This window comes from Podarcis filfolensis (genome assembly GCF_964270895.1).
Source record: "Podarcis filfolensis genome assembly, chromosome: 4".
Lineage (NCBI taxonomy): Eukaryota > Metazoa > Chordata > Lepidosauria > Squamata > Lacertidae > Podarcis > Podarcis filfolensis.
The window spans coordinates 42,273,999-42,417,276 of NC_139607.1; the positions used below are offsets into that span (position 1 = coordinate 42,273,999).

Here is a 143,278-nt window from a genome sequence, read left to right on the forward strand (position 1 = left end):
CTCCCATCTACCTTTTTCTTGAGCGTTAACAAACTGGTCTGGAGCCAACTGTAGCATCAGCTAGTAATAGTTTTAAGCACCATTAGGCCACCGTCATGGCAATTTAAATTGTCACTTTCTATTAAAAGGTCTAAACTCCAACGGGTTTCGGCGGAAAATGTGCTGTTCTGCCAGCGCTATTAAACAAAGACACCCTCTTCGTGCAATGTCAGTGGAACACATTTTAAATAAGGGTTCAGCTGCACCACACTAATTTAAACTACAGTATTGCTTTCTGCCAAAGAATAGAACCCTGATTTGGGCAAACACCCCCCCTTAAGCTCTGTGACAGTTTCCATGATTACTCTTAACACATTTAAACCCGTGTGTGTGTGTGTGTGTGTGTTTGAATGTGCTACAGCATCTCTAGGACTTTCGCCATAAAAGAGAATTGCATTTTAAAAGAAACATTTCTTTAAATAATCTTGTGATTATGGTCTGTATTTAATGGTCTTTTATTAACTGTAGAGTGTATGTGTGTGTATACAAACGCATGCACACACACACAATACGTTTGACAAATTAAGGGGAGGACAAGGACAAAAAGCTACAAAAGGGAGAGGCACTGAGAGTTTGGGTGTGGCAGGACTAACTGAAACAGGCGACTAAACCAAAGGCTTTGTTTGCACTACAAATTGAAAAGCAGGACAACTTTTTGGGCTTTTCCATAGGGACCAGGGAGAATCAGTCCTGTGAAGATGGTGAGGGGCTCACCAACAGAGCATCCTTGGGATCCTGTGAATTTAAAACCATTAACCTGAGCTGGAGGTTCGAGATGCAAGCACGATAAGATGACTGAGAGCTGAATTAATGGCTTCGATATGAAGGTGGCTTACCTTGCCAAGCGGAGTCAGCTTACGTTGCCAGAGAAGGCACCATAGCTCAGTGGTAGAGCACCTACATTTTGCACGCAGAAGCCCCCAGGTTCGATCCATGACATCTCCAGGTAGAAGGACCAAAAAGGAAGTGATGGGAAGGCTTTTTGCCCAAGACTCTGGGGAGAGCCACTACGGGTAGCCAAACAATACTGGAGTAGAAGGGCAAATCACTTCATCTCAGTTAAGGCTGCTTCCTGTGTCCATTGCTGCTGGTTGGTCGTGTCCAGAGTGATGGCCCGTGGATGGCGCACCTGGGAGTATTGCACCTATTTCCAAGTACATACTGTAGTGAGAAGGAGAGAGACCCCCAATTTTAGGTTAATTAAGCTGTGTACCCTCTTCTGTTTACTCTTCATCCAGTGCACTCCCACAACTGGTTTGGGAAGCGTAGTACATATGATATTAGTCCCAATCCATATCTATCGATGCTGCATTTTTTATGTGTTTCCCCCCAAAAGCAGCTTTGATCCAAACTGAGAAAAAGACAACCTATGCCGGCAATGTGTACACAGCATTAATTGTCCACCGCTTCCCCGTTCACAAAGACATTCTGCATTGCGTCCTGAACGCCTTCCTCTGAATTCCCTCTGTCATAGTCAGAGGAAGCCATTACAGGTATTTTTATGCATTTAAAGTGTGAACATTTTAACATCTTAAATGACATTGCAATAGTAATGTTGCACATGACAATAAAAATTAACATGTTTTATGAGCCTGGTTTATCTACCTCACTCCTCCTGGACAAAAGAGTGTGCAAAACATAGACATTTCTCTGAGCGACAAGGAATCAGAGAGAATAACGCAATTACAATCTTTGGTATTGGTGGCCTAATTTAGACACTGAAGAATATTTGAGCAGTAGTAATGGCTGGTATTTTATTTCAATGGCCTTTGAAGCTTGTTCCAGTATATCAGAGAGTCCCTTATGTCATGTGCAATACGTTTTCACTGAAGTGTATTAGACTTGTTAGAAGTAAATGAGTCATAACATTTCAGCTCCCTCTGTTATGTTCTCGGCTGTTGCAGTTATTGCTCTGAAGGACACTGAGACAGTCATCTTGAGATAAATATCTCTGTGATGGCTATAGATACAATTTTTATGTCTCCACAATTACATTTCTAACTTCAAAGCACTCCACATTTTACCACTTTACAGCCATGAAAAAAACCCACGTCAGAAATTGATTCACATCTGACCCTCACGAGAATAATATGCAAGGGAGGGGGATCGAAAGTCATTTTCTTGACAGAATTAGGAACACTTTCTGCTTCCAATTTTTTTTACAAGGGAGAAAAGAAGATACCTGCACTTATCAGATAGCATGTGAATTCAGTGGTAATCGGGGAACAAGTAAGCAGGAGAAGGACAACATTATGACTGAGAGGGTACAGATAAAGCAAAGAGGTTATTATAGGTGCCACTGGAAAGAAAAGGCAATGGAAGACAGACAGAACAGGGCTTTCATCCCAGACACATTATGGGAGAGGGAACAAGGCACATATATACAAGCAGAAACCAAGGGTCATTGGGAATCTGCAAGGTGTTTAAATCAATGGGATATTTGCATTCACAACAGTGTTTTATGACCATGATAACAGCATGGAGCAAGTCACCCTAAGGGGCAAAATGATCAGGCAACAAAGCCATTTATTTATCTGCTCGTTCAGTTGCTAAACTGCCCTTTAGTATAGAGATCCCGTTGACATTTTTGGGATTTCAAACGTTTTGGCACTCTGGCAGAGTAAAAGGCACTCATTTCTGCCACAGAGTCAACCTCCACTGGCATCTCTGTTGTTTTCTGGCTTGCCTGAGGAGTCTACTGTAGCAAGCCACTCCAGAAGTAAGGCCAAGACAGAATGGCAATGGCAAGCGGACTCCCTTTTACATGGCCAGATGTCTAAATTAAGCCAACTAAATGGTCCAAAGCAATCACACAGTACCAAAGGTGGGGGGTGGGCTTTAATTTCTGTGGTTTGCAGCGAAACGTCTCTAGAATCTGTCCCAGAGAATAAAGTTGGAAGATTCAGGACAGACAAAAGGAACTACTCCTTCATGCAAAACGTAAAAGTAAAGGACCCCTGGATGTTTAAGTCCAGTTGAATTTGACTATGGGGTGCAGATTTCATCTCCATTTTCAGGACAAGGGAGCCAGCATTTGTCCGCAGACAGCTTTTCTGGGTCATGTGGCCAGCATGGCTAAACCGCTTCTGGTGCAACAGGACACCGTGACAAGTGCCAGAGAGCACAGAAAGGTCATTTACCTTCCCGCTGCAGCAGTACCTATTTATATACTCATGCTGGCATGCTTTCAGACTGCTGGAGCTGGGACAAAGCAATGAGGGCTCACTGCCAACTTTATGATCAGAAAGCCCAAGAGGATTGGTGGTTTAGACCACAGCGCCACCTGCTTCATGCAGCCCATAGTTAAACTATGGAACTTGTTCCCACACCAGCAGTGATGACCACTAACCTGGATGGCTCACTCAGGGAGGATAAACTATCAACAGCTACTAGCCATTATGGCTATGTTTTGACTCCACGATTGGAGCCAGTAAATGCTTATGAATACCAGTTGCTGGAAACCACAGGGCAGGGTAGAATGCTCTTGTGTTCAGGTTCTGTTTGCAGGTTTCTTACAGGCATTTGTTTGGCTCTTATGAGAACAGCATGCTAGACTAGATGGGCCATTGGCCTGATCCAGCAGGCTCTTCTTACCGGTATGTTCATTTTTGTTGACATATGGTCCAGTTGGACACTTCCTAAAATATACTATTTGTTATACGAAGAATTGTGATTCTGATATTCTGCATTTGCCTTCTTTGTTTATTCTCCTATTGATGAAATATATCTGTTTCTTTATGAGTTGTTTGGAATGCTTGTCAGTTCAGAAGATGGCTATAAACATTTTATAAGATGTCCTAAATTGATAGCTTTTAAAATCATTCCCATGCGACAATGTCTTGTTTGATAAGTTTTGGGGACCTTTGATTACCAATTGCAGGTGTAGGGAACCTGTGGGTGGTGCTGAACTGCATCTCCCATGAGCCCTGGTGAGCCTGGCCAATGTCCAGGGATGATGGGAGCTGTAGTTCAACATCTGGAAGTCCAAAGGCTCTGCGCACCTAACCTATTGGTTTCATACTTCTTTCCCTTCCATTATTGCTGAAGAACAATTGCTTGCAACTCTGTGCATGACGGTTTTTCAGTCTTCCCATTCCAATTGCATGGTGTGATCTTCCAAAACAGCACATGACAATTTCCAGCAGATAATAAAATTTGAAAATTCCCTTCACATGTATAGAAATGCTATGCATGTGCTCACATGCCTTTGTGCATCTTGCAGCAGGCACTGGCCTCATGCTAAAAGTCTGTTTTGCCTCCAGTTTGAGGAGCCAAGTTCCATGCTTAATGCATTTCTACACAATATTTTTGACAATGAGCATTTCAAGAAGATGAAATATTTTGAATGGCAACAAACAGAATAGCTGCATGTAGAAGAAAACAGCTGCTTTGAGATACAATGGAATCGCAAAGGCTGATATGAAGGTCAATGCTTTTTCCAATTCAAATGATTTTCCATTACTTACTTTGTGGATTTCCACCCAGTTTACTTAATGCATCACTTTGGAGGGACCTTGTACATTAACACTGCTGGCAGCATAATGGCAGTGTTCTAAGATTTACATTAGGATAAGGTAGAACTTATGCATTTGAAACCACTGCTATTAAGAGTCCTATTACAGGGTTGTGTGCATAACCAGACACATAAGAAATGCACAACTACAGATGTTGTATTTTGTGCAGTAAAAAAAAATACATGTGAAGTTGCTTATCGGGTATTAATTTTTTTATTTCTTGGTCCTGGAACTCCTATATTAATTCTCATTATTTCATGCTAAAATACAGACGTCTCCTGTGGAATCCAGATTCCTAGGGTTTGATATGTTGATTAAAAACATTCCATTTGACATTAATGCATACCCTTTAAAATGAGTTAAGGGACTGAATATCAGATAGGCATTTGTGGCAATTTCCAGATAGAAGGGGAAAATACATTATCCAGTAGGTAAAAATTAGGAACCAAAGGGTGGTATTCACCTAAGTTTTACTCAGAATAAACCCACTGAAATAATGAACATGACTAAGTCGGCCCATAAATTTCACTAAGTCTGCTGTGAGTAATACTTGGTTGACTACCATCCAAATAATGTCAAAACAGAGTTTCAATCAGCTGAGGAATCAGTCTCTTTGCTACTGTGTAAACAATACTTCCCTCATTTTGCCTAATTCAGTTTGAATAAAAGCATTTGGAAAATTCAGTCCTGCAGTTGCCTACCTGATGATGCCACCATAATTATCCATCACTACTTCTTGGAGTGATGGAACTCTGATTCGCCTCTTCAAAGGCCCTTTAAGCAGCCAAAATATTCTCTCCATGGCATATATTTCCCAGCCTGGAGTGTGTGCCTTCTCCAAGGCTGTCTCTGCTCTGATTAGAGCTGACCCAAAATTTGTCACAAGTCATTCCCTAAAGAACATTTTGGATATTTACTTTTTCTTACTTCTCCCAGCCCCAAGAAGGGCACCAATATTCTGACTGGCATTTTCTCCTCCACAATGCCCCAGAATAATGCTAGGCCCATGGCATTGTGGGGAATACAAAATGGTGGCCAGGCTGCCAATAGAGCTGCTACTACCACTTGTAGAAGCATTGAAAGAACAATAACAAAATAAAATCTTAGGAAGAGCAAAAGAAACTGTGCTATTGTCACTGCTAATGGTGAATGCCACCCCTGAGGAACTATTGGAAAATTTCTCCTTCCCCCTGAAGAAACAGGGTGAAATGGGACCCACAATTTCTCTGCCTGCAAATGTAAAGAGGCCATTTCCATACGGGTCTACCTCAATAACTTCCTTTCTCTATATTAACCTACTGGAGATCATCTTCTGAGGTCCTTCTTTGTGTGCCTCTTCCACAAGAGGTCTGGAGGGTGGCATCACAAGAATGGGCCTTCTCTGCAGTGGCTTCTCACTTGTAGAATGCTCTGCCCAGGGAGGTTTGGCTGGCGCCTTCATTATATACCTTTAGGAACCAGGCGGTGTGTTGGGGAGGGGGGAGATTACTGGGTTTTTTCTTGTTTTTATTTTTATTATGTATTTTGTGTTATTATATTGTGTTTTTACGTTTTGAACCACCCTGAGACCTGCAGATAGAGGGTGGTATACAAATTTAATAATAATGAGGAGGAGGATGATAATAATAATAATAATACTAACCTTCAAGTCTCTCTCCTTCTGCATTCCATGTCTGTTCCCCCCTCTCACTCTTAGCTGATTTGTCTTTAGGGTGGTCAAGAAAGAGGACAAAGGAGGACAAATTTTAAAATGATTACTATAGATATGTAGAAATAATTACCATAATTTAAATCAGGGGCAGGGAACTTTTTTTTTTAGCATGAGGACCATATCTCCTTCCAGGGGCCACATACCAGCAGTGGGAAAAGCCATTGGCAAAACTTTGCGCAGCAATGGATGTGCATCTTTGTACAAAAAGCTTCATTCCAGCCAGGCGAAAATCTCCATCCCCTCCTCACCCAGGCAAATGAGATACACTAGAACAATTCAAACTTACATCCCTCCAGAAGCACTCAAGGAAGGCACAGAGCAAAACCAAACCCAATCTGACATCTTCCCGATTACCGTAATTTATTTGAGGATTCCCTTAAATCTAACAATAACTCTGATCTAATCTGGGTGCAAAACAGACAGCCTAAAAAGATACATGTTACAGACTCAGCTTCTCCAGTTCCACAAGGACCTAGAGGCACCCGGAAATCTTCGATGCAGAAAGAAAAATATTGAACTTATCTAAAGTCTGAGATGTTATCAAGGTTTACTATCTAGAGAATGTACTTTGCTACATCAGATATGAGGACCATATAAATACGTAATGCTGCTAAGCACCTAAACCCAATCAGGAAAGGCTGCATAGTTGAAAAGGTCAATCGCCACACACCAGAATAGCTTATCTGCTAACAGGTGTGGGTGGGTGGGTGGGTGTCTGTCTGTATATTGACTAAAGAACATATCTCAAGTCAGAAGAAGTCTCTTTGATACTAGAGGGAATTTTTTTAACGCATGCTTAATTATTTCATAAATCTAAATGAATTCTAATGTGGAAATCTTGTACTCACCTGGTTGGAAGTCCCATTGAACACAATGGAGCATGCTTCAGAATATTTAACAGGGCAATTCTATGCTGGCTCCTCAAAGTAAGTCGCACTGAGTCCAAAGGGACATACTCCGAGCCAGGTTTGTGTGTATACCATTGCAGCTTTATTTAGGCTTATTTGCCTCCTGTATTTACATGTATTTATTTATTTTGTTCTTTATCTCATAAAAAATGAACTCCACTTGATTGTAGAAAACCTCAAAGCGTTTAACAAAAGATAAAACAGTAAGAACAAGAAAAATTCACAACCCTACTTTAAACATACAAAACTTAAAATACTAAAAGAGATTCAAATTACCTCAACTTTCTAAGTAATATTCTAAGCATAGTTGAAATTTGATGCTGGGTGCTAGCTGAAATGAATCATTTTATTCAGGCCTATGTGATCATGCATTGAAGTGGATCGTTTCTCTGTTATTGCTCTTCTATACAGAAATTTCACCATTAAAGCCTTCTTTTTTATCTTTAGGTTTTACATGATAAGGCCATGATTCTCATGGAACATCTTATGCTCAGGTATGCCTGTCATGGATGAAGCGTGCGTACACACACAAACACTTATAAATCAAGGCTTTCCCCTTCATAATACAGGCAGCAACTGTTTTAGGCATGTCCAATATGTGTGTGATTGCAGACGTGCACATTGCGCTGAACCCAGAAGTGACCTAAAAACGTCACAAAAGAGGCGGAATGGGGGCAGGGCAGGGTTGGAATGGGGTGTTTGCAGGTTTTTTCAATGGTGTTTCAAATATATGCGATTTCACTTAAACATGTGGTGCCTTGGAACATAACCCCCTCCCTCGTGTAAATTGGAAGTTGCCTGTGCTAACATGCAGTGGCTGCAAAGAGGTAGGGTGGCTTGTATGCAAACATTTTGATTTAGCAAGTGGCCCTATTATGAATAGCTTGCTGTAGCAGGAAGGCTTCTCCACAAATAAACAGGCTCCCTTGCACATCAGGTGTACAACAGCCAAATCAGTTTATCCATTTCCTTTAGCAAAAATTTGAACATTAAATCTATAGTGGCTAAAACAATGCTTTTCAAACTGTGTTCCGGGGAAACCACTGTGGTTCCTTATTGTCAGTTTCTCAGTGGAAAGAGCTATAATGGTGAGCAACTTTCCCGAAAAGGCAACTTGTCTGACATTAGCCATTTCTCCCCTGGCACTGCATAGCTGTAGAAATGTTTAGGTGCATTCTAGTAGGAATGGAATATGGAACATATTCTAAGATTAGGGTCCTCTGCAATGCATTGGGATCATATTGTAGATGCGCAGGGATGGCAGACGTGCAGACGGGTTGATGTGAAAAAGTGGGTTTCCTGGGCCAAGATTATCTGAAAACCACGTAGTACACCTTTGATTTATTGCTCAGTCTTTCCCACTTACAACAACAAATACTGAAATAGTATCACTTGCAAAAAAACCCCCAGCAACACCCTTTTGCATGGTACAGTATATTGTTCACTTGTTAAGGCTCAGCAAAAGGAAACGTTAGTAAAACAACAAAGCACAATGTCATCTTTTATACAGAACCATTTCACATGTTACTGTGTACCATGAGAACAGGTTGCGGTTTACAACATTGCACCCTGCTGAGGGCAATGAAGCTGGTAACAGTTGGTGGAAAAGGTGTGGCATACCAAACATCCTGGCCAGAAGAGACAGCCCTTTCAGTCTCACATCGCCCTGTCTCTGTCTCTATTTGACCTCTTAGGACCTGGCTGCTAGTGCCAGATCTCTGTGTTTCACCTGACTATTGTTTTGCCGCTTCTTATCTTGTGGAACTGTAGAAGGAAAGTAGCAGAGCATTTGGGCAGTCAATGTTTCACTGATTTCAGACGTGCCTGTCACCTCAGCCAGCAGAGCTTGACTGGAAGAACAAAAGGGAACTAGCAGAAAGCTGGTCCCAGTCTTCCTTGCAGCTGCAGCACTCAGAGAAAGAAAAGAATCTGAAGAGGGAGGGCTACAGAGAAAAGAAGGGAAAGCGTCCCTGAAGAAAGTTCCTAAAATGGAAGAAGCGGGAAATAATGGGACATTGGATCCTGTCTGTTCTGCAAATGAACGTCCATACTCCCAAGTAATATTAGAAAGTAAGTTTATTCACTGTTGAGAACAACGTAAGTCTGTGTGAATAAATCCTTTTTTGGTTGTTGTTTTTACCAGATTAATCAAACTGGTGTGTGTGTGTGTGTGTGTGTGTGTGTGTGTGTTAATGAGAAGCTTTTCTTTTCACTGTTGTTCTGGACTGACCTACTTTTTAAATGGCATTTGGAATGAGGAGGACACATTAATGTTCATCAGAAAGGCTTAAAGGCAAACTTATGCATAATGACTTTGAATGGCAAATACCATTCACCTGTAACTTTAAAATTAAAAAGATTTTCAACCTAAAAACAGAAAGATGCTCCTTTCTAGCAGGGCTCGTGCAGGAAGAATTCCAAACAGATATATGATTGTATGATTGTTGATGATTATGATAATATTATTTTATTTATTTCATAAAATGTATATACCGCTTGATTGTAAAAAAAACACACCACTCACAGCAATTTACAAAATGATAAAATAAAATAAAAATTACAACCATACTTTAAAACATAAAACAAAAGTTAAAATACTAAAACAGATTAAAATCACCTCAACTTTCTAAGCATCTGAGTAAGCTAGTTTAAGAAGAGTTTGGATTTGCTATCCCGTTTTATCACCACCCGAAGGAGTCTCAAAGCGGCTCACAATCTCCTTTCCCTTCCTCTCCCACAACGAACACTCTGTGAGGTGAGTGGGGCTGAGAGACTTCAAAGAAGTGTGACTGGCCCAAGGTCACCCAGCAGCTGCATGTAGAGGAGCAGAGACGTGAATCCGGTTCACCAGATTACAAGACTACCGCTCTTAACCACTATACCACACTGGCTCTCTAAACAGGAATATTTTTAGCAGGCACAAAAAAGAGTGCAGTGGAGGTGCCTGATTGATTTCAATAGGCAGGGAGTTCCGGAGTGCAGGTGCTGCCGTACGAAACAAATGCGGAATGGGCAATATGTGTGATAATGCTGTTTATTAGTCACTGTTCTCATGGGAATGAGCAACTGACACAATACCCGCTGATCAGAAATGGGGAACTTTAGGTGTGTGGATCAAAACAGACACTTCCCACAGTGCCTCTGCCTTTGCATTGTATGAGCAGTTCCACCTGCTAGAAATTAAGTGTCAAAGCTTTCCTGCTGTTCTCAAGTATGGGGTCATGTGGACACAGAGAATGGCAAGGGAAAGGGAAAGTTTAAAACTTCTTGAACTATGATATGACAGTAGTACAGAAATAACGTGTAGTTGTGTATAGACACTAAAGGCACAACTAGCCTCAGTGCGGGACACCTGCACTTAGACTCCCCCACATATTTATTTATTTTTTAATGAGCTGAACTTATTAGGTTCTGCAATGCTGTGAGCAACACTGGGGTGGTGTCTGGGAGGGCTGCATTTTTCCTGGAATCAGTCCCCGTAGTTACAGCACTGGGTCTGTTTATCTGGAATCACAGTCACAGTTTACTGCCAATTAATCAGTGTCAAAGCATTCTTTTTTTTTTTTTTTAAAAAAAAAGGTCATTCACAAAGCATCGTGTTAAAAAGATGTGGGATTGCCCTTTGGTTCTATAGCAATCTTGATGGGTGTCACTGACTAGGAAGAGATATCAGATTAGGAGAGAGCCAATAGCTCATATTTTAGTGGTGGCAAAGTTCCAAACTGCCGCGAAATGGAAAAATATAAAGCCCCTAGCAATGAAGGAAGAAGGTATGATTCAATTGATGCAAAAGCTTACCATGGATAAGAATTTGCATCAATGAATTTACAGATATCATACAGCAAATCCCAGATATAATTATGACTGTGTAGAACAATTGTTCCTGATTCTAGATGTAATTGACACAGCTAACTAGCAATAGAAGAGAACTATGATTCTCAGTGATAGCAGTTTATTGCTTAAGGTGTGGGGAGGAGAGTGTACATCTGTCTGTCTGTCTGTCTGTCTATCTACTGAATTATTTTGCATTTATAGCCATTACTAAACTGTGTTTGTGATTTTAAGCACTTAAAAAACAAAAACAAATAGGTGTGGTGCTTCATTAATGTGAACATTTTTGGCCAGAAAAGCTCAAGTAAAAGAAAGGGGGAGTGGATTCAGGCAGCCAATGTACCATGTGATAAATGTGGGGGAACTGCGCTTGCTTATTAAATGTGGGCCTAAGATGGCCGTGGCTGGCTTTTGTAATGTTCTGTGGTTGCTGTGTGGTCCTACCCCTAGTTATGTACTTATTCTGTAGCTATAGAGTGAAGACCTAAGTTTACCTACTCCACAATGCATTGCTGCCCTGCTGCAGTGTTTTGCCACTACCAATACTTCCTTGTTCTTCCTTTATGAAACTTGATTGTTTAGCCTCTTCCCACATTCTTGTATTAATACATACTGATAATGGAGTATGTAATATGGGTTTCCAAATCCTTTCCACCCTGTAACAGCAATGCCTCAACTGTTTTTTCCCCTAGAGGTGGGGCTCTGAAACTGGAAATGAGCCCTCCCAGGAGAAAAAAATACGTAATACAGTCGTACCTTGGAAGTCCAATGGAATCCGTTCCAGAAGGCCATTCAACTTCCAAAACGTTCGGAAACCAAAGTACGGCTTCTGATTGGCTGCAGGAGGGTCCTGCAGCCAATCAGAAGGCCCGGAAGCCCCGCTGGACATTCGGTTTCCAAAGAATGTTTGCAAACCAGAACGCTCACTTCCAGGTTTGCGGCGTTCAGGAGTCAAAACGTTCGAGTACCAAGGCATTCGGGATCCAAGATATGACTGTTCAGAAGTTTGGATGCCAAACAAGCCTTTATCCCCAGTTTCAGCTAAGACCAGCTAGAAACATTCATATCTCTCTCTCTCTCTCTCTCTCTCTCTCTCTCTCACACACACACACACACACACACACACACACTGCCACGGTCTCTCAATTTCAAAATCCCAAACTATTTTTTTCTGCTCAAGCTTAAGTTCCAGTGATGAACCTGACTGATCCAAGTAATTAACTAGCAATCGGTCTACTAAGGGAATAGTTAACTTGTAGCCATACCAATATGGATTCTAAGGCCCTGGATTGTGAATTAAGGATATGTTTATCTTATATTAAGCATACTTGCTTGCTTTTACTAGGCTGAAGTATTCCATTTCTTTATGTGCTGCAGCTTGTTGTTTAAATTTGCCACAACTCTTTATCCTTTCAGGCCTTGATTTGACAGGAATATTGCTCTTTGCTATCCTGACTTTAATGACACTGACTGCTGACCTGGTGTTTGTGGAGGAAGTCTTCTATATCTACCGCAAAATCCCACCCTCCAAAAGATCCATTTTTATTTGGATAAACGCAGCTGCTCCGGTAAGTTGAATAAATAAATTAGTTGGGTTGGGGCAACTGGCTAAAATGTTTTTAAAAATTTTAGAGTTCTAATTTTGGTTCCTCTGTTTTGTTTTTGTCAGGTTGGTGTGGGTTATATGTTTAGTTGGGGTTGGCGGTTATTTTAATTTGAGTATAACAGCAAACTGGTTGTTGTTGTTGTGTTGTTTTCTATTGATTTCTTGGTTTGTTTGTTGCTTGTATAGGATATTTTCTTTTTTAATATTTAATGTTCTGTTGTGTTTTTATATATGTTGTAAGCCACCCAGAGTGGCTAGGGAAACCCGGTCAGATGGGCGGGTTATAAATTATTATTACTATTATTATATTACACTAAGCATGGAAAACCCTCTTAGTACTCACGTAAGGGCATCCAGAGATGACCCTATTACTGGGTCTCTGGCAATGCCTTCCTCTTAGGGACAGGCAGTAGCGTACATTATTTGCATGCAGAAATTCTCAGGTCCAATCCCTGGCATCTTCAGCTAAAACTGGAGTGGGGAACCATCAGACCCAGGGGCCAAATGTGGCCCTCCAGCCCTCTCTACCCAGCCGTTAAGACTCTGCCCAAGCAACACACACCCAGGCAATATCTCTCACTGGCGTTGCTCTCAGCTCTCTTTCAGTGATTTCATGTGCCTGAAAAGTGCTCTTGAAGTGTGTTAATATCTCTTGCTTGCTTGCCTGGATGGATGGAAAACAGAGAATGGTGTGTCTGGCCACATCCACTTTTACCACACCCAACACTGGCATGCAGCACTCAGAAGCTTGCGCACATGGGAAGGTGGCCCTCAGCTGAAATAGGCTTCCCACCCCTGAGTTAAAACCATGAATAGCCAATGCCTCTGGATTACTGCTGCCAATGAAAATAGACAATACTGGCCTACTTGGACAAATAGTACCATAACTTACAATGCCACTTCCTATGATTCCACTTGGATACTGAACTTCCCCAGGTAGGGCTTCTCCATCTGATGTTTTCTGAAGGAAAAGTTCTTTAGAAAGAGCTCTAATCTTATGTTCTGATCTGATGCCTAACTTAATACTAGATAATATTGAATTGTGTCTAAATCTGAACTGAAGGGATATTCATTGAGAAGATAATAGATTCCCCCGCCCCCCGCCCCCTGCCCCCAAATCTACTTAATTAATAAATAGGTTTTGCCCTGAATGTTCCTCTCTCTTTCCAGGTGATTGCCACTACGTCATGTATTGGGATGTGGATTCCTCGCTCAACAATGTTTACAGATTTTACTGCAGCAGTGTATGTTTTCTCTATCTTTTTAGATATGCATTTACTCGTCTGTTTCCATTTTTAGGCAAAATGTTTCCAGCATTAAGGAGACAAATAGTTATCTTGTATTTGTAGGAACAGCCCTTTTGTTAAAATAGAATCCTTTATCTTTTTTTTTTTTTTTTTTTTGCGTGAGGAGAATATACTGTTAACTCAGACTTTGATGATAGTGTAGAAAGTAATAATGGCACCGACTAGATAAAAGAATGGAATGTTAAATGTGTGGGGGGGTGTATTCTTTAGTTTGTGCACTTTAAAAGTCCACAGACTCCTTTGACTGGCAGCTGGATTGAAACAGCAGAGCCCCTTTGATTTCTCAAACGTATTCTGTAGAGCAAGATTCTGACCTGTGAGTGGCATTTCACCAGTCTTTTCTAAATGGCACATTGCAGTTTCTTTTTTTTAACCAAAAAAAAAAAACTGCTGAAAAGAAGTACACCAATATAGGAAAATAACCCAAGTTGGAGATCTGTGTGATGAGGCTTGTCAGCTGTAACACATACTGTAAAGGAAGAGAAAATAGTTTGCATCCTTTGGCTTTTTGTTCTTTTTTTTTTTAAAGAAAACAACAACAACCCAAAAGCAGCTGTGGGGGATGCAAATTAGACTGATGCAGTGGCCCTGAGGAAGGGAATATTTAAATTGCCACCCCCCCCCCCGCTATTTCTCCTAAAACAAAGTTGTCTCACTCTTTCAAAAACAAGGTACCGTATTTTTCGCTCTATAAGATGCACCAGACCACAAGAGGCACCTCGTTTTTGGAGGAGGAAAACAAGAAAAAAAATATTCTGAATCTCAGAAGCCAGAACAGCAAGAGGGATCGCTGTGCAGTAAAAGCAGCAATCCCTCTTGCTGTTCTGGCTTCTGGGATAGCTGCGCAGCCTGCATTTGCTCCATAAGACGCACACACATTTCCCCTTACTTTTTAGGATGGAAAAAGTGAGTCTTATAGAGCAAAAAATACGGTAGGTTTTTCAGGTAATGGCAACTCAAGGCATCCCAGTAGTTACTGCACCATGGATAGCTCCAAGTGAACAACAACAACTTGCGCTAAAAAAGGCTGAAGGTGAACTGAGGTCTTATGAGTCCACTTCTTCCAGGCTCCATCCTTTTAGGCCTGAAGACTGTGGCTCTTAAAGGGCCAACTCTCTCTGTCTGTACTGTAACCTCCTGAGTGGTGCCCTGTTGAGCAGCTATGCTACCTGTGAGAAGCACTCAATTCCCCTGGCAAGTCAAAACTGGGGGACAGCCCCTGTGAGGGTCCTCGCTCAGGCTCAGGCTCCGATCCACCAGCGTCAGCAGCCTTCTCCAATTCCTCAGCTAGCAGAACAGCAGACCTGGCCTCAGCCAGCTCTTCCTCTTCTGAGCTCAAGCCTGCGGCCATGACAGTCATGTGTGACAAATGCATAGACAGGAGAGCAGCCATGTAAATCTTAACATGTAGGTGCCTTTCCCTCCTTCCCATAGATTTTTTGCTATCGTCATCCACAAGTTCCTGCTCATGATGATTAAAGAATGTGGGGGTCAAAAACTATTCCTCAGGCACTTTGAGAACGAGCACTTCAAGATAAGCACAGGCCCCTGCTGCTGCTGTTGCCTTTGCCTCCCACATATACGCATCAATAGGTGAGTTACTCTATAAAACCTACCAGTTCTGAAGGTGACGGGAGGGAAATCTGCAAAACACTTGAGTTGGAAAGGCTTTGGTATAATCAGAGTGTTGTTATTATTAAAGGGAAAGGCTGTAGTTTAAAGTCAGCACATTCACCTCAGTTTTCTTACACTGACATACCACCTTCCTTCCATCCTGGAACCCAAGGTAGCATACCCCACTGAGCAGTGTTTTAGTTTTGATCATATACTTAAAGGAAGCTCAAAGCCAAATATACCTGCATATCTGGACCGAGTGCTGCCTTGGAATTCTTCTAGGATGCAGAGATTGGACTGCCATCTTTTGCAGATGCTTTAGCTCCGGATTCTCTGCACTGAGCATGGGTTTGGAGTAGATGGACTACAAGATCCACTCTGTTGGTCCTAAAACAAGAACAGAAGTTTGCAATAAGTTAGTTGAACCAGTGGGGGGGGGGGCAATAGACAGAAAGGCAACCTATCCTTCCCTCACTGATCACTTCTGTTTCCTCTCCATGTTTTTAGTCAGCATGAGTTAACATGTGAGCGTGCTAATTATTGACTCCATATGGGCAAAATGCAAAACCTTTGCTCAGAATGGAGGATCTAGACTGTGAAAAAAAAGATGTGGGAAGTAGGTGGAAAGTCAGCTTCAGTCCAAGGGCGGCATTCCCTTCTGGGCAACCTTCGGGGGGCCACATGCCAGCGGTGGGTGGAGCCAGAGTCAAATGTGGGCGTGGCAAATAATGTAAATTGTACCTTTGTACAGCAGGCTAGTTTCTGCACCCACTCACACACCCCTCTCTATCCTCCACCCAGACCAACGAGAGGCACCATCAGAGTTCAAGAACACATTTCAGTGAGGCAGAAACACCCAGGGTGTGATGCGGGGCCAGTGAGCGGGGTGGCCAGGGAAGAGTTCCTAGCACTAGGTAGAAAGAACTGGAGGACCACGTTTAGGCCCCAAGGCCTGAGGTTCCCCATCCCTCTTTTAGAACCACTTCCTTACTCTGATCCACCGTCTTTGCGCCACAGGATTATTAAAATGTGAATAATCCATGGGAGATCTGATGACAGAAACCAAGCCTTATGAGCAGTGGTGGACTTTGAGCTCTCAAATTTCAGAGACGCCCTATGTAACTCTAAAATTCGGTGCTCCGCTCTACAGTATTGTTGTGGCACCCCTTGCAGTGCGGCACCCAGTGTGGCCAAACTGGTTACAGTACCCTAAAACCGTCTCTGAGGTAGCTGGGTATGTTTAGCCTAGAGGAGACTGAGAAGAGATATGATAGCCATCTTCAAATAGCTAAACAGTTGTCAAATGGAGAATGGAGCAAGCTTGTTTTCTCCTGCTCCAGAGGGTAGGATGAGAATCAATGGCTTCAAGTTACAAGAAAGGAGATTCAGACCAAACATTCTGATTGTAAGAACTTTCTGACAGTACGAGCTGTTTGACAATGGAACAGACTCCCACAAGAGGTGGTGGACTCTCCTTCCTTGGAGGTTTTTAAGCCGAGGTTGGATGGCCTTCTGTCATGCATTATCTAGTTGAGATTCCTGCATTGCAGGGATTGGACTAGATGAGATTCGGGGTCCCTTCCAACTCTACAATTCTATGATTCTATTTATTATTTGGTCCTTAGATTGACAGAGGGTAGACATGTCACTGAAGCTTGCATGTTCTCAAACAGTTCCTTCGCTTCTTCAAGAAAGCAAAAAGAGGTGATCTGCCAGCTCATTTGTACACTCGTTTGTACTGTTTATAGTTCTGTAATTATTTGCAGGAATAAAATTGCCACTATAATTATATCATTATTATGCAATTATGGCTGTATTAATTGAGCAATTATATTAAGCCAAAGTTCATTAATATAGCACAGAGTACATTAAATAGCAGCTTGCCTTCATTAATGAGAGTGTCTGAGGTGGAAAGAGAAGGAGGTTGGATATCTGAATAAAGAGAGGAAGGAAAGAAAGATGTAATGGGGGGGGGGAGTTGGCGTTGGGTAGGGATATTTACTACTCAGATTGTCCAAGGCAAAAGCCCAATACGTGTCAGTGGATCAAGATTACCACCTCAATCTCCTTTGATATTATGAATTTGTCCTTCCCCCTTTTTTTTATTTGGCAGGCGAACACTATTTTTACTGAAGCTGGGGACTTTCCAGTTTGCATTCCTCCGCCCTGTGCTAATGTTTCTATCAATAGTACTTTGGACCAATGGAAACTACAGTCCCTCTGATGTAAGCAAAGCTTTGAAGAATTGATTGAAACTTAACAAAGGATGATAAGAAATACCTGTACACCTAAAACGGTTTTGAACTAAAAAGTACCAGTCAGAATGTACTGTAGGCATAAATCACCATGGTCTTGCTATGCTATGACGCAGAATACAAACATAGAATAAAAAGAACTAAAAAGCTGTAATAACAGTAGAAAACCCACTAAATATAGGTTTTTAAATAATTCAAAATAAATACCTAGGGCAGAGACCTTTCCATTCCACTGTAAAAGCTAATTGAAACAAACATGTCTTTAGCTGACCTGCTTAGTTACTGGCAGACGCATGGAACAGAGCCAAACTACTGTAGGCAATGTTACATGTGTGATGGCAATTAAAAGGGGGAACCTCCGGGAGGCAAATGTGGCCCTCCTAGCTTCTCTCTCTGGCCCCTGGAACTCTCCCAAGCCACACCCCTCACTGGCCTTGCTTGTGTTTTGGCTGGAATTGAACTCTGATAAAGCCTCTTGCTTGTCTGAACAGAGCACAGAGAGTGGTGCATGTGTAAAAACTACTTTACAAAGGTAAAATTTGTATTTGTTGCCATAACCACTTTTGCCCCCAGCCCCAGCCCCACCCACCACTCATATGTGAGCCCCAGAAGGTTTCTGGAAAAAGTTCCCTACTCCAGAAATAGCAGCAGGGAGGAGGGAATTGGTGTTGGGGAAAGACGTGGAGATGAGTGGTTTTTTAACCTTCCCCAACAACTTGAATGTATTGATTTCAATAGGTCTGCTCTGAGGGTGGTGTGGATGCTTTTGGTGCTGCTGAGTGTGTATATGAGTTATACAAGTAAGTTTGTTCTGGAAGCAGAAAAGGACCTGCTGTGGAATATAATCTGTGTACCTGTTCAATGTACCTTTTCAGTTATCTCCCAACGGAGCTGCCATATGGATTAACTGCTTCATAGGTGTCCTTACTATCATTGCCCTGTGGCCAATCGGAATCATGTTCCAACGAGTCCGCGCTCTCCTGAACTGCAAGAAGATTATCCCTAAATTTGCACTTTATCAGGTGAGATAGTTAAGACTACATTGCAGGCCTTCATTTGAAATGCTTCTGGAAGACAGCTCTATAGTCAGGTCTGCAAACCTAAAATAGGAATTCAAGATCAAAGACTTTATTACTTAAAGCCTTTGAAGTATGAAAGGTCTTCTTTGTAGCTAACTCCTATTTTGTGATAGCTTCTTTCAACGTTTTTGGGTGACAATGGAGAACTGAGCAATATTTAGAGTCTTCAGTCTTCCTAAAGTTTTGGGTGGTAAAAATGCAGCGCACACCGAGTTCCTTTTCCCTGCATGGAAGGAAGTGGTGTAGAACAAAGACATATCCTGTGATGCAAGACTAAATCCCAGGGCATACTTCTAAAGACTATGGTAGGTACTGGTAAAAATGTGATTGTTTAAATGGTTTCAGAGCACCACAGTTTATTTTGTGCTGTTTCTCCTATATATGTCAACTTCAAACAGAGTAAATTCCATTGAGTTATATGGGATCTACTCCCATGTCAGAGTGTGTAGGGATGCTAATTTGTCCCATTGATGTGTTGGACACAGGAGATGACAGTTTCTGGGCTGCCTCTCTGCCTCTCAAGACAAATCTTCACAGTTTGAATCAAGTCCATAAAGTTTGATAAGTGCAAGTACGTTCTTCCCACTAAGGTGGAAGAAGTCTACGCTGAGAGCATAATGCAGCTTTCTACAACCAGGTAGCCTCCAGATGTTTTGGTCCAACACATCTGGAAGACACCCTATTGGGGAAGGCTGAAGAAACAACAAAACATTACATATAGGAATGTGCAACTTGCCCCTCTCTTGGGCCATCTATTCTCTAGTTCACCCTTCAGGATTCTTCTCCATGTTCTTTCACCAGGAGAAAACATGCACTATGAGTATTGATCTTTCAACATCAGCCTAAATGCACGGCACCCTCCCCCTCATGCTACTTCCAAACAGAGAACCTTCTGTGGTGTCATCCCCCTCATGGGGATTTACCTCTTTATTTTAATTTAAGGTGGAAAATGTATATAGTTTTCATTGAATCACGTTCACTCTGCACTAAAATGGGATTTTTTTTTTAGCATGACAATTTTCTTTTTCTGTGTGTTTATGTAGTTTGCCCTCATTTTGAGTCAGCTCCAGGCAACCATCATCAACATATTGGCTATGCAAGGGGTAATTGCTTGTGTGCCTCCACTTTCTTCTTCAGCAAGAGGAGCATGTAAGTTGCTTGGATTTCAGTTTCTATGACAGGCTAAAGTGGGTTCATTTCTACATTCACTTATAATGTATTCCACCTCTGTAAATTATGTATTCCACCTCTGCAGGGCCACTGTAAAAGTCCAACTGTCATTGAGATCATGACATCTGATGCTCCAAGTAGCATTACCCATTCCTACAGTTGTCCACTACAAGAGTTTAATGAAAGCAAGTTTGAGCCCACCTTATTTTCATTCCTGGTCCTTAAACCTCTTGCTCTTTTGTTCCCTTTCGATTTGCCAGATATGGACCAACAGCTACTCATTATGGAAATGTTTCTCATCACTCTGATCTCACGAGTCGTCTACAGGAAAGGAAACGATGACCTGGAGCTTCCAGTGGTTTCAGACCAGGAAACTAAGTGAAACAAACAGAGCAGCAGGATCAGTGTGGAGGGCAACATTTTTTAAAAGTAAGCACCAGTAATTTAAGGGCTGATCAGATATTAACTGGGACAGCCAAGATTCTGACCAATACATTTTCCATGGCAATGTAATATTGGCACTAGTGGAATAAATCCACATGAGCCGGGCATTCAGGGCTGGGAAGTGGGTGTCCAGAACTAAACTGGTGCATTGCATATTAGCTAAAGGAATCATCCAGTGATGCCATGTTATGCTTTGACATAATGAGGACTATTATAAGGAGAGCTCACAAGTGCCAGCTTTAGCTAACTTTCCCATAATAATCTGATATTGTAAAAAAAAAAAAAAAAGTTTGTGATAAGTGTAGCTATTACTCATGATGGTTAAAGCCTTAAAATGTAGAAAAGTAAAACAAAAATTGGACTGGAGAACAACTTATCTCCAAGTAGCATGGTTTAATTTTTACACAGGTGTCATAGAACAATGTAGCTTAATCTGCCGGAAAATTGTGCATTTTATGGAGCCTTGTTCCAAATTCCAAGCCAAAAACGTATTTTCTGTTGCCTTTATGATGGGTAGAAGTAATGATTCAGACTATCTCAACAACTGTCATCCAAGTTTTACTACACACTGATCCTGATCCTGTAGTTGTGCATTGCTGTGGTGGCGCACAGAATGGCATGCGACTAATATTGGATGCCGAAGCAGCACTAGGATGTGGCAGAGAATAGGCAAGAAAAAAAGAAGGGGCCAGGAGGTCAGCATCCCCTTCTTAGGTGCCACCAATGCTATGAGGAGGAACAGGAGAGTAAGCCAAAGAGCTGAGAACAACCAGAGTTGCCCTAGGACAAATATCAGTTTATTGAACTGTGCTTAGTATCTATATCCTTGAGTGTATAATAATACATTAAGAGAAAAACACATGCATCATAGTTTAAGTTCCTTTGTTCCTGGTTCCTTTTTGCCAGTCAGTAACATGGGAAAACCAAAGGTCTCACAAATCCTAGGGCTTTAAGGAACATGCAAGGAGCAGAGAGTGTGCATGAGTGTGCTAGTTCTGGTTCCCCCATTTCCATGTTGCACTCTGCATCATCCAGGGTGACTGACTGTGCTAGGGAAGCCTACTCTACAGAGGGTGGTTTCTGTGCATTTTAACACCCTGGGAAATCAGGGTTATGAAATCCTGGTTTTCTTCCACATATAGAGGTGGTTTTCCTGCTGGAGACAGGTGCTGATGATGGAGGGCAGAGCCCGTGTGCTTATGCAGCCGCACCACCCCACACATGTTGCTTTAAGTGCTATTCTGAATGCCTTCTTGTAATTTAACTCCCGGGCTCAAGAGGCAAGATCTGATTTATACATACAATCACTGACAAGGTAGCTACTTGAAAATGCAACCTCTCATGCAAGGGACCTGTGTGAAAAAGGTCATTGCATCGTTCTGGCAAGTCTTCCAGACCTTGTTAAATCATAGTTTCCCATTATATCTGATCCAGGTTTAATCTCATGGGTCAAAACCAAGAACTGTGATTAAACTGTGTCTTAATAAACCCTATAAATGCTTCATTAGATTCATTGGTTTATGAGATTATTCTATTTTATTTATTGGCAAATTTCTATATACCTCCAACATGTCATGGCAGTGAACAGCATAAAATTAACAATAAAATGCCATTCATAAAACAAGTAGAAAAGACTTTTACATCCAGCTCCCTTAATCCCTAACCGTTGGTCATGCTGGTTAGAACAGATGGAAGTTGTATTCTAGCAACATCTGGGTGGGAGGTGCACAAGGTTCGCACTCCTGATGAGGGAGAATGAATAAAGATGAAGTACAACAATCCTTGTTCTTCATCTAACAAATATGGTTTATTGGACTGTGCCCACACTAAGCCAAAGCTTGCCACTTATTTTGAAGAATCTAACACACAGCACTGGCTGCTCTCTTAAGTTAGACTTACAAAGAAATCCTATGCACACTTATTTGGTAGCGGGTCCCTTTGGGACTTTCTTCTGCATAAACATGCATAAGATTGGACTGTTAAAGAATCACATAGGGGGGCCAGATGTGTGAGAGAAAACATATCCTACATCTTTAACGGTTGTGTAGAAATCCGAATGCCAGCAGGTTTAGATTGCCACGCAAGTTACACTTGCTGAAATTCACTTCTTCACACAACTCTTCAAAGTGCAGGAGTCCCTTCCTCTCTTCCTCTTGCTAGTAGACACTATAGTTTTCTGGAGATATTGGTGTTGGGATAGAAATAGTGTTGACTGGTGGGTTGAAACACATTTTTTTCTGTCCCACACAAGCTTTTTCTTTTCTTTTGTAGTGCTTGAAACGCCTGTAAAGCCTGTGTGACCAGCTACTGTTAGTGGGACTCACTTCTCCCCCCCAAAAAAGAATATCTGCACCCACAGTCAACTGTACTTCTATTACAGGGAAGGGAGAGAAACTTGGGTCAGTTTGCATTTTAATGCAAATCTACCTACACACAGTTAGTTTCCAAAATCCATACTTTCCAAATTATGCAATGCAGTTCTCCAACCAAAAAATGTGTATATTAGAGGAAGGTGTGCATAACAATGTACATATTAGTGGAAAAAAGCATTGAAAGTGCTTCTAGTTGGGAAAATTGCATCCAAATATGCATATTAGGGGAAATACACCTTAAAATGCTGGCAATTTTTGGTGATGACTTTTTTATATTTTTAAGACAGAAACTGATACAAAAATGTGGTGAACTGAATTTCAGACTGTGAAAATGAGAAAGAGAGACTGGCAGATCTATCCATCCTTATTCTGTTCTATCATCTTCAGGTATGAAGAATGATCAACTGTACACCTCCTTTTAGAATCACAGTCTTGGCTGCTTCATAATAGTACACCTCCTTTTAGAATCACAGTCTTGGCTGCTTCATAATAGCGCTGGAGGAATAGAAGTATTGAGTATTGAGTTTTTCTGCAGCCGGATCCTAAGTATGTATACTCAGAAATAGGTCCCATTAAATTCAGTGGCACTTACTCCCAAGTAAGTGTGCGTAAGATTACAACCTTGATCGCCTCCCCTTGCTTTTTGGCTGAAATCACTTAGATGAATATTTGATCTCTTCCACATAACCCTATCACATTCAGCCAGCAAAGGGAGTGAGCTAATTGTTAAATTCAGTTCAACAAGTTCCTCATTAAGAACAAATTACCCGAGTTTGAAATCTGCTAATTTTCCAATCAGGGTGAGTGTTTGCACTTGTGATTTGGAAATAATTACCACAATGTATAACATCTGAACCTATGTGGAGTCTAATGAGAGAGGGATTCATTTCTTTGGGATTAGAAAAAGAGCTGAAGTGATTTAGGTTGCTGTATAGCTTCTTTCATGAAATACACATGTGAGCCTCTCGTATGCTCAAGAACTTTCAGAGACTGTCCCAGTGATTGCTTCAACTTACCTTGATTCTGTATTTAGCTCTGTTCCCATACTAAAACGACTGATTTCAAGAAGGCGCTAAAATGTTAAAAAGCATTCAAGATATTCAGGCCTGTTTTAGATGCTCTATCTGGTTTGCGTCATTGCGATTCCAAATATGGAGATGCTCATTTGTATTATACCTATAATGCAAATGAGACTGCATGCACTTCCTTTACAGGAAACAAACATCTGTTATGTTCTTAGTTTCAATCACAGATTTTTACGAGTGCAAACCAGGGCACTGTATATATGAAACCCAAGCCACAGCATGGTAATAGGTTGATGGTACCAGTGTTGCTGGTGCTGTGGGTTAAACCACAGAGCCTAGGACTTGCCGATCAGAAGGTCGGCGGTTCGAATCCCCGCGACTGGGTGAGCTCCCGTTGCTCGGTCCCTGCTCCTGCCAACCTAGCAGTTCGAAAGCACGTCAAAGTGCAAGTAGATAAATAGGTACTGCTCCGAAGGGAAGGTAAACGGCGTTTCCATGCGCTGCTCTGGTTCGCCAGAAGCAGTTTAGTCATGCTGGCCACATGACCCGGAAGCTGTACGCCGGCTCCCTTGGCCAATAAAGCGAGATGAGCGCTGCAACCCCAGAGTCGGCCACGACTGGACCTAATGGCCAGGGGTCCCTTTACCTTTTACCAGTGCTGCTATTAAGTAATTTTAGACTCTGGACTTTATGGTGTCGTAGGGGGAGGTCACTCTTGCATGGTGATGTGTATTACTTCACTTAGTTGCCTCTGAGGCTCCCTGCAAGGCTCCCCCCAAATTTGATGGGCACTGCCATTCAAATGGTGTGCAAGTGCCGCATCATGTGATTATGTGGGGTGGAGCTTAGCTCCCCCCCCCATTTTATTCATGTTGACATCCCTGCTTAATAGCATTACTGGTAATTTACAGACTTCCAAGGAGCTGCATAGAGAAAAAACCCACAAGGTGCAGGTTTGGCTCCCCATACCCCCAGCCACCCAAATTGTCCACCACGGCATAGTGATGTACTGCTGAGTTGGTGTGGGAAGGCTCATGCCTTTGCCCCCAGCTTATCGACTTCCGGGAAACACGTGGCTGTGTCACTGTGGACAAACAGGCTGCTGGACTGGGTGGACCTTTGGTCTGGTCCAGCCTCAAGACTCTTCTTGAGTTCACAGAGTATAACATTAATAAATGCAGAGAAACGTTGTGACCGTTATACAGCCATTCAAGGTAACAAACCTATTGCTGAGGGGAAAAGCTACCATTGCCTGAATCTCCTTTCTAAAACAGAAGCTAGGCTTGGGCAGTTTCTTTCCTGTTGCAAAGCTAGTACCCACGGAATGAGGACTAACACCAGCAATCTGTCTCCTGATGTCATACCAAGATCCAAATATCAGCAGTGCAGTTAGATAATTTTTGACTCTGGACTTAATTACCTGGGGTGGGGGGCTCTTTAGATAGTAATGTATATTGTCTCACTTACTTCAAAATATACTGTGTTTGGAGGTCCTCTTGCTCATTCTGCTGTGTGGCCCAAGATGTTGATCCTAAAGTTCTCCTCCTGATGGTACCATGGTCAAGCATTCATCTAGAGATAGAAGAGGGCAGGGGAGCAGTAAAGTAATTTTGGCATAACTAAAAGCTGGCAGTATTATTATTATTTATACCATGGCATATGAAAAAAAACAGCCTTTAACAGGGTTGGAAGCATTAGTATTACTGACCTCATATCAGAATTTTCAGGGAATTTAAAACCTAGCAAATTTGTGTTGTACCTGATGGACCGTTTATAGTCAGGCTGACAGAAACAGTGTTGTGGTTTTCTCATGAAAAGAGTTTGTTCTACTCAACACGGCACTGCAATTGCACAATTGCCACAGAACCGCCGGGACATATTTCTGCATACCTACCAGTATGCCCAGTGTGTGAATTTCAGAAAAAGGAAGACATTTCCTAAAAGTTCATCTCCTTCTCTAGTCTTGCCCCTTATCATAAGTGGCAGACAATTACTTGGTAAAAAGGAAAATGTCAGATGTAATATGTTTATTATATTTAAAATAATTATCAATCTAATATTTTAAAATAAGACATGATACACAGGTGGAATTTTGGTGTGGGCTGAGGTGGTAAAGATAATATCTGATGTTTATTATCTCTTTATGTTTTTGTGATTTGTAATAAATCCTATAAACCAAATGAAGTTAGGTTTGTTTGTTTTTTAACCACATTATAAAATACAGTAGTTTGGATCCAAAGATCTTCTGATAGAAGCAGCTTCCTTCCGTGGAAGTTCTCCTTCGTTGGATGGAGGAAGATTCCTTCTCTCAAAGGAAAGGAACCTTTGGCTCCAGACCAATGGGCGATCTTTGTTCTATAGAACGCGACCGATCACAGCTATGCTTTGTACCAAACAAAGAGATGAGACGCCTGTGAAGCTGAGCCTTGATAATTTTGTCGTGCTGATTGTAAATGGAATATCAATATCATAGGGAACACAATTACCAATCATACACGTGCAGGCCTGTCAAGCAGCAATAGTGCTGTACGAGCAGCAACTCTGAGCTAGCCTATATAGTCATGGAGATTTCTCTTGCAATTTCCTCCGACCCTCAGTTTTCCTCACTCATTATCTCTGGATTGTTTGTTGCTCCTTGGATTCAGCATTCCAGTTCCATTATCTTTTGTCTATTGCCCTGTTACCATGAGCCTACCTGCTGTTGTCAATGGCACTAGCAGCCACTACCCCTGTACTATGTACAATAGAAATCTTTCATATGTGATTTGGTTGCTCTGGATACAGGCAGTTTGCTGTGTGCTGGGTCCTTTAGAGCAATAAATTAAAGTGCTTCTTTGCAACCTTTTCCCTTTCCTATTTTTTTGAGAAGAGTAAACATTCTCTCTGTGGCTTTATATGGACAATCCAGCTTCAGCAAACCCCCTGCACTGGCTATATAGATACAGATTACAAATATAAGCTTCACAGATGAATGAGCTGCAATACAATTCCAGGGGCAAGGAGGGCTTCTTACTCCTTTTCATCCAGAGGGGAAGATTTGGGTGCAACAGGTGAGGAGAACCAATGGCAATTATCCTCAAGAGACAATTCAGAATTCTGTAATGAATGAGCCCAGCCCATTTCCTCTCAAATGCATATTCATATTGTAGATGTGCAGATTGAATATACAGTCCAATCCTATGGATGTCTACTCAGAAATAAGCCCTGCTGTGTCATTGTAACAGCTGTCTGTGCTGCAGTTCTGTCTTCTCAGAGCTGATAAGAACTGCAGTTTGTGACAATGGAAACAGAAGGTTGATTTCAGGTCTTCTTGACCGTGCAGGGCATTCTGAAGTTTAGTCTGGAGATGCAAGAACATAAGAAGAACCCTCTGGGTCAGATAAAAGGCCCATCTAGTGCTGCATCCCATGCTCACAGTGCAGTGGCGTAGCGTGGGTTGTCAGCACCCGGGGCAAGGCAAGTAATTTGCGCCCCCTAACCCTGAGTGAGCCAGGTAGGGGCAGAGAGCTGCAAGTGCGAGCGTGCCCCCCCCAGATGTTGCGCCCAGTGCGGCCGGGCCCCCCTGCACCCCCACGCTACGCCACTGTCACAGTGGCCAACCAGATGCCCAATCATCTGTACTGTATCTCTGGCAGAGCCGTTCCAGTATATATAGTTTTTGGTACCTGTGCCAGACCCTAAAATGGTGCCCGCCCCCTGCCACTTACTAGCAAAGGAGGACTTAGGGAAGGTCTACACTAGGAACAAGCAGGGAAATAAAGATTGAAATCAGGATCTGCTGACCTGGTGGACCCTGCTGCCTGAGGTGGTCACCTCACCTTGCCTCATGGGTGAGCTGGCCCTGATCTCTGGTCTAAAACCAACAGCTTTTCTTAACTACAAGAGAAATGTATGTGGTTCCTGCGGCAAAATAAATGGTCACTAGATGGCACACTAAATTCACCGTTATGGATTTCCTACCTGCTCAGTGTTTCATCTGTTAATAAGGTTTAAAGGCATAAAGGGGAAGGAAGTGAACAGACTTTATGCTTCGTTTTGCTTTAACTGATCGTTTGATGGTTTCTGATCAATACAGTTTTATTAATCCTGGATGTGGGAAATCAACTGCTACCCCTGTTTAAGATTTTTCAACAATTCATTTTCAGTGCTGTCTGGCTCAGAAGAAAGTCTCATTCTTTACAACAGGGTTCCCTCCCAACTAAGCATGTATAGGATCGCAACCTTTGTTGCTTTTTATATTGTAGGGCAGTTTGTAACTGTGGCTTAAGGACTCTCTGAATCAGTGACAGGTTCAAATCTTCCCACTTGGTACTATAGAATCCGTTTGACTCACTTTTGGACTACAGAATAAGATATAGCATGAAAATCCCACCCCTTTATGGGGTGGGATGTAAGTTTTGAGCAAAAATCAAAACAAAATCTAACTCAAGTTTTGTAGAATGAAGAAAAGACACCCACACACTCATAAAGATTCCAGAAGAAAAATATTAGTGAAGTTGTTTTTCCCCATAAAAAGTTTGTTTCTAATATGTCACATTAAATGATTTTCTATCTTATAACAAAATTTTGCAGAGAAGACATAATAATCTTAGACTTCAGAAGTTCACAATACTAACTTATTTCAAATCAAATTAATACATGCCAAATATGAAAATACTGCACATACAACTTATAATCAACATCTTATTAAAAATTTGTGTAAACCTCAAAAATGTTAATATTGAAACCATAGCTGCTTGGAACACAATAGTATAGGACATCACACTATTGGGAAAATTGGCATTTAAATTAAGAGTACTCGGAGGCCAATGTGAAAAAACACACATTTATTTGGATGCGATTTATTTTGGTACAATTTTGTAACACGTTAATATTCAGGGACAATGGAGCTTTCCACCTCCAGCTTTTTAATGGATCTAGTTGATGTAAGTTTCTTAAATTCTTGTTTTCCTTTGGTCATTTCTCTTCCTTGTGTGGTTCTACATCCTGGAACTGTAATATGAAACAGAAAAAATATTTAATTTTGTTAGAGACATTTTAATTATCATACATCTGAAATGATCTCCAAAAGATAAATTCTTACTTTAAATCTGCACTGCAATTGTTTTTCTTTTATTATGTTAATATTTTTCAGTTCGTTTTTAGCACTCTATGTATTATGGACCTGATATAATATTATAACTCAATAAAAAGAATTAAACAACCCCCTTCCAAACCCACAGCTGCTTAATTAACTCTCTTCTTTATGCCTTAAAAAATAGTAACAGTAAAGAATCTTGGCAGATTTAAGGTGACAAAGCCCCTTCAAATTCATATTACAAAATGTGCATTTAAAAACAGTAGACAGCTATTATTACAACATGACTGTGAACATTTCCCCCGTCAACTCTTCTTTTCAGTTACAAAAAGAAATATGTAAAGCTACAAGCTTTAAAGACATATTAACAGTTAACTTAAATATGAAAGCATGTCTATCATGCAGCTTGACAATGCAATCCTACACATGTCTACTCAAAGGAAAGTCCCATCAAGATCAATTTGACTTAGTTCCAGGTAACTGAGTATAGGATTGTAGCCTAAATTTATTTGAGGCAGGCAATTGCCTCTGGTAAGATATTTAACATACAAGGCATATGCAGTGCTTTTTTTAAAGGGAAAAAAGGGGCCAGTACGGCATACCTTTGAGTACGCCCAGAAAAAGCACTGTATGTATGTGAATAAATTTGTTGCAATGCTATTATTGCATGATGTTTTTGTAGGACATGGTCTTCACATCTGTTTTTTGGCCTGAAGCAACATAACGTACCATTTAAATCCACACGGGGACAAAATCATCACCCCTTTGGAGGAAATATGGGAAGGCTTCTTTTGCTATTTGTAAAAAGGTGTACAAGGAGCTGATCATAAAACAAGCCCCGAGCTAAGGGAGAAGACAACAGAACACAGAGCAGAGATCCCTAACCTTTTGAGACTGGGAGCACATTTGGAAATCTAAGAAAGTGTTGTGGGAACCACAAAATACCCATTTCATTGAAGAAAGATTGGCAATGCACTCACCTTCCCACAAAATATATAACAGGAAAATATATCTACATTCTCCCTTAAGGGAAATAAAATACAGTGTTTTATTTATGAGCCAGTGTGGTGTAGCGGTTAAGAGCGGTAGACTCCTAATCTGGTGAACTGGATTCGCGTCTCCGCTCCTCCACTTGCAGCTGCTGGGTGACCTTGGGCCAGTCACACTTCTCTGAAGTCTCTCAGCCCCACTCACCTCACAGAGTGTTTGTTGTGGGGGAGGAAGGGAAAGGAGAATGTTCGCCGCTTTGAGACTCCTTTGGGTAGTGATAAAGCAGGATATCAAATCCAAACTTTTCTTCTTCTTCTTATCAGTTTCCTAAATGAGCTTCTCAGAGACCTAGTAAGGTTTTTCCATCTCAATTTCATCTGCTGGACCTCCAGCCTCTCATATACACAAATAACTAAATGTCTGTCTCATCACAGGACTTCCGACATGGCTCTTTCCATTTTTATAAGTTCTGGGTTGCCTCTGGACTTCTTGACCAGTTGTCCTTAATAGAATTTCCACTCCATGTCTCCACTTTTTGCCCTGTCTCCTGTCCCTTTGGTTTTTCTTCCCAGACATGCCTCTGCCTTCTTCCAAGCAATTAAAAATGGCTGGCCATTCAAAAGCAAATAGCTTGGTGAGGGAGAGGCTTATTTTGGCAATAATATAATGGGACTATTTAATAAAGGGTGGCTCATCTGTGGCCCTCCAGATGTTGGACTCCAATTCCCTTCTGTCACTGTCATCATGGCCAATTATCAGGGATGTTAATCTTCCTACTGATTGTAGAAGAACCTGTAACCTTTAAGGGGTTCCTCAGTAATTAAAAAACAGCTGGACGTCAGCTTGCCCAGCACTGCCACAGCTTCTTCAAGTCTGTGCACTAGTATAATCTTTGGTGGAACCCCAAGTTAGCATCCTGCATCAGCTTGGCTCCAGCTGTAGACAAGAAATGACCACTTTTACCAAGAAACTGGTATCTCTCATGAGACAGAAAAAGAGGCAATATCAATGCCAGTGAGAGAGGCATGGGTACCATCAGTGGTGGCTGGTGCCATTGGGACTGGTAGGTTGGAAGGCAGGGAGACCAACAATGGATGTAGCCAGAGTCAATGACAGGTAGAGCCAGCTATTTCTAATTTTGTCCTTATTGAGTTTTACCAGAGGCAACACTGAGACCAAGGAATTAAGAGGATGCTGACATACAGTGACCCCCGACCCCGACTGAAAGAAAGCGGGGTTGGCTGAGAGCACAAAGAGGTTGGTGGGGGTAGTGCCCCATTTGCCCTAATGGAGCAGCCTCCACCAGGTACAAAGTCAGATGTATATGGTCACTTCAGACATCACCTGTTTAGTGAGCATTCATTCTGATTTATTTGCAGGGAGGTATATGACACTGTGTCAGGCCATTGTTGTATCACACTTCCCAGCACATTTTCTTAGCACTTTCCTTATCACAAAAAGGAAGTGGGTTTGCTGCACAAGAGTGTCAAATCAACTTTAATTGTACAACCTGAATGTGCCAGTATTGGATTGAGCCCCACCTGAAAGCAGGAATAGTCCTTGCTGGTGTGGGAAAAGGTATAGCTGTATTCCAGTTCTTCATCTTTCCAGACTTGAGTACCACTTATCCAAACACAAGAACAGTAGGCAGAAAATGAGAGGTGTCTGGCAGTGGCCACCCTCCTAGCACACATGCAGAATAAGGAGAAGTTTATGCCTCTGTTTCCACCCCTTTGCAGTATTCACTATATTTTTCCTGTTTCCTTGCAAGGAGTACATCAACATGGTTGCGAGCATCATTTCCCCTCTCCTTAGTGTTGTACTTAATTTGGTCTTTACTGTGACAGTGGAAAAGCTATAAATAAACACAAGCTATCAGCCATTTGCGCTACTTTAGATTTGCTCATTTTCAAAGCAAACACCACATCTTCCCACCTTTAATCCTGTTTTGTTTGGAATAAAGAGACTTCTAAGCTTTCCTTAGCCTGAGAGGCAAAACGGTTTGAAGTTGTATGTCAGCTGGATGTTTCAGCTCGAAGTCTGGAGCACGGTGATTAAAAAACACTTCCATGTTGTGTAGCCATTGAAAAGATGGCAGGAGGTGCATTTAAATTATACTGCTTAAAGGCTCTGCAGCTCTTCTGCCTCTCCATAATGCTAATATTTATATTCCTGATGACTTTTCCCTTTTCTAGCAATTCAGTTCTTAGATAGAAATAATGCAAATCACTTAGCCAAATTATGCTTTTTAGTTAAGAAAGTGAAATAGGAAACAAAAGGGAGTGGACAGAGGATGCTTTAATGTGGCAGGCTGAACAGTGAAGCTGTCTTCAGCAACTGAGGGTGAAATCTACAGGTGGCACGCAGCCAGCAGAGCTTCTGGCAAATAGTAGGGCATATATGACTTAAATAAAGGGGACTTTGGGGGATTGAGCTTCCACAGGATAGTTAGATAAATAACAAAAATAGTCATCATTTTCATTTAGGGCAGACACAGTGTGATGGTCTCAATTATATCAAATTCGTTCAGAGCAAGAAAAAGGAAACTGGATGTGAACTTTCACCTTTGGTACTCTGTTTTCCTCCTGCTTCAAGACGAATAAATGTGCTAGTATTTGCATTGTGTGTGTGTCTGTCCAGAAAAGAGCAAAATTAAGGAACCTCACGCACTTTTAATAAATATTTGCATTTTGCTGCATATCCCAGAAGAGCTATATGCTCCTGACTTTACTAATTTGGCAGGAAGCCCCAGATCCATGGCAGAGTATCAGCAAATACTGTGTGTGTTTTTAAAGGTCACAGCTATCAGAAAAAAAGTTAAAGATAACATGCTAATCTGCTTTACATTGCAAGTTTCTGTATGTTTCAATGTGTTTTGTAATACAGAATGTAGAAATTAGACAAGAATAAAAATCCACCCTGATTGGGTAACTGGAAAGATATTTAGTTTGCGATAAAACAGATTCTAGATGCAAGCATTTGGAGGAGAAAAAGTCACTGGGTGTTAAGCAAGCCAAATGAATGAAAGTCATACCTAAATATGGATTTAGTAGCTCAAGAAGCTCCATCAGATAATGGTATTCCAACTTCCTCCCCTCCTTAATCATTCATGCATTGTAAATATTTTATATCACCCTTCAGTTACATTCCCGAGGTAGTTTGCAAAAAAGAACAGAACAGTTGAAATGTAAATTTTATATCCATATATTTCTGTGCAAAGCAAAGCTAACTCTCTGTGTCTTTCACAGAGGTGAATCTAGGCTCCCTTGTGCCCTTAGCAAGGAGCTGTATGGATGCCCCCTTCCCATGTTTCTTGTGCTCCTCTGCAAAGGCACCCACAGGAGGCAGAATGGCATGTCTAGCCACCCAGAGCAGCAGAGGAGCAGCCTGCCCTGGGGAGCAAGTGCCAGGCAGACAGGACTCCCCAAGCCAGAGTGGAGAGCCATGCTTTTTTTTTGCACCCTCTTGGGCCTGTGCCCTTTGTGGGGGTCAACCTGGTCAACTCCTGGATACACCATGTTATGTACTGAAGTTCTCACCCTGGGCCAGCAGGGGGATACTGTAGATAGTTTTCACTCAGGTCCACATATGCAAATAAGGGATTGAAAGTGACGTTCAGTGATTGGATAGTTACAGAAAGTGGTTACTGTTGCGTTCTAGTGGAGCTCTATATAAACAGGCTGGCTGAACCCTTCAGTTCAGTTCTGTTCTGGCCTGTGAATAAACAAGAGCTGTTTGAAGAATCGCTGTGTCGTCTGATATGTTCACCCACAACTTAACACACCCCTGCCCTTTAAGAATCACCTCTCCATCAGAGAGAAGCCAGAAAGGCAAATAAGCTGAAACCATGCTGAATACACAGAAGGAATTGTCAGGAAGTGAAGAGAGATTTAATCTCATGTTTACTCGTCTTAAGAGCTATTTCCCTATTAAGAAAGGTCATCCTTCATACGTGCTGGATCTGGAAAATCCCAGGATCATATCCGATTGGATATTCACATCACCTCAGTTGTGGGTAACTAAACTCCTCCCTCCCCCCACGCAAGAAAATTACTGTTTGCATGCTCTCTTGTTCATGCACGAGTGGACTGAAGTGCAAATTCATTCACTTTGAAAATCTCCTTTAGCATAAAAATTGGTTTGGGATAAAAGGCATTAAATCATAGAAAGAAATAGCATACGTTTAGTTTGGGGTTGTGGTTATTTGTACAACACAGAAACAACCAGCATATGGAGTGCACTGAATGCACACTAAACTGCACTGTGTACACAGTCTTTAGTAACACAGTGAGGATGGGGGCAGTGTTACTTGTCCATAAATTACACAACCTGTACCTCTCAGCGGTCCTACACCTTGCAAGGAAGACAAGAGTGTCTGCTCATTACATAAGCTAAAGCCATGAAGTCACACAAGCAGCATAAAATAGGTCATAAGATTACAATTGCATCTAAAAAGGCCAGAAATATGGATAGGCCTGGCACCGAAAGATCAATAGGATCCTACCATTAGAACAGAGTGAACACTTAGGGCATTGGGTGGAGGGTGGAAAGCGGTGGTGGGATGTTAGAGGTCAGCTCTCTCTGTGATGATGAAGGCTACTGTCCTGTCACCAGTGTTTAAATAAGATTCAACTGCCAATCATCTTTTGTATGTAGAATCTCTCCTGAGTCAGCAAACTGTATTGGGTTCAGGCCAATCTCTTTGGGGAAAGTGTTCCGTAACTGGGACGCCACTACCCAAAAGGCTTTCTAATAGCTTCTCATAGGTACTTGCCTCACCTCAGAGAGTAGAGGAAGTCTTCCAGTGAAGATTTCAGTTTACAAAAGAGGCACAGAAAGATCCAGGAAACAACAGATCACTCAGTCTGACTTCGATACCAGGGGAGATACTAGAGCAAGGCTTCAGTTTGTAAGCATATTGATAACAATGCAGTGATTAGTAGAAGCCAGCATAAAGGTAAAGGTAAAGGTAAAGGGACCCCTTACAATTAGGTCCAGTTGTGAACAACTCTGGGGTTGAGGCGCTCATTTTGCTTTAAAGGCTGAAGGAGCTGGCATTTGTCCGCTTCTGCAGACAGTTTTTCCGGGTCATGTGGCCAGCATAACTAAGCCGCTTCTGGCGAAACCAGAGCAGCGCTCAATAATAAAACCTGCCGGACTAATCATATCTCTTTCTGTGGAAATGATGTGGATGTAATTTATCTTAATTTTTGTGATTTAGATGAAGGGCTAGAGGAGATCCTTGTCAACTTTGCAGATGACACAAAATGAGGAGGGATGAGAATAAACTTTGAAATGATATTGATAGAATGGAAAACTGGTCCAAAATCAACAAAACAAAATTCAACACATAACCTGGGATGAGGTGAGTTAGTTTATGTATAAAGTACAGACTTACAGGTAGGCCTAAAATGAGAAAGGTTTTTTTTTTTACTGTGTATTTATTATTATTTTAGCTGAAGTTTCTTCTCAGCAGCATCCTTCCTATCTTTCAAGCACCATAGGCAAAAGGATAAGTGATTGAAAACAGTGATGGGTTTTTAAGTTGGGGGAGCGTGAATGTTGGCATTGTCTCCTCTCTTCAGAAAATGGGCAAGAAGTGATCTCCTGGTGGCTCTTATACCTTTTGACCATCTATTGCTATAATCCAGCTGAAAAGAACTGTACTTTTCCTAGCAGTTTTTCTTAGAATATTGTTGAGAAAAATGAACACTGTGAAAATATAATTTGTAAGAGACAGATGCTACAGACTGGCAACTGTATAATTCCCTGATATCTTGTTTCTCTATCTCTTTTTCTGTAATTTTGTAAAATGCAGTTTCAGACTGTAATTCTTTCTTCTTGCTCTGACTCTACTCCTTACACGCTCCACCCCCACCCCAGGTTACTGGTCAGTATTGTTAACTTTTCAAATGTATTTTCTGTTCTCAATATTTGAGAGTCTGAACTTGATGATTCTCAAGGGGAATGACAATAATTCTAAGAACAACCTTTTTGTCAAGATGTTATGAACTAAATGTTTTGACAAGAGCTGGAGTAAAATGTTCAGCACTTGCTCCTTGTTTTCTGATCTAACCTACAATTCAACCGCTTTGACATCACCCTAAAATTTATTACTCAAAGTTTATTACATCAAATGCCCACTGTCGGCTTGCAAGGCCACCAAGTGCTTTATTAGAAAGAAGAAAATGTTTTCTTAAGAGCTTACAGATGGCAAGCTGACATCCTGAATGTTTGGTTCAGAAAATAATTAAATAATCCTGATTATTTAACTACAAAAAAAGCATGACAAGAAACTTTGTGCCTACCTAGCATACATTTGTATATAAATTATCATAGTTATGAAATGCTATGTTTGGGGGCAGGAATAGCACAAGAATGACTCAATATATGCTGGAAAATCTGTATCATGCAATTATTTTAATTCACCAATAACATGAATTAGGAAGACTGAAACTGCAATCCTATGAAAACTGACTTGAAAATAACCCTCACTGAAATCAGTGAGATGCACTTATGAGTAACCATTTGAAACTGGATTTTTCTTCTAATTTTTCTTTTTAAATAAAGCCATTCTGTGATTCCATTATGCCAGAGTGTCCTTGTGCAAGAGTAAATACCAGTGTAGTGTAAGCATGTTCTTAGCAAAAGTTCAACAAGAGCCACAGAAACATCAGTGAGCGATAGCTCTGCACAAAGCCTCTTCAGATTTTTATGGTGAAGCATATCATAGGCTGGGTCTAGGAAGACTAGATGGGCTCCATTATGTGTCTCCCTCCCATCTGTTGGCAGGATGAGGGTGTAGTTCTTTGAAGAAGGAGACGTAGGTTCTTGTCCTGCCAATTCTTATTTTTCCACTCAAATTTATCATTGGTGGCATGACATCCAGAAGCTGTGCTCTGCTTGTGGAGGTAATCTCACCATCTCCCAGTAGTGGGACTTGCATTCAAATTACCTGCTTCCTACTGCACACTGGGCTCTCCTAGAACTACCAGGCATCTCACTGTGTGCAGTCTTGTGAGATTGCTGTTGGAGTTTATAGTCTTCTTTGTCCATCATCATCATCATCATCATCATCATCATATTATTATTATTATTATTATTATTATTATTATTATTATTATTAATTGAATTCATATCCTACCCTTCCTCCTCAAGGAGCCCAGGGCAGCAAACGGATATACAATTTAAAAACAAAAACAAAGTAGAAACAGATCAAAACATTCTAAAAAAAAAAAACACTTAAAAACATACTTCATCCAGTGACCTCAAGTTTGCCAGAAACATTATTCATTGATTACTGAATATGACTCAGGACTGAACCTAAGCCCAAAGTGGCTTGGGAAACCCAGTCGGATGGGTGGGGTATAAGTAATAACTTTATTTTTTATTATTATTAACCATCTTTTTATTAAACTCTTCATCAGTCAAATCGGCAAATTGGTTCATTCCCATTGTGTAGGTGTGTTTTCCTTGCGCAGTCTCACGGTTGTGTTGCTCAACCATTTCCCAGTTGTTCTCCCACACAATTCTCCGGTGTTCCTCTTCCTTTGGGGAGTATTCTTTAGAATGTAGATTGGCTCCAAGCTTCATCCAAGGCCAGATCCATTGTTACAGATCAAGTCCTCAGCAACAGCAGCCCAATCAGTCCCACTATGGAGATCCGAAGCTTGTATTTATCACTCTTCTGAACTGAAAGATTTGGAAATGGATCTTGTCAGTTTGTCTGCCTAACTTTCTGCAAGAAAACATATGACTCAAGCTGCGTGCTGAGTGGGGTAATTGGTCCCACAGCAGGACTCAAATGCTTCTTCTGGGGATTGTATGAGCTATGGATTTCATGTACTGTATTACCAAGAAGTTCATTTTCACTGGAATTCTACACATGCCTCAGAACTATTTAACGATTCTTCACTGTGTGCATTGGGGTACTTGGAAACAACAGAGGCAACATTGTTTTCAGCTGAATGACCTCCCACAGCAGCAGCAAGAGCAAGGTGAATAAGCAGATACCTAATTAGTCCCCAGAACCTTGGTGTATATCCTTATTCAGCCATTAATTTCCCCTGAAGATTTCCTCCAGCAAGCATATTTCATCAGTAATTAGACTGAGTTTGCTAGGAAAGTGCCACTGCCTTTCGCCACAAAGGATACCTTAGTCAGCGGGTTGTCAGTTTTCACTGGCCAGGGACCCATCATGACTACCCTGCCATTCTGAGGAGGGAAAGTTGTATTGATACACCTTGCTACAGAACTTGAGTTAATTTGCACTTCATGTCCCTTCTGTCCATGCCCTGTCCTTAAGGTGGATGGATCTAGGAAGCTCCTTTCTTATAACTGTGCATCTTGTAGATGCCCAAATTGTTAAGTCTTTCTCCCACGAGATTGTTCCATGCATCACCTCTCTTCTTTAAGCCTGCTTTACACCAGGTGGATGTGTACAGGAGTGGAATCATCTTTGACTTAGCTAGGTTCCTTTTGCTTTCCTTCTCTGCCTGTTTCCATGCCTATAATGTTTGTTATTTTCTCTTGGGCCAGTCAGTATCCTTGTAGAAAGCACAGGCTAGTGTATCCCTTAAGGGGAAATTGTTCCTTTTTAAAAAATCGTATCAGGGGTTGGTTGTTACGAAACTTTGGCTCAAGGGAAGGAAATGATAGCTGAAGGTGTGTGATATGACGTAGATCATGGTTTCCGTAGTGTACATGATGATTCCAGTTCTGGTCATAGGATTGGACTACCATCATCCCTGACTACTGCCCCTGCTGGCAATGGATGAACTACAACATGTGGGACACCCCACCACCAGGTTGAGAAAGACTGATCTGGAAGGCAACAAATCCTTCATCCCTGCTCTTAAGCATTGTGTGTGGTGGTGGGGTGTGTGGGTGAAGAAGCAGGACAAGCTCTTGGAGAATAAAGAAAAGCAGAAGGGCATCTTGCCCTCAGGCAGCGATCCGTGTTATGGGTCTGAAACCACACGTGCCCCGGTCTCCTCACTTTCAAATCGAGCTGTAGGCCCGGAAACCAACCGGCGCCCATCGGCGCGTGCGCATGCCTTTGGGCGTCATGGTGATGGCAGGCGGCGCTTACTCGGGCGACCGAGAAAGGCAAAGGAAGGCGGCAGCGGCGGCAATGCTGGCTGTTCGTCGCCCAGTCAGAAGGCCGCGTAAGGTCGGAAGGCGGGCGCTCGCCGTCGCTGCCGGGCCGGGGGATACCAAGCGGCCGGCAGACACCGGCCGGGTCGGGCTGCAGCGGGAAGAAGGCGCGGTGCGCCCGGCCCCTTGATACACGAGGGGGCGTCCGTGTGGAGGGCAAGGAGGCCGATACCGCCGCCTCCCGCTAGGCCGGCAGCGAGGGGCTGCTGGGCCGCAGTGACAGTTGCGAGCGACTTCGCCTCCCCGCCCCCGCCCCCTCCCGCGCGCCCGCGGTGTTTTGCCTGCGTGAGTCTCCGCACGCGCCGCCAGGCAGTTGCTCGGCCGGTTCGTCCAGGGGCCCCGCAGGCGCTGCTGCTGCTGCTGCTGCTGCTGTGCGCGCGCACGCGCCTTCCCCTCTCCTTCCTGCTCCTCTCCGTCTCCCTCACCCACCGACCTGCCGGCCGGCCGACCGACCCAGCAGCGCCATGCGGCTGTGCGGGGCGCTCCTGAAGAGCCCCATCCCCAAGCAGATCGAGTACTACTCCCGCTTCTCCCCGTCGCCGCTCTCCATCAAGCAGTTCCTGGACTTCGGTGAGTGACGACGGAGAGGCACCTGCACGCCGCGCCAAACCAAACAACAAGCGCGGGAGGGCGGGCGCCGCCTCTTACTCCTCCTGTTGCTGCTCTTTCACTCCTAGCCGTGAGGAACGCGGGGTAGGAGGGGGGGCTGAGGGGCAGGAGAAGGAAGCCCACTGCGCCGCCCCGGTGTGTTTGTGTGACGTCACTGAATTGCCTTTCGCAAGGCCGGAGGTGGGGCGGGGGGGTGTTGTGGACGGGGCGCCAAAACAAGCGGAAGAATCCGGGTAACTGAGGACCTGAGAGTGGAGGGGTGGGGGTGGGGGCTTCTGAGGAGCTTCCCTAAAGGGTCAAGTTTCAATGGAGAAGGACTAGTATATAAAACTTATTAGTCGACTGCATTTCAGGAGGAGGTGTGTGTGTGTTTTAGGGGTGTACTGAGTTGGTAAATATGGTTAGGAAAGGTAGGGTTCAGCTGCTGGGCAGGCAGAAGCTCAACAGATGGAGCTCCCCACACAGGGATGTGAGAAGGAGGAAACACCACCTCTTCATTTCTGTGTGTGGTGCAGCTGTTGCAAGCAAGTTCTCTACCAGGAAAACAAGGGGAGGATCCAGGGAAAAGTTGACCAGTGTCAGTGCCTCAGTCTATTTAAGCATTCATTATATTCTCCCAGCAGCTCAAGGTGGCATACATAAAGTATGTGGATGATTTCCTGCCCAGGTACTGAACAGCAGCTGCATCGCCTGTCTTCAGACCATTCCTTGGGCCAATTCAGATCTTCTGAACCATGGCTTATTGGGAGCAGGCCCAAAGGCTCATGCTCCAGCCCACTGAAATTTCCAGGTTTTGTCTAATCACAATTTGCCGTGCCATCCTATCTAGACAACTTAATGCTAACTTTGGAACAATAATGCTCACTTCAAAACAAGGTTTCACGATTTAGCAATTTATTTATCTATATGCTTATCTGTATATCCTGCCTTTTTTCTATCATGGACCCAAAGGCGATGTATAATGTTGTTTTGAGGGCTGTCATCTGTTCAGGCACTGACTGAACCCAGACCTCCTTAACTTCATTGAGGTGGTGACTCTTGTGGTCCCTTCCAACTCTGCAGTTCTGTAATTCTACACTGGTAGTGGGTCACTTTGGCATGTGGGTAAGACTGACAGGTGTCAGTCACCTGATGTCACCATGATTCTGTTAATAAAGGAAGAATTGGGAGTGTATTCTAAGTGCATTTCCTATTCTTCCTTTGCTGGTGTGGTTTACATCCAGGCTAGGCCTGCAAATGAACTTTTTTCCTTGGTAGCTGTGGCTTGAATTCTTTTGTAGATGCAGCCTGAACTTAAATCACACCTGCAAAAGAATATGAAAAATGTTTATTTGCAGGCATGGCTTGAATTCAGGATGTGGCTGCAAAGGAAAAATTAAGAGCACACTCTTAAGTGTTCTTCCAGTTATTAATTTTTATCAAAAAAAAGTTGGCACTTCTTTAGTTTGGCACATTTCTCCGTTGCAGTACACTTACAAATCTGATACTTCTTCCTATTAGCTGCAACTTGAACTTCCTCATGTCTGACATTGTATATGATGAAACATGTTCACGGTTTGCCCGGAACAGCCTGGCAGTCACAATTAGGCCCATGAGCTGGACGTTCCCCACCAGTCCTTATTGGGAGTCTTCTGAAAGGGAATATATTCTGAGAGGAAGGAAGTGTTCTATTGGGCTCCACAGGAAAACTACAATGGGGCAGGATTGTTGTTTTTTAGTTCTTGCTGCAGTGATAATAGTGGGCAGTCCCATCAACAGCAAGTTCTGTGTGACTTTGTCTTAGTATGCAAAATGTGAGCCTGCGTTTTTCAAGGCACTATCCAGTGTGGGCAAAGGCATTTTTTGTTAAACCTTTCCCCAAATCTAATTCCAAATGCATTTTGTGTCCTTGCCTAGTTCATTATTTTTCTTTGTTTTCTCATTTTATTATTTACTCTTTTGTTCAGAGCCTCACCAAAACATTATGCTTGGCTGACAGATCAGCATCTCAGGGAGACACACAGCAGGCGTCAGTCACTAAGGGTTTTGAAGGTTAAGCAAATTCTTCCCAGAAAGCAATAGTAATGTGAAAACTCTGGGATCTTATATCCCTCTTCTTGGCCATGTATGCACTTTGTGTTTTTGTATTGCTGTGGTTTGTGTCTTGGGAATACTGAGCTTTTTTGAAAAGCAAGGGCTTGCAACTAAATGGTTTTCACTTTCTGGTGTGGAACTCCAAACACGTCACCTTAGCATGTTAAAACAATTACAGTACAGCTTTTTCCTACTACTTGGTAGGTAGTTACTCAGGCATGGGTGGCAGATGTGGGTGCTGCTGTGGTCTAAACCACGGAGCCTCTTGGGGTTGCTGATTGGAAGGTCGGTGGTTCGAATCTGCTCAGCGGTGGTGAACTCTGTCCCAGCTCCTGCCAACCTCGCACTTCAAAAGCACACCAGTGCAAGTAGATAAATAGGTACCACTGCGGCAGGAAGGTAAACAGCGTTTCCGTGCACTCTGGTTTCTGTCACGGTGTTCTGTTCTGCCAGAAGCAGTTTAGTCATGTTGGTCACGTGACCCAGAAAGCTGTCTGTGGACAAATGCTGGCTCCCTTAGCCTGAAGCGAGATGAGCGCCACATCCCATAGTCGCCTTTGTCTGGACTTAACCATCCAGAGGTCCTTTACCTTTATCTACTCAGGCAGAGGGAAGTGGATATGTGCTGCTGCTTGATCACCTACAAGGAGCAGCACCTAAGACGGCATTTCCCGGAGAAAGAAAGTCTTATTAGGGGTTGTCAGTTTAGCATGGCAAAAGTTTTCCAGATGTCTTGTCCATGAAGTTGTCAAACAGCCCCCAACCTATTGCACAGCTGCAAATTTGTTGCTGCTCAACTACTGAGGCAATCTGTGCCTCCCTCTGCATCTTCAAAGTTGTGGATGATACTAGCCGTTTGTCATGCTTGCTAGAGAGCAGTCCTGTATTAGCTATCGTGAGTGGAACTGTTGAAGGCTGACCATAGCAACTGGACTCAGAGGTGGGGAACCTGTGACTACAGGTGATGTAGACAAATTCCTATAAACCCCAACCAGCATGGCCAGTGGTCAGGAGCGATGGGAGTTGTCGTTGAGCAACATCTGGAGGGCCACAGGTTCCACACCTTGATTTGTGCCAAGCATTGTTGTTTTCTATATCCTCTCTTCTATGGGAAGCCAGCTTGAGCCCTTGCCTGACTAGATTTTCTTTTAGGGGATGTAGTAAGGTTTTGTTTGGACTTGCTTTTGTAGGCTGAATGAGATGTTGATTTTCTTGTCATTGCTTTTTTTCCCCTAAGAGAGGTAGTTTCCTTATGAATTCCTGTGGTCCTGTTTTATCTTTAATGCGTTAAATTGTTTCATATGTTGTGTTGCCTTTTTATATAAAGTGTAAAGTTTTTGCGGGACGTGGACTTAATGGTCAGGGGTCCCTTTACCTTTACATTTAAAGTTCTTGCAGACAACTAGATATAATTTTAAGTGTCTGATACTCTACAACATTTTCATTATATACCCGCATCAGATTTTTGTAAATGATTCAGTATGGTTAGGATCAAACTTCAAGGCACTGGCTCCCCTAGATTTGTAAAATACTTTTGAAAAACTACCATATGTGAGATATTTAGGGACATGGATTTCTTTTTCTTTCTTTATCTCTCCCTTTCTCCCTTGAAAAAGTATTAATCATAATAATGTTTTGGTCAGTGAAATTTAGTCTAGAGAACACTGATGTAAATTAAACGGAAGCACAACAACAGCTGATAAATGGAACATTCAGCCAAAAGAAATCTTATTTCTACTTCTAAGTGTTCCTTTATAAGTGAAAAAGCTGACTTTGCAAGTTTGATAAAAGCTTTGTGGTAAGTTTGTTTGGAATAGGAGATAATTTCCACATTATGTAAACCACTGAATGCAGGAGACATGAAGTTCTCAGGAGTGTTAAATATTAGCACAGAGCTAAATTATAAATGTTTAAAGAATGGTATAAGGATTTGAATCTTAATAAAATGAAATAGAAAGCATTGCGGGAAGCTGTATTGAAATGATTGATTAAAACGAGAGTTTTGCTATAACCACTGAGTAAAAGTCATTTTTCAGAGTTGGGGGGGAGGGACAAAGCATTCCTATGTTCAGGATCCCCCCTCCATTTATGTAATTCTATTGTGATTAATAGATCAATACCAGCTATTTATGTATATTGTTCATTTAGGGGCAAAAGGACCTCTCTGAATTTAGAGGGCATTAAATGGCTCAGAAATTTTATATGATCAGGTAACAAGAATAATAAACCAAGACAAAAACTTGGTTTTTGTTGCCCAGAATGGCTGGGCAACCCAGTCAGATGGGCGGGGTGCAAAATTATTATTATTATTGAAATTAGTCATGTAATCAATCAATAGTGATGGTTTGTGGCCAAGACAGACATCACAAAATTGAAAAAACTAATACTTCAGGTCCAGAGAAGTAATGGTTTGAGGAAAAGGGATTTGGAAATAGTAATCCCTGAAGATGCATTTTGTTCAATGTGGAATACTTCCCTACAAATGTCTAAGACTAATGTCATTATATCTAAAAGAGTGTTGTAAATAAAAATATGCCCTTTTCCCTTATGGGGTATCCAAGAGCCCATATAGAGTCCTTACATAGGTTCCCTATTGGTAGGAGAAAATAACAGAGGCCAACCAGAGAATAATTGAGAAGCAAAGCAGCTAGTAAGCTTGATCTTTATTGATCTGTTGCAACAGGGTACTCCCCTCACACGCAGGAGAGGAAGAGGACCCCCAAAAAATGCTGTGCAAGGGCTTATAAAGACTTTTGAAATTCCCCTCCTCTAGATCAAGACCACCCCCAGAAACATTATGCATTCATCACAGAAGGGGTGTAACCTAAGACCACCCCTCAGATAAGGCGGTCTAAAACAGAACATTTGCATGTTGTTTTCTCCTGTCGCTTTGTTTATTTCCTGTCTGGCAGGTTACTTGATTGGATTTCTTGGGGAGCCTGGGCAGTCTTTTGTAATGATAAGGCTCACACCCTTATTCAAACACAGATTAAGACAGGATTTGTGAAGGAAGAGACAATGGGGAGGCTTTTCCATTTTGACCATGCAGAGAAACATTTACTCAGTTTAGGAATCAAAATGGTTCCAGGTTGGCTTTCCTGTGCTGATCTATGTACGTGTGGTTATGAACGTTGCCATATATCTAAGACCATAAAATTCCTATCACAAGAGAAACATATATTTATCACTTAAAAACTTACTGTTGGTGTTATATATCCCTCCATGTGGGTTACATGCATATTTCCCAGTGTAGAATGTAATTTGAAGATAAATAAATAACAGGATAACAAATTCTGGGTAATCAGTTTTGAGTCATGTGCATAGAATATTTGGAGCTAGCAAAGATGTCTTGTTCTGGTTTTGATTTTTGGAGGAAAATGGGGCCACTTGTAGGCATATTGACACAGTGATTTCATATGATCTAGAACCAGACTTAGGTATTCTGTATGTTTTTGTTCAGGAACTGCAGTTGAGAATCAATTCATGGAACGATAATTGCTTTTTAAAATGTTTGTGATGAAAGCAGTGTGCAATTCTCACTAAGAAATTTATTAATCACATATGAAGCAAGATGCTTATCTGTATTCATATAGTTTGCAATGACTTAGATTTGTATGGTCTATAAGGAATGCTGAATTGTGTATTTATTAGGCATTTTTATGTGCGTGTTGATGAAAATAATAAATGGTGGGGGCATCAAGTATATTTTAATTTTATGTTTAGTGTAAATGCATTTAAGTAAAGGACAAAACCATCTAAAATACATATTTTATGACCTAAAACATTACATTAATGTTGATCGTCATAGTGGTCCGTTCCTTTGAAATCCTTTAAAATTTGAAATCCAAGTGTGGTCTGTTTTCATTATCTAAATTGGGTGCAATTATGGCAAAAAGATAGTGAAAACTGTTTGTAAAGGCTTCAAGTTCTAACATTCTAGTGCTAACACAATCTAAAGATTAGATTAGGTTATTTGAACATTAACTTGTCATATGCCCCTTTTGAGTTCCTAAACTCTGAAAGCATGGGAAGGAGGCAAGTTAGTAACTAGATAAAATTGTTATTCAGGATCATTCTGTAATGTAATTTTAAATAATTCCTCAAATCAGTGTCAGTAGCACTTAAGCCCCTTGTATACTGAAAATTTTTGATTAAAAAATTGAGATAAAATTAATGGTTTAACATTGATACAGCAACACCTGTGGCCTGTAGTTCTGCAGAATTTAACCACTGAGCTTCTGTTTACTTAATTAACCATTAAATTAGATGTGGCAGACTGGTTGTTGATGGGCCAGATGCAGCCGGTTGGACCTTCCTGCCTAGCCCTCAGTATCCCCTCCTCACTTGCAGGTTTTAGGCTTGAAACAAAAGCTTCTATTAGTGTGCGTGACAGCAAGTGTGTTTGTCCACTTTGGCCACACTCGCTGTTGGCATATGGTCCCTGAATGATTGTCCAAGGGGAAATGCAGCCCTTGGACTGGAAAAATGCTCCCCACTCAGATTAAAATACAAAAAAAGAAAATATACGCACTATATTTTTTCAAACCAAAACAAAAAACTTGAATATTTCATCCTTAGGGCTTTGGGCAGATTACGTTTAAAACACTCATAAAATGTCAGAAGAGCAGACTAAGTTGAAAATTATGTTAAATAATATTACATCATGTAAGTTGCCATAAAAAATCAGCCAGCCAACCTTTCCAAATTCTTTTTTTAAACTTCTGGGAAAATATTGAAGTCATGTCACTTAGGGCTTGGACTTCCTTCTCTAGTTTTATTAAGTGTTCAGTTAAACATTTATTGGAGATAAGAAAGGTGACTGTGAAAACATTTTCTAAATATATCTTGCTGCTTCTCATTGCTGGGCTTTGCTGTTACTATTTTAACTCACTTTAATTATTAATGCTATATTAACAGGGAAGTTGGAATTTTAAATGAAAGGTTTAGAATTCAAGGAGCCTCTTAGATAGCTGTATTGTCTAGGCTTCCCTGTTTGATTTTCTTACCTGCTGCTCCTCAAACTGCACTGAAATTCACTCTTGAAGTTTGCCCAAGCTTCTGGGATAGAAAGGCATTGCTTAGAAAGGTAGTACTTGGTGACCTTGTAGCACAGCTGGAAGCTTCCCACGTGTGTCTTTGGATCCCAGCCTAAGACTGAAAAATAGCACAGATAAACATTGCACTGGAAGGCCTATTTCTAGCTAATGGGGTGTGGATGAAGAAGATACATTGTATCTTGTTTATTTGTTTCAAAATATATTAATGCTCATTCACAATTTTTAGCAGGCTCAATTATATATTCACATAACTTAATATTTTAAAAAGGGTTCTTGGATAATAGCAATTTTTGTATCGGGCGATTATTATTGATGCAGTTAGATTTAGTCCCCTGTTGTGTATTGGAAGGAATTTCCTCCCTGGATTATTGCCTGGGATTTGTCCTTTTTCAAGATCATTGAGCAGAGGTTATACGTGTAAGATTAGGTACATGCTCTCATGCAGTTTCTTGTTTTCAGCAGAGATAAACTGAGCTAAGTAGTTGTTTTCCTTCCCTTTAAAATCTGCTTTGTAACAAATTGGCAGCCAGAGTAGAGGTCTCTTATGTAACCATTTTTCTTTGGATTTTGCCAGCAACTGTGCCAATCTGTTTTCTGCCTTAGTAATAGTCTCATGAGATGATGCCCAGTAGTTTTCAGAATGCTTTGACAGTAATCACTTCCCCCTTGGAAGTCAATGGGATTTAGCATGGCAGTGTTAATCAATTGCGTTTGGTATAATTTACCTACTTCACAATACAGTATATGTTAATTTCAATAGGGCTCGCATACATTTCCTCTCACAAATTCAGATTAAATGATTAAGTGAGACACCAAAAGCCAGTAGCAATTTTCTTCCTGTGCCAGAGGTTTTCAACCTTTTTGAATCCACGGCTCCCTTGACCAACTACAGTGGTAACTACAGGTTACATACGCTTCAGGTTACAGACTCCACTAACCCAGAAATAGTGCTTCAGGTTAAGAAATTTGCTTCAGGGTGAGAACAGAAATCGTACAGCGGCGGCACAGCGGCAGCAGGAGGCCCCATTAGCTAAAGTGGTGCTTCAGGTTAAGAACAGTTTCAGGTTAAGTACGGACCTCCGGAACGAATTAAGTACTTAACCTGAGGTACCACTGTACATTCTTTCTGTAGCACAACTGTGGGGCTCAGGAGCCCATTTATGTTGCCCATTGCCTGTAGAGCTGGCAGCCTTGCACCCTTTTTGGAAAGCCTCCCTTGTGGAGTGTTCCCTCAGCCTCCTCTCCTCTCCCTTCACCTCGGGAGTCCTCTGGACAGCCGCTGCTGCCGTCCCTCAGAGGAGTTGCCCCCCCTCCAAGAAGAGGTGACTCCTCACACTGCCCCACAGGGGCATGGGACTTGTCTGTCCATTCCCAGAACCAAGGTCTAGTGGACTGGCTGGCTGGGCCCCCTCAGCCACTTGCTTGCTTACTCCAAGGCCACCTCAACTCCTGGCAACCAGCACCCCCTGGGCAGCCCCAGAGGCATCATTTGCCAACAGAGCTTGTAGTCAGGGCTACTGCAATAAACAGCTGTGAAGCCTTTGGGAAGCAGAGATGCGAGAGAACATCAGAGGAGGGAGGGAAGGAAAGAGAAATAGAGGCCAGTGTTGCCCATGTCACCGCTGACCATCATTCAAGGCATCCCAGGGTGCTATGGCATACTGGTTGAAAACCACAGCCCTATGCAAATTGCAGTTTCAGAGGAGAGGTTTATTTGTCATTATCACAGCAGGAGAAGGGTTATATCCCCCCACCCTCTGAGGTTCCAATAATTATAAGCCACTCCCCCAGGAACTTATATTTGCACTTTTTGTAAAGTGCATGTTAAATGCCAAGACACATTTATCATCACATCTACCTTCGCCCTATACTGAGACTTGTTCTGTTCTGTCAATTTCAGCTGTTACCCTCAAACTAGTCTTAGATGATTTTAGTTCTGTTAGTTTTCTTCTAAAGTTATGGGAGAAATATCAGTCCAGAGTTCTCCTGAGATAACCAATTTGTGCAGGACATCTGAAAAAACGCACAAATATTTTGCTTTCACTTTTAACAACATATGTGAATACTTCATTGCTAATGATATCATTAAGTTGTTTTCAATGTAGTGATAAGCAGATTGTTCCATCAGTGCAAGGATTTCTCTCCCTCAACTAGTGGGTCATTCAATCATTAAGTGCTGTCATGAGAACTTGAATAGGCAAACATTCTATATAATTAATGAATTTTTAAAGATACATTAGTTATGTGCATACATTCAGTGTTTTAACTATCTCTTTAAAATGTAATGTTTGTGAAGTGGTTTTTATTCACTGGCTGGTTAATGCTGCAGATCACTGGATACGTAGAAGCAGAAAAGTATTTAAATGCATATGCTACTTTTTCACCTATTGGTGCTGAAAACAAACAGTCCAGAGATAGGTCAGTCTTAGTCCATTTAAATCAATGGACTTTAGCAAGCTTAAAACTGGGCAGGATCATTTTATTGGTGTCTTAATCCTCTTTGCTATTTACCTTCTTCAAGATGTGTTAAGATAAAGGAATTAACATGTTTCATTTGTCTTGTCATGTGCAACATGCAGTATTGTAATGTTTGGCATACAGTACTACTCAAATGAAACTACCCTGACTGATCAAAAGCAAACACTCCACATAACTACTCTTGTATAGTTTCACATGTACTTTTGAAAGATAATATAAGCATTTTTATTGATATTTTCATGTGCCCTTGACAAGTATCGTAACTGAACAATCTTTGTCCAATGCTCATAACTGTTCTCCTAACAATATTATTCATTATGGATCATAAATTAAGAAAGCTTTGCAAATTAATAAACATAATTGACTGCTTGATTTATAATATTTTTAATTGGCCTGTTTAGCTTTACTTAAAACGTATGGTGAGATAGCCAATATTAATTAGAGCAAACCCATTGATTTTAGTGGACCTACTGTGAGTTTGAAAAACAGATAAACCATAAGTGAAACTGAAAATGTGAACATATTTATGTAAGAGACGTTGAAGAATGCACTGTCTATACTTGTCTTGATGTGGTTAGTAGCTCTGAATTAAACACATTAATTATGGAAGATCAGTTCTCACAAGAACATCAAATTGCTTTACATTTGTTTTTTAATCAAAAATTATAAAATGGATTTAAGTATAACACTGACAGTTTATATTGTCCTGTTACTGTGACTTGCTTGTTTTATATGACAGTAATCTCTTGGAAACCTTGTCACATGAATGAATTCTTTGTGAAAAATATTCACGATTGTAGGCATGTTTTGCGTTTAGTTGTCAAGCAATAAACATGTATGTGTGAGTAAAAATGCTTTCCTTCCTTTTTATTTACTTCTGATGACATTAGTGTTGGCTATAGAGTAAAGAATGTGTTTTTTACATATGCACACATTCGTTGTATGGCAGAATTTTACATCTTTATAAGTTCTGGGAAGGGCAGAAAGTTCAAGGATGCTGTTCATGTACATTAAAATCAGTAGGAGCTTGGTTAAATATTCCAAGAGAGTGTTGGGTAACTAGACAAAAGCAAAACTCAAGCCTTGTGAATAAGAAGAGTTTCAACACTATTCTCTCCTGTTAATTATGGGGTAAGGACTTGGACTTCACGTTCTTCTTGCCTATAGAAAGATATGATGGCAAAAGAGAGTAGTAGGAAACAAGTAATTTCCACAGCGATCTGTTTGTACCCTCTTATAATATACCGTATTTTTCGTCCCATAGGACGCTCCGTTCCATAGGACGCACCTAGGTTTTTTGGGGGGAAATAAAGGAAAAAAATTTCCCCCTTTATTTCCCCCCCAAAACCAGGTTGGGGAAACCGAACCAGGTCGAGGAACAGCGGGATGGCGGCGCTGCGCCTCCTTGCTGTCCCCCGAGCTTGTGGGGCTGGCCGATGTCTGTCCGGCGGGCGGGGCGCTCTGCTTCAGGGTGCCCTTCGCGCCGGGTGGCAGGCTGCTATCCGCAGCGTGGGGAGCCCTGCGGGAAACTCCCGCAGGGCTCCAACACACTGCGGATGTCTGCCCGGCGCGAGGGGCGCTCTGCTTCAGGGTGCCCCTCGCACCGCGCGGCAGGCTGCTATCCGCAGTGTAGCCTAGGCTGCGGATGTGTTCCCAGAGCGCCGGGCGCTCTGCTTTCAGCACGCCCGGCGCTCCGGGAAGCAGGCTGCGGATGTCTTCCTGAAGCCTGGAGAGCGAGAGGGGTCGGTGAGAGCTTGTCAGCAAGGAGGTGGGCAGGGAAAAGAACCTGTTTCCAGGCTGAGTAAGGAGGAATGGGGAGGTGTATGAAAGTGTTGGCTGGAGACTCTTGGCTGCATAAACACTTTTGTTTTTCAGCTACCCTTCCCCTTGTGTGTCTGTAACCAGGCCAGGGGGTGACTTGAAGTGGAGCAAAAAAAACATAAGCGTTAAGCCAGGTTACTGAGTTTGGACATAATGATTAATGCAAGCTGAGATTCACAACCTTTAAAACTATGGGTCCAGCTGTGTTGGCCTTAAAGAAACCATGCTTAGTTGACTGGGGCAGGTTAGAACTAGATATGAAAACAAGCAAAAGTTAATATGAACAAACCATGGTTTACCATCTCGGCCCCTGCTAGTACAGCTGCATGCAGTTCTAAAACATCTGGAGGACACCTGGCTGGTGATGGCTGGAGTAGACAGCATTACCGGGCAAGAGGGGCACATAGGCTGACCTATAAAGCAGGTATGGAGAGCCTTTGGCCCTACATGTTTCTGAACCACAACTCCCCTCAGCCACAGCAAGCATGATGGAAGTTGTAGGCCAGCAACATCTGGAGGGCCAAAGGTGGGAAAGTAATGCAGACTCTTTATAAAGAAGCATGTGAGACAGTTTATTGTTAGGAGTAAGTTACACATTAAGAAGGATCTCTGTGACTGGATCGGTGAACTTCATTATATTTACTTTTATCTGGGGCAGAATTCGATCAGAGAGGTAAGGGAGTGATTTTTTTCTTTCCCATACACAGTTTTCCTGATTTAAAAATTTGCTCCCTCCTCTGAAGTTGCTATGTTCCCATTTGAAGGCTTCCCTCCATGGCTCCTTCAGAGTAAAAATAACAGTACCTGTATTGGAAGATCCAGTCGTAGATCTCATTGATAACATGTAGTTAAGCCTCAAGTACATACAGGATGGTAGATAACTTTCCATCCAGTTGTGTACTGCTTAGTGGGAAGGCAGATGGGGCAGAAATGTTGTGCCATCTCACTTCTTGCTCCAGGTTACTTTAGGTTATATTTATACTTGGTTTCTTTTTGAACAGCTTAAAAAAACGAACCACCTGCAACTGGTTAACTGAATCTGTAACTACAGGGCATAAGTTCTCACATTGAAGGGTATAAACTGGCTGTTTAATAGAGTTCAGCTGGGGGCTATTTTTGACCCTGTTTATTTCAGTTAGGAGTCTACCTATAAGTCACTAACTGTTATGTTAAGCTCATATGTTCTTGAGAGCAGTTCCGTTTAAAGTTGTGCAGAACTCTATAGCACAGACTAAATAGAAAAGGTTAACAAAATAAATAAAAATAAGGCTTATGTAACTAGAATACATCTGCAACTAGAATAATTTGCTCAACAATCTTCCTTTTTCATACCAGTGTTTTAGTGTTGTCTTAATCACTTTGGACTAGTGCAGGCTTATCAGCTTGGATCCCATAACCACGGTGAAATTAAGTAGAAGTAGAAGGGTTCATATAGCTCCTTTCAGGAGCAAAGTCCCCCTATATTTCCCCATGGATCCTAACAACAGCAGGGCATTACATTAGTATTAACTAGTTCCCTCTTAACAAGGGTTTGGTAACCAGTTTTAATCCATGGGTTCAAATCCTTGTTAAGAGGGAAGACAGGTTAGCATTAACTGCCCTTAACATTAATATTAATAATAATAATAATAATAATAATAATAATAATAATAATAATAATAATAATATATTATTTGTACCCCGCCCATCTGGCTGGGCTTCCCCAGCCACTCTGGGCGGCTTCCCAAAAAATATTAAAATCCTCTAATACATCAAACATTAAAAGCTTCCCTAAATAGGGCTGCCTTCAGATGTCTTCTAAAAGTCTGATAGTTGTTGTTCTCTTTGACATCTGGTGGGAGGGCGTTCCACAGGGAGGGCACCACTACCGAGAAGGCCCTCTGCCTGGTTCCCTGTAACTTGGCTTCTCGCAATGAGGGAACCGCCAGAAGGCCCTCGGCGCTGGATCTCAGTGTCCGGGCAGAACGTTGGGGGTGGAGACGCTCCTTTAGGTATACTGGGCCGAGGCCATTTAACATTGGTACTGGTGTGATGCTTTTAGACAGTTAAGGAAGCAAGGGGAGATTCACTTTTGCAAGTGATTCCATGAGACCTTTCCTGGCTATTATAGAGAGTAGTGGTTGCCAGCAGATATTAATGGATACTGTTTGTGATGCGCACACAGTCTGAGCCAACCTTGATGATTCAGTGCCAGTGTCTCGTGTGTCCTCAACAGTGATTTTGCCTTGGTGGTGGTAGATTACTTCTTGAAGTTTGGAAGACTTGAAATTCTGGTAGAGAAGAATCTACTTATAATAATAAGTAGAATGAAAATTTGACACTTTGTGGTAGCCAGAAATGGTCAGTCTAACCAGATGAATATCTGGTTGAGTCCCAAGTCAGTTGTGCTAGTAAAGCAAAAATAAATGATTGCAGATTGTTCTAGTGGTCCTAAACAGTTTTTACAGATTAATTATGTGACAGATAATGGCTGTCATTTTCCAATTCTTGACAAAAATACATCTACCAAAAAAAAGTACATGCATGCAGATGAACAGGCAAAGACATACATCGATAAATACTTGCAGGATCATATCTAAAACAAAAAATTACTAAGCTATAACAAGCCATTGTCAGGCGTGCCTTAAAGGAGTGAGAAAAACTAAGTACTTAAGGGGGGGTGGAATCTGATTGGGCTGTATCCTGCCAATGTACATTATCTGCGAATAGATGCTGAATGATGTGCTGTTGAACTGATTATAATGGGACTGCCTTAAAAAGTATGACCTTGATTGTGCCAGTTGCACTACACTTAAGGATTTTTCAAATTGCAAATCTTAGTTATTATATGCATAGCAATGCTTTTAACATTATTTCCTGGGCTGCATGAACATAACTTAATCAGTACCTTGCAGCACTTGTTCATTTTGCAGGCGGTTGTCTTTTGTGACCATGACTAACACATTTGCAATCTTTCTCTTGCCTAAAGTGGAATACTGACAGCTCATTACAGGTAAAACACAGGTCTGTGAGTTTACCTGGCCTTTTTGAATATTACTGTGGAGTTGTCTACTCTTAGGGAGGGGGTGAGAGGAATGAAAATATGTATAGTCTCTAGTCTGAAGCCTTGATGTCTGGCTGTTGGCTACTGTCTAGAACATCCAAGTTGCTCTACTAAGTAACAATGAATAAATCTTTACCAACTTTCTGCTAATTTGAACGTGTATAGATTGAAGGTTGCAATCCTGACTCACCTATCGGAGCATAAGCCCCACTTATGAGTACCGTAGGTCTGTATAGGAGTGTACTGTAAGGGTGCAATGAGGTCAAAGCCAAGCACACCAAAGTCCCATTAAAAACACTGAGCATGAAGGTCACAGTTAAGCCCATTAGTTTCATACATTTTAATTGGACCAGTGTGCCTAAGCGTACCAGGACAGTGCCCAGTGTTTCTTTTCTCTGCCATGCTCACCCTCAAACTCAGCACAAAACATCTATTCTATAGCAGAGCATGCAGAGATACATATACAAACACATATGTTGTGACACTAACCCACCACTGTGTTAGAAAGGTGAGTGGAAAAAGATAGGTCTGCCTCTTCCTAAAATGCTCCAAATACCAAAGAGAATTGAATCAAATAAATGTTTAAGAATAATAAAAATACTAATGCATCATTTAGAACCCCCCTTTTAAAAAAAGAACATTAATCAAAAGTATTGGATTCAATCTCGTTACTCAGTTTACTTATGTGCTAGATGCAAAAGTATTTTGAAAAGATGTATATATGATTGCAAAATGTGCTTCCATCTTTAGGTCTTTTGCCATGGTTTAGCTTACAGTTAGGTAAATAATAAGCAGATAGATACAAGTATGCACTTCGATTAGCGCAATCAGGCCAGTGTTGGCGGTTACTGTGGGTGTTAAGTAGTTTGTTTATTGAATTCAGATTTAGTAAACATGAAGGAAACTTGCACTCAAAACCTAGCATCTGGCTAAATAAAGGAGTTTTTTCTTTACATCATGTTTACATTTTCTAAGAAGGTCTGAAGACTGAGGGAGTGGGGGAACTAAATTCTGTTTGTCTTTTCAACCATAGGACGTGATAATGCATGTGAGAAAACATCATATATGTTCCTGCGGAAAGAACTTCCTGTGCGGCTTGCTAACACTATGAGAGAAGTCAACTTGCTGCCGGACAACTTGCTGAATAGACCTTCAGTTAAGCTAGTCCAAAGCTGGTAGGTATAAAGAACAGGCAACAAAGCTACATGAACCGAACATGGTGAATTTTACAAGCAAAATAATCTAGCTGCCCAGCTCAGGCAACTGTAGCAAGCTTACATATAAGAATTCAGTGATTGGGTTTATGCTCCATATTCTACATGCCAGGGGTCTTCCTCTACCTTCTACATTCCACTTCTTCCTTACCCACAAGCTCTAATTTCTCTTCCCCCATCTGCATGCTCCAAATCCTCTTCCTTTCTCTCAATTCACATGTTCCACCTCCGTTTTCATGAGTTGTTCTGGGATAGCAAAAATGACATCCTTAAGAATAAATTTAAATTTGGCGTGTCTGTGTATATTTTTGAGTAAGTTGTTTTTGCAGTACATGAAGTTCTTTGGGCCATGAAGAAGACCTATGGTGGCAGGGGGAAGTGTTGTTAATAAGCTACATCTAAAAGACTCTAGAGAGAGAAGGGAGAAATGGGTGAGACGTTAATGGGGATTAATGTGAACAAATGTGGTTTCACCTGCTTAGGCACCAGTCTTATGCACATTTAACTGAAAGTAAGTTTCACTAAACTTGATGGAACTTTCTTCTAATTAGACATGTATAGATGGGATTTGGTTAGAGATGGTATTAAAAGTCGTGCGCTGAAAACCTAGTGCATTTGAGGTTAGTTTGATGCTAGACCCCGTCTGTTTCTTAAATGGGATATGTTCTCTTGCAGAGATGCTATAAAAATATGTAAAATGTTTTCCCTTTACTGTACTGAGAAGAGTGGAAAATTATAAACTTATTTTTATTGCTTTAATAGATTTTTTGTTTTGTAGCAATAGTGGCCTACAAAATCAAATCTTAAAAATAAGATAAAATATGTCTTGGAAACCTAAAGAATCTAGGATAAAAGCAGCAGAAGTCAATTACGGTATAAAAAGTCCTGCAGAACAGTAAGTTTCAAAGCTCTGATAAAAGAGGAGAGATGGGACTTGAAGGACTGTTCCAGGTTTAGAAGATTTGCATTAACTGTAGAATTTCCTGTTATATGAAACAATATCTACATTGTTTTCTACACAGTGCATATGTTATAAATAACTCTACAGTTTTCCACTTTCAAATGGTTTCTGGTGTCAGGTCTATGACTAAAATACTTTTAGGCACAAGTGAATAAATTGAAATCTGAATCGGTTCAAGTATTTAAATAGTAATCCTTTAATTTACTTAATTTTTGCTGGACAAAATTTACAATATCTGCGTCGTATTTCAAAGATATTTTAACCTAACATTCTTTAGTTGAGAATTTTTGTAGGTTCTAATGCCTTCTAGTGTTTCAAGTCATTATTAGTTAAGATTCTAGCTTATCTCTTGCTTTTTCGCTAGGTGGTTTTACGTTAATTTTACTCTTCCTATGTGTTTCAGGTATATGCAGAGCTTTCTTGAGCTTTTAGAATATGAAAATAAAAGTCCTGAAGATCCACATGTTTTAGATAAGTAAGTGACTGCTGTTTCAAACAAATCAACTCTGTGGAAACAGTATAATGATCTTCTGCCGTAATGTAGATGAAATCAGAATTTTAGTTCACAAAGTTTGCTGTTGTTTCATGAAAACTTTTTTTTATTAGAACAAAAACTATATTGAAAAAAGACTTAGTTTCTTAATAATGCTGTATTGTATGTACTAATGAAATGATCAGGTATCTGTTTGTTATTTCCAGCCTGCTGTAGTTTAAGGTGAAGGTGAAATGTTAAGTTGTAACTTCCCCTTAATAAAAAAAAGAGAAAAATGCTGCCATTGTTTCTAAAGGAAATGCACTGTATATTCAGCCGGATGCATCTTGGAAGTCATCTTCTGCAATTGCTTGTACAGCTAAATTGGCAAAGTGACTTTAAGAGAGAGAGTGTATTTCCTGTGATAAATGAGATTACACCAGGAGTCCCATAAGAAATGGATTTGTGTCTTTGAAAAGCAGTGGAAAATATTGGTTTTATTTTGTGGAGATGATGAGAGTATTAGCTTTGGGGCTCTGAACAAGTGCAGAATCTGGGCTGGATTTAGGTTTGATGAGGCCCTAAGCTACTGAAGGTAATGGGGCCCTTTATATGTCCAGCTGTCCTTTGTCTACAATAATTTGTCACTTTTTTGTGTTGAATATATGCTATATGGTGATTTATGGACCTAATAGGTACCTAAAGCCATTTGCACATGTTGCCATGCAACCAGTCCATGCAGAATGTAGGCACACTTTATATAGAAATGAGCAAACCAGTGATATTTCAGGGAGCAGGCTAGCAGACCATTGCTTACATCATAGGAGACTACACAACACAAAACACTTGCTGTATGTAGGTTTTATTTTATTTGTTTTTTATCTTACATTTTGGAAATGTACACCCAGATTTTTTTTCTTTAAATTTTTTGGGGGCCCCCAAGAGAGTGGGGCACTAGGCTATAGGTTGTTTAGCTTATACATAAATCTGGCACTGTGCAGAATCCATATTTCAGAGTATATATAGTTCACAAATAATATTTTATTTTCTACTGTGTCATCTAACATCAGATATGATGAACTTCAAAGTCATCCCCTGTCATTTATTTGGACAGGTATGGTTCACAAAATAACCAAAAGGTCAAGGTAAACAATAAGGTTATGTTTAGAGACAGTGTGACACCCAAGCGGATCATATGCGGACATGTAGGAATAAAATGGCACAAATTCACATTGATGATATTTGAAGTTGAAATGGAGTCCTGAAAATAAACCCATTTTTTCCCTCTACTAAAACAGAGTGTTTTTCATAGCCCTTCTTAGAAGGTAGTCTATATAATACAGAGCAAAAATCAAGAAAGCAAACTTTATTTCTTTATATTGTATCTTTATTTGCCACTTCTCTACATGTTAGAGGAGTAGGATGCCCTTTAATACTTAGATCTCATGAACAAAAAAAGGGAATTCTTTTTTCATTTGAAGCAGCAAAGTAGAGAAATGGACTTCTCCTGACCTTAACTCTCAGATCCTCATAGAATCAGCAGGATCTAATCTAGCTGAAGCTTTTAAGCATTAAATAATTTTCAAGAAGGAGTGCTTGTCCAATCAGCAAGCCAGGTGAGTAGGTTAAAACCCTCCTTGTGCAATTGAAGGTTTTGAGGTTTGGGATTAGGTTGTTACTGTTCAGATTTCTCAGTTATTATTTTTAGAGTAATGGATCATTTGAAAACTGCATGAGGAATTTGCGGAGGTACTTAAGCATTGCTGATTAGACACGAAAATGGCAAGTAAGATACCTTTTAAAAAGGAGCACTCTTTCACAATCAGAAATGTATGTTAGAAAAGTACCTGCAAGGAAAATGGACATGATTTTATTACTTGATAGGAAAGGTTATATTTACATCATGGCAGCTCTCTAGACTAGCAAAACTTCCCGATACAAGAAAAATGGGAAAAACTGGTAAAAATGTGGGTGGGAATTTGCATAGTTAATGGAAGTAACTTAGATAACAGACTCAAGAATATTCCAACCCCCCTTGCAAATATTTAGTATTGTCACTAGAATATTCAAACTTGTAATTATTGGAAATGAGGGTAGCACTGCCAAGTTGGACCTGCAAAAGGAAACCATGCTGCTTCACTTGGGAGGCTAGATTTCAGGTATTCTTGCTGAGAAGACCTATGAATTTAAGCAGATTTGTACATATTTGGATTTTTTGCACCTTCCTGTTTTCCTTGGTAACAGGAAGAGGAAAGAAATACATAGCACATGATCTGCCCCACTTTCAAGTGTGGTTCCTGTTGAAAAGAAAAAGGCTGAGATTCTAATGCTGATTGCTTAGCCAAGGACTGGATTGTGTGGCACAAGCAATGAATCTTGTGTTTATTATTACTGTCTTGGGTATTTGAGAGTATAGTAAAATGTGGTTCCTATTTAATACTCCCTACTTTTTTATCATTATGTACTCATTAATCCCTCTTGTCCCCCTCACCATAATTATGAATTAGATGAACAGCCAAACCTTCAGTAGTTTTATAATCTGTGTCGTACAACTTCTAACAGTACCAGTACTAAATGAATGTTGGGGTGTGTACAGCCATAGATAATTTTAGATGTGAGTCCACTCTGGTAGTGCGTGTACCATATGTTGGCTAGATGTTTAGTCTTCTCCCCTGGATCAGTTTTGGATGAAACTTGTTTTCTAGTTTGTAACAGAAATTGGATTTGTGCAATGCTAATTGACACTTCTTTCAGTCCAGAAGACATTTTCCAATGTTCTTGGAGCAGGGCTATGCACAGTGCTGGTTGGCTGGCTCATGGATCCAACCCTTGTCACCTGAGTATTATTTTGCAATGTAAAACAGCTGTTTGAACAGTGTGAATTTTACACTTTATAATTGCAAAAAGTGGGAAACGAAACTTTTGACTCCATAAACATGGAAAGCACTTAAGAAAGAAACTAAAGCAGACAGCCCACCTGATTCAACGGGGGGGGGGGATGGGGGGTTATGAAGACGAAAAGGCAATCAGCACTGGATTCACAAGCTATGTGTTTGACCTTTAAGGTGCTGGTGGGAGGAAGAAATAAATAAAACTTGCACCTGCTGCTGTTTACAGGTATATTTGTATGGAACCTTAAGTAGTAATAGCAGTTAAATATGCTTGTATGCACATTAACTTAAAAAAGTGAACATTTTTATGGTACTTGGAAACAGCATGTTTCTGTTTTCAGATCTCTTCTTCTTGAAAGAGTTCCATGCTAGTTTTTACTAATTGATCACCTGCTATCTTTATATAGATGGCCTAATGTTCTATGTATTTCCTCCCTAAATGAGCTATGTGTGTTCTACTGTGATCAATTTAATATGTAAAATAGTGTCCTTCTGTTCTTTATGTTACCTATAAAAAGGTTGGCTTAGTATTATAGATGGAATTGAACACAACTCTCTCCTTTTGTTATTCTTTTCTTCATGCATTTATCATGTTAAGTAAATAGTTGTGTTGTAAATTATAAAAGTGGAAGAAAACGTGAATTTCTGATACTTCAAATATCAACTGGTGTTTTGTTTTCAGCTGTTTATGCTCAGTTAGTTAGAGCTCAAACAATTGCTTGTAGATAAACAGTAGTTAATGTTTATCCAGTATATTTAGTCTTTCATTTGCTTTTATGGCACAAATAAGTGTTATTTATTTGACAGTATCCCTTACTGCAGGCCTCTCATTTTTGCATGTTATTTGTATACCGCCTTCCATTTTCAAAGCTAACTATAATGTCTGCACTAGTATTTTCGCTAGTCATGGTTAAAGCCAAACCACAGTTTGTTGTCGTGTTTAGAAGTAGATGGTTTGAGCTAATGGTGATTAGCAAGCATTACTGGGGCAGAAAGATTGCTAGCTATGGTTAGCTCTGAAAATGAAAGGTAGATTTATGAGGTGTGAGAGATCAGCAATGTAATTAGACTGAGAGTGTATGACTATTCCAAGCCGCCAAGTAGCATTTATGACCAACCAGGGATTTGAATCCACCCTGACCTGGACCACTCTAGTTCCATACCCACTGCACAGCACTGCAGAGTGTGATGCACTTGTGGGGCCCAGCCTACTAGTGTAAGATTAGTTGGTATAGAAGATCAGGCAGAATTACTTCTGCAACAAACCCAAACTTGATGGCCTCCAATAGTTTCAAGAAAATGAAGAGGGGCCCCCAACTATAATGATATTAAGAGAAATTTGTGCTTCATTTGTCCCTTGGTCTTAAACATAACCATCATAACTTTATTGTAATTGATGCTGCCAAATTTGGAAACAGTCAGACTTCAGCAGCTGCTCTTTTGGAGTCCTTCTGGATCTGGGAGGTTTAATCAGATTATATGTGTTGAAGCATCTCTCTCCCATTTTTCCAGCTCCTTACACAAAGTGAAGAATGTTGGTGGTGCAACTATGAGGCATGAATAGCTATTTTATTTTGTTTTGACTTGCATGAGCAAAACATTTAGCAGCGGCACAATTTAAAATATGCACATGTGGCTCTAAACAGGTCTTGATGAACAGATTGGCTTTCTTGGAATACATAAAACTTTCTGGCATGCTATCTGCAATGTGATGTACTAAGGTATATTGTGGTAAAGGCTCTGGGTAGTGATTGGATGAACTGTTCTAATGCTATAGAGGGGCGGGGCAGATGAAAAGTCAGTCTGCAGAAGGGCTTAAAACAGAAGTAGGTAAAGGGGAATGAGAAGGCCTTAAAACCCAGAAAAGCATAGGGGCCTAATGCAGATTGGAACAGGGAATAGTTCAAAAGAATATGAATGCAAGAGGTGATCTTTAAAAAGGGCAGATTGGAAGGAAAGTGGACAGGAGATTGAGGCCATGAGTTGCAGAGGTGAGGAAGGCAGATGTTCAAATGATGATATGAAATAGCCAATCTAATATTCATCTGCAGCCAAATATTTTAGTACAATGTGATGGTACTGAAAGTTTTGTATTCTGAATGAATTTTAATGGTGTCATCTGAGATGCAGATTTTGTAGTTAACTGTCACATCTTGTTTCTGATTTCTCTCTCTCTCCAGCTTTTTAGATGTCTTAATTAAAGTCAGGAACAGACACAATGACGTTGTTCCTACCATGGCCCAAGGAGTGATTGAATACAAAGAAAAATATGGCTTTGACCCTTTTGTCAGCAGTAACATCCAGTATTTCCTAGATAGGTTCTACACCAACCGCATCTCGTTCCGCATGCTGATTAACCAGCACAGTAAGTATCTGCTGTCCATTTAATCAAAAGCTGGTCTTCCTCCCACCCCTTCCTTTATCCTCACAATAGTTCTGTGAAGTAGTTTAGGTTGAGAGCATGGGACTGGGGCAAACTCAACCCAACCAATGAGCTTTGTGACTGTGGGGATTTGAACCTAGATCTCCGAGGTCCGAGCTCATCTCTCTTAACTCAAGGGCAGCTAACTCCCATCACCCTTAACCATTGGATATTCTGGTTAAAGCTAATGGGAGACCAACAACATCTGGAGGGCCAATGTTAGTTCCTCTTTCTCTAACTACTACGCCACTCTGTCTACTGTAAGGCAAACGTTGTTGTTGTTGTTGTTGTTGTTGTTGTTCAGTCGTTTAGTCGTGTCCGACTTTTCGTGACCCCATGGACCAGAGCACGCCAGGCACTCCTATCTTCCACTGCCTCCCACAGTCTGGTCAGACTCATGTTTGTAGCTTCGAGAACGCTGTCCAACCATCAAACATTAGGCTAGCAAATAGACTTAAGAAGTTGGAACAACTTTACACAATTTGTGTCATTCACCGTGTTGTGTGCAGCATTTCATGCTGTTGTGCCATTCAAGCTGCTTAAGTTTTTAAAAGGATCTGGGTATGAGGGAGCTCAGATATAAGTGGGGGATGGGAGAAAGAACTGGGGTTTTATTTGGCGTAAGGAGAAAGACAGTGTTGGAGCAAGGGAAAAAGAAACATCCTGTCTCAAGCAGGCTTTTCCTGAATATTTTGTTATTAGCTTCTTGACACTGGGGTGGGGTGAGGGAGTCTGGAAAACAGTTTCCTCAGAAAATAACTGAGGTTATGGATTAAAAAAAAATGATACAAGGCAGGTTTCTGCATCTGTTATCTGGCGAAGTCAGAAAGGGACACTAAATGGATGTCTGTGCTTGCTTTGGCATGAAATAATATTGCAGCCTGTGCATCAGTCAGAGAGCAGTGCCATGCAGGGTGTCTCCAAGAGCTGAGTGCCAAGTCAGTTCTCAGCAGGCTGTGAAAAAAACAAATTATGAGTTGCATCTGACCGCCTATCAGTTAAGGAAATCTAGCCTTCATTGTTTTGTCAGTGTGACTATGCTAACTCCCACCCACAGTCTAGTTGGCAAATGCACAGAAGGAACAATTTTTTTGCAGCTATAAAAGTAGCATTTGCTTAATATCAGTCTGTTCAAATGCATTATGGACTTGACCTCAACTGCTGAAGTTATTCTGTGCAAATCATTCCCCTTATCAGTATTGCTGCGGTGATTGCAAATAGCTTTTGTTTGCTGATGTTTGAACAGCTGTAAATGTTTCCAATCAATTGACCCTGCTTTCGCCAACCTGGCACCCTCCTGCTGTTTTGGACTGCAGCTCCCATCAGCACCAGCCAGCACTATCCCACTTAGTGCTGAGCCTGTTCCTTTGCTTTCAAGTGGAAAGCAAGAAGGTTAAATGCAGAGGAAGGACTCACAGAAAATTATGACTAGCCTTGATCTGAAATACAATATAGCTAGCTGGAACAGGCCCTAGAGCCATGTGGCAGCAAATGGCAGCCAGAAATTAGTGAGACATAGGGCTAGTGAAGAGTGACAGGTCCTATTGCAGCAGGTAACAGTTGTGCATTTGGGGGCTAGATTAATAATTTTTACATCCTTCCATAAATGCTGAATTGCGCAAAGCTAACCCTGCTTCCAAATACCAAAATAACTATGAGTCTGATGGAGGCAGACCATCACATAGAGAGTGGTAATTTTCTTGTAATAATATACAAGAAAACTTTAAAGCACATGTTGCCATTCCAGATTGTATATTTTGTTGTATTCTTGAATACACTGCAGTTCACATTCAGTTTACTGAATAATGTTCAGATAATTCCTTTACCCTTTGTCTCTCTTTGGCTATGTATAGCTTATAGCACAAGGCTATACATGAGTCCCGTGGGGGTTATTCTCAGATAAATGGATATAGGACTGCAGCCATTGGCTGCTAGCAATGTTGAGCAAGATGTTCCCAAATAATTATTGCTAGTACTTTCTCCACTTCCCAGACTGGGATTGCAGCAGCTGTCAGTCAATATTTTCTAGAGTTGAGCCAAGTGAAAGTCCCAAGTTTTGTGAATGCTTTTACACCCTTCTTCCCTTTTTGTTCATGCAGTGGGGACAAGGTGATAATCTCTGTTGACCCAGAAACCAGTTCGATTTGTTATGTTATGCTACACTGTGTGGCAGTAATAAAATAAAATAAAATAAAATAAAAGTAAGTTGCACATTTATTTTAAATTAAGTTAAATATAATTAAATAATTAAATATACCGTATTTTTCGCCCTATAGGATGCACTTTTCCCCCTCCAAAAAATGAAGGGGAAATGTGTGTGCGTCCTATGGGGCGAATGCAGGCTTTCGCTGAAGCCTGGAGAGCGAGGGGGGTCGGTGCGCACCGACCCCTCTCGCTCTCCAGGCTTCAGGAAGCTATCCGCTAGCTGTGGGAGAGCTGCACGAAGTCGCACAGCTCTCCCACGGCTAGCGGAGAGCTTGCCTGCACCCAGAAGCTTGGGCCGCGCTGAGCTCAGCACGCCCCAGACTTTCGGCTTCGCGCTGCTCTCTGCTAGACGTGGGAGAGCTGTGCGAAGTCGCGCAGCTCTCCCACGGCTTGCGGATAGCAGCCTGTTCTGGGGGCTGGGGTCGGGGGAAGCTCGGGCTTTCCCCGCCCCAGCCCCGCACCTGGGGGGGAAATAATATTTTTTTCTTTATCTCACCCCAAAAAAACTAGGTGCGTCCTATGGGCCGGTGCACCCTATGGGGCGAAAAATACGGTAATTACTGCTTATCAGTATGAAAGAAAAGGAAACCAGGAAACATGGCCATATGCACATCTTGCCTATCTATGTTAGGTGGTGATGGGTTTTTTATATCCATCTCACACCCATCAAAAGCAAAGTTTTGTGATCAAAATGCAGCACAGCAGTAGTATTTTTTGCCTTTTAAAAGCTTTAAGATGTGTTACTCACCATTAGATTCCATTACCCTTTAATTGTTTACAGAATGTTATTTCAATTAATATCTACCTTTCCTCTCATTTTAGCACTACTTTTTGGTGGGGTCACTAATCCTGCTCATCCCAAACATATTGGAAGTATTGATCCTACGTGTAATGTAGCTGACGTAGTGGATGGTAAGAGTAAACACAAGTTGTTTTTGGAACTTTGATTGCATGTGTAATGCCTTGAACCATTTCTAATGGTAAATCCCTCATCTAACAGTCAGTAGCCTCTCATTTTCCTTGTAAGCTTTATATATGCACTGATGCCACCCATGGTTAAGGGTAATCGGCTTCTCCCAAAGCAAGATACGCAAACTCACTTAAAATTCTGGTTAATTTGGGGGTCCCATTCAGTGGTGATGCAGGTGTAACACTAAATCATGGTTAAAACTAACAAGCGAAGGGAAAGAATTGGTTCCAGAAAGGGAGGGAGCATGAAATTCCAGAAGGAGACGTGTTATTTATTTATGTTAAAAAACATAAATCAAATAAATAGCACAGACCCATTGGTATTGAAGAGAGCTTGTTCTGTAGTGTATTGATATTTCTTGTCACTAGATGGAGGTATAGCATAGTTAAGTTACAGAAAATATATCTTCAAGACATTTCTGAAGTTACTTCAATTTTCTATTTATATTTTGTTCCAATGTGATATATTTATGGGAGCCAAGAAACCCAATTATTTGCAGTTTTATTATTATCATTCACTGTGCGCTGGAAACAAGCTGGGTATGCATTTGCTTGCTCAAATAGGTTTGTCAACTATGAAGCTGTACTTTAAATGCTTAATATCATACAACTCTCTTTCTCGAATCATCTCCCTAAATTCTACTTCCAGATAGTGAAAGATGCCAATTACATTTTTGTGCACAGTCTCTAAAATTGTTAATAATTGCTGGAGTAGGTTTAAAAAAAAATAGATGGCATGGTTAACCATTACTTTTTGGGAATGGGTGAAAGAACTCAATTTGAAAATACTTCCTTAAATCTAGGGAATACATTACATGCTTTGCTTTGTACATGCCTTCTATGTAGAACTGGCAAAACATGAAAATAAAATTTATTGTAGTTTTAAAACAAAGACTTAAAGCTACAGAGCAAAAGTAGAGCCTCACTTCTGGCAGGGATTAGTTATGTTGCTGTTCATTTATCCTTGGTTAAATAAAATGGAATGAATGTGTTTTTTAAAAAATGTGTGGTTAAGGTGAATGGGGCATGTATTTTTCCTCTCATGGAGCCAATAGTAGCTTTGGGGGCAGAATTTTGATCTGAGAAATAACACAGAGGGAGGATGCATAACTCCCCATTCTTCATTCCTGCTTCTCCATTTAAGTTAGAAGCCTGTTTTTACCTCAGAGGATCTGATTACTTATATGTAGTTTGGTCCTCACAGGACCAAAATAAGAAATCTAAAAAAATAAGAAAAAATTATAGCTTCTTGAGGTACAGAATATACGTATATTGCCATTACTGCATAATTCTATAAGTTTTTGTTTTCTTCACTCACAGATGCCTTTGCAACAGCTAAGATGTTGTGTGAACAGTATTATCTGGTATCACCCGAGTTGGAAATTGAAGAATTCAATGGTAACACTGAAATTCATTGCTTTTTAGCATTCTTATAACTATCTGGGCTTTGCACGTTCTAAGGATCTTTTATTTTATTTTATAAAATTTAATCACAACATTCATTTTGACTTAAGAGCTGTGCCAAAGTTATGGGTATAGCGAAAGCAAGGGAAAGTTGGAAAGAAACACTGCATTCTGTTTTCCAACTTTTTTTGGCCACATTTTTTTTTTTAAGTAGCTAGTAAGACTGCAGCAGGTGGATTTTAAAAAATACATCTCAGAGTTTAAGATCCAAAGAGGTTTTAGAGGATTGAACATGCCCAAATGAATGTTTTGCTTTTTGGTGACAAATCCCTCTACCATATTACAAACTGCTTTTCAAGCTTTCCCTCCTATTAAAATATGGTTTACCATGCCACATGGAAGCTTCAGTTCAGGAAACACAAGTGTAAAGCTCTCTTGCATTTGTGGATTTCGCTTTATATTCTGGTAATTGAGTCTACAGTCATGGAGACACATGATCTTCTTAAATCACAAAATGTAATTAACTAAATATGATGACACCACAGTTATTTTAAACATGGAAAATCTGAGCTAAGTGTGCGAGTGAAGGCTATTGCATAGGGCAGCATTCTCGGTTTGTTCATACAGGTGCTCTGTCTTGACTACCAACTCTGCACTGGCTTGACATATTTGGTGTTTCATATTTCTAGGAATCAGAAAGGTAAAAAAAGAAAAAATCAGAAAAATTAAAAAGTATGATATCTTATGCTAGAAAATGGTAATTTAAAGACATCATAAATTGAATTTTCAGTTATATAAATGGTTTCTGTTTTCTAGCTAAAGCACCGGGCAAGCCTATTCAAGTAGTCTATGTACCCTCACATCTGTTTCACATGCTTTTTGAATTGTTCAAGGTAAGTAGAATTGTCTCATGGGAAGGAGGCTAATTTTGCTTGCCTCCTTTTTGAGTGCACTGGAAAAAATACTGAGACCAAGCATAGTCATAAAGATTAATGCATCTGCCCATTTTTGTGTGAAATGTTACCTGTGATCCTCGTGTGCACAAATGGCCTTGATTTAGAAGAATAACATGTCATTCTTCCTTGTACTCTTCCACAGAGTGTTCACGTGTTAGGCAAAATCTGTAATTGAAAAAAGGGAATTTGTGTAATACATTATGGGTCTCTTCTCCTTTCATATAGAAGGTGAAGATTTAGAAAGTGAAGGTGTAAACAGGTAAAGTTAGTGATAGAAGACTGACACAGTTCTTTGGTGGCAAGTGTTTTATTCTCCCAAGTCGTCGATTTTTATGTGACAACTGTGGCTACATATGAAACCTACTGCATATCTGTTCATAGGGAAGGATAGTCGTTATTGTACACTGTTACCATGTGTGATTTTAGGTAGGGTCTGCTGGGATGAGGCTGTTTTAACAGTTACTGATACTAGCAAACATTGTCGTTACTGCCACTTAATACAGATTGTTACTATCTATATTTTACATTAATCAACTGAGCTCAAATGAACATATCCAATAAAAGAACACACTTTGAAGCCATTGCAGGGCTCTGCGAGTCCACTGATACACAGCGTAGGTTTTGCCATTCAGTACAGTGTTGGGGCAGCTTGCTTTGTATGCTGGTGATCCATTACCCACAAGAAGCTTTACTATAAAACCATTTCTCAACTTCTTTGTTAGATGTTATTTTTTATTAATCCTATGTGTAAATTTTATGTGAATTTAGTGTATTTTTAAATAAAGAAATTTAAAAGTGGTCTCATAGGTTTGTACATCTTCTAATATTGTTGCTTAATGCTTATTAAAAGCTTCAGAAATTTTAATAATAATTCTATTGTTTATACCCTGCCCATCTGGCTAGGTTTCCCCAGCCACTCAGGGCAGCTTCCAGCAAAATACAAAAAATAACAAAATGTCAGACATAAAAAACTTCCCTTCAGATGTTTTCTAAAAGTTGTGCAATTCTTTATTTCCCTGACATCTGATGGGAGGGTGCCACTGCTGAGAAGGCCCTCTGCCTGGTTAACACTTCTTTTTCTTTTTCAGAACTCAATGCGAGCTACAGTGGAGTTATATGAGGGTAAAAGCGAAGGCTATCCACCAGTTAAAACCTTAGTCACTTTGGGTAAAGAAGATCTATCAATAAAGGTACAAATTTGCTAAACAATTTTTGCTGTAACATCTTGGGGAAAAGCAGATTTATACACTGCTTTTTTTTCTTAAAAAAATATGTTTAGGGGTACTCTCATTTTCCTACTCATACTGAAATACTGCTCCTCAATGAGGCCCAACTTAGATTCACAAAATGTTTAAGAGTGCGTATTCCTGTGTCCCCCCAGGAAAAAAGCACTGGTTTTATGTGGTAATGGGATAAGAGCTGTGTGTTTGTTTGACAACTACTTTGTCAGAGGCCTAGTTTACAAAGAGGGAGAGAACTTCAAAGATTATTATGACTCTTGTTGCAGATAGTTATTAAGTAGGCTACAGAGAGGTGGTGTGGTTTTTTTTCCTCTTGGGAAGGAATCCATCCTCTCCACTCCAGTCCTTCTGATTAGAAGTTCAGAGTAACTTTCACATTTCCTTATAGTGTTTAGCTACTCTCTGAATTGAGCAGGCACCTCTTGCATGGGCCATATCATTCATTCCTACTCTGTGCTTTCAACTCTGTAGTCAGGAGAATGTTTACTAATCTAAGGAAACTTAATTTTGGTGTAGTTTAAAGCAAGGAGGAGCTAACCTTTTAGATTTGGAACAGCTGATCCTGAATTCACTTTGAGCCCTAGGGCTCTATTCTGTACATCTGATGTCAGCCCATAGTTTACATGGTGAATGCTGCTTGTGGACAGACAGATACCGTATTTTTCGCTCTTTAGGACACACTTTCCCCCCCTCCAAAAATGAAGGGGGAAAGTGTGTGCATCCTATGGAGTGAATGCAGGCTTTCGTTGAAGCCTGGAGAGGGAGAGGGGTCAGTGCGCACCGACCCCTCTCGCTCTCCAGGTTTCAGGAAGCTATCCGCAAGCCTTCGGAGTGCCGCGGGAGTGCCTGCCGGGCTCCAAAGGCTTGCAGATAGCAGACTGCAGCCTGAAGTGCCAACTCCCACTGCGCTCCCTGGGCTTCAGGCAGCTATCCACAAACCTTCGGAGCGCTCCCCCAGCCTGCAAGCTCCGGAAGTGGCGGCAAGGCTGCGCAACCTTGCCTCCGCTCCCGGACCTGTTCTGGGGTCGGGGGAAGCTCGGGCTGAAAACGAAGCCGTGCGCAGCCTCTCCTGGCTGGAGAGGTTGTGTGTGGCTAAAGAGGAAGCCAAGACAGCCGGGGGGGATAATTTTTTTTCTTTATTTACGCCCCTATAAACTAGGTGCGCCCTATGGTCCGGTGCACCCTATGGAGCGAAAAATATGGTACTTCCTTTGGTATTTATGCAAGTGTTAAGTAACTACCTCTCTATTATTAATAGTATAAACAGTGTCCTTGGAGGGCATTTTGTCTTAATGAAACTTTGGTTTTCTTCTATAGATAAGTGATAAAGGTGGTGGTGTGCCACTGAGAAAAATAGATCGCCTATTTAACTATATGTATTCAACTGCCCCCAGGCCTAGTTTGGAGCCATCAAGAGCTGTACCTTTGGTAAGTTCTGTCCTGTAGGCTAATGATAGGCTAACTATTCCCAGAAAATACTTCTCATAGCTTTATGTTATTTTTGCCTTTTCCTGACACAAACTTTGTCTGAAAAACATAGGAGTCAACACAAGCTATTGTTTGATTGTCAACTGATGCAGTATATCTGTAGTAGATCCTAGATGAAATAATAATGATGGTCAACTAAAAACAGTTCCATCTATATGGTGCTGAATATTTATGATTTCTTTTGATGCATTATGTGGTTATGTACACTGTATACTAGATGTTTCCTATGATAGCTGAATACATTTATAGTGGGATGGCTTTCTCTCAAACTTTGTTATTTACAGATTCTGCATATTTTTAAACAATAGAAAGTTGATATTTAATTTGGTGTCCTCTGTTAGTTTAAATTCTGATATGAAACATAATCAGGGTGGAACAGCTTAGCACAAATGAAGAAATGTGCAGGCTCCCAGAAGGAAAATCACAGCCACTTTACTCCTGTTGTTTGTTGTCCTGACACTGCCCAGACAAACCATGAACTGTAATCAAAGCTTGTCCTATGGTTTACTTCTTGTGGCCTGGTTGGAAGAGAAATATTCTCAGACATGATGGGATTGGTAAAAAAGAAAAGCTAAGAGAGTCAAATCTTTCCAGAATGCTTCAGGATTATTTATTTAGCTGCTTGTTTTACCATATCAAAAGGTTGGAAAGACTCCTCAGGATTTTGTTTCAATATTTGGCTTAATAAATTAAAGTTCTTATGGATGAGGCATGGCTTTTTGCTGTATTTTTGTATTGTATTTTAATATTTATTTATTGATTGAATGACTTTTATTAATTACTTGTTGTTGTGTTCATATCTTTCTTTTATTGAGTTACATATTTGATAAAGTCCTAGCCTTAAAGGCAACCTAACTTTTTTAGAAAAACAAAATCCCATGAAGCTTTACAATGACTTTGGGCCAGTCACTCTTTTGTAGTGCAGCAAATCTCTCAGAATTGTTTCAAGAATAAAATGGGTGGGGGCAGAGGGAGAGAGAATCTTACATGGCACCTGAACTCCTTAGAGAACAGAAGGGTGGTGGTAGGTGGTATTCAGCTAAGTTCTGGTCAGAGTAGACCTAACTTAGTCATGTTCATTAATTTCAGTTTTTATACTCAGAGTTAAATTTAGTTGAATACTAATACAATGTAATAAAGGTAAATAAAATGAAACTTTTTAAATTACAATATTTAAACAATTGTAGTATTATGTTGGAAACCTAAATTGATAGGGTTTCACTCTTGGGTACTGGAATGAAGACAGAGCCATATTAAAGGATTGATGCCTGTCAGTTTTGTGTGCAATTACATGGCATGGATTTGGGGTCATATCAAAAAAGTTTTATTCATCAGCTCTGACTTGAAGCATAGAGATGGAAGATGGCTCTAATGAATGAGCTGAGGGTGTGAGGGAGAATCTCTGTGATATACTGCACACTTTTAGGTCATGAGGTGGCCATGTCCCAGTTGCCTTGTGGACCATACTATGAGAAAAGAATCCTTTGAAAATAATTGCTTCAGTTCCTTTGCAAGTAGTCTATATGGTAGCTATTTTTTGTTGATTTGAAAGGCATTGTGTTCTATCAAACATACTTGGAGCACAGTTAGGATGTTATATATCTAGAAATACTTTTTCTGTTGACAAAATTGCAAGTCTTATTTTCTCTACAACTTTCTTCTTTCTTTCATTGCTTCATGCTATCAACAATAATTGATCTAGTAGAGTAGACTGACCAAAGAATGCGGTTCCAACTCTCACTTTTTTCGCATCTCCTGTGTATAGAGACTGCTGTGAATAACAATCTCAAGTAATAAACTACCATCAGAATCTCAGTACCACTGAGCAGTGACTGGGATATTGCAGCACTAACCGCCACTGTAGAGATTCATGAAAGACTATCAACTTGCCTGGGTGGCTTATAGATCACTGTCAGTTCCGCTAATGTAACTGCATCCTTGGGAGCAAGACAAAATCCACATCCTCCTGAAGTCTCTGCAATCAGATTTGCTGTTCATTAGTGCATGTTGTCAAAATGGCTTTGTACTATTGTGATTTTTCACTGTTTCTCAAATTCAAAAAAATTTTCTATGACCTGAAAGCTTACTGATGTTCAAGCAATCTAAACTTTGAAAGGAAAAAAAATGGCATTATAGTATATATTTATTTACTATATTTTTGGTTCACTTTCTGTAGAATAGAATCTAAAGAAAATGAAAAATCAAACATGCAGTAAAATACTCATATTTAAAGCCAATACACATTAAAAGTATAACAACCTAGAAATGTGTTCAGAAATCGAAGAAAAGTCTTCACCCTCCAGTGAAACATAATGAATGACAAAGAAAGCTGCCCTTTAAATGCTATTCTGTAGAACAGGAGGCAAATCTTTTGTCCCTTGTGCTACTTTGTTGACAGCATTCAGAGCAGGGTGTCATTCTCAGTTATTAGAGACCAGAGAGAAGTATTTTAGCAAAGGCATTCTGTAAGTATAATTGTTTCATTTTTAAATCTTACATTATCCATTTTTTCTTTAGGCTGGCTATGGTTATGGTCTACCAATCTCTCGTCTTTATGCTAGATACTTTCAAGGAGATCTCAAACTTTACTCAATGGAAGGTGTGGGTACTGATGCTGTAATTTATTTGAAGGTAAATACAATGACTCCTTTAAAGGGAGTGTTATTGGCAAAGCTGTATTTTCTTCTGCTGACCATAAAAGCTTCATGGCTAACACAGTGCCGGATTTAGGACGGTGTGGGTGGTTCTCCCATACAGGGTGCCGAGCCAAGGGGTCACTAATCATCATCATCATCATCATCATCATCATCATCATCATCATCAATAAAGCCAACCCTATATATGGGTACCTACTCAAAGTTAGGCCCCAGTCAGGAGGGCAATTGAGTTGCATCAACTATGCCATAGTGCACTTCAGAGCATGCACAGAACAGAAAGTGAGAGCCCCCCTCCCCGCCTTCTGTTCTGTACCTGCTCTCCCTAACTTTATGAAAAGTTAAGGGAAGGGGAGGAGAGGAGAGGTGATCAGCAAGCTCTTGTGAGGAAGTAGTTTGTGATTCTGCCATCAGCTGATTGTAGATGGTGCTTTGATAGGCGAGTCTTGGGACAGTGTGTTGCAAGTCGCAATTCAGAAAGCAGTATTCAGTAATCAGTAACATCTGTCCAAAAGGAATTATTGTGAAAATAAGAAATATTTGGTGTTGGGGCAAAATTAGTCTTCGCTCAGGGTGCCATGTTACCAAAGTCTGCCCCTGGCTAACTAGGAACTCAGCTGCTGTGCTTCATGCTTTGAGTATATGTATTAGAAGTCATAAAGAGGGCTTTAGCTTTACATAATTGGCCTTGCATTATTCAACAGTAGGTAAAGCTGTATGTTGCCTTTGATGTCATAAAACTAAACATTTCTTCACAATTCTTGACCCTTGAAACTAGATATGCAATATCCTTTTCATATCGAAGTTCACTCATCCTTTGTTTAATTAAACTCTTCTTTATAGTAACTCCAAGGCAGGTAGCAAAATGTTTCCAAATGAAACAGCATCACCAATTAACAAATATTGGGATATTGTATCCTGGATGTAAACTCCAGGTTTGTCCTCCTTATAAGTCTGTTCCCGAAACGTGATCGTGTTACTTTTTACCCTTTCTTTAGGCTCTTTCCAGTGAATCATTTGAAAGACTTCCAGTTTTCAATAAGTCAGCCTGGCGACATTACAAGACCACCCCAGAAGCTGATGACTGGAGCAACCCTAGCAGTGAACCCAGGGATGCTTCCAAATATAAAGCGAATCGATAACTCACCAGTGTTTTCTACCTGGATGGCAACACTTACGTTCGGAAATGAGTCTCTGCTTTGTTCCAAATCCCAAAATCCTCTAATCCACAGTAGTCAGTATTTCCCTAGAAAGACCTGTTATGGGACTGAAATAGCAAGAACAGAGGAGATTTTCAAAGACTGACATCATGCATTTTTGGTGTGAATTATTATAAATACTTTGCCAAAACATGCTTGGTTAGTTGAGTCACAAGTGACAAAATGGATTGCACTGTGATTGCAGTTAGATTATACAATTGTATAGTTAAAAGGGTACTATTTTTTAAAGGTCGGTTTCTAGTCCTTTGTAAGAATTGGCAAAATTGTTTTGACTCCCTATTTGACAGTAGTGTCTTACACAGCAATATAATGTAACACACATATTCTACTGTAGTTGAATGTGTGCTTAAACTCACATTGCTGCATTTTTATATGGTACTGTGTAATCCTACATTTAGAAAACAACTATGGGAGCTCTTCTGGTCTTATCACCAAAACCAGTATACATGCTTAGTTCTTTCAAAAGTTATTGTACTTCAAGGTGATTCTTTCCACAATTCTAAAAGTTCATTTCTTTAGTGTTTACCAAACTTTCTTGTAAAGCACTGAAACTTTGCAATAGCTGTCCTGAGGTGCTTTCTTTTTTAAATACCATAAAGAACAGTAGCATGCTCATCAGTTTTGGGTACCTGAAACAATTCCTACTGACCAGGAAGAGAGAATTAATTTGGAATGTGAGATTCAGCACAACAAATATACTTTGTTGTAGGGAAGCACATAAAGAATCAAGCCAGTAAACATTTGGGGATCCAGCTAGATACTAAAAGGAGGTTGGCTTTAAGATATTGGTCGTTTCAAACCCATTTAATAGTAAAACTAAAATAATTCGTAAAAGGATTTCAAAAATGACGTGAAACCTTAGTAGACTAAACATTTGAAACACTGAAATAACTGTCTTTAAAAAAAAAAATGTTTCTTCCAAGAAAGGGCATTATGCTGAAAGCTGACGACCTGCTTGAACGAGTCATTGTCTCAACTACTGCATCTGATACTAAGGCTCTAAAGAGAGTAGAAGCATGGGTTCTGGCAACACCTTTTCACAGGAGTGAGGAGTGAGGGTATCAGAACACCAAAATACATTCCTCGGTGTCTGTGTATTGTATTTGTATGTGAATTGTTTTGACAGAATATGAAACAGAATTTCTAATTAAATGCAGTTTGGTCTGTAAGGAAGACAAAGAGAAAGTTATGTTGACTTCAATTTTCAAGTAGCTTGTAAAAGCTTCTATACTATTCTTTATTCAAACACAGTAGAATGCTTAATTGGCAATTAAATCTGAGTACCCCAATTCCAACTGAGACATCTGAAAAGCATTACTTTTAAACTTACTGGGTTTGCATACCTTTGCATCAGTGGCTATTATATGCATGAATTTTAACCATGTTTATGACTGTTTGCAGTGTTTGCACTTATATGTCTTTCTGAGCAATATGTTCAATCTTTAAACCCTGAAAAAAATCCTCATACCTGAGATCTATGTACATTTTCAGTGACTCAAAATTTAATTAAAGGGAAATCACCTTTAGTATGATTGTCAAACTGATAAAATTACAAAATATAATAACTGCATACAAATATGACCAGCATATAGATCTCCTGGTTTATTAGTGTGTAAAGACTGCCACTCTTATTTGGAAGTCATATCATGGTACCTTAATCTAACAATGAGATGGGTAGGATTTGCCATCAATAAGATGTTTGTTATTTCTTAGCTTTTAACTTGGGCAAGATAGGAATGGTGTAGTCATTAGAAGGTATATTCGGGGGGGGGGGGGAATCAATTCAGTAATGAGTACAATTAGGTTAGAATCAATTAATGCAAAAAATTTCCAAAACACCAAGCAACAACAATAATAATACTTAAGCACATTTTGAGTGTTCACAATGCTTTGCATTCTTGATTTCCGTAAAATGTGGCCATGTAGTTTAGTAACTCAAGCAGTAGTTGTACCGTCCTTATTACCACTGTGTCTTACCCTTGGTAAGTGAGACAAGCCTATTTGAAAGCCCTGGCTAGACCATTCTTACCAAACCTGTGACTAATCCAGTGGTGCATTATCTGTTTCTTGATTACAGGATCAAAAAGACCTATTGGATCCCAGATAATGGGATCAGCTTCTTCCTCCTAATGTTACATACTTATTTGCAAAATGGTGCATCAGAGATGATGCCTGGGGCCCTTGGTGGCTAAGGAGACTTTCTTCTCTATCACTGCTCAGTTGTAGACACTCTATGTTGCCCCCAGCAGTGAACACTAGTGTCTAATTCTATTCTCTTGTGTGCTGATGCAGCAGCTAATAAAGTAGGTCTGTAAATCACATTGACTTTGCATAATAAGCTAGCACATTGATTAGAAGAGGGGGGCAAATTCCATGAATGTTACAAGTAAGTATGCTTGGGGGGAAATAAGGGGGGGGTAGAAACTGTTACAAATGAATCAACCCACATTGAATTCAAAGGGATTGAAGAATGGAGTCTGCTGATAACTTTTTCTTTTTTCTAATTACGATTTGAAAGAAACTTTAGAGTGAAATAAACTGAGAGGATCACTAACACTGAAAGCTTTTAAAGCAGGAAATGTATCCCTTAACTCTTTATCATATATATTCCCTTAGGAAGCCACAGAAATACTGATGGCTTTAGCAGTTTTAAGTAGGCACCTTCTGCTCTTCCCTGACTTCACTACACTGTGAAGTATATTGGAATATATTGACTGTAAAGAAACCTTACAGAGAGGTTTCTGGGGAGGAATAAAAGGGAGCTATTGTCTCGAAGAGATTTAAACACACAAGTGTGTTTTTCTACTGAACAGTTAATTGAAGGATTTAGATTAATCCAGCAGCCATGTCAAAATTGAGCTTTGCCACAGCTGTGTAAAAGACACTCACTGAAACATATACAGTAGTTGCAAATGGCTTACAAACTACAAAATAACTTTTAAAAAATGAGAGATAAATATTGTGCCCATTTTATTGCTAACAAATAAATAAGGCTGCCTTAAACTTCAAAATATACCAGTGAGGTAAGCAATAAAACTGGTTCTCTCATCCAGCTTCTTTGTAGAATACAGTATGCATTTTTAGTAATACTCAAATTTTGATACCTTTTTTTTTTACTGCTTGCCTTTTGCTGTTAATTTATTTAAAAGCATTTGGATACAAGGCCCTGAAAGGTGCTGGATGGATGATACATTTTCACAGATTATACAAAAAGTTGGTAGTAGAGGTTACTTTGGGTAATATCCCCAAACTCGTGCCCTAATTTTTTTATACCTTCTGCACTATAACCCAACACTAGTTCACTCTTGTGTGAACATGCTAAGACGATCAAGCAAATTGTGTGTATGCAGCCTGCTTCTAAATGCAAGACTGTATTGGGCCACTAATTTATTACTGCCATTAGAACTGCAATATAGCAGAGCCTTTTCAATCCTGTTCTAAAACTAGAGACATGTTGGAAGCAGTTCCTCTTGAATTTCATTTTCCCTATATTAGGCTAAGACAATGTGTCAGTGAAGCTGCACCCCGTCCAAATCTGGGGTCCTCTGGGGGTGTTCAACTCACCCAGTCCTCAAAAAGCAGCACATAAATCATAATCTCTTACTGTTCTTCTCTTCCCTCCTTACATGTGTTTTTATGGGAAGTTTTATGGTGGATGTGAGTGCGCCGTATAGCTCATCTCCTTGAACTCTGGCATTTTCTATCCAAACAGAATTGGAGAAAGTTATCTGCTGCTCCCTGGGTGCTGGGAGCAAAGACTCAGCATCTGGAAGTATGTCTGAGACAGAAAATATTTTCCATATAGGAAAGGTTTTATAGGAAATGGAGCTGGCAGTGGTTGGAACACTAAGCTTCAGCTGCCAAAGAAACAGGATGCTGCAGGATTATCATGCCCATCTATGGTCTGTTTATCAAGAGTTATGACGTTTCTTCCTTATGGGCAGCAGCAATAGCAGTGCCAAACCTTGGCAAGTATGGAAGGAGAGGTTACCTGTCTTGGAACCCTCCCCACAATAGTCTGAGAGCCTAGGATTTAGAAGTATCACAAAGTTCCTTCCATCATTGCCTTCCCAGCTGAAACTGGTCTCCCAAGTGCACAATTTGTAGGTTATCCCGTAGAACCCAGAGTTTACATCTGCTTTATAAACCACTTTAACTCTGGAGTAGGCCTGCTGAAATAAAGATAAGTTTGTTTTAATGCAATTACCTTGTAGTGAAGTCAGTTGAGGATGATTGCTTACAAAAGCCATTTATATGGTATTTTAGTTTTATTAGAACCAGACTTGGAGAAGAAAAACAATTTGCTGCATATTTATTCAGGTAGAATGGGTTGAAAAGTTCGTAGCAATGGTTGAACAGGAAGAGAGAGGAGCATGGCTCAACATGTATGCACTGCATGCTGAACTTCCTGGGTTCAGTCACTGGAATCTCCAGCTACAAAGGTCACAGGAAAAAGTGATGTGAATGACCTCTCCTTAAGAAATTTACTGCCAGAAAACTGAACTGAAATGGACCAATGCTCTGACTCTATGTAAGGGAAGTTCATTTGAACTTGATTGGGTTACAGTATAAAAGAAGGGAATTCTCAAAAAGTCACTTTTTGAGGTGTTCTAAGCAGATGGATTTATTAAATGCTTCCTGTAGCTAATGTTAGAATTCCAGATCTGCAGTATGCATCATTTAATTGTAAATGTTGCTTCCTTGTTTTTCACTGTGCAATAAAAAAATAAAATGAGATTCTTTGTCAGTTTTATGTATAGCTTTTTTTGGCTGCAACAGGAAGCAAATTTGCTTTGAAGCTAACCAACTGAAAACTGGACTTCCAAGTAAACATTTTAAGATCGAGATGGCTCACACTTATTGACAACTAAATTGGCTATATATAAAATTATTCATATTGTATAAATTTGCCCTGTATATCTGAGTTTTCTGTCAAGATCCTTGGGATTTTGGTTAAATAAAATGAGACATATAGTCAAATACCAATACTGAAATACAAAATACTTAAACCTTCCCATAGGCATCTGATTGACCACAATGAGAGCAGATTCTTCTTACATTATGAGAGGTACATGTGTTTATAAATTCTGGCTTCTTTCAAACACAATTGGGGTCTAATTCCTTGCCACCCTTTGAAAAGCTGCAATTTATAAATGTCTTCATCCTTTGTAACTGATGAAATCTGTAAGTATTTTTTGCTTCGGTATCTACCCCCAGAACATTAAAACACCTTGGTTGTTGGAAGCAGTCCTGAAGTAAGTTTGTTACAATGTGGACGAACTTTGTTATGAAAGGTGCTCTGATGGTAAGGCAAAGGCAAAGTACTGCTAAGTTGTTTTTTCCCCTCAGACCTGCAAACATTGGAATCTTGCACATATTTAAAAGAGTAGTTTTTTTTGTGAAAATATTTGAAAGCCCCTTATCTCAATAGATGCCAAAAAGAAGCTGCAGATTTAGGTGTTCTGCTCCCTCAGTTCCTGTCAGCCATTTTGTTAACGGGCAGCAAAGCAGCTGCCATCTGGACAACTCCCGAAGAAATATCCTTTGTTCCACAAACAGGAAGAAGAAGCGGGCAGATCAGACAAGAAGCCAACATGCAATCGATCACAGGTGAACAAAAACAATATCCTTAATGAAAGAGTTGCAACCTGGCTAGGTATACCTGCTCTCTTCAAAAAACACTTTCTCAGCTAATTGCCTCAGATTTTTTTTTTTAAAGTATTACGAGATTGTCTGAGAGCTCTCCTAACTACATGGGTTGAACCATACACCAAAACCAAGACATCTGGCTGACTGTAAGAGTAGCCGACAGTTTGGCGTCCTTTGAATCACTATCTCACAAGGGATGTCAATCTCTAGGCAGCAGGCAGCATAAAGTGCTTGCTAATATTTCTGTACAGAAGGTATGACTCAGCGACTGTGACTGGATAAAATAATCTGAGAACAGTTAATGGAGAATTCACCGTTTTGGATTGGCACTGGCTGTGGAAAGCTTACCTTTCCAAATTATGATCATACCATACTTGTACTATTTTGTTGCTGGATAAAATTTTTATTTCCTTCTGTTCTCGTGTGCCCTGCCTGTGCCCTTCTGAAGCAGTGTTGTTTACTATGACAGTCCTAGAGTCACAAGTGTGTGTGACATTACTGGAAACAGACGCTGTACTTCTTCGTCCCATCTTGAAAAGGCCTACATCATTCTGAGGCTTTGTGTTTTGCAGGATTCATTATTATTATTGCTCCTGGGGCCAAGCACCATCTAGTGCATTAAGTATGCTCATGTAAACTTAACTTCTGGGGTCCATGCTATAATGATCTACACTCCTTCCGGCAGCCCCCACAGTTTAATTCCCTTTTCCTATTGAAATTTGATAGTTGTGTGCTCCTTTCTTTCTGGCACTGAAGCCCGTAGCATTTCTGTTTTTTTAAAATGAACACAATTCCTGTGCAACACCAGGGCCGGCCCTCTGATGAGGCAGAGTGAGGCAGCTGCCTCGGGCGGCAAGTGCTGAGAGGCGGGGAGGGGACAGAGCTGTGAGTGCCATGTGGCCTGCCCTATATCCCCTATACTAGCTGGCTGTCCTCAAGTGCAGTGAAGGATACTTTCCTTTCACCAGTATTGGAGTAAGATTCAACTGCCAATCCAATTGACTTCTGTGTATGCCTTGGGCGATGGTTCCGTCATGTCCTTTGCCTCAGGCAGCAAATGTCTTGAGCCAGCCCTGGTTAGGATAGTTTAGAACAGTACTAGTTCATGGGTTTGTAGACACACACCCCTTGGCTGGATAACCCCCAGTTTCTAACTTGGTCTTTGTGTTAGTTTATTGGCCATTATCACCACCTTAGCAGTGTCAAAGCTGTGATCTAAAGAAAATGTTTCCTTGTGTGTCTAAGGCTGCAATCCAAGCCCACTTACCTGGGATGAGCCCCGTTTAATTCAATAGGGCTTTCTTCTGAGTAAATCCATAAAACGTGCACTTCTCTAATAGTAGAAAACCTGCAATGAATAAATCTATCTTTTTAGGTTTGTTTGCTTTTAATTTATGTAATGCCAGGAAAATTTAAGGCTGCAATCCTATACCTACTTATCTGGGAATAAACCTTGTTGAACTCAATAAGCCATGCTTCTGAGCAGACATGGCTTGGATTACACTGTAAGTTTATTTTTTAAAAAATATCCAAGGATGTTCCAATGACTGTGGAGGCAAAACTAAACTAGAAAAAGCTTTTCCTGCACAATTCATTTTCCAAGAGGTTAATCAACCTTAATTAGACATAGTTAGACTTTTGCCAGATACTGTAAATCAGAATAAGATTTAACTTCACAGAGAGTAATATATTCTGATGGAATGTTTATTAAGCAATTCTGTTAATAAATAATTATAATTCAACCTCAGGAAGCTTAATTGCTATGAGTGTTTAGTGGATTGTTTTTTGTGTCTAAATTATTTTTGTTTTGATAATTGGATTTGAATAGAGATGCATTTTGTCTTCCTGGAGTTTTCTGTTTTTATTGGGGTGAGGAGCTACAATGCATATGAAATTGATGTATAGTTTGAATTTTTTTTAGAAAAACCATTACAAATAGTCTAGCTGATTGGTTACCTTTTAAAGAACAGACTATGCTTATTTTCATAGTTTATTGATTGCCATGGTGCCCTAAGTAATAAATAAAAACCATAGGAAGTTTCTAGCTATGCTGGTCCTATGGAATCAAAGCCATTAAAATGCAATACCTCAATGGTAGATACCTTTTTATTGCTGTGAATCTTCACAGCCTTCCTCAAGGTAGCACTTCTGTTTCTTGGGATATCCCATTTTCCTAGCACCCATAACAGGAATGCATGGTAACTGGAGAAACAAACAAGCTTTTTAATTTCCCCCAAGCTGGTGCATTTGCTGCCACTCTGAGTACTATGAGAAATGTGGCTCCATGTCTGTCAGGCAACAGCATCTATAGGATTGTGCTTGTGAAATTACTGTTAGTTATAAGCACAGATGCAAACAAAGCTGCCTAATATCATGTTGTGGACTTTTATCAAAATGGCTTACTTGAGGCTTGAATTCCTTAGCATCAGTTTATCTAGAATTAATAACATTTTATAATATATGCTGATGATTTTTGCTACTGAAGAAGCTTTCAAACTTTAAACAGTTCAGCTGCATTCATTACCAATTTCTTATAGGAGTAATATTCAAATGGACCATAGTTAGACATTTAAGCTAGATAACATGGAAAGCAATGCACATGAAATTGGTTTCTTGTTTGCTTCTCTGATAGCCTGTTCTTGGTTCAGGTAGTCTTGGGCAGCACGGAAGCCAGACCAAGGTAAGTAAACTACGAAGTGTGCCTTGTCCTGCGACCTCTCCTATTACAAGTGGTCCCTTTTGAATCCTAGCTACTATTTCTACGTATTAACTACTTGGGCAAAGATTGTACTGTGATTAGCATTCGCTTGACTTACAAAGAGCCTGATTAAGCTAATGATCATCCTTATGCAAGAAATATTTTTTGCAGCTCTTTATTCATATCTGTGGTACAGTATGAATATTAAAAAAAAAACTCCCCTTATTGGTTCTATTCTGAATAACATTATGCACACCTGAGGCCCTTCAGACAGCCAAATCAGAAAAGTCAACTCAGCATAAATCACCTCCGTAATGATGAATAGCTTTACATCTTAAAATAAGTATCAGATCACATTTGTTGCCGATTTGCATAAATAGGATTTTGTTGACACTTGACTTACTTAATCGTAAATTGCAGTGCTCCGATTTCTGGAATGTCTGCAAAAACTGAAACTCCTTGACTTGTAAATTTGTGGACAGCAAACATTCTTACAGTCCTGGAATATTATTAAAAGGGTGTGCTCTCCTTTGTCTTCTTCCATACTGTGGGATTTGAGAAAAAGCCCCTTAGGACGCAATATAGGTTCTTCAACTAAATTCCCTTGTTAGTGTTCCAGCCCATCAGCATTTTAGTGATCGGAAGCATGTGATAATGAATCTACTTTTCATAAGTGGATGATAGCTTTTATCACTAGCATTTAATTTGTTACATTGACTTTTTAATGAAAGAATTTGAGAAACGTGATCAGAGATTTATATAGCAGTGATAAAAGTCCCCCCCCCCTGTAAATTGCTCTACGGCATTTTGCAACGTTTATAAATTAAATATCTGGTTGTCTTTCTATTCTCTTTGGAAAACTGTATTTGCACGTGAAGAGGAAATAGTGAGGTAGACTAGGCTAATACATTAGGAATCAATGTATAAAAGTCAAGCTCACATCCACCTTGAGCTTTGGCTCTGGGAAATTCACTGGTTCCAGAAGCCTAAGAGTGTTTCTGTGAGACATTGCTTGATAGTTCGGCTTTGAAAAAGGGTAGGTAGACACATTGGCTCCATGCTACCTTTTACATGCTTCTTAGATTATTTTGATTCTATATATTCTCCCTTCTATCATGTGGTTGTTGGTATCTTTTATGTGAAATAAAACATATTCCTCACTTGCAGTTGAGGTATTCCAGGGGCAATTCCATAACAAGTCTCCATTTCAGTGGAAGAGTGTCTGGAGACTTAAGGGACCTTGGTGAAATTTGCTTTATTTATAAATACACATACAGAACATGGTGATGACAAGTACACTCCACTAATTAGGTAGTGTAGTTGCTGTCTTGTATCAGATTCCCAATAATTCCTGCAGCCATGTTGGCCAATTGCAGCTAGATTTCCCAGCTCACCCACTCTTCTCTAATTCTATGGTGTCTAAACCACAGAGCCTAGGGCTTGCTGATTCGAATCCCCGTGACAGGGTGAGCTCCCATTGTTCGGTCCCAGCTCCTGCCCACCTAGCAGTTCGGAAGCACGTCAAGTGCAAGTAGATAAATAGGTACCGCCCCGGCGGGAAGGTAAACGGTGTTTCCGTGTGCTGCTCTGGTTCGCCAGAAGTGGCTTAGTCATGCTGGCCACACGACCCAGAAAAACTGTCTGTGGACAAACGTCGGCTCCCTCGGCCTATAGAGCGAGATGAGCGTGCAACCCCAGAGTTGTCCACGACTGGACCTAACGGTCAGGGGTACCTTTACCTTTTTATTTATCACTCACTATGCAACTTTAAAATAATAATAATAATGCTGCAATTCAGCCTCTGCAGCCCATTACTTCATTGAAAATTGTGTGGAGTGAGAAGACCTACTTGTGATGGATTGTTGTCGCTAGTCTTGCAAAACAAGTTGACAGCTAAGTAAAATATCCCCATCCTTCTGGAAACTTCCTGGCTGAAGGGAACACTATGTGTGCTCTGATTTAGAAGAGATAGCAGCTTCAAGATAAAATGTAAAGATTTGTTGGACATGACCATACTTGGTGTTCCTTGTCTGTAGCTGTAATCCAGTAAACAAGTTTGGACTCTCCATGTGTTTTAAGAAACATCTCTCCATTGCTAACAGAAATGAAAGGAATTGGGAAAATAATTCCTTTAAATGTATGCAACCGAAGCACATCTTTATATAACACTATTCGCACCCCCAGCTTTTTACCATGTACATTATGCATTAAAAGCACATGTGAAGCACATGACTCCCCCCCCCAAAAAAAATTCTGGAAACTATAGTTTAAGGGTGCTGGGAATTGCAGCTCTGTAAAAGGTAAATGACCCCTGGATGGTTAAGTCTAGTCGAATTAGACTGGGGTGCGGCACTCATCTCTGCTTTCTGGCCAAAGGAGCTGGTACTTGTCTGCAGACAGCTTTCCTGTAGCTCGGTATATGATGGGGTCCGTGTGTGTTAAACTAAGGTTACCAGGATAATTTGGAAAAAATCATGTGCTTTAAATGTATATGTGTAAGCAGCCTAAATGGTAAAAAGTGAAAGATACTAAAAACATTAGGCAACACGGGTGCCTGGGCTCTGCCAACTGAAGCTACAGCTTGCCAAGCATAAAATGGGCTGACTCCAGATTAATGATCTTGCAGCTCCCTCTTTAGCCATTGGCATATTGGTCCAATTCTGGTGTGTGTGCATGCATATGAGTTAAGGATCAGCCAGAGCAACAGCAAAATAAAGAAAGTAAATACACTTCTCATTGTACTTCATTTACTTTCACGTGGATCTTTCGGCACATAAACAGCCTGGAACACATTCAAGTCAATATTAGTTAAAATTAAAAAAATTAAAAAGCCAATGATGCCACTCCCCCCAAAAGTTTTAAAACCCTTCTTGGTGGCTGAAGATAAGATTGTATACTCTGCCATACCTGGGAATTGCTTACTGAAGTTTTTGTCATGGCAACAGAAACTCCTGCTCATTTACCAACTGAAGACATTATGTACATATATACATATATAAGGCTTTGCTGCTGGGCAAATCAATTGCATTTGTATGGTACTGTACAGCATAAATTAAATGGTGGTTCTGGTTAGCTTTTCCCTTTGAGAATTAAGACCCACAACTGTACATTCTTCCCACATCTCTTCCACTAACCCCCCATCCTGCTAAAGTAAATATCCTTACATTTCAACATTTCCTTTCTCATGTAAGCAGAGCTCTTGGTGAGTGACGCCAGTGAGGATCTAACTGACCGCAGCTTGATTTATTTCTGATAGAAAAACTTGAATTTGTATAGATATGAAATAGAAACAAGTGCCCCCACAAGGCATGAGAGTAAGCACCTTGGATGCCTGATGAAGGTTTTTAATCAGACCACCCTCTCATGCATTTGATGTCTGTTACCCCACAGGCTTTGGCATTGCTAATAATGAAAATGTAACACATGTGGTGACTTATGTATCTAGTTTGTTGTTAATAGAAGCAGACTGGATTTGTCTCCAGAAGATAAATATAAATATTGTGTTCTTTTGGCAGAAAGCGAACCACCTACAGTTGCTTTAGTGTTTGGGTTTTTTAGCCTCACCATCTAGAAACAGCTCATGGTGCCTGGAGAGTTCTTATACAGAACTCTGAGTCAGAAATTGAGAGAGACAAGCCCCCTGTTAGCCACAAAGGCATGCCTAGGTTGCTAATTTGGAGATGTGGGGAGCAAGTCTTCAGAGATGGACAGAGATCACAAATTCAGCCCTAGTTAAATATCAAAGTACTCCAAGCTAGTTTTATGCTATGTGAAAACACATCTTTGCTAAGTGTTGAAAGACATGGCAGGAGTAGATTTACAAGAGCCGTTCCAGTGTCAAATGGCCTGATTTTGTAATAAACTAATATCATGACCTTTTTTAGTTTCTATATTCTGTCCTGGATCCACACTGGAAATGCTTTGCTTTAGAGAGTTCAACAAACAAGTATGGCTTTTCATGACATGACTTCACATAGCTGTTGGAGGTGTTCTTCAACCTTAGATGTTGTTGGACTACAACTGCTCTCATCCTTACTCATTGGTTAAGCTGTCTTGGGATGATAGGATTTGTAGTCCAACAACATCTGGAGACTCTAGGCTGAAGAACAGCTATAAGGCCTTAGTGCAAGTATACTGAAGAGCTGTGGCTCTAGTTGTACTAGGGGGCACTGCAGCGCACTGCACATACACACTGCATATGTTCAGTGTGGACAGTTGCATATAGTCAGATAAAAACTGCAACTATTTCTCATACATGCCAGTGACTGTGGTTGAACATCTACATTATCTTGTATGGGAGACAGACATAACACTAATATCAGATATTTGATTCCACAAATAAATGAAATGGGATTCAACAGTAGCATATGATATTCAGGCATATGGTTACACAGAAAGTTTACAACTGTTCACAACTGATGTGTATTTTCTGACATATATTTTTCCTTGGTGCAGCATTGTTATTTTATTCTTCTTGTCCTATAGATCTATTGTGTAGATAAATCCTGAGAGAATGATGGGTTGGACCAGCTGGTTATTTGCTGTTCTTCATTCTAGTTACTGAAAGCTTAAACTTGCAATAGTGTGTTCATATATATATATATATATATATATATATATATATATATATATATATATATATATATAATTTCAAGTCTAGAAAGCTTGGTATCTAACATAATCATTATCTGGATGTTTGATAGATAGCAATGAAAAGGGAGAGAGTTAATGTGTAGCAACTTCCTTGGAAAGGTGAGCCAGTTCATTTATCTGTAGGGCACAACTTAAACATAACCAGCTACATATTGTTATTTGTCACCTGCCTAACAATTCCCCTGCATTCCAGGAAAAGGAAGCAAACCCAGGAGGTTTACAGAAGGTCTGATACATGGTCAGTAGACTACATTCAGTTTAATGGGTCACAGATTATGTAGGCCTGCTGTAGGATCACAAACAACGTCATTCTCTTTGTAATATCACTTTTTAACGGGAGGAACTCAGAAAGGCTGGTGGCAGATGTTTCAGAAGTTATTGTAGGGCGGTTATAAAGGTATGGGCTGGCTTTATATAGGGAATATATATATGTTCTTCTGAATACCTATTTGCTGAATAAATCTTGAGCATAAAATAGGGGGCATGTTTTATTTTCTTTTAAAAACCGATTCATGCATAGGATAGAATAAAATGTAGTTGTATGCATAATTCACTGTGGAACTGTTAAAACCTTCCAATTTTACAAAGGTCTGTAATGAAGAGGCAGTTCTAATGTAATCTTTTTTTCTATTGGATTCCCATGGGTATTTACACATTAAAACATTTAACCAGAATGAAAAAGCATTTCAGTCAATCCCGTGAGGCTGACCTCTTAACAGTTAACTTGTTCAGTTTCTACTCACAGTCTTATTTGAGAAAATAATTTTAAAATCAACCCTGCGGATACTAGATGACTGGGTGCTAGCCTGGACATTGGCCTTTTTATAGATTAATCATAAATAAATAAATTTCCCCAGATATGAAATAGCTTTCTCAAACATCAGGAAGGAAACTCTTACAAAAAAAAAGAAAAGAAAATTAGTTTTGGGTGCATTAGTAAAACATAGTAAGAGATGACCAAACAATTTGTGTTCACATTAAAATAAACTGGCCCTACAGAAAAGCCTGCTCAACAAGCAACATTCAACAAACTTAAAAGATTCAAAGTATGTCCATTGTGAAAGACAGGTTAAGTTCTATAAACATGGTTTGATTGGGGAGTTTATTGTTCTCCCTTGTTTGCATTGTGGGAGCTTTTGCAGTTTCCAGACAGTACTTCATTTTCAAAAGTTCAGCTTTTAGCAAATGCGCAATGGAGTTCAAATGTTGATGCATCTTGTGTAGCCAAAGGGAATGCCTCTTAATACCATATACCAGCTTTGTTTGTCTGAAACGACGCATGGTTCCCCTTCAGTGCCGGATTTCCCATAACTCTTCAAGGTGCTCAAGCAACAACAACTGCAACAGCACAATGAAGTGTTGATAATTGTTAAGAAATGAGTCAAATGTTTGCATATCCTTTCATTGTGTGCTGTTGGGTCTGGCAGTTCCCTCTTCAGCAAATATCTGTGCTGTAGCTGAGATCTTCTGTGCTCCATTATCTGTGTGGTGCCACATCCCTTTCAAGAAACATCTCATACCTCATTTACCCCTTTATTCCTTCCACTTGACTTTTGAATTAGTGGGACCAATTGTGGTTCCTCCCTCCTCTTTTTACTCATTACCTTGATCTTTCCTTTTTTACTTTTCATCTTCATCTCCTTCACTCATGCTGCTAATGGATGCTGAGGCGGCTTTTGGGGAGGAAGGAGGTGAAGCCTTTCTGAAGAGCCAGGGGGAAGGGGGAGATGGAGACCGTGATGGGGAACGCCCTCGTGTTGGACTGCTTGTGGGGCTTTGCCTTGGAGACAAGGCTTGAAGCATGCGCCCACTCCGCTCTTGAAACATCTGCTTCTGGAAAGCAAACAGAGAGGAAAATAAGTATTTTCTTTCTTTCAGCACACTAGCAGTCTCAACGGCAGATTGGTGTGTTCTTGCACCAAGCTTGGGAATTACAGCTATAGAGACTACTACGAACTAATTTGGGAAAATAGAAGCAAAACAGTACTGGAACAATTTATAGGCGTTTTTATTTTAAGTGGACTGTGCGCTCCTTGCCTAACTTCTAGAAATTGTATGTGGGCACAGAATGTATTATTTCACAAATAGTTATTATAATAATAGCATATTAATGGATGCACATTGCTGGTCTGAGAAGTTAGCACGCTTGGAACTATTCCTGTACATGCAATGTCAACACTGAAAGCCATGTCTGATATGGAAAATTAATGTTAATAACAATTTTGACAGTAATAGCAAGTTATCATGAAAAAGCTCACCTTTTGCAGTTGCTGACATGGACTTAATTTCCCCCCTCCCCCAGGACACATGGGCTTTACTGTCATTAAGCTTTTCTTTAGAACAATGCCACCTCTGATTTCACTCTTCAGTGGATAATTTTATGTGGCTTGGCACTACAAAGGCCTTCATGTAAAATTGCTTCTAGTTCCTTGCTCTGTCGTTGCTGCCACTCTCAATCACACAAGAAACAAAAATTGTTTCCTCTTTGAACTTTCAGTCTATAAGTCAGTGTGCAGTCATACACTACAACTGCACCTCCTTAGGACCAGTCTTAGTGCTTTACATAGCAGCTTTTAGTGTGCAAAGTGCTTTTTAAATCCTAACTTGTGGTAAAAAAAAAAAAAGATGGCAAAGGGCATGCCTTGCAGAAGTAGCATCCCAGGTTTAATTCCTTGTATCCCATTAAAAGGATATGGGGTAAAAGGCCCAAGACTTTAAAAGGTCATAGCTAAGCAGAATAGATGCTGGACTTTGTGGTTTCTTGCACAACACCAAAAAAAGAAGACACAACACAAAGCCTATATAATGCAAATTTGAAATGAATTGCTTAATTTAAATATATCTCATCAAAGTGAGGAAGACTGACTGGGCGAGCTGTGCCCCTTCTCGGTCTGCTGTCCAGGTGCTAACTAATGATGGGCAATTTTAGTGCCGCTGTTCTCATGGTTTCATTATCATTACACGGGACTTGGGAGTGGGCACCCCTTCAAGCAGAGGACTTTCCTCAATAAAGTCAGCAACTTGGTCAACCTAGCCAGACTAGATTGATCAATGTTCTGGCAACAAGTAGCTTCAAATGTTCATATGATTTAATGGGTCCCACTTTACTGATTTACAAGCTGTGGCTAAAACACTGTGGCTTATCTATGGCTATATTATTCAAATCTTCCAAGTCCAAATTAACTACACACTGCCTCTGAAAAAAGACTATAAACGTTTCCTAACGTGTATCAGGTATATTTTCCTAATATTAATATTTACAGTGCACAGAATTTGCAAAACCAGTCTATTGTAAATCCTGCTGCAACTTGTTGTAGCCTCTACTGATATTAAGGGAGATGGAAGTAAATATAAAGCACAGTTTAGAGTATGTACCCAAGCTCCGTCTGGCCCAAACAGCTCTAAAAAGTTCCCAATAAATTCTCTAGACTTCTCTTCCCATTTCTGAATGAGATCATGACTTCTTTCTTCCACTCGGTTCACAAACTCTTTTGACTTTTCTTCCACATTCTTCACTTTTTCTTTCATTTTGTCCACCTGGTTCTGAAAGCGGTATTTCTTCTCCTGGTAAACATGAAAATAAATAATTTTGTTCCAGATCCTGCTAGTTCAAGACTATATTGCTCCAGGTTATAGAGGGTACAGACAGAAACCATCACATTGGTGGAGAAGGGAATAACTGTTATCTGTCTCCAGTAGGCACCCATTTATTACATGCAGCCTGTTTTGAAATTGTGGGCTCTTTGTCCTCTTTATGAGTCCAGCACTGCAGCTGTTGGGTAGATGGCTAGTATAGCAGAGGCATGATGGGGTGACTAGTGCAACATAGTACTTTAAGTAAGAATCTCAACCTGAGTCAACCTGCTGGCTTTAGGTGTAGTGGAGGATGCTGTCATGGACAGTATTGAACTACACTCCAATTGCATGTCTGTTGGGTGTCTCTACATGGAATGGAGGAGTACCATCTTTTGCTACTCCAGATGCTCACCCAAAGGCTTAAGGCAAGAGAAGCTGGGAAGCAAACTGAACTTTGGAAAAACAACCTACAATTAATTTATTAGTCTGTGGGACAACTTGTGGCTACACAAACCATTGCAAAACTTTATGCGTGAACCAGGCTACTGTTTATCTTTGATACTGGTCAGGTCTTTCATTCTGTTCACTGCTGCTGTGCTCTTTTTAATCCTTTGTGCTTATTAAACACACATGGCTTTAGTTTTTTGATACTTCTGAGTATTTTAATAGCAAAGCTGTTTGGAAACACTATAAATAATTTCATCTTTTATTAAGCAACAGTGGCCAGGCAAATATGCCTGAGAAGCTTGCATGATGGGCATGAGGGCAACAGCATGCAAGCTTCTCATACTGATTCTGAACATGGAGGTTCCATTTAGCTATCTTGGCTGATAGGAAAGGCAGAACTGTGTGAGGAGCTTTGGGTAGGTGGAACAAATGGAAGGTGTTGTGTCTTAGTTTAGTGGATAGAATTTGGTACTTGCATTCAGTTTTCTCAGTCTAGAATGACGGCTGACTGTAGACATTGGGCTGATGAAGAGTTGAGTGTATATATATGAGCTTCCTAGACCTTGTCCCTGTTCTGGCATGTCCCTCTTCTGGGCAGGAGGTGGGTTATAATCCAATTTCGACGTTGAACATGACTTAAGAGACCAATGTACTTACATTAATAAAGCTGACATTCAACTCCTTAGCGGTGTATCCCCTCTGGAGGTTGCGACGGGCATAAACATCATAATCACGTACAATTCTTGTAATAATATCTGAAGTTGATATGCCCTCAGTTCTCTGAGTTGGTACAAACATTCCTGATTAGAAAGGAAAAAGGAAAAGAGCAATGATTAACCTCCAACTTTCATATAAGAATCATTTGTTTAAGAATGGCCTCATTCTGGCCCTTGATTTTTTATTTTATTTAAATACTTGCCAAACTATCTGCCCAATTCGGGACATCATGTATTTGTTTGTTTGTTTGTTTGTTTGTTTACTGAATTTTCTTGAATTCTTGAGCAATCAAAAGGACAAGTAATAATTTGCTTATTTCTAATCTTCTGTTCTCCAGTAAGGCAAATCTTGGTACAACAACCTGAGCAGTGTCCTCTACAAAGCTCAGGGATGGAACTTTAAATACTTTGCTCTTTGGCACTGTTAATCGTGCTGATAACAACTTAAATTAAAGAGATTTCTGTCATCACATGGGAACTTAATTTGTTCTCTTGGGATCAATATTGACCCCAATAAAGATAGTGGAAAGATTCCAATTCTCCTTAAGAGGATGCAGTGTGAGTTCACTGTCTCACATAAAATTCAGAAGACTCTGTGTAGAAACTAGCCTACTGTTCAAGGGCACAATTTACTCTTGTTGCTCTGCCCACTTTATCCTCTAGCCTCTGTGGCCCCTGGAATGTGGCCCAGAAGGGAATGTGGCCCTCAGTCTAAAAAAGGTTGCCCACTTTAAAAACACGTAGTGAAAGCATAAACTGGCACCCACCTGCTTCCTTTATATGCTTGTAAACATCATCTGAACCAGCAGAAGAATATGGAATATCATCGTGGGCTACAAAATCAATCTGGAATACATGGAAAAATGAAGAAATGAAATTAGGTTGACCCTTGATAAAGGCTTGGTTGTTAATTTTAAAGCATAACTTATTTACTTGCTTTTACCAGCTTTCCTATGAACTTAAAGAAATATGCATTGCAGTAATAACCTAAGACATTTTAGGCTATTGTTAATTGGTGGTTGTGATTAATATGTAGCACGTGAGATTATGGTTTAATTATGAACCTTTCTTTTAGAGAAATGCTTTATATTTGTGTGAGACCAATAAGGAACCTGAAGCTGGCTACAGTCACTTCCACACATCCTATCACTTGCACAGATTAGCTCAGCAATGAGACATGTTTCACCCTCCAGGTGGGTGTTGGACTGCAACTCCCATCAGCCCCAACCAGCATGGCCAGTGGTCAGGGATGATGGGGGTTGCAGTCGAACAACACTTGGATGGCCACAGGTTTCCCATGCCTCAGTTAGCTGTTATGTTAAAATCAGTGAACTTGCTGAAGGAAAAGTATTTCACAATATCTGAGAGTGCTTGCTTGAAAACGCAAAGCTGCCACTAAATTGGGGCTATTCCAAAAACGTGGAGTGACCACCTACGGTAACATTATTGGCCATGATCTATTGTTATTGTTGAGCAGTGTTTTTAGTGCAAAAGCATTCTGTATTAGTTAAGGCCAGGTAGTTAGTCTTGTCATTCAACTGAGTACTGGAAATTTTCCAAATTTTCTTGGATGTGCTACAGTAGGAGAAACATTTAAGCCGGTGCACTCGGTGTACACAGGTAAATTTGCACATCAAGCTCTTGAGTCATTAGACTACACTGTTTGAAGCAACCCCAAATTTAGGTACTACAATACCTACAGCAAATCAATTTTAATAATCCCATGACTTTAAATAGATCAGACGTTTTAACGTATGCATGTTTAAATTTGTGCCAAACACTGCTCCTTGTAAAACAAGGGAGTGTGATTGCTTTTCCAGCCCCCAATGAGCCCTCAATCCACTTATCTATCTGCTTCTGCTTCTTTCTCTTTCGTCATTTTTTCATTTCTTTGTTTGGTGGTGACAGAAAGAGAGTGAGGTCTCATTTCCTGCTCCCTTCACATGCATTTGAAATGCCCCCTGGGAAAATGAGGATTCCTCCCAACCTTACCACCCGCATCACCACCATAGTAGCATCTCAAGGAAAGTAGAGGGGAGGAAAGACATCCCTTGCTGCTGCTGCCATTGCCACAGCCAAGTATGGGAGGTCAAAGAGGAGTGGGAGTTAATTTCTAGCTTGGATTACAGTTTGAACCAGAAAGGAACTAAGAGAAAGAAGGAAATGGCCCAGTTCAGAAGAGTGGCATGCTTTATATGCATGCCAGATTCATATTCTAAACAAAAGTCAGCAACCTCATTAAGCTTCCCCCCCCCCTTCCTCATCTGTTGAACAAAGAGAGAAAGGCACCTTATGCTTTTCCAGAAACTCCGGTGTTAGTGTCCACGGAGCATCTCTGATTACTTCATCAACGTAGCGGCAGTGTCTGAGGGCCTCATACCTCTCTGCTTCATTCATTACAGTGAAGCCTTTAAACTCGTGGGTTAGATCATCACTGCAAACTGACATATGCACATGAAAAAATCAGAACAGAACAACACAGGCTCTGTAAAACGTAGTACACCTGTTTGGTTAGAAATTCTTCAAAGCTATCTTTTCTCAGTTAAATTGTCAAACTAAATCACACTTGTTCATGACTGTGAAATTAAAACAAAACAACCCCCCAAAAAGATGTTACAAACAAGATGTAACAAGAAATGGTTGCATCAACTCTGTGCCTTGATACAGGCTAATCAAAGGCGGTTGGGCTGCAGTTCAAATTATCTGGCAGCACAACTGGAAAAGAATCAGATTCTCTGATTACATGCACCATGTATAGTAGGCCAGCATGCTTAAGGCATAAGACATCTGAAAGCAGCCCTGTTTAGGGAAGCTTTTAATGTTTAATAGGTTATTGTATTTTAGTGTTCTGTTGGAAGCCGCCCAGAGTGGCTGGGGAAACCCAGCCAGATGGGTGGGGTATAAATAATAATAATAATAATAATAATAATAATAATAATAATTTAACTTGTGCTCATTGAGCTTTATGCACTTTGCAAAATAAATAAAAAATGGGGCAGAAGGGGGGGCGGCATCGGGGGGGGGCTTTGGCAATCCCACCCACCCACCATTGCACTAAGTGTGTTTTGACTATATTCAGTTTTGGTTTCCCAGGAATGTAATCCCTGCTTAAATAGCAGGTCTCTTGTAATTTGCTATCAGCAATAGCTCCATGTGTCTTTTCTGCCATAATTAGACTTTTCTAAAACTCACTTAGCCATCTGAGGCTCAGTTTGAGATATATTTATGGGTCTCTTAGCTTCATTTCCACTACAAGTACTGCCATCCTTCAATGCCAGCAACTGGTGAACAAAGTAGTATTATGCCCCAGCACAGAAGCTTGGATAAGATGCTTTTCAGTGCACCTCATGCTATCATGATAGTTCTATGAGATTTAAGAAAGAAGAACCAGAAACTGATTCTTGATTAAATCTTAATTTAAAATTCTTCCTGATTTCATTCCCATCAGATCTGAGATTAACTACCGTACATCCACAGCCAATAATGTACTTGCACTGGGGTGGAATTAAATACACATTATATGGAGATCAGATCAAAGGTATAAGGTTCAAGATCCCATTTCTCACAGTGGCTAAACAGATGCCTAAGGGAAGCTCAAAAGTGCAACATGTGGGCAGTAGCTTCCTCCTCCTGCTGTTTCACAGTGTTTTGCCTCTGGGTGGGTTCAAACTAGCAACCTCCTGAGCACGCTCATAAAGACTGCACCACAGATATGATCAACCCAATGATAATATTTGTTCAAATGCTGGCCTTACCTCCTACCAACAAGTAGCTATTAGGAAACAGAGTTTTGGCTTGCATAAGAGCTCTAGCATGGCCAGCATGGAAGAGGTCGAATATTCCATCTGCATAGACTCTGACAGGTCTGTCCACTGTGGGGGCAAGGAAACAATGTCCAGGTCAAAGCAGAACTCTACCTCAAATCTGTGTCAGACTACCGTGAGGTATTGTTGGCTACATATATTCAAAATAAGAAACGGGTACATTCAAGCACCCCTACTCCCAAATTTGGTGAATTAGTCCAGATTAGGACAAAAGAACAGCAGCAATGTAGAAATAAGCTACCAGTCTGAAGAATTTACGTAAGTTATGTGTACATCATTGGACCATATGTGTATAGCAGAGCTAAAATTCAGAACTCTCCTAAGATGCGAAGTATATACAGATATATTTTTTTAAAAAATCTAACAATAATACTTCCTTGTGGAAGATTTCAGATATTTGGTGGTTTGCTTTAATATCAGCATGTCACTGCTGCTTAGTGAGTTTCTAGATAAGATAGAAGTTGCTCCCTTTCACCCTAACATTTTATGATAGGATCAAATTTTATTCCCCACTGTCCATATGCTCTGTCTATACAAATGTACTCTCTGTAATCTACGAACAGACAAATGCATACATTATAATGACTATCTCATATTAGATTAATGTCAGCATTCACACACTGACAATTCCAGACCAATATTGCGACTGTCAGTTTTCACTGGTACAAGTTGGAAGCATGGGAAATACATTTATATCTATCTATATCTATATCTATATCTATATCTATATCTATATCCCACTTCTTCTTCTAATGTACGTGATCTACGCGTAGCAAACTTTCTTCCTTGTCCATGAAAAGAAAACTGTGCTTAACTCTCCTGAAAATACAGTATAATGGACTGAAAAATATTAGATCCAAACCTCTTTTTCTACCTAAAGACAGTCACAAAATTCAGCTGAGGTTGTCAGCACTTACTGTACAAATATATCACCTTTCACTTTTTTTTTTTACTTTAACACAGGTACAATAAAAAGCATGTGCAGCAATTGACTAAACAATTAAATAAACAACTAAGCAATGAAATAAACATCTTTTACGTTTTTCCTGTAAAACTCTTAATCAACCTGCAAGGGCAAGTATCGAAGCTGTATTCCATGAAATTGATTTATATTTCATAAATCCAGAAGACTCACCTGGTGTTCCAAGGCGGGCCTGAGCAATAGTTAGCTTCTCATGGGGAGCTTTGCACTGGCAGCTTGTATCACCTGCAAATGGAGCCGGTGCAGACAAAGTCTAGAGAGAGGGAAGGGTAGATCAGGGTAGGGTGGGGTGGGGTGGACCAAAACATATTGTTGATTATTGCTCTGTGCATGACCTTTTCGCTCATTGTCATCACACAGAAGCACTTGATATGGGAACAAAGTATGTTGTTTCAGTCTTGAAGAGAATTGCATATATATTTTTTAACTTCCTAGAAGGCGTTCGTTTTTAGTCCAGCTTTTGGAAGTATGCATGTCAATTTCAAGTCACCGTCTCACTCATTTCAGGCTGTGAGCAAGAGAGGCTTCATTCTTAGGATGCTGGTTACAACAGATATTTCCCCCATGTTTGCTTCTTCTGTACAGCTGTCAATATAGTAAGACTGGCATCTTTCAGAGGTACGCTACACAGCAGAGTATTTCTGAACATAGCTTTAAAAGAACAAAACAAAACTAACAGCCAAGGATTTTAAGGCATGGGTAACCAAGGGGTAGCCTTCAGATGTTGCTGGACTACAATACCCATCAGCCCCAGACGGCATGGCCAATGAACAAGAATGATGGGAGTTGTAATCCAACAGCATCTGGAGGGCACCATTTAAGGCAGAGCTTTTCAAACTTTTCATGTTAGTTATACACTTTTTAGACATGCATCATTTTGCAGTACAGTAATTCAGTTTTACTAGCAAACCGGGGTTAAACTAACCCCTTTCCAGTCCTGGGAGGAGTGTGGGGAGTGTTTGTGTGACACACCTACACACTGCAGCTGACACACTAATCATGTGTCATGACACACAGTTTGGAAAGCTCTGATTTAAGGTCTTGTTAGAGACAAATATTAAGGGTTGTGTCCAGGGGCGTAGGAAGGGGGGAGGTGGGGGAGGACCTCCCCGAGTGCCCTCACTGAGGGGGGTGACATTTGACCCGCTGCCCATCCTCGACTCTCAAGACTAGCCAGAGCTGTCGGGATAAGGAGGGGAAGTGTGCCGTTTTGCCAGCGGCATTCCCTCCTTCCCCCTTTGTTTGGACAGCTTGGGGGAGGCTTGGGAGTCACGGGCAGGCAGTACACCAAATGTCCACCATGGGCGGCTCGCTCCGCCCCTGGCTTCAGGGCACGCACACTGCTCCGGGCCCTCGAGTGGCAACAACAACAACAACAACAATAATGCATTATTTATACCCCATCCATCTGGCTGGGTTTCCCCAGCCACTCTGGGCGGCTTCCAACAAAATATTAAAATACAATAGTCTGTTAAACATTAAAAGCTTCCCTAAACAGGGCTGCCTTCAGATGTCTTCTAAAAGTCTGGTAGTTGTATTTCTCTTTGACATCTGGTGGGAGGGTGTTCCACAGGGCGGGTGCCACTACCGAGAAGGCCCGCTGTCTGGTTCCCTGTAACCTCACTTCTCGCAACGAGGGAACCGCCAGAAGGCCCTCGGCACTGGAACTCAGTGTCCAGGCAGAACGATGGGGGTGGAGACGCTCCTTCAGGTATACTGGACCGAGGCTGTTTAGGGCTTTAAAGGTCAGCACCAACACTTTGAACTGTGCTCGGAAACATGCTATCCCGCGCCTGGGAGGGCACCCTCCGCACCAAGCCCCCTCAGGAGCGCACCCGCCCTGGGCAGTGTGAGCATATGCTCTGCTGCTGGTTGTGTCCAGTGGCAGTGTCAACAGAAGGCAGCTTGCACAACCAATATTTTCTATTCCCCTTCTTGTGCCTGGAGCTCCTTGTAACACCAAAAAACCTTTCCAGAAGGCAGGGGGGTTAACAGCAGAGGATGTGTCTTAACCATCAATGCTTTCCCCTATTTCTTGTTAATTTGGAGATATGCTTTGATGGGTGAATTTGCTGCCCAGAAAAACCAACAGTTCTGCCCAACAGGGACTGGGAATAAACTGGGCTTGCCCATACACACATCCTCCACACCCTTTTCCTCAATATGATTTTGTCCTAGAGAGCTCCAGACAAGGTAACCAACTTTGTGGCATATTTCTCCTCCATGAGCTGTTCACAGCAACACAAATGAAAATAATTGCTACTGTTCTTTCAGACAAGAGAAGGATTACAAGAGCCCTTGATCCTTCCTGTTTGGGGTGTGATTTACTATAGAAAATCACAATTTTTCTTGCTTATGTTTTCAAAGCAGTCCTTTAGGAACAGAAAGCTTTCTTAACAAGAACCAGATACATCCCATTCTAGACTTGATATTTCAACTCTACATTGACTTCTGGGAGCCATTCCATTGGGCCTGAATAGCTGCTTAAGAAGGGATATCATTTTCTGATAAAAAAATGAGGCAGGTCAGTCTAGACATTCTGCATTTTTAGATGACGTGAACCAGGAGCACTGTACCATGTGATTTTCCTCAAATGTGTTTAGCTTTTAATCCCAATAAAATCTATGGTCCAGATGAGAAGAGCTAGTCTTTCCGTGCACTAAAATATTTCTGCTATTCCGGAGCTCTGGTGTCATATCATCTCCTTTAACTGCTCTTTAAAAGTCTTGAGAGCCATAAAACAGAATTGAATAATTAGGGCAAAGAAAACATCTTGTTCATTACTACTGCTATCTGTTACATAAACATGTGGGGAAAGTAACATTAAAGGGATTTTTAAGCGTGTCAAATCTGTTACATATACCTAGTACTACTACTTCTGATGTGCAATGTACACTTAAATCAAACTTTAAGGGTTGGGTTTTGTGGAAACTGACTCACCACGGAGCACAGTGTTTCTTTTTTATTATACATGACCATACAGTCTGGGCTCTTTCCTATATTTTCTGATCACTGTCTTTCCCCCTTGTGTCTTTGTAATAGTTGAGTGTTAAATTGCCTTTTTATTTCTATGCAAGGTCAAGTTACACAACATCCAGTCCAATGTGGTTCACGCTGGGATAAAGAGGAAGGTAGAGATATTAAAACAATAATGGCTATGGTCCCACGCCTAGAAGATGATAATCTTGACTTAGCTAGTAAAAGGCTGTTTCCTAAAGAAAATAGACCTGTTTTTTAGTCGTTTCTCTGCCCCCCCCACCCCCACTCTTGCATCTCTCTCCTTGCTTGGTAGAATAGGGAAAGCTTTTTGATTATGGATGCTTGGGAATTCTGAAAGGCCTTCCTTTGCCACCTACTGAACAGTTTATGCTAGCATTACAGCTTATCAGAGGGAATAGTCTTCAAGCCTTTAGCTTCAAAGTTTTCTTAATGCTTCCCATTGGTCTGGCTAGTGCTGCACTAAAGTTTGCAGCAACCAATACTTCATTGATCTGGAAGGATCCAGACTGAGTTCTAGCTCAGAGCCTGATGCTGGTGATCATGGGACCATTGAACCCAAGGCTTCTCTGAACCAGGACACAGAACCTGAGTTAGGGCCCTCACAGGTGAATATCCCTAAGCCAGAGGAATTAAGTGCCTCCCATGCTCCCTTGCATACCCTCCAACATTTCTCCAATGAGAACAGGGACATCCTGTTCCATAATGATAATTTTATTATTTGTAAAGGTAAAGGGACCCCTGACCATTAGGTCCAGTCATGACTGACTCTGGGGTTGCAGCGCTCATCTCGATTTATTGGCCGAGGGAGCCGGCGTACAGCTTCCGGGTCATGTGGCCAGCATGACTAAGCCGCTTCTGGCAAACCAGAGCAGTGCACGGAAACGCCGTTTACCTTCCCAGCGGAGCGGCACCTATTTATCTACTTGCACTTGATGTCCTTTCGAGCTGCTAGGTGGGCAGGAGCAGGGACTGAGCGACGGGAGCTCACCCCGTTGCGGGGATTCGAACCGCCGACCTTCTGATCGGCAAGCCTTAGGCTCTGTGGTTTAGACAACAGAGCTACCTGCATCCTACACATTTTACTGGGCTGCCCCAGCCGCTCTGGGGCAGCTTCCAACGTATATAAAAACATTTTTAAAAAACATTTTTTTTAAAAAAAAAACTTCACTATGCAGAATTGCCTTCAGACAGCTTGGGGTTCGGATAACTCCATACCCTCCAACATTTCTCTAATGAAGATAGGGACATCCTAAGGAAAAGTGGGACATTCCAGAATCAAATCAGAAACCGGGACGGCTTCTCTAAATCAGGGACGTCCTTGGAAAATAGGGACACTTGGAGGGTCTGCCCTTGCAGGTTCAGTGGCACTGGGAGTGCACCAGGTAGGAGGTCATGGAATGCAGAAGGGACCCATTTTCAGCCAGAGGGTTCACATTTTAAGGGACTTTAGTTCCCCAAAAGGGGATGACACCAAGGGTAGGTGGACTGGAGGCAGAGGCTCAAAAGCCTTCGTTCATTTCCAATTCTGATCTAAGCTATTCCTGTTGCCTTGCTCCATAAGCTCCCTCTGCTGGTCTGTAACAGGACACAAATTCTCTCATCACTCCAGTGAGCAACACTGCAAGCCTAGACCTGTCTACTCAGATTTAAGTCCCACCAAATTCAAGTGGACTTGCTCCCATATATGTAGCATTGCATAGATTGCAGCTTAAAACATGTGAGTTCTACTCACAAAATTTCTGGGTATACATAGGGTATATGAATTATCTCAAGGAAGAAAAATGGAAAACAATGTTCTCTCTCTCTCTCTCTCTATATATATATAAAATAAAAATAAATATTCTGCCCTTTTGGTATCTACCTTATTCTTGCTTCCATTTTGGGTTGAATGCGTGGCTCTACTACACCTGATTAGACACTGTCATCCAGCACCAAGGGCCTTCTGGCGGTTCCCACACTGCGATAAGTGAAGCTACAGGGAACCAGGCAGAGGGCCTTCTTGGTAGCTGCGCCCACCCTGTGGAATATCCTCCCGTCAGTTGTCAAGGAGATGAGTAATTATATATATTTTAGGAGACATCTGAAGGCAGCCCTATATAGGGAAGCTTTTTAAGGTTTAATTTTACTATGTTTTCATATATGCTGGAAGCTGCCCAGAGTGGGCAGGGTACAAATAATAAATTATTATTATTATTATTATTATTATTATTATTGAATTTATATACTGCCCTATACCTGGAGATCTCAGGGTGGTTCACAGAATAAAATCAAAATATAAAACCACAAAATATATAATCAAAATAAAAACAACTACCCAATAACCACCCGCCCCAACAAAACCCACATTTTAAAAGGGCATAGGATGACAATCAAATCAACCAAAGGTCAGGTTAAAAAGGACTGTTTTTGCCTGGCGCCTAAAGGCGTATAATGAAGGCAGCAGACAAATTTCCCTGGGGAGAGCATTCAATAGACGGGGAGCCACTGCAGAGAAGGCCTGTTCTCATGTTGCCACCCTCCGGACCTCTCGAGGTCTTAGAAGATGATCCCGGGGTCCGGGTAGGTTCATATGGAAATAGACAGTCCTTGAGGTATTGTGGTCCCGAGCCATTTAAGGCTTTATAGGTCAAAGCCAGCACTTTGAATTGGGCCCAGAAACTAATTAGTAGCCGGTGCAGTCGGACCAGGATCAGTGTAATATGTTCAATCTGTCTTGCTCTGGTGAGCAACCAGGCTGCTGAATTCTGCACTAGCTGAAGTTTCTAAACTGTCTTCAGAGGCAGCCCTACGTATAACACATTGCAGTAATCTCACCTTGAGGTTACCAGAGCATAGACAACAGTAGTTAGGCTATCCCTGTCCAGATAGGGGCAAAGCTGGGCCACCAGCTGAAGCTGATGGAAGGCACTCCGGGCCACTGAAGCCACCTGAGCCTCGAGTGATAGCAAGGGATCCAGGAGTACCCCAAGCTACAAACCTGCTCCTTCAGAGGAAGTGTAACCCCATCAAGAGCAGGTGATCTCCCACCCATCTGGTCTAGGGAACCACCCACTAACAGTACCTCAGTTTTATCTGGATTGAATTTCAGTTTGTTGGCTCTCATCCAGTATATTACTGAGGCAAGACACTGGTTCAGCACTTCCACTGCCTCACCTGCAGATGTAAAGGAGAAATAGAGCTGAGTGTCATCAGCATACTGCTGACAACACTCTCCAAACCTCCAGATAACCCCACCCAGCGGTTTCATGTAGATGTTAAACAATGTGGGGGTAGGCCTGAGCCCTGAGGAACCCCAAAGTGAAGGTTCCATGGGGCTGAAAAGCATTCCTCAAGCAACACCCTCTAGGAACGACCATCCCAGTAGGACTGAGACCACCACAAAGCGATGCCGCCCACCCTTAGTTCAGACAGTCGCTCCGGAAGAATACCATGGTCAATGGTATCGAAAGCCGCTGAGAGGTTGAGAAGAATTAACAGGGATATGTTCCCTTGTCTCTTTCTCGACAGAGGTCATCACACAGGGTGACCAAAGCAGTTTCTGTGCCAAAACCAGGTCTAAACCCCGACTGAAACGGATCCAGAAAATCAGTTTCTTCCAAAAGTGCCTGAATCTGGTCTTTTGTAAGTGGTAGATACATTTTGTTAAATAACTAACTACACGACTGATAATGAAGTACTTTATTCATGCATTGCCTATAAACTTCCAAGTTCCCAGAGGCCTCTTCAAATGTTCTGAAATTCATAGGACAGGGACAGCTAACATTGTGTCCTCCAGATGTTGTTGGGCTGTATGGGAGCTGCTGTCCACCACATTAGCTACCTCTGTCATGGGGTGTGGCTTTCTCTTGTGACTATGCCCCCTCAGATTTTCTGTGGCAAACTCCTTGTGTGAAAGCACTTCCATGTGAATCCAACATAACTGAATAAAGCTGACAACTTTAGTGTTTCTCTGGCAACCATCTAAATATTCTTATATACATATCCCCAGCACCACTAAGGCTAGTGTGAAGACTAAATGTTGGATTTCACTTCCCACAAGCCCCAGGAAGAATGGCCAATTGTAATAGATGGTGGAGATTGCAGTTTTTAAACTGAATCTAACATTAGAGGGAAAGAGCAAATACAATTCTGTATTCCTTATTTGTTTTCTAATTCTTTTTTTTATCTGATAGGGTTATTGTAGGCCATTTGCTCCTGTAGACCTTGCTTCAGTGAGCAGGGAGGGGAAGGAGCCTTGTTATTTTCTGATCCTTTTGAGTTTAGGGGCCCAGAATCAGTTGGCATGGGAACTCTTTCAGAATCCTACTAGTTCTCTATGTTGTCTATATTCTGAGGTTTCAAACACAGACTGCAATTTTCATGTGGGGTGATTTCAATCAAACAACTCCCATATACAGTGGTACCTCTAGTTACGTACTTAATTTGTGCAAACAACTCTGGTGGGATTTCAAGAAGCACTGTGAAAGCAGAGATATATTGTTAAAAACAAATAGGAGTGGGAGGGAAGTTTAATGGCAATATAAACAGAGGAATGCGTAAACTGAGAAGTAATTATCGATGATTATCAGAGAAGTCGAAGGAAGTCTAAAAAGAATCAAATTTGTGAAAATTTGACAGAACTGTATATTTGTATTGGAAAATAATAAAAATTATTTATAAATAAATAGTTACATACTTAATTTGTTCTGGAGGTCCGTTCTTAACCTGAACCTGAAGCACCACTTTAGCTAATGGGGCCTCCTGCTGCCACCGTGCCACTGGAGCACAATTTCTGTTCTCATCCTGAAGCAAAGTTCTTAACCCAAGGTAATATTTCTGGGTTAGCAGAGTCTGTAACCTGAAGCATCTGTAACCCGAGGTACCACTGTATGTACAAAGTCATTTCCTGCATTGTCCTATTTATTCTCTACCATTTCAATAAATGTTTCTTGCTGAATCCTGACCAAATGAAAGCTATATTTTCTTGACCCTTGCTAACAGCACATTTATTTCATGCAGGACTTAGATTATGGATAGGAATATGTACAGTCCCACCATATGCTTATGTTAGAAGTTAAAGTGTTTCATAAATCTTGATTCACACAGTGTCGCTCCTGTGTTTCATTCAAAACACTGTGGAAATTGAAAACAAACTCTGGTAATATTAATATAGTTCTTGAGGCAATAAACATTCCCAGATGAATGCTACAACAATAGGCAAAATGCATATGCAAGTACCAAGTTCACACTAGACCTGGTTCAAATCTGCACTCAGCCATGAAGCTCACTTGGTAATTTTGGACCAGTCAACATCTCTTGGCCTAATCTACATAATAGAGTTGTTGTGAGGATAAAATGGGAACAGGGAGAACTATGTATGCCACCTTGAGCTCCTTGCAGGAAAGGCAGGATATAAAGAACCAATAAATAAATATATATATTATTTTCATTCTTCTTATCTGATGATGGGATTCTAATATATTCCAGGATATTTTTGTTGTGCATGAGGTTTCAACAGGAAACTCTTTAACAGTTATCATAAGCACAATTCAACGCAAAATGTCTGCAACCATCTCCATGCTTTAAACAAAACATTTTTTAAAAAACCCCAACTCATCCCTATTTAAAAGTTAATTTAAGTCATGTTCATCAATTATTATGGAATTTTAATAGCGTCTAAAATAGAAAGTTGAATGCAAGCATTAAATGATTGTTTAAACACTGGTAAAAATCAAAGTTATTATTCCATTTCAGCGTTAAATAGTCTCCATGGGAAAGTATTAAACTACTGCCTACGTCACAGTGACAGCTTGGCAAATTGGCTGCCTGAGTTTTGCTTTCTCAGGAAGCAGTGATGGGAGTGATTAAACTACTTTTTAGGAAACGAAAATGGGGGAAAGTATTTATTGCTATGGAAAACAGTATGCAGCCCCCAGGGCTTCGTATTAGATTGCTGGGGTGTGGTTAGGATGAAGCTAGATATCCTTTTCATGTACCCATCACAGAATAAGTAGCACTGACTCCCACGTAAGTTGGCCTAGTAGTGTAGCTTACTTACTTTGGGAAGTGAACCCAATCCTATTCACATACATCAGAGGCCATTTTTTTACCCTTCCTAATTATAATCTGCTAGTGTACTCATCTCTTACAATGCAAACCTTTCATAGTAGCTCTTATAGTATCTCAAGCATAACTTATGCAACGAACAACTTCAGAGAATCACCAAGCTGAACTCTTTATTCCCCCCCCCTTATAAAAAATCTGAGCAAAATTTTTGATTGATACAAAATGTATATGTGAAACAATGGTAATGAAAATATTCAAAGTGGGTGCTATTCAGAACAGCATCCATGCAGTGAGGAATGGATGCATAATTCTATACGCAGCTAGCTTACTTACAAACACAGTTTCTATAGATTAATTACTGAAGAAATGCAGATTTTTCTCCTAATGCTACTGTCCCAACTCATATGCTTTCAACTGCTTTAAAGTAATATCATCCATTTTGTGCACACTGGAATCCCTGAAAACCAAAACAAAAAGTGAGATCTGTTACATTCTTTTCCAATGTTTCTCTAAAAGGCAGCTTTTGCTTTTTTGATGGTTAAATTCCTTCTTCCCTGCCATTTCATTTTTTAAATCAGCAGAAAGGCCAAGAACAGGCAAGGAGTAAAGGAAGAGTTCTGTTGCAATCTGAACCTAACAAAGGGATGGGGAAAGCACCATTTTTTAATTTTATTTTTGCATAGCTTGAGACACTCAGTTGAAAGAGAGAAACATGCAACAATCCCTAAATTGTCTTTCTTAATGCAGTAGATATAATTAATACTTTGTAATACACATTTTCACAATATAGACAATAAACACAAAGAGCTAAAATGGATGAAGCTGTTTTCCAATTTCTATTCAGGCTATAAAGTACTGATTTCATTACATCCTAATAAGACAAAGAGCTCAAAGGGTGACGAATAAATGTATCCTTTTGTCTCTTACTTACCAGTCGAGGCTGAGGACATGTGTGTTCTATCTCCTCCATGGTTTCTGAAGGAAGCTCATTAGAAAGGGATGTTGGGATACCTGTTTCTGACTCAGCATTAGTTGCAAGCACTGGCATGGCCAGTGAATGCTGCTTGCGGTGATGCCCTCTCTGCTATTCTCTTCTCAGTCAGATAATGTTTTCCTTTCTCATGTAATTCTCTCCCCCGCCTTCTCCCCCTTCGCTTCTTTTCCTTCCCTTGAGAAATTAAAGGTTTTTCTTTCAAGGAGAAGCCAAGAGGCAAGGCCTCAGTTTATCACTATAACAACCAGCTAGCAACAGAGCAGCTGGTACAGGATACAGTATTCTGATTTGCATGGTGCTTTCTGGTTGGTTCCTGTCATCATAGTACCACTTTAACTGAGTTATGTGATATATACAGGGAGGCGGGCTGATATGAATGCCAGCAGAACATCTCTCTCCCTCACCCCTCTTTAGATGGTGCTTTTTTAGTTTTTGGTACAAACACAGATGTATTTATGCATTATACAAATCTCCTTCAAAGCTATTGCAAAATATATATCTACATGGCTATATCTTTTCTGATTTTGCAAAAACAAAAAGCAGTCTTTATTTATTTGAAGAATATTGGTTTAAGACTTAATATTCTATTTCAGTACACGTTTGGATGCATGACCTGCTTTATTTTTCCTGAATTAAATGTGCTAATTGCTCATACACATTTGCACTCTTGGATGCAAAAATGCCCAGTATATGCATACATCTAATTTAGGATTTTGCACATTCCAGACCAGTACTAACAATCAGCATGGTGAGGCAAAACAGATTACTTACAACAACCTCTCAGTAAGTAACCTAACCCTCTTATCAGGCCAACTCTCACACAGTTTTTACATAGTTAAATCAACATAGGTGGACTTTTCCTTTGAATGCGGACATGTTAAACTGATCTGATGAATGATTTCATGTCCAAGCACAATATTCTAATATGATTTCCTTCCCAAAGACCTTTTAGCGTTTGGAAAATTATGAGCTAGATCACTCAACAGTCCAGATCAAACTTGGCAAAATAATGCAGTCTTGACACAGTAAATTTACATTCGTGTGTACAAATATCAGCAGTGTTGAGGTACTGAAAGGACAGCTCCTCAGATAAATAGTATTCATGTGATTATTATTATGTATGATTATTTTTATTTTTACATGTAACCTGAACTCCGTAGAAGGCCTACACTGAATAATACAATAAATGTTTTGCATTCAGAAGGTCACAGGTTCAATTCCCAGCATATCCAGGTAGAGGAGCTGGAAAAGATCTCATCTGTAACCTTGGAGATTGTATGAACAATATTGAGCTACATGGACTAGTGATCTGATTCAGTATAAGGCAGGGTCTTGTGTAGCCAGTCCTCAGTTCATACTCCTAATATCCACATTTCAGTAGCTGAATTGTTTACTAAACCATATACAGTAGCTGTGTGCCACTTATTTTTAAAATCTGTCATGCTCACAAATACCACTGAATAAATTATGGCTGCTTTAGATGTTTGAAATTGTGGTGTTTGCAAGAATCCATCCAGAACCATGAGAACCATCCAGACAGCCTAAGAAATCAAACTAAGGCATGTCTATATGTGGTCCCAAGCAAATCCCAAAGCCTTCATGTCATTATATTCTTAAAACTCCAATCAACAGTCAGTTGGACATAGTTCCTGTTCTCAAGCACAGGTAGGCAGGCAAGCAGAAAATGTGAGGTAGGCCAGAGAGAAAGAGTGTGTTTCAGGGAGAGAGCCAAACAAAAAGAGAGAGCAGCCTGTGTATCTAAACCAGCAGCCTACCTAAACTTCGGATGCAAAACTGAGCTAGCATTTCCTGGAGGCTTGCTAATCCCAATCAGGCTGCAACTGGTGAGCAACAAGTGAAGCACAGACATTAAACCAACTAGGGCCTGAAGAACTCTGTCATGGTATCCAGTTCTAACAGATGGCGCTTATAGGTATGGAAGCTGCATTCTGGATAACTGATATATCACAAAAAATAAGAGACACCTGAAGTGTATTTGAGGTTTTGCCTTCCTTCCACACATCTGCTTAGATATCTATGACAGTTCATGTAATTTCATGTAGCACTTGTAGAGTTCCAGGTATGTGTCTGATAAGTGGACAATCTAGTAGATGGTTGTTTTGACCATCTTTTGTGTCCATTTCACATCACATGACTTACAGGACTCATACCCTTCAAAGACCCACATTTATTTATTTTTTTACAAGCTATAATACAAAGCCACCTATGGAATTCTCCTGGATCCATGAGAGATTCTATCAACCCAGAGATCCAACAGCACAAGCAAGAGGACACAAAGAAAGCTGGCACTGATCTGAAACAGGGCAGGTCCAGCACACTAGACATAATTGCAGATATTGGCCCACAGATTCTTGGTGTGAGTTCAGGACCATGGCCAGCAATTTCCCAACTAAGGTTACAGACATGACCTCAGCTCTAGCCTGGAGCAACTGTCAGAGTTTTATAGCCTAGCCAGCTGTGTCTTTCTGGGAGCTCCATCCCCTTAAGTGACCTTAAGTGACTACATCTTTAAGGACCTGTGTCTTGTTCTTCAGACACTAGCTCCTTCCAGGAGGTGAAGGCTAGAATAGTAGTGATTTGGTTGAATAACACTTCCCAAATTGGGAAAAGTTTCTTCTGTTCACTGGAAGAGCCTGAGGTCCACTCCTTAGAGGGCAGTGGTATTTCACCAGGTTTTAGTGTATGGTGTGCAGGATCCAAGATGGAGGGCTCTACTTAGGAAAGGGCGGTGAGTTGGTCTGACTTCTCTGAGCAGCTGATATTTCAGTCTTAATACCAGGCCACGATAAATGTTAAGCTTTTGCAACAAAGTAAAAAGGCAACTCAAAGCACTTCCAGGCACTGACTAACACCCACAATCCATATGGGGCTGATTATGCTTATTGTTGCTAGTGCACATGTACTGGCAGGATCTGCATGAACCATTGCTGGCACAGTTAATATCCAGTACTAGATGGCATTTTCCTAGAGGGAACTTTTGCTTCCTGTCTGGAGCTTTGGGTACCAGTGGAATCAGATCTCTGAAAGCACTTTTAGTTGTGGAAGTTGCTTTGACTCTAGCAACATAATTAAAAACAACATCCTTGGTGAAATGGAAGCTAAACCAGCTGTAGCAGAATGACTCATAGCTAAAGCTTTACAGATAAGCTGTATTATTTAAATGTCACTTCAGACAAAGAGGATGGCTTTATGCAGAGGAGAAGGGGGGAAGTCAGAAGAGAAAGCAAAAAAGGGCATATAAAAATGGTCTGTGGAGGAAGTTCAGAGTTTGTGAGATGTAGGAGTAACAAAACAAATCAAAACAGTGTAACAAAACTTCACCAAAATTCACCATATGGGGGGGTGAATCAGGACCAGTATTTTACTTATTTTTGTTTTATCATTAAGGCTGAAATCTTCTGCAAACTAAAGGAGAATAATTCCCAATGATTTTCTGTTGTATAAAAGCCTTTTTACTCAAGAGTTTGCAGTCACCGCATGAATATAAAGCATTTATGTTGCAGGGAAATCAAACTGCCCCAGTACTCAAAAATTTGTTGTTGGAAAAATATGACAAACTGCAACATATTCTTGTAGCTAATGTATTATTGGTGATGATGATATTTAGCAATTATACAATACTTCGGAATGGTCAAAGCACCTTATTTAAGTTTATATACAATTGTGGTATGCCACTCTTGGGGAGATCCATCATATTCTCTCTTCCCACCTTCAGGTCTTAAGACTCACCAGCTTATGCAGACTTTTGGGTTTTAATAGATACTGCTGAAATGACATATTTTTCACTGGGCTATTCTGGTGCTGTTTTCCAAGTGTTTTCTTTTTTGTGACTCTGATATGGTATTTTTAGAACTTGCATTCTTGTGGTTTTAGATTGTGATTTTATAGTTTTAGTGTTTGGAGTCATTGCTAGCCACTTTGAATATAGTTGCATAGGAAAATGAGATGGAAACCTATTACATTAAGTAAACAAAAATCGTATTAAGTATCCTTTACAACAACAGCCTTGTGAGGAAGGTCAGCAGCACCGTGTATTTAGCTAGGGATGACCACAATAAAACAACAAACAGGCGCTTCTCCTCTGAAAAAAAGTATTTGATTGTGTTCTGGCTCCCACACATGGTCATAGCTTGGTGGCTGGCAAAGGCTTTATTGCAAAATTCACTTCAATGCTTAACCATATATCAGGCTATATGGTTCAGAAGTTCACAGCGGAGTTAGGGATAAGCTAAGGCAATGTCCAAAAACTTGACACCCTATCCATGTATGCCTTTTCTGAAGAGCAGGGTGGGCACATTCATTACTGCAGTTGCCATCCCAAGCCATAAGACTGGGCAAGCAAGCAGACACTGTTATGAATATAGGATGGGTTTGCTGGGTCTGCCTTTGCTGCATCCTTGCAAATGGAGGTGGAAATGACAAGATTGGCTCATTGTCTGATCTAGCCTCAGGTGCCCCTCTAGGGGTGGGAAGCAGTTTGCAGGCAGAAGGCAGTGCTGCATCAAGTCAAGTCGCTTTGTCACTGTACTCTGGATGTCTGATGACCAAAGTAGAGATCTTCCCTAACAATCCACTCTGCACCTCTTCAGTACCCAGTTCAGAACCTTCCAGACAGCAGGGTCCCTCTCCGGGATCCAGCTCCACATCCCATTATTCCCCCCCGCCTCTGCCCAGCCCTAACAAGAAGTCTCCATGGGGCCCATGACACATTGGGCATCTGGCAGCCATGCCAATTTTTAATGCAAGTGCTAAAATTTGCTTACTAAGTCATAAAGGCATACAAGAATGCTGAAGAAATAAGGGATGTCACATCACCCACTGCAGACTGTTTACCACAATGCAATCGTAACTTTTCTACTAAGTTTTGTACATTTAAACTACTGTCTCACTATTTACATTGGTGCCTTAGCTTGCAATATACTATATCCTCAAATAATGTGTACACACTTTTGAGAGGTGGTGGTGGAAATCAGTCATCGTGGTTTAAGACCCTAAAGCAGTATTTGCTGTAAAATATATCAATATATTGCACATTGCTACTTCACAAGTCATTTTTGGCAAAACGTATAGCTTATAAATGTTAAAATAAATAAAATCTTGTTTATGAGTAATTATCTGATTTTATAATTACATGTATGATTGATTTATTTTTAGCAGAGAGAAATAAAAGCATCACTCACCTTTCGCTGACATTTGTAGGAATGAATTGCTGCAGCTCCTTCTATTTTGCGTTTTTGATGGCCCACCATTCTTACTAATGTGCTTCTCTTTCACTTTGCTTTCTGAGGTTTTCACTTACAAACTGAGCATGTTTAAAGTTGTTCTGAGTCACCTGATAAAACGTCAGCGTTTTTTTCCCCTCCTCAAAGAAGTGGACAAAGGTTATGCCAAGCTGTTCTGCATGATGAGGATTAAAGATCATGTCAGCATAAGCTGCTGGTGATAAGACTATTTACAATATGACGACCCAAGTCTGCATGCAGTTTTTCTCCTTCTCAAGCCTTTGCACATTTATATGCACTTAAACCCAAGCAAAATCCATTGAGATTCAACTGGAGTTATACAGCGAGAGGAACTAGCATGGTTATTTGGAATTAAAGTTGTAAGAAATAAATAATTTAGTATGTTGCACAAACAACTTTAGAACCAGGATAAAAAGGCTATTCTTTTAAGCTGAACTGGAGCTATGGCAACAGTTTCAGTTTGTAAAATTAACTGTGTCATTGGTTAACATTCTGGTGTTGATTGAATGAGAAAAACAGTTTAGTTGGCAAGGGCAGAGGAGTGTGGTTCAATACTCCAATGTCGTATTTTATACACAAAAGTAATGAAAATGTTTGCATAGGAGGTTGAGTGGCTATGGAGCAAGATACACTAATCTAAATGAGACTTTTACTAAGCTTGTTAACAACAAACTTTGACCTGCAAAATGTGGGCAGCTATCACATGGCCTTGAATGTGCTCTCTCTCTGCCTCAGTCCCCCAGTATTAAAATGGGGTCATGAATACTATTAAAGTGTGGCCTACTTCATTGATATGTGTTATGGGTCTTCATGACAGCGCCCCCAGTCTAGCTAATACTGTATTATTTGTGACAAAAGCTGCAAGCTTAAGCACAGTTACTTGGGCATAAGTTGCATAAGTTGCTTCTGAGTGAACATTTATGTATTTGTGCCATTTCTAGAACAACCCACTGATCAAAGTTCCCAAGGGAGTTTACAGAAATCTATAAATTATGCAAATACAATGCAATCCATAAGACAACCTCAATACAAATAACATAAAATCACAGAGCCAGTGTAAAACCTCACCCAAACCATCTAAAAACAGACAAGCATAATACTGTATATAAAAAACAACCTTAAAACAGCAAAGACAAAGGAATTCATGTCCAGATCTAAATGCACTAAATAATTATCAAGATGTCTAAGGCTTTCCTGTCAACTTCCCCAACAAGCACAGAATTGAGATGGATGTCCTTATTTACAGTAAGGACCCCTGACCATTAGGTCCAGTTGTGACCGACTCTGGGGTTGCGGCGCTCATCTCGCTTTATTGGCTGAGGGAGCCAGCATGGGAGTCATGTGGCCAGCATGACTAAGCCGCTTCTGACGAACCAGAGCAGCGCACGGAAACGCCGTTTACCTTCCCGCTGGAGCGGTACCTATTTATCTACTTGCACTTTGACGTGCTTTCAAACTGCTAGGTGGGCAGGAGCAGGGACTGAGCGACGGGAGCTCACCCTGTCGCAGGGATTCAAACCTCCGACCTTCTGATCGGCAAGTCCTAGGCTCAGTGGTTTAACCCACAGTGCCACCCATGTCCCTTATTTACAGTAGGCAATGTCTATAGCACAGTGGAAGTGTACATGTAGAAGCTTTCAGAAAGGAAGCCTGTAGCTCAGTGGCAGAGCACCTGCTTTTCATACAGAAGGTCACAGGTTCAGTTCTCAGCATCTCTTGGTAGGGTTGAGTCAGACCCTGGAGAGCCACTTCCAGTCAGGGTAGGGAGTATTGAGCTGGATAACCAATGATCTGACTCATATGGCAGGTTTCTGTGTCTGAGGTTCAACTCCTAGCAGCTCCGGTTAAAAAGATCAAATAGCAGGTGATGGGAAAGACCTCTGACCGCTGCAAGAGCAGGCAACACTGGCCATTGCCCAACTCAGTATGATACAGTTCCATAAGTATTTTTAAAATTAAATTTCTACCCTGCCCTTCCTCGCAAAGGAGCCATGGTGGCAAATGTGAAAGCACCAGGAAAAAGCAGCAAAATGTTAAATATGCAGGTGCATGTATGTGCTTGTTTAGTCTATTATTATTATTATTAAAATTAGAAACACTTAGGAGTGTGGGGAGAATTGGGACTGTGTCACACAGGAATGGAGGTTTAACCCATTTAGATGGAAATAACCTCATTGAACCTGCCACTTTGCTTGAGAAAGAAAGCCATTGTCTTGTTTACAGTGGCCTAATGAGGTTGCATACACACTGACTATATTTTAAAAACACATTCCCCTGACCCAAATAATTCTGGGTATTGTAGTTTGTTCAGAGTTACTGGGAATTGTACTGGTGAGGGATAAACCACAGTGCCTATAATTCTTTGAGGGAACGAATGTGCTTTGAATGTGCTTTAAAGGTATAGTGTGCATGTAGAGCTGGACTAGTACCACATACTGTACTGTAAAACCATTTTCACATTAAGTTATGCTAGAAATAATTAGCAGCAAGAATTGCTATATAACTACATATAACAGAAGTTATAGATAAGCCCCCTGCAATAGGCTCTACCAGACTTATTATTTACATTATGTAATGCAAGCATCCAAACATTATTTAAAGGAAACATGGGCACCCTCGCCACAAACAAATAATAAAATCACCACAATTCAAGCAACGCATCGGCAGGTAAAAAAATAAACCAAATAAGAGTCAAAATTTTAGTCTTTAAAGCTAAAAATTCAAACCCGTTCCAAGCATGGGAAGTAAAAGTCCAAAGATGCGCAAGAAATGACATTAATTACATTTACAAATCTAGTTGCCTCTTTTAGGCATGAAGCAAGGTAACCTAGGGTTTGCAAACATACTGCAGCCATAATTCGCCCCTGTCCGTATCTTTTTATCCCACCACATTCGGAATGCACGAAAGTACAAAGGAGGAAACGATGCACAGCTTTCCATCACCGTCGCCGTGCGCGCGCATTCACACCCTCCTTCCCTCCCTCCTCCCCAACCCGCCGCCTCCCCGAAGCAGCCAGCCGAGGTGCCGCTCAGCCACTCTTATGGCTCTTTCCCTTCGACCCTGAAGCGGAATAGGAAGGACGGATGTCGTCACCGCGGCTTCTGATTGGCTGCTCGCCTGGCCGGGGCACTTGGGTCTCTTTTCTCGCGCCACTTTCAGGCGCTTTGGCGCGAGAGCGTGGAGTTGCGGGCCGGGTTTGGAGGCGCTGCGGGCGGCAATCTGCTCCCTCTCCGCCATGGATTTGAGCGAGCGCGACGGGGCTGGCGACGGCTGCCATGGAGGTGAGAGGGAGGCGACGCCGCCGTCGGGTCGGGCGGGCGCCGGGTTGCGAGGAAGGCGGCGGCGGGGCGGGAGGGAGCGAGGGGGCGAAGGAGGGAGGCAGCGCAGGGCCAGGTAAGTGTGGAGTCCCGGGCGGCAGAAGCTGCAACCGCGCGTGGTTGTTTGTCATTTGGGAAACCCGTTGACTTGAGGCTAAACCGCTGCAAACGGGGAAGGTTGATTTGGGGGCAAGCGTCCTGGATGGAGAGAGAAAGGCGGGACAACGTCATGTACTGGTATGTTTACCTGGAAGTAAGTCACACTGGTTTCTATGGTGCTTGCTCTCGGGGATGTATGTGGGGATAGTGTTTCTTCCTCCTGTGACACCTTTGCTTTCATTTGCCACCAAAAACGCCACTTACAAACCTTGACATTTTACATTTGAATGGTGTACATGGTTCAATAGGAAGCTAAAAGAAACACACCTTTGCAAGTGCCCATTGGATGTCTTCCTCTTAACAAACCTTTGAAGTGGAGATTCTTATCTGAGTCTTGGTGAAATGAGAGGTTTGGTGAAATGCGAGGGGAGTGACTTGGCCACATTGCTGTCCAATAAAGCATGGAGCAAATGCAATAGAAAATTCCTTTCCTCTCCTGAAAAAGTATCTGGGTTGTTGAAATGTGGGCCCGTAAAAGTTACTAAGGATGTAATCTTGTAACCTTCACATCAGAGAAAGAGAGAGAGAGTGCTCCACAAACAAAGAGGGGCTTCTGTCAAGGTCAGCATGCAAAGTATTGCACTGTAATTCACAAATATTACTTGCCTGGCTGCCCACACATTTCCCGGCCTGGTGCCCGTCAGATGTTTTGGACTACAATTACCATCTGTCCTGGCTGATAGGAATTGCAGTTCAAAACATCTGGAGGGCACCAGATTGGGAAAGCATATTGATGGCCTGGAAATGGGTGGGAGTGGGAGGGCCAGCTATCCTTAGTTGACAACTGCTTTCTAGCCTGATTGTCTGTGGCACGAATCACCTCCAGGCAATCAAGCAAGAGGCTATTTTCAAGCCTGCAGCAGTGTGTGTAATAATTGCTCAAAATGAAAATGCTTTTTTGTGTTTTAAAGCTGACAGCAATACTTAGATGAGCCTTGATTTTCTCCCCAAAGATCTTTTGAATGCTTTTAGAAGGAATCATTTATGGAGAACATGATGGTGATACATGGAAATACGTTTCAATTGTAATCTGTCATGGAGAGAAGATTAATGTTAAGGTTTTACACTTTCCTAGTACTTCTAATTAGTACTGTTCTATAACTGTAATTGTTTAGTGATGGCAGATATTGCTGTGTCTGCAAACAGCAAAAGAAGCTTTCCCTCTGCATTTTTATGCTTATGAATACTTATGTATTCATCTGACTTAATGGCTTCACTTTTTTTAAAACACCCCCCCCCCCCCCGCTTTTAATGTCTACAAATCTTTAGGGGTTTTTCTGCACAATCCTAAGCTTATCTGTTTAGAAGCCTCATAGAGTTCAATATAACATTCTCCCATTTATGTAGACTTTTATGTGCGATTTGGTCCATAAAATTAGCAAAACAGAAATGAATTTTACTTAGATTTCTGTTTTGATAAATGACAGCAAGGATATATTGATAGTAATCATTGATGATGCTTAAACTAGTGCAAGCAATATTTGGGAAATGCTTACTTAATGTGGATTAGATGGGTGTCAAACCTACTTGCTTGAACAGCAAATGGTAACCTTCTCTGAGTGTAAAGTGTGAATTAACTCAGTGTGTGTGTGTGTGCGCGCAGCAGGGATAAAGGTGCTAGCGATATCTTCTTCTGTTGCTGTTTCAGCTGCCTTCCCTGTGCATTTTAGAGATTTACATAATTAGGGTTCTAAAATATGTGGGATGCCTTCATGAGTAAAAAGGTGCCCTGCTTCTGACAGTCAGGTAAGTCAGAAGGTGACTGAAATGGCAACTTCTGCCCTTCCCCTGTGCCTGAATAGGGCTATTGTTAAAAAGCAATTTGAGCCAAAGGCTGAAAATATTACCTGAACAGTTGGGAATGTGAGGAGATTTTTGTATGGGGGGAGTGTCACCTGCGGGACAAGGCACCAAGATAAGGTTGCCTTCCCAAAGCAACATTGAACTAAATAGTTCTTAATACAAAAAGTGTTAAGACACTTGTACAGTGATTAAAACATATTTTTTTTGTAAGCTAGGGTTGGTAATTAACAATATTTATTCTTTCAAATATGAATAGCTCATTTAAATAGAAATGAATAAATATTTCAAATTCTTAGGCTCTAGCATATGTTGCTTGAAAGCTCTGAGAAGGCCTCATGCATCATAGAGACTTTTCACTACTCTTGTGTATGTGTGATATGTCCGTACAAGCTGAATATTGGAGGAGATGAAGTTTCATTTAGTAAAAAAAGTGAAAATGTAGGCCCTGCTAATTTTGTGCTCCATGGATACCTCAGAAGCTGTTAAAATACCAAGAATGTTTGATCTGAAGGATTTAACATGGAAGCCTGCCAATTCACAGGGAAGACGGTTTTTGTTTTTTTTAATCTATATAAATATAAATCCATTTATTTGCTTTTACTTTGTTTTGTGAAAGTGTCATATTCTCAGGATTAATTTTCTGGTGTCATGAGTAGCTATAGTTTTTGTGTTTTTTTAAAAGCAGGACTCGTTTATTTATTATAAACTTCATATTATGCTTAATCCTGCAATGCAAATACAAGCTGGCTACTTCTGAGTAAACAACACAATAGACCTGGTTTGCATGTAATGCTAAGCCAAACCATGGTATAGCACAGGTGCATGAGAGTCTGTAGGCTCCCAGACCACTTTGCTTCTTCTCTGGTCCTGCTGCTGTAAGCCAAGCCATGGCCCGGCCCGGCGTGTCATCCAAACCTGAGCCTGTGATTTGTCTCACTCCAGAAAAACCATGAAGCACAACCAAGGCTTGTCCTTGGCTTACAATTCATGGCCTGTCTGAAAGACAAACCATGAAACCAGATTAAAAAATCATGCAAAGTCACAACCATGGCCCGGGAAGATGGTTTTTGTTTTGGTTTGCTGTGCCAGCTGAGAGGCCCAGCTCGGGCCCATAGCCGATAGGTAGACAGGCTTTAGTTTAGAGCCTTGGTCAGCTCAGCTCCACCCCCAAAACACCCTGTGTTTATTCTGGCTACTGCCTTCCTGTGTTTTTGGCAGGCACAGCTGGTGAAGCTCCCCTTGGTTGGAACAGCTGAGCAGAGTTATGTGTTGGGACTCCTGCTACATCCAACTCTCCTCCACTGTGGAAGGTTAGGGGTTTGGATTGTTTTGTCTCAGTGCAGTCCTTATACAAGTTTACTTAGACATAGGCCACATGGAGTTCAGTGAGAGTCACATCCTAGGTATATGTGTATAGAATTGTAGTCTTTTATATTGTTTCAATGTTACCGTCCAGACTTGGAAATTATTTTTATTAAAATACTTGTAAATAATTGACAAAATAATTAAATAAAAGGCTTTTCTGTTACACTGGTTAACAACTGTGATGCTGCTCACCTGCTACAGCTCTTGACACCATTTACACAGTCTAGCTTTGCTGTCGCTCATTCCTGTTGCACCCCCAGAAAATCCTCTGGGCTCAGGGGGTCCTCAGGAAAGGTTTGGGGAGTGGGAGACCACCAAGGATCAGTCAGAGGCAGCTTGTATGAGCAGTTTCCCCTGCCTGATGCCTCCCCATGCCACATCAACAGGTGTCGTAGGGGGAGGCAGCTGCCCCCCCATCAAGTAAATAAATAAAAATACTTAACTAAAAGTAGAAATTGTAGGAAAATTTTGATGGATTTTTCTGAGCACTTGGGGTCAAAAGAAAGTAATTTAAAACAGCTGTTGCTGAGACATTTCATTCCCAATCTGCTAAACAGCCAGACAGAGGATGATGACAGATGGTATCCTGCCCCCTCCCCCAACATAAATCCTGGCTACGGCCATGTTCTGACCTGATTCTTCTGGGGGCTGTAGTGGATGCAGCCAAAATTTAAATTTTATGTTAGAAAAATGGAGACACAGAAAAGTGTTAACATACCAACTAGAGAACTATGCATTAGATATATAGATTTTTCTATGTGTAGTTAGCTATCTAAGGGACGTGGGTGGCACTGTGGGTTAAACCACAGAGCCAAGGACTTGCTGATTGGAAGGTCGGCGGTTCGAATCCCCGTGACGGAATGAGCTCCCGTTGCTCGGTCCCTGCTTCTGCCAACCTAGCAGTTTGGAAGCACGTCAAAGCGCAAGTAGATAAATAGGTACCGCTCCAACGGGCCGTGCGCTGCTCTGGTTTGCCAGAAGCGGCTTAGTCATGCTGGCCACATGACCTGGAAGCTGTACGCCGGCTCCCTCGGCCAATAAAGTGAGATGAGCGCCGCAACCCCAGAGTCGGTCACAACTGGACCTAATGGTCAGGGGTCCCTTTACCTTTACCTTAGTTAGCTATCTGAGAAAAGTTCATTGCTAATCACCAGCTTCTCAGTTTGACTAATTGCTATTCACTATGTTGTCAATTTTTATGTTTTCATTTAAAAAAATGGAAAACATTCTGTGAAAACATATAGTGAATTTTTTTTTAATTTTGCAGGAAAAGTTATTCGCAGGTTTTGCTTAATTTCACATTTAAAATCCTCTCTCATTGGCCGTGGCATTTGATTATTGGTATCATAATGGTGTTCTTATTTAAATGTTGTGCACTCTGTTTCTAACCTTTGTTAATAACTACTGTTGTGCCTTTCAGAAGCAGATTCTGCAAACCTTACATCTTCACGTTCACGTCGTGAGAAGAGAGTTAAAAAAGGGAGACAAGAAGCATTGGAACGTTTGAAAAAAGCAAAAGGTGGTGAGAAAATAAAATATGAGGTAACTAAAATGTTCTAGCTTTAGTTCCACAGAAATGCATAATGGGGAAATGCTGCTGTGTTGTGCTGTGTGTGTGTGTGTGTGAGAGAGTGTATGTGAGAGAGAGGGAGAGAGAGAGAGAAAGGTACCTAAATTTACTGATTAAATGTGTTTATCAGTGTTATCTTTATATAAATAGAAGTCCTGACCAGGTCTGCATATCTGACTTATTCATTTACTTTATTATCTGGCCCGTTTGAAAAGAGGGACAGTTACAATGGTTGCTCCCAACTTCTTATTGCAGGTTGAAGAGTTCACAAGTGTTTATGATGAAATTGATGAAGAACAATACTCCAAGATTGTCAGAGAACGGCAGGATGATGACTGGATTGTGGATGATGGTTTGTGAAGTGGATTTAATTTTTCACTCTTGACTTTGTGCTGACATTAAAACAGCTATTCTTCCCTTGGTTTGGATAATCTTTGCTATATGCAATTTTTTAAAAAAACAAATCCCGTAGAGATTATCCAATTCCTTGTGTGCATCCAAAGGAACTTATTAAGCAGAGGGCCTTCTCAGTGGTGGCGCCTGCCCTGTGGAACGCCCTCCCACCAGATGTCAAGGAAATAAACAACCATATGACTTTTAGAAGACATCTGAAGGCAGCCCTGTTTAGGGAAGTTTTTAATGTTTGATGGTTTATTGTGTTTTTAATATCCTGTTGGAAGCCGCCCATAGTGGCTGGGGAGGCCCGGCCATAGGGGCGGGATATTATTATTATTATTAATAATAATATCAAGGCTTAAAAATGAAAGTAACTGGTCTGAACAGTGCTTTTATCGATGAGATCTGCAAAAGAACTTGTGGCTTTGCAAATTGTTAACAGAAATTGGACCATAGTGTTCAGGGTGGGAGTGGGATTTTCCTCAAAACTGATGTATTAATAGAGGGGCCACAACAGCCACTTGTTGTGAGCTGGTTGTGCTTACTGTAGGCCACTAGACTATGTGAAAAGCTGGCACAACCCTGTAAAAAGCTTTCAGTAAAGTAAATGGTCAAGGGTTGGTGTTAGGTTGATAGTCACAAGCTGTCTAGCTGTTCCTGGCCAACTTGCTATGCTTAGGTTGCTGTTTGCACCATTGCAACCAAAGCATATGTTGGTTGGGCGTTCGGGCTTTGATCCACAAATTACTTCACGGAGGGCATGTTCACATTTAAGCTTACTAAGCAGAAAGTAGGTCATTGGTTTTTAGTAGAACTTAATTTAATGTATCAAGGACCAGGAGATGAGAAGGTTGACGATACATTTGGAATCTCTAAGCTGGATTTCCCCCCCCCCCCCCCCGAGTGACAGAGCTGATGCATATTTTAGAAACACCCCTCACAAATGAAGCGGTCGTGTTGAATTTGTAACCATATTTTTCTTGGCAAAAGGACACTCTAAATACAAGTTACAAAATGATGGAAAATCAAGAGGAACTTGGCTGACCTTCACATCCAGATAGAGTCTGGGTTTGTCTGCTGCCCGTTGGTTAAAGTATGACACTTTTCCTACACAGATGGTGTTGGCTACGTAGAAGATGGCAGGGAGATTTTCGATGAAGAGTTGGAAGATGATGCTCTTGATTCCAGCAAGAAAAGTGAGTGAACTTTTTTTTTTAGCAGCTTTCCTGAGAGGGAGTTAATTAAAATTAGACTGAAGAATAGACATAGCAAGTCTTTGAAAGGGTACACATTTTTATATCGCTGAAGGACAAAGTGGAGTTTCCCTGGCGTTGCTAGGCGCGTTCAGGCTTTGGATGATGTCTTAAACCAGCAGTTCTCAACCTGTGGGTCCCCACATGTTGTTGGACTACAACTCCCATCATCCCTGAGCTCTGGCCTTGCTAGCTAGGGATGATGGGAGTTGTAGTTCAACAACATCTGGGGACCCACAGGTTGAGAAAGGCTGTCTTAAACGGATGTTATTCTGAAACAGTAGTGGACACTTCCAATTACCTCTTTGAGGCTATGTCAAGAAGAACAGAGTAGAGAACATATGCATTATATTGCTCTTATCTGTAATAAATACTTACTGGTGTTTTGCTTTTAGTGTTTGAATGTGTCAAATGCCAGTTCAGTTAACTGCGTCCTTTTTCTGCTTCAGGGAGCAATTCCACTGTGTTGCTGTACAAATAAATCATTTAAACAATCAGTGTTCATGTTTTTAGAGTAGCAATAGAAAGTTAAGTTGAAAGGGGGGGGGGAGTAATTTCAAGAAAATGCTCTGTGAAGTGGCAACTGAAACATTAACAGACCTTTTGTTTATTTCATAGAAATTATACATTGCTTTATTGTAAAAAACACACACCTCAAAATGATTTACAAAAAGATAAGACAAGAAAATAAAGAAAAAATTATGACTCTATTTTACAAGATGCAGTAGTTAAAATGCAAAAATGGATTAAAATTACCTCAACTTTCTAAGCATCTGCTTAGGCTTGTCGTAAACAAGAATGTTTTTAGCAGGCCCTGAAAAGGGTAAAGTGAAGGTGCTTGCTTGATCTCAATAGGCAGAGAGTTCTAAAGTGCAGGTGCTGCCTCATTAAGTGACCAGGTTCTTACAAATGTGGAATAGCTGTTATGTGGCACCTGGAGTAGGGCTACTTATACCCATCAAAGTGGTCAAATGGGTATGTGTGAGGTAAGGCTACTATAAGTTAACATTTTTTAAAATAGTGATTTTCATTTCCAAAATTCAAATAACAAAATGAGAATAGTTACACTGTATAGTTACTAACAGAAGTTAATGTGTGCAACATTCCCACCCCCCTCTTATGTGTAGGTAAGATCAATTTCAAAAGAATAGTTGGGCTGATTTTGTGACAGTTTAACAGCTATTTAAATAACTGAAGTGTGGTTTCACTCTGTCCTCATCAAGTTTCAAGTAAACTGATGAATAATTCTATTTCATCATGACTTTATTATCAACATGTGCCAGGTGGTTTCCTTTGTATAATTTCAATAATTTGACACATTCTTTATTTTTCTTAGGCTGAGCTGAATATTAAAAGGAGCTAAATTTTCAGCATTAAAAAACCCTACAGGTTTTCAGGTTGAAGTGGGGAATCTTTCTTTAAAAAAAACCCCACGCACCTCTAACAGCTTACCTTTTACTTGCTGATTTACTGCTGTTTGTTTTTCCAAACAATTGCATAGCCCTGTAAATTGGGAAAGGGAGCAAGTATACTAGGTATTCTATAGTAAGGTATTTGCAGTGGATTCAACAGGCAACTATGGCAGCTGTTTTAAAACCAGTCTATGTGAAGTCTGCTCAATGTACGGATTGTTTGTGTAACAGTTTACAACATAATCTTTAGTGTGCTGCTGCGAGACATCCTTCTATATATGCGTGGTGGTTTCATACAGAGTACATATAAAGCTGCATATAAACTGCTGCCCATGTAGAGCTATCTCCAGGTGGTCTGATCTTTACTTAGTTATGTAAGACCTCTAGGGCTGCAATTCTATGCCCACTTACCTTGGAGTAAGCCCTCTTGAACTCTGTTGGTCTCATTTCTGAGTAGACAAGCACAAGATTGCACGGTACATCAGTTTTCAAGCAAACTCGCAGTGTAACTTGCAAGTGACTTACATGCAGCTGCTTGGTCCCTTATGGTTCATTTCTAATAATGGATGATTCAGTCTTGAATATTGATCTGCAGTTGTCATTACTAATAGATTTTGACTTATCAATAGGATTGTGATATTTAAAGGTACTGTATTATTCTGCTAGGAAGAAGAGACACAACTTCTGCAAAAGACAAGAAAAATGTGAAGAAGCCTCTGGTATCGAAACCAAACACTATAAAATCTATGTTTATGGCCAGCACTGGGAAGAAAAGTGCTGATGTAAGTTATATTTTAAGCAAAAAATATGTCTGCTGAATTTAGACAAATAAAAATACAGTATATAAGCCCTCAGATCTGTTGCTCTGTTTATAGTTTTGAAAAAAGCTGCAGTAGAAGGGCAGCACATGATTGTTTAGCTTTCATTGTAAATGTTGATCCTGTTTTTTCCAGTGAGCTTTTTTCAAAAGTTTACTTAGCACATGTATCTCCTTTCACAGAAAGCTGTTGACCTGTCTAAGGATGATTTGCTAGGAGACATTTTGCAAGATCTAAATGCCGAGGTAGGAATTCATGTGTGTTCTGGGGGTGGTAGAGGAGCAAGGTGTAGAGTTTATGTTTTTAATATGCTTGGAAGAGAACGAAATATAAACTGGATTAGGGAGTGCAATCATATAGTCCATGTAAAGGCATAGTAGCGGCCAAAGGATATTGTAGACTTCTCTCTTCACAGACAGAAAATGAGATCTGGTACTGGGGGCATTTGTTGCAACCACAAAAAGCTCCACATTTTCCCCTCCTTCACTGTTGGTGCTCCAGTGATATGGAGAGAAATGGGGCATGCCGGAGCATATTGAGAGTGGCTTTGGAACCTCTTTCCCCACCCATGTGTCAAGTGAGATAACAGACACCAGTCCCATCATGCCTGATTCCTTGCAGCCACTTCCCCCTTCCCCATGCCAATGTGAGGCTCCCATGGCTTTGGATTTGGTGGTTCCTGTGCCAGATTCTGTCTTCTCACTGCTCATGTTGCTTTGCTCTGGATAGGCAACCTGATAATACTTTAGTACCTGAAAGCAAGTAGTATTTGACTCAAAGTTAGAAAGAACCCAGTGAAATGTGGTTGCCTGTTGCAAACTGTGAGAGGATGGTAGGGCAAGGATACAAACGTACCGTATTTTTCCATGTATAAGACACCCCCATGCATAAGACCCCTATTTTTTTAAACCCAAAATTAAGAAATTAAGTTGTTTAGCTTTTTTGGGGCGTGGGGGAGGTCACTTCTGCCAATCACTCACCGCTCGCTGCCACCAACAGCCCACCCGCCCACTTGCCGCAGCTGCCATTCGCCTGCCCGCCTCGCCACAGCTGCCAATCACCTGCTCAATTGCCCCAGCCACAGCCAATCACCAGCAGGCCTTGCTGCAACCACCAATCACCGCTGCCAATTTCCTGCTTGCTGCTGCCATTAATCAAAGGCCCCCCTTCTGCATTCACTATCTATGTATAAGACAACCCCCAATTTTTGCCTAATATTTTAGCAAAAAGCATCGTCTTATACATGGGAAAATACAATAATAAGTAAAATCCTATACCAGGGTTGCCCTTTCTTCAAGAAACTGGTGACTGTTCGGTGTGGGGAGGGGATATAAGGGGTGTATGCATTTTTATGCGGAACATAGCAAACTCTTATCTTTCTTTTCTAAGTTCTGCTACAGCAGTGACTGATGCCTAATGTTTTTCTCCTTTGTAGCCAGTTCCTTTAGCACCACCACCGGTTGTAGTTCTAAAAAAAAAGAGGCTTTTTGGAACACCGTTGAATCCCTTTTCTGTGCAATCTCAAGTGTCCAAGGTAATATTCCAAAATGGAAATGTTAATCTTAAGATTTCTGAGAGGTTTATGTGTCTGTTGCTTTAGAAGAGTTTGGATTTGGATTTGATATCCCGCCTTTCACTCCCCTTCAGGAGTCTCAAAGCGGCTAACATTCTCCTTTCCCTTCCTCCCCCACAACAAACACTCTGTGAGGTGAGTGGGGCTGAGAGACTTCAAAGAAGTGTGACTAGCCCAAGGTCACCCAGCAGCTGCATGTGGAGGAGTGGAGACGCGAACCCGGTTCCCCAGATTACAAGACTACCGCTCTTAACCACTACACCACACTGGCTCCATATGCTTCCATATGCTTCTTGATATTTTAAAATCAGTATAGTTAATATCAGCTAGAATGGGAAAAAATGCATTTGGCTATCAGTTGTATGGTGGCTTTGTACTCCAGATCTACTTAAATAAACTTAATGTTTCAACTTGCATTCTTTGGAGAGGATATAGTAGTGGAGCACAGTGTTTGAAGGGCCTTGCCTACGTCTAGCCCTTTTGAAAATAGGTGTGGGGGTTCCCATTTGAAATACAGATGCTGTGAAGTGCATTGGCTGGAATGAAACTTATGCTTCCCTTCCTCCTCTGGGATGTCTGGGAGAAGAACTTCCTTTTCACCCAGCCCAATTGATGGAAACTGCGTCCTCCCTGCCTACCCTGATCATCTGATGAGCAGGGCGGGGAGGATATTTTTTTCTTCCTTGGTGGTGGTGGTGCCACTGGAGGGAAATTGTAATGAGCGACTGGCAGGCTACTCTTGAAGGCTTGCTAGTCCAGCTGAAGTCCCCAGGCCAGGGGTTTGCCACCCTAATCTGATTTTTAATTAAAATTACTTGTGCTTATAGAGAACGTCTTCTGAGGTGAGAAAACCTGTCACGTCTGTCAAAAAAGAAGTTTCTTCACCAAATTCATCTCATTCTAAGAATTCAGTCTACACAGCTAGATCAGATGTAGTCAAAGAAGAGAGAAGTGAACCTGAAAATGGAATGCAAATGGTTGAAAATGGAGAACAGAAAAAAGCTAAACAAGAGGAAGCTACCTTAGGTAATTGTTACATTTTGGTAATAGCGCTCATCGCCTTGTATTTTCAATGACATTCACCTCTGTGACTGATAGTTTATTTGATGATGTTTGACTTTATTTTATATTGTATTTGTACGTATTAATGTTCTTATAGAAACCTTATTAAAATCGCTGTGTGAAAAAAATAACTGCCAAAATAATTTAAATAAGTAAAATCATTGAAATATAGTACATTGAGTCTTAAAGTCTCTGCATAATGCTTACAGAAGATGAACAGGCTATAATGGATTTTGATGACGGGGACTTTGATGAATCTATGGAGGAAGGTGCAGTTGTAGAAGAATCGGTCACGATCCTGAAGGAAGAGGTGAAAACAGAAGATGGACAAATTCAGCAAGTGGACTCTGTGAAAACAGGCTCATATTTCTTGTAAGCACTTAAAAAAATCCTTACGGACTTTTTGTTCTGGTTTCCACTTTTAACTTTCTTCTAAGTTCACTAACAGTATGAAAAGCTTCTCAAGGCTTCATAGAGATGGAGAAACATTCTCAGAAGATGTTAGTTGACTTGCAGTAATAAACTTAAGACGATGAAAAGATTTTCTTCAGTGCTCTTCTGAAGAAAAGATGACCCTTTAAAATACTCATTTCACATGTAAAGCTATGCCTTTTTTTTCTTCCTCATGTATTGCATTTCAGAAACTCTCCCATCCCTGATGTTTCTTGTTGGGACAGAATTGATGAAGAAGAAGATGGGCAGCTAGCTTCCGAAATTCAAGTGGATTCCAGTCAGTTGCCCTTAATAAATGGGGAAGATGGGGAGCAGATCTTCAGGTTCTATTGGCTAGATGCTTATGAAGATCAGTATAATCAGCCAGGTATGTATACAGTGGTACCTCGGTTTAAGAGCAGCCCTGTTTATGAACTATTCAGTATACGAACTCTGCAAAACTGGAAGTAGTGTTCCGGTTAGCGAACTTTACCTCGATCTACAAACGGAAACCGAACAGTGGAAGGGCACTGGTGGCTGGAGGCCTCATTAGGGAAAGCGCGCCTTGGTTTAAGAACAGCTTTGGTTTAAGAACGGACTTCCAGAACGCATTTAGTTCGAAAACCGAGATACCACTGTACATAAGAAAATTCCTCTTTACTCTCCCTGCCTTCTTTTGACCAAAGTTAAAAAGGACCATTTTTCAAAAGGGGCTTACTGTCCACTAGTTTCCTTGAAGCTGAATGTCTGTTATGTCTGAACGTCAAGAAAAACATCTGCTTTGATACTGACTAGGCATAAACTTAGAACTATATATTAGTATCTTCGGGTTTCAAAAGGCTGGCTGAGGCCTCAGTGCTGCAATGTGTTGGAAGACGTTGATTTGCAGTGGAGGGGAGGTGCTTTAACCCTTCAGCCGTTTTCCCCGTGCAGCTTTCCCACACATGGTTATGACTATCTTCCGAAGGCATAAAAGCTAAATGCCATTACTTGTTTTTAATGGGCTGGATCAGTACTTTTCTCTCCCTTTCTCAGAGGAGCTCTATATCCAGGGGAAGCTCCTGCTGGAGGGAAGGGGTGGCAGAGGGTGGCACAACAGACTGTGGGGTGAAGGAGGTAATTGGGGAAAATTGCCAGGGGGACAGTCCCCTGGGTGGAATTTTACCCCATGATAATCTGGATAGAGCCCAATAATAAGTGTAGCCCGAAAGCAGCTTGCCCAGTGGGGCAGAGCTGCAGCAATAGCCTCATGGCAGCAGAGTCACTGCAGATTACTGGAAGGGGTGAGACGGTGGAGGGATCGGGACTGTGCGGCCACGTGAGTGATGCTGGCTTGCCACCTCTTTGCTCATACCAGTAAACAGCAGTGATCCCACTGCCAAGTGGCTCCACCACAGCCATCAAACGGCTCCTTCCCCTGCTCTAGACACACACAGAAGTCCCTGGTAAAGGCTCCCTTTTATCAGAAGTATTTTTCCCCTTTAATTTCTAGGGCTTTACCATAATGTACCTTAATTTGTATGCACATCAGATTCAGGAAGGAGTAAAATGAAGGTTAATGGCTACAGCTTGTTCAGCTCCCCCTCCCAGACGAACATTCATTTAGATCTGGGGCAGGGGATTAAACGCTGAATATACCCAATATTTTTGTGAAAGTAGCTAATGATCACTGAAGTTTGGGTGAAACTGGGGACTAATGGGAAGGGGGCAATCCTATCCCTAAAAACTCTTTAGTGTTTTTACTTTTATCTTGGATTCTGCACGGTGGCTTCTGAATGGTGTATAATTATGAAAAGACTTGTTCCTTGATTATGAAAAGAGATCCTGTCGTCATAACTTTTCAAGGATGAATAATAAAGACTGCACCTGGTTTCAATTAGTAACGTAGAGGAAAATAAATTTTGGCATTACTTTTTGTTTAAAAGAATCATAATCATTATAGCAAATGAGGTATTAACTGTATTATGTGAAGGATTCATATTATACCAGAATAAGAATTTCACACAGTCCCTGCACACCCACCCCATAATGGTTAGAGGGTAAGACTGCAAATGGCTTAATTTCTTGATTTCATATATCTGATATAAATCACATTAACATCAGCTAGTGGAGATATAGTGTTTGTAACTGCCCTTGTCTTTACTCATTTTTGCTGTGTGGTAGGAATGTTTAGTATTCTATAGGATGAGGGTGTGGTGATGCAGCAGAAACTCTTCTGAGCTGTCCACAAGGATAACTGCATTTCAGTATTTGTAGCTGCAAGTTGTGATTGCTTGTTTTTATGTATAATAACCGTTGAGACACTTTGGACCATTGGTCTTTGAATGTATTGGCCCAATCATTTTTGCCATCACAAGCTTGCTTCTTTCAATCATCCTATGATATAATTCACATGACCCTAGTCCTTTGAATGCGATAGCCATCCTCAGAATGGATTTTCAAACATTTTGGGTAGTTTGCTGCACTTGTACTGACTTGTATTGAATGAAGATTGAAATGGGGAGACCAGGATCCACGTTGATTTCATGTAAAACGACATGTGATGTGAATGTACTCACAATATTAAGATACCAAATTATCCCAGACATTTAATGACAGATATCTTCAATACCTATATCTCCTTTGCCTGTATATTGAAGTGTTTTATAGTGACAAATTTAAGTTCGCCGATTTCAGTGGGTCTGCTCTGCATATGCCATGGTCATATACAATCCAGGAAAATGTATAACCTGCTGCTTCCCCCCTCCAGCAGAAATAATCAAAGTGGCTTGCAAAATAAAATAAGCAAAATACAATAATGAAACAAAATAAAAATATAATATCCAAGCACTAAAACCAGCATTAAAAATGAGGAGTACTAGGAAATAAGGAGGGGTAAGTAACAGAAGGTATGGGGAGGCGTAGTTTCAAGTCTCTTTTGAAACAAGGTGGCATTTAATACCTTGCATACCATCGTGATGTGTGCCTGCATAGTACAAGACTCTTAAAGCAATCACTTGACTGTGGAGTACTGACTTTCAGCAGATGGAGCTGTCAATTAGGGACTACAAATTGGAAATCATTCTGCTCCCATGGGTGAATTAGTGTGTTTATTCAGTAATTCTTAGTATTGCAGCTTTTCCATTAGCAGCTGTGCTAAGCTGTTTTGATTAACGCGCATTGTCTGTCTTTACCTTTTCATTTTAGGAGTGGTATTTCTCTTTGGTAAAGTGTGGATTGAATCGGCACAGTCCTATGTGAGCTGTTGTGTGACAGTAAAAAATATTGAGAGAACTATTTACCTACTCCCACGTGAGTCGGTACGTCCTTTTATGCTGAAGACTTCTCTGTCATAAATTGTCTGTTTATGGAAAGTTATTCAGGCAAAATGCATTATTACAAATTTATGGAATACTAGTGGCAGGTGCCTGGTGCTGCCTTGGAATTTTTAGAAACCAACAAATACTGTGTTTTTTTAATGGATAGTGTGATGGTTTAGGGTTACGTCATGCCACAGTTGTGTTTTGGTCTACCAACTTGAATCAAAGGGGCATCCAACATCCAAACATCAACAAAGACCACTGCCTCACCTTGGGAGCTCTCAAGCCAAGTTTGTTGATGATCTCTTGAGAGATGGTTGAACTTGTGCCCTGAAAAGGGGGAAGTCATGCCAAAGTGACATATTGGTTCACCATCTTGATTCAAAATGGTGGTCAATGGCCCAACACCAACATAAACCACCCCCGCCCCCATTTCAGAAAGCCTTGTGCTGAGTTTGGCAACTATATCCCAAGATGTGTCCAAATGCATAGAAGACGAACAAATAGAGAAATCATTTTCTGAAATATATAGTAGAAGCTATGAATACCTTTATGTAACAAGGGTTGTAATCAGAGATAAGGAAGAGAGTATTTATAAAATGACTTCAGGCAATATTATACAACAAACCAATGAAACTAATAATATTAAATGGGAAGGGGTTGGTAGTAAAGAGATTTATGTCCCACGTTGCTGGTTTTATCACTCTGATTACATGCTTTGGTGCCCAGTCGTTACAGTCTATAAGTTTCTAGAAAACCTAAGTTGTGCCACCTCGTTGACTTCAAAATCCATCTCTGCTGTGAAGCCATTGGCTTAGCTTTAATTCCTTACTCTGTACCCCCAACTAAAATGAAGCCAGCGTGTGTGAAACTGTTTTGCTCGCATTTATCCCTTGTTACCCCTCTCTCCTTCCTTTGCCTCCATTTCTTTGGATAAGTACTATCTCAGGCTTAGCCTGTAATGGCTGTATAAATGTTAACCAAGAACAACACGTAGCAAATACCAGTTTTTAATCTTTGCAGAAGCGAATTAAATTATCTTCTGGTGAAGAGACAGAGAATCCTGTGACTATGATGGATGTTTATCAAGAATTTAATGACAGGATTGCAGAAAAACACAAGATCATGAAGTTCAAGTCCAAGGTTGGTCTTAACTTTTTCTCCTTCATGTTTCATTTTTCTAACTGTGAAGGGCGCTCATTTTTCAGGCAGGAGAGAAGTAACAGGGAAGTGTAAAAAGGTGCATGATGTCTACACAGGTCATTTTTTCAGCCAGAACTCAGTTCTGGCACCTCTCAGGTGGGTGCCATTGCTAATCTAAGAGAACACGGGAGGCATTCATGGTGCGTTCCAGCACCTTTCCCCCCAGAAAAATAGCACTAATTAAACTGATAGCGTATCTTACCTAAACATCTAACATCAGATTGAGGAATCCCTGCTGTTGCAGATGATACTGTCTCATATTTAAACCATGTTCCTTTCTTTAGAAGCAGCCACCTACTTACAAATTTACAAATTATTTGCTTTAATAAGTTGTTTTAAAAATGAAGACATTATACTTTCAGGGGCTGAGGTTAATGGGTTGGGTCCCACAATACTAAACTCATGGTTTTAGCACAGGACTAGGGAACCTACAGCCCTCCAAATGTTTCTGGACTACAATTCCCAGCCATGCTGACTGATGGAGTTGGAGTCCCACAGCATCTGGAGAGCCACAGGTCCCCCACCTGTGGTTCTTAGCACTATACAGATGAGTTTTTTGAGCCTGAACAAATTGTCGGGCTTCCTCTGCTCTTCCATCTCTTCCCACACAACTGGGAGGAAGCCAAGGTTACTTTCATTTCCAAGAATCTTAGCTTACTGATTGTGAGCCAGGAATTCTGGATTGAAACAAACTAAGCTTGCTTTAAACAAGACAACTTCTTAACCAGTTGTTTGAAATGGGTTTGTTTTGCAAGTAACCATTGTTTGTCTTATAATGGGATGCTTGTTGCAAGTAATACTTGAAAGTCGTCTTAACAGAAGCCCTACTTGTAGGAGTAGGAAACAGCCTGCTCAATCTTGCTGATTCTGAGCTGCATAGGAAAGGCAGCTGTTTTCTAATGTAATTTGTCCAATTTTTGTATTATGAATTAGCCCCACAAAAACACATTGGTGTTGCATAATGTGTTCTCTTGCTTAAGCATTGTTTGTCTCTAATTTTTGTGTTCTCAAAATGGAAACTGAAATATTTTTAAAAGCAAACAATTATTTTCCTTACCACTGCGTTATCAGGAGTATACAGGTGGCGACTATTTTGCCCATGTCCAATTGGTGCGTGGGTCCTTTTGGACCTGGAAGAGGGCAGAACATCCTTAAGCATGCTTCCCTGGTGCTTGCGAGGGCCAGGAATGGAACCTTTGCACAAAATGGTTGCTGCCTGTATTGCCCAGTGGCTCTTACTTTGCTTTATGGCACAAAGAAGTTGCAATGCTTTTTATGTGTTGAAGTTCTATGAAATCCGTGGTGAGAGATCACCATAATATTTAGTTTTTCATTGTGAGCGTACCTTATAAGCCACCAATTTGTGTTCTGTTGCTTACATAGAACATATGGCAATTCCCCGAAGGCCTTCTTTTATTATACCATGTGGGCAAGAAACAATCTATTATCTGAGATAATGGGCCAATTCAAATGTAATAAGATGTCTGAATCCCTTTGTAAATATTAGGGAGTTTATTTTAGAAGGAGAATAGATAAATGACTTAAACTCCAACCGTCTACAATATCCAGAGTTTTATTTAAGTTAAATAACTATTTGTAAGATTTCTACAACTTGACAATCGGCAGGTTATATTTTAGGAGCAGGGAAAGTTTTTCGCATGGTGGTTCTCGCAGTTGAGATTTTGATGTTAAAAGTAAATTTGGTTTTAATGAGAAAACACTTTTACAGTACATCAGTGCCTGATGAATATCTCAATTTGTATTTTGCATAGAAAGTAGAAAAGAATTATGCTTTTGAGATACCAGATGTTCCTGCAAAATCTGACTACTTAGAAGTTAGATACTCGGTGAGTAAATAGTTCTATGTTGTCTCTCTGAAAGTGACACTCACACTGAGGTTTGCATATCTTTTCAGTGCACATGATTTTTTAAAAGAAAGATTATGAATCCTAAACTCTGAAGCTTAATAGACTTTTTAAAATGGTGTGACTATTGCTCAACTTGCGCTACCTTTAGCCAATGAATATTTCCCAAACTCCTATAGTAAGTAAAGAGGAGCTAGATTTTCTAGTTAACTGCTTTGAGGAAGCAGTGGGCATGGTGGTCAAAGCTTATTGCTTGCCTTACAGTTGCTCTGAAAACTCAGTACTTCAAGCAATGCATGTCTGGACTGATTTGAAAGCATTTCATTTCCCCTTGGTGAACACTAGAATGTACTTCCTCTTGTGTGCTGGAGGCAGCCTGATTTAATGTCTACTATGTCCTGAAATACCTTGATGTTGGGAAAGATGGAGGGCACAAGGAGAAGGGGACGACAGAGGACAAGATGGTTGGATAGTGTTCTCGAAGCTACCAGCATGAGTTTGACCAAACTGCGGGAGGCAGTGGAAGACAGGAGTGCCTGGCGTGCTCTGGTCCATGGGGTCACGAAGAGTTGGACACGACTAAACGACCAAACAACAACAAACAATGTCCTGAAACTAGGATGGTTAGGGGATTTCTGTGACTGAGGTTCAATGTAGCACAAGTGGGCATTCCCACACGCAATGGAGCTTTTTCTTCCTGCAACCTCTGATGTGCCTGCCATGTTTTCCTCAGAGGGTTGGTGGAGCCTCAAGCTGAGCAGGTTCAGGTGTATGAAAGAGTTCCCTGCAAGGAGCTCTCTTGTACAGCCAGACTAAGCAGGATTTTTCTCCCCTTCCATCAGGTGATGTGTGGGGTGGGCAATCCTGCTTAGCGCTTACTATTGAGAAGCCGCCTGTGCTGCCTCCTTCAGCTTCTGAAATCGGAGGTTGAAAGGGGCAGCATGAAGTGACCTCAAAGAGCAGCACTGGGAGGGAGAAGGCCCTTCCACTGATTGGGAATCATTTCTGCTTCCATGAGCAAGGTGAACAACTGCTGCTCATGAGCTGATGGGTGGGAAAGATGGGCTTCCTCCAGCTAACGAAAAACAGAAGCCCATTTCAAGCTCCCAGTTGTTCCTTTGAAGCCTCACCATTACCCACTTCACACCTTTTACATATCTGTTTTTACAAGTTAGGATATTTAGGAAGACTTGCAACACATCGTAACGGTTCGTTGAAATGCTTCCATTCTCAGGCTGAATACGGTCGGCTTCCTCAAGACCTGAAAGGAGAGACATTTTCTCATGTGTTTGGAACTAACACTTCTAGTCTTGAACTATTCTTGATGGGCAGGAAGATTAAAGGACCAGGCTGGCTGGAAATAAAAGACCCACGTATGAATATTTCATGTGGAATATGTTATGGATCCCTTGTATGCATGTGCAAATGGAGTGGAGTTGTTCAGAGCAGTGCTTAGCTTGTTTAATGGTTGCCAACTTGAAAGGGGAAATGTTACGAAAATGTGGTTTTTTTTAGAATTTGTAAATTTTCAAAGTGAAGAATGCTCCTTCAAGCAGTCATCGTCTTGTAAAACTAATTTTATTTTTAATCTTACTACTTTCGACTTGGTTGAATCTATACTAGGTTAAATCTACTCGTGTTCCCCAAATGGCACCTGTTGTTCTGTCGTAATTTAGCTGTTGTGTATGTGATAGCTTAATATAAAGGTATGGCCAACTTAAAATTGCTCAGGTCCTAGTCCAAGTAAAATAAGTTTTGACTGAGCTGCTATGGACTAATTTGCACATAATGCTTAATCATGAATTAGTGCTACGTGGACTATCATGAACAAGCCTGTGTGCAATGTTGGACTCTCACGTCCCCACCCCGCCCCTGGCCATCTGGGAGGAGGGATAAAATAAACTGTTTTCTTTCAGTGATGGTAAGGCTGCACTCCTCTACCTGGAAGTACATCCTATTGAACTCAATGAGGCTTTTAAGGAGATTGTTCCATCAGTCAAAACGTTCTCTGGCTTAGAGTCTAAGCATGCGTGTAGCAAGGAGAATAGGGTTATGATTAGGGTTGCTTCTGGGTTTAACATTCTTTGTTCTGTGTTACCTCAGAGCTCTTGAACCAGCCAGTCAGTTGGTGTAAGGTAGAATTAGTGGCCCAGAAGCCTGACTTGGTGAATGTGGTGAAAGATCTCCCTCCACCGCCTCTTGTGATCATGTCTCTCAGCATGAAGACAGTTCAGAACACAAAGAGTCATCAGAATGAGGTGAGTCATGGACTTTTATTATGTACAGGGGGAAACTCCACAATTATTTCACAAACTAACTAAGGCTTCTCTAGCTATATGTGCTTTTGATTTCAAATCCTATGGATCTGGAAGCATACTTCTGCTAGTGGACTTCAGAATGTGGAGTGAATTGCCCCAACCTGCTTGCAGCATAAGACCTGGAGATCTTGCCAGAACTGTAAATACCCCAAAATTTGTTCTTATACTGTCTCTCCCCCCCCCCCCCGTAGTTTTACAATAATAATGTGACATGTGATCCAGGCTATTGACAAACTGCTGATGTAGGAGTTTGTTGCCTCTTTTCATTACTATGAGTTGTTCATGTGTTTATCAGACAAGAAAGGAATTATAGCCCTATTAAAACTAGTCAAGTACTAAACAGAGACATACGGTTTGATTTGCTAAACCACTTACTAAATATGTGCTTCATTTAACATATGGATGGGACCTTGTTTAAAAAGGTTCACTAACTTCATTAGTGTCATTTTCATCCTCTTTTTAAACTTTTGTCTCTGCAGATTATGGCTATTACATTTTTAGTGCATCACAAATTTTGTGTGGACAAAGCACCACCCGTACCTCCCTTTCAAACTCACTTCAGCGGTAAGTATAAGTAGAACCTCTTTGTGTTTAATTATTTTCTCCCACTTACCACATTGACAGCACAAATGAAAGCTTGAATGTGACTTGGCAGAAACATGTCATTTGGCAGAACATTGCTTCAACCTTGGAAAGCCACTGTCAAGTCAGTTCAGGCAATATTGAGCTAGTTGGACCAATTGTCGATGAGGCAGTCTCCTACATTCCTATGTCATTCTGCAGTGAAGAGTTTTACAGTTGTACCTTGTTTGGTGAATAGAATCCGTTCCGGAAGTCCGTTTGACTTCCAAAAACGTTTGACAACCAAGGCGCCGCTTCCGATTGGCTGCAGGAGCTTCCTGCACTCAATTGGAAGCCGTGTCGGACATTCGGCTTCCCAAAAAGTTCGCAAACCGGAACACTCACTTCTGGGTTTGCGGCGTTTGGGTGCCAAAACGGACGAGTGCCAAGGCGTTCGACAACCAAGGTACGACTTTAGTTTGATATGAGAGCATTTCTACATTTCCACATGTCACAGAAATCTAGGAAGACAACTAAATTAAGTAGCATTGTAGTCATCAAGGTTTGAAAACAATTTTTGTTTTTCAAAATGCTGTCTGTCCTAATTTCACTGCCCTATGGAAAGCTTCTGTATATTTTAACAACATTTGTTGCAAGCCATACATTGTTTTCATGATAAATATTGTTCTAGCCAAAGCACTTACAGCACATAAAGCCATTTAGCTAAGCTCCATATTGTATATTTCTCATTGACCTGGTTGTTTCCTTTGCAGTTATTTCCAAACCAAATGATTGCATTTTTCCATATGACTTCAAAGAAGTAGTTAAGAAGAAGGTAACTTTGTGTTTCTTGTACATTGGTTTGCGTTCTGTAGTCTCCATCTTTGGAAAAGCTTTGAACATGCACAAAGCTTTCATGCACTTTGGCCTGGTTTGGAAGTAATCTTATCTTGGCTAGCCAAGATACGTACGAGCTTTGTGCCTGATCTCCTTGACTTTGCACCATATTTTCCTCCCCCAGTATCTATGATTGAACATATCCTGGGTTAATCATAATCTTCGGTGACGACCCAAGTGGAAAAGTATGGCTACCAAGCTGGGAACAAACAGAATCTGTAGCCATGATTTGAAATTGCATTAAAATTCTAGGTTATTCCAAACTTGATAACTTTAGTTTCATACTAAAGTTTCATACAGATGTAACAAGAAATTTTGGTTAATTAACACAGAAATATTTAAATCATGGCTGACTGAGGAGGAATAAGTTATTATGAGGACAAAGCTTTCAGATACAAGTGTTGTGCATATTTCAGCTTAATTTTTTTAAAAAATATATACTTTATTAATTAAAATTTTCCATACTTGGTACAGATACAACATCCAATATTGCAAACTCTCACAACTGAGACACAGTGCATAATGTAAAGTAAAATAAAGCAGGCATAGGCTATGTTGTTATCAAACCAGTGATCAGAAATGCTTAGGAATTACATCCACAAGGGTCCTTGCAGAATTGGAGCATATTTCAGCTTAAACTGAGAGATGGATGTTATGAATTGGGTCTTTATGAAATAATAATATTATTATTTATTTCATGTCTTACTGACCGTTCACCGCAAGCTCCTAGGGTAGGTTAAAGCCATTTAAAAATACAATTTTAAGAACAATTTAAACAGTAAAAACAATTTGCCTCCAAATTGCATCGTAATGGATTAAGGAAAATGTGTAGGAAAAAAATGCTATCAGCTTCTCACTAATTTAGCTGTCCTTTTCTATTGTAGTGGGCCGGGAAGGGTTTCTGTATAATCTTTGTATAGTATATAAAGATTTCCAATAAGTTTAAAGAATAATAACAATTCTAAAACTTTGTTATTTGTGCTTAAATGTTCTTGGTTTCATTTAAACATGCATAATTAAGCATAGGATTGAGGTGCAAAACTTTTAATTCTTTGAACATTTGGATTATTTAAATTTTGTGTTTGTTTAGAATGCTAAAATAGAGATTGCCACAACAGAGAGGACACTACTGGGATTTTTTCTGGCAAAGGTTCATAAAATTGATCCAGATGTTATTGTCGTAAGTGACTTTTTATATCTGCTTCTGATATCTGCTACGTTATTTTAAGGTGATGGAATGTTGATTAATATTTTAACATAATGTGTTACTAATGGAGACTTACAGTGGGGTGGCTGGGAAAGATTTTTACATGGGGTATTGGCACATGGCCCTGTTTTGAGCAAATAAGAAAAGATTTTCAGAAATGAAAGGAAGACTAGGCAACGTTAGTTAGTTAGTTAGTTAGTTAGTTAGTTAGTTAGTTAGTTAAGAGTTGCGGGCTCTTGAGGGTTATCTGCTGGGAGCTCTGTGTTGGTGGTGGATAGAACCAGAGTAATCTGGAATAAAGACTGTCTTGCTTCCGTTTCCCCCATAGCTACCTCAGTTCCTAATCTGGTTCAAGGCTATTTAGAGGTAGAGCACAGTTTGGTTACTTTCAAATAAGTATATAGACCAATACAGCTACTAAATGTGGGAAGCAGTTGGAAGTAATTTCTTTCTAACTTTACTGTGTTTTCTCCCTCCCTCCCTCCCTTCCCCTTCCCCTTCCCCTATGGCAGCCTATTAATTTTATCTCAGATAATTGGGAGAAATTGTACACTTTTAAGATGTGTCACTTTCAAGATGAGGGCACCGCATGTTGCTCACCTCTGAATGATAGAAAGTAAGAGGCAGAGAGTGCTGATGATGCTATGTCTGAAGGAAAAGGACAGAGTAGGCAGGACCTGCGCAGCAGAGACCTAGGAATGATAGGTAGTGGAGTTGAGGACAGACCTAGTGAGAGTGGAGTTGGTGACATGTGAATGTCTTTTGTGTTGCATCATTCACATGAGCATTAATAATGTGATACATCAGAGGAAGGACTTCAAATAGTATGGACCCTTGCCATCTCTGTTGTTTTAAGCTAAATACACAACAGTAGGTGTATTCTGTATAATTGCTTGTTTTTGTTTCCTTTTCTTTCTTTTTAAGGGACACAATATTTATGGGTTTGATCTGGAACTTCTTCTCCAGAGAATTAACTTCTGCAAAGTTCCACATTGGTCTAAGATAGGTCGACTGAGGAGATCAAACATGCCAAAGCTTGGGGTAAAATGTTGCTTATGTTGCATTGCTGTATTGAATGTGATTAAAAATGAATTATTTTAGTTGCTGTACTTTGAATGTCTTGCTTGATTGTTTTGACTATAGTCATGTATCATGACAACATTCCAATTTAGATTTTGGTAATGTTGTTAAGAGTCATATTTCAGCCATGAGACAAAGCTAAGCAAATTTAGTTTACTTGTCTCACCTAGATGGAGTTATTGACAGATGAATGACTAATAGAGGTGCTTTTGTGTATGGTAAATTGTGGGGAAAATGTATGTTGGCTTGACTGGCAAATCATTCCTTTGAGAATAGTTAAGGTTTTCTAGTTCTGCTGTATAAAGCTCTCTACATGTGGCATAGTTAATTGTTATCTACTCAGAAAGGATTTTACTCAGATTACCTTCCCCCCTTTTTCACATTGCTACAACATACTCTAGTACTGTGCTGGTAAAGAAACTAACCAGCTCGCTTTTTTCTACAGTTATTGTTTAGGTATTTTAATGCGTCTGCATGAAGATTGCACTATACCATTAATCTTGGCAAAACCAAATTCTTGTGGCATTGACACTGTTCAGTGGTATATGTGCCAACAGTGTGTGCATATTCTTATATATGTATACATGCGCAGGTGTGCTGTCCCACACACATTATAAGGAATATATATCTCTATTTAACAAGTGTCATCTATTTCCCCAATGCGTTTTGTTTTCACAATATGGAAAATGTTTTTTGACTTGTGACACCCTATTGAATGAAAGCCTTCTGTTTTCCTTTACCTTGTTACTTTGTGATTTTTGATTTATGCCCTGATTTAGGCCCTGGTTTTGATTATGCCCTGGCATTCTTGAACTTTTTTTTAAGAACAGAGGAAAGTTCTCATTCAAAATAAGATAGGTAAAGAGGCAACACTGGTGTGGCTTAGATAGAAAAATATATATATATTCTCTTGTGTTAATGAAGCAGAGACCTATAAAGTCAGAACTATGAATTTGTTAGTTGTAAGTCCCCTCATTGAAACTATGGAGCTTTTCTCTCGTGTTTGCAACGATTAAAGTCCTTTGCAACCATTACAAGGTTGTTGAGGTGCATCTGCACACAAGAGAGAAGCAGCTTCTGTGTGATGTAAAAACTGTGTTATAATTAGTCCACAACAGAAATATAGCAATGATACAGAATCTGAAGATGTATTTTTCTTTCATGGCAATTAAGGGTCGTAGTGGATTTGCTGAAAAGAATGCAACTTGTGGCCGAATGATTTGTGATGTAGAAATTTCAGCAAAGGAGCTGATTCGTTGCAAAAGTTACCATTTGTCAGAGCTTGTGGGTCAAATTTTGAAAATGGAAAGAGTGGCGATTCCATCTGAAGAGTTACGAAATATGTACAGGTATGCTGCTAAATACATTTCTTGTTATGGCAATCCCACTAACAATAAGAACATCAGAGCCTGCTAGATCAGTTCATCTTGTCCAGCATCCTTTTCTCACAGTGGCCAAGCAGATTGCCTGTTGGAAACACTTAAGTAGGATATAAGCCCAAGAGCACTCTCTCCTGTGGTTTCCAGCAACTGGTATTCAGAATAATTATTGCCTCCCAACTGTGCAGGCAGAGCAGAGCCCTAATGGCTGGTGGCCATTGATAACCCTCTGCTCCATGTATTTTTCTAATCCTCTTTTAAAGCTATCTAGGTTGGTGGCCTATCTAAAACAGTGGTGGAATTTATTCACTCATAGAATAGAGACAGGGAATTAAACACTGCCCTAGGAACTACAGATCATTTATTGGCTAGGAGTCCATCATTTATAACCCCACAGCAGTTTTCATACAACTATGAAACCAATATGAATAAAATGCATGAGGAAAAACATCATCAATAAAATAAAAACAACAATCGATATAATGATACAAGTATTGACTAGTGACTAACAGCAGTCCAGTTTTGGCTTCCAAAAGCACAAGAAAACAGATAAATAAAACCATATAGCAGAAGCCCATTTGTGTTGTGGTCATCTATGGGAGTTCCATAACTAGGGTGCTATTGCAGAGAAGTCTCTACTCTTAGTCCCCATCAGATAAGTTACATTTTTCAGTAGGACTGCAAGTAGGAACCTCCTCCACAACCTTAAGGCACAGAATTGTGGGTATGGGAAGAGACACTTGGTTTCTAGATCCTTTACCATCTTGGTTGCCCTCCTCTGCACACATTCCAGCTTGTCAGTAGCCTCGTTAAAGTGTGGTTCCCAGAACTGTATTCCAAGGCAGAATAGAGCGGGACGCATCCCTGGTGGTCTAAAGAGAAGGCCTTGTGACATCTCTTGCAACAAACAGAGCCTGGCTCTGTTTGAATCTAACCCCCGATGGATACTTCTGTGCAGTCATGATATTACAACAGTTCTTGAAATCATGACTTACCGGAATATTGTACAGGTGCTGCTGCTACTCCTATTTTTTCTTTCACACTCTTTGCAGTTAAAATGGGAGTTCCGTTTTGTTTTAAATTTGCACTGTAACCAATCATTTGTGAGCTCTGGCTTTATGGGCATTGTGATAACGATTTGAATCTGCATGCCTTTAGAACATGTGGCGGAATTTATTAAAATTTCCTCTTCGTCTTCTTTTAGTGATTCCCGTCATTTACTTTACATGCTGGAGAACACCTGGACTGATGCCAAGTACATTTTACAAATAATGTGTGAGCTCAATGTTCTTCCACTAGCCTTACAGATTACCAATATTGCTGGCAATGTTATGGTAAATTTCATTTCTTAGCAAATTTACATCTCCGTTATTATATCTGATTTGAATATACAATCTTATTCACAAAACTGGTTCCTTTACAAAAGGATATATATATTAAGCCTCATGACGGGAGGTTCATAATAGAGATGTGTTGATCAAGTCAAAGGGAGCAGATTGATGTTACAGATTCCAAGCAGAGCAAAGACAAAACGCCTTAAAGCCCAATAATACAATTTCTGAAAAATATTTAAAGCAAATGCTATTAATGCAATACCATTGTTGGCGTTTTGATTTCTGTTTCAACCTGTAACTAATTGGCTTTTATTTCCTTACAGTCGAGGACGCTGATGGGTGGGCGAGCAGAGCGTAATGAATACTTGCTCTTGCATGCATTTTATGAAAAAGATTATATTGTGCCAGATAAGCAGCTCTTTAAAAAGTCTCAGCAGAAGCAGGTGAGTAATTTTTTCAGCCCCTCTACATTTGTTACTTTTGGTTTATAGCAGGCACATTTACTGTTATGTGCACAAGCTGTGTTGATCAAACTCTTGTGACACCCCTCAACTCTTCTCATCTATGCCAGGGGGTGACAATCGGAATTGTCTAGTTTTAGCCGGACCAGACTTTCCCATTAAGTCTGAACTTGGTGAACTCTGGTTAGTTGAAAACCTTGGCTTGTTTAACTAATCATAACTCTAAATGAACCAGATAACCAGAATTGTCCATGTTCAAACTCAACATGTTAATTTAAAACTGACAGTAGAAGTTTTTGACCTCCTGCTTCCCCTCATTTTCATGCACCAGAGAAGTAATTAAGCACTAAGCTTGTCCCTCATGTCCATAATGCTAAGCTATTCTTCAG

The 143,278-nt window shown here is 40.6% G+C and overlaps 4 protein-coding genes and 3 long non-coding RNA genes across 13 annotated transcripts in view; 3 read left to right on the top strand and 4 right to left on the bottom strand.

The window, feature by feature from the left end:
• Positions 1 to 613: 613 nt before the first annotated feature.
• On the bottom strand, positions 614 to 7,652 carry LOC310762031. Its single transcript, XR_014547811.1, has 3 exons — positions 7,113 to 7,652; positions 6,196 to 6,258; positions 614 to 1,200 (listed from the first exon to the last, which is right to left on the bottom strand). It is a non-coding gene; the product is annotated as an uncharacterized lncRNA (long non-coding RNA).
• A 734-nt stretch (positions 7,653 to 8,386) lies between these two features.
• On the top strand, positions 8,387 to 36,378 carry LOC310761995 (organic solute transporter subunit alpha-like). 4 transcript variants are annotated; one of them, XR_014547772.1, is made up of 10 exons: positions 8,387 to 9,242; positions 12,420 to 12,571; positions 13,780 to 13,853; positions 15,351 to 15,509; positions 17,644 to 17,755; positions 18,661 to 18,807; positions 19,908 to 20,013; positions 20,295 to 20,463; positions 22,750 to 23,256; positions 23,301 to 26,055. XR_014547772.1 is itself a non-coding variant. In XM_083612425.1 (9 exons), the coding sequence occupies exons 1-8, from the start codon at positions 9,161 to 9,163 to the stop codon at positions 20,414 to 20,416; spliced, it is 954 nt and encodes a 317-aa protein (XP_083468551.1). In that variant the 5' UTR covers positions 8,387 to 9,160; the 3' UTR covers positions 20,417 to 20,463; positions 35,164 to 36,378. The 4 variants fall into 4 exon arrangements, 3 of the variants coding, with proteins under 3 accessions (XP_083468551.1, XP_083468550.1, XP_083468549.1); XM_083612425.1 differs by lacking the exons at positions 22,750 to 23,256; positions 23,301 to 26,055 and adding an exon at positions 35,164 to 36,378; XM_083612424.1 differs by having other exon boundaries at positions 23,238 to 23,303.
• LOC310762012 lies at positions 14,191 to 36,480 on the bottom strand. Of its 2 annotated transcripts, XR_014547777.1 has the most exons (7): positions 36,372 to 36,480; positions 28,742 to 28,867; positions 26,889 to 27,215; positions 25,343 to 25,447; positions 20,236 to 20,408; positions 15,773 to 15,917; positions 14,191 to 14,385 (listed from the first exon to the last, which is right to left on the bottom strand). It is a non-coding gene; the product is annotated as an uncharacterized lncRNA (long non-coding RNA). The 2 variants fall into 2 exon arrangements; XR_014547776.1 differs by lacking the exon at positions 26,889 to 27,215.
• Positions 36,481 to 38,601: 2,121 nt separating this feature from the next.
• Positions 38,602 to 79,013, top strand: PDK3 (pyruvate dehydrogenase kinase 3). Its single transcript, XM_083612406.1, has 11 exons — positions 38,602 to 39,668; positions 55,213 to 55,354; positions 56,758 to 56,829; positions 61,898 to 62,082; positions 65,167 to 65,256; positions 66,634 to 66,711; positions 67,534 to 67,610; positions 68,762 to 68,863; positions 70,232 to 70,342; positions 72,920 to 73,033; positions 74,055 to 79,013. The coding sequence occupies exons 1-11, from the start codon at positions 39,563 to 39,565 to the stop codon at positions 74,196 to 74,198; spliced, it is 1,221 nt and encodes a 406-aa protein (XP_083468532.1). The 5' UTR covers positions 38,602 to 39,562; the 3' UTR covers positions 74,199 to 79,013.
• Positions 66,724 to 72,912, bottom strand: LOC310762019. The gene is made up of 3 exons (XR_014547791.1): positions 72,293 to 72,912; positions 67,742 to 67,838; positions 66,724 to 67,402 (listed from the first exon to the last, which is right to left on the bottom strand). It is a non-coding gene; the product is annotated as an uncharacterized lncRNA (long non-coding RNA).
• An 8,506-nt stretch (positions 79,014 to 87,519) lies between the features above and the next one.
• PCYT1B (phosphate cytidylyltransferase 1B, choline) lies at positions 87,520 to 112,196 on the bottom strand. Of its 3 annotated transcripts, XM_083612415.1 has the most exons (9): positions 112,062 to 112,148; positions 102,883 to 102,974; positions 96,975 to 97,074; positions 95,771 to 95,887; positions 94,305 to 94,456; positions 92,783 to 92,861; positions 91,957 to 92,099; positions 90,652 to 90,840; positions 87,520 to 89,109 (listed from the first exon to the last, which is right to left on the bottom strand). In XM_083612415.1, exons 1-9 carry the CDS (start codon positions 112,072 to 112,074, stop codon positions 88,897 to 88,899), a joined length of 1,098 nt encoding a protein of 365 aa, XP_083468541.1. In that variant the 5' UTR covers positions 112,075 to 112,148; the 3' UTR covers positions 87,520 to 88,896. The 3 variants fall into 3 exon arrangements, with proteins under 3 accessions (XP_083468541.1, XP_083468542.1, XP_083468540.1); XM_083612416.1 differs by lacking the exon at positions 102,883 to 102,974 and having other exon boundaries at positions 112,062 to 112,196; XM_083612414.1 differs by lacking the exons at positions 102,883 to 102,974; positions 112,062 to 112,148 and adding an exon at positions 106,798 to 108,928.
• A 3,104-nt stretch (positions 112,197 to 115,300) lies between these two features.
• Positions 115,301 to 143,278, top strand: part of POLA1 (DNA polymerase alpha 1, catalytic subunit) — a 170,097-nt gene continuing 142,119 nt past the window's right edge. The window contains exons 1-22 of the mRNA XM_083612243.1: positions 115,301 to 115,406; positions 120,190 to 120,311; positions 120,595 to 120,691; positions 121,851 to 121,931; positions 124,067 to 124,182; positions 124,401 to 124,463; positions 125,654 to 125,752; positions 126,619 to 126,817; positions 127,063 to 127,225; positions 127,495 to 127,673; positions 130,472 to 130,584; positions 131,608 to 131,727; positions 133,560 to 133,634; positions 134,887 to 135,025; positions 135,756 to 135,910; positions 136,450 to 136,534; positions 137,305 to 137,366; positions 138,519 to 138,608; positions 139,560 to 139,676; positions 140,889 to 141,064; positions 142,299 to 142,428; positions 142,752 to 142,871. Coding sequence (XP_083468369.1) covers positions 115,361 to 115,406; positions 120,190 to 120,311; positions 120,595 to 120,691; positions 121,851 to 121,931; positions 124,067 to 124,182; positions 124,401 to 124,463; positions 125,654 to 125,752; positions 126,619 to 126,817; positions 127,063 to 127,225; positions 127,495 to 127,673; positions 130,472 to 130,584; positions 131,608 to 131,727; positions 133,560 to 133,634; positions 134,887 to 135,025; positions 135,756 to 135,910; positions 136,450 to 136,534; positions 137,305 to 137,366; positions 138,519 to 138,608; positions 139,560 to 139,676; positions 140,889 to 141,064; positions 142,299 to 142,428; positions 142,752 to 142,871 — 2,547 coding nt within the window. The 5' untranslated portion in view covers positions 115,301 to 115,360. The remainder of the gene's footprint in view (positions 115,407 to 120,189; positions 120,312 to 120,594; positions 120,692 to 121,850; positions 121,932 to 124,066; positions 124,183 to 124,400; positions 124,464 to 125,653; positions 125,753 to 126,618; positions 126,818 to 127,062; positions 127,226 to 127,494; positions 127,674 to 130,471; positions 130,585 to 131,607; positions 131,728 to 133,559; positions 133,635 to 134,886; positions 135,026 to 135,755; positions 135,911 to 136,449; positions 136,535 to 137,304; positions 137,367 to 138,518; positions 138,609 to 139,559; positions 139,677 to 140,888; positions 141,065 to 142,298; positions 142,429 to 142,751; positions 142,872 to 143,278) is intronic.

Bases quoted from the DNA above. Each gene is read 5' to 3' on its own strand.
- LOC310761995 (XM_083612425.1), top strand. From the start codon at position 9,161: ATGGAAGAAGCGGGAAATAATGGGACATTGGATCCTGTCTGTTCTGCA. The intron at 9,243-12,419 runs GTAAGTTTATTC...TTATCCTTTCAG, and splicing joins CTCCCAAGTAATATTAGAAA to GCCTTGATTTGACAGGAATA. The intron at 20,014-20,294 runs GTAAGTTGCTTG...TCGATTTGCCAG, and splicing joins TTCTTCAGCAAGAGGAGCAT to ATATGGACCAACAGCTACTC.
- PCYT1B (XM_083612414.1), bottom strand. From the start codon at position 106,914: ATGCCAGTGCTTGCAACTAATGCTGAGTCAGAAACAGGTATCCCAACA. The intron at 92,862-94,304 runs GTGCCTTTCTCT...CATGTATTCCAG, and splicing joins AGTTTCTGGAAAAGCATAAG to ATTGATTTTGTAGCCCACGA. The intron at 90,841-91,956 runs GTAAGTACATTG...CATGTTTACCAG, and splicing joins TGAATGTCAGCTTTATTAAT to GAGAAGAAATACCGCTTTCA.
- PDK3 (XM_083612406.1), top strand. From the start codon at position 39,563: ATGCGGCTGTGCGGGGCGCTCCTGAAGAGCCCCATCCCCAAGCAGATC. The intron at 39,669-55,212 runs GTGAGTGACGAC...TTTCAACCATAG, and splicing joins CAAGCAGTTCCTGGACTTCG to GACGTGATAATGCATGTGAG. The intron at 68,864-70,231 runs GTACAAATTTGC...TTTCTTCTATAG, and splicing joins AAGAAGATCTATCAATAAAG to ATAAGTGATAAAGGTGGTGG.